The 112,674-nt window shown below is 43.3% G+C and overlaps 1 protein-coding gene across 1 annotated transcript; it reads right to left on the reverse strand.

Moving 5' to 3' along the window:
* Positions 1 to 7,342: 7,342 nt before the first annotated feature.
* On the reverse strand, positions 7,343 to 100,893 carry CNTN2 (contactin 2). The gene is made up of 23 exons (XM_060231333.1): positions 100,757 to 100,893; positions 60,314 to 60,422; positions 53,954 to 54,098; positions 51,271 to 51,446; positions 50,526 to 50,621; positions 49,569 to 49,778; positions 46,624 to 46,723; positions 43,579 to 43,754; positions 41,289 to 41,425; positions 40,203 to 40,332; positions 37,153 to 37,303; positions 28,346 to 28,473; positions 23,955 to 24,130; positions 23,582 to 23,702; positions 21,271 to 21,429; positions 21,006 to 21,155; positions 20,481 to 20,551; positions 19,128 to 19,362; positions 18,761 to 18,876; positions 18,302 to 18,488; positions 13,710 to 13,822; positions 10,538 to 10,706; positions 7,343 to 7,784 (listed from the first exon to the last, which is right to left on the reverse strand). Exons 2-23 carry the CDS (start codon positions 60,360 to 60,362, stop codon positions 7,675 to 7,677), a joined length of 3,105 nt encoding a protein of 1,034 aa, XP_060087316.1. The 5' UTR covers positions 60,363 to 60,422; positions 100,757 to 100,893; the 3' UTR covers positions 7,343 to 7,674.
* Between the last annotated feature and the right edge of the window lie 11,781 nt (positions 100,894 to 112,674).

Genomic DNA, 112,674 nt, shown 5'->3' on the forward strand with positions numbered 1-112,674 from the left:
TTATGCCCTATGCTGTTTGTTGTTCTCTGTGTGTGTGTGTGTATTTATATAGAGAGAAATATGTTGTTTTGTGCTGATTTTATTGGGGACAAAGGTGGCTTTATAAATATTTTAAATAAAATTCCTTTCTCTAAGGACTGCTCTATTAAAGTGGTGGTGGGGATTTTATGGAAGGCACACGGGACCAAAGGATGTTGCTTAGGGAAAAGAAAAGGGAAATAGAAAACTTGTTTCTCCTTTTTATTTGTGCCTACTTCTGTGACAAGACTGAGACATCTTGGCAACTGAGGCGCCAAATACTCTTGTATATTGTAGGGGAATTGGAAAGGTCAGTATGGTACTCCAAACCTACTAAGACCTTTAAACGTGGCCACTATTACTATTAAGATATAGATCTGAAGTGATTTGGTTGAAATTTAGAACTGGGGAGTTTAGCATCTGTACTTTCTGGCTAATTATGACTTAAGCCTGGACCTCACTGAAGTTCAGGCCGAGCTTATACTGGCTCATACCTAGAAACTTGCCTGACATTGGTAAGAAGGGCTGCTTCAAGATTCTTTATTAGGCTGTGTGTGTGTTGCTGATGCCACTAGGCAAGTTTTGGAGGGAGGGAGCGAGAGGCTTACAAAGGAGTTGTGTCTTTGGAGCCCCCCCCCCCCACCTAATTGTGCTACCCCACAGAGGTTGGGTGGGGTAAGACTTGGGTTTTCTACATGATTTATCTGGTTTTATTCCAGAGTTGTTTTATTGTGTAAATTGGAATCCCATAGGATTGCCAACCTCCAGGTAGAGGCTGAGGATCTCCTGGAATTACAACCAATCTACAGAGATCAGTTCCCCTGGAGAAAATGGTTGCTTTGGAGGGTGAACTCTTATGACTACTTCCCTGCTGAAACCCCGACCTTCCCCAGGCTGTACTTCCAAACCTCCAGAAATTTTCCAACATGGAGTTGATAATCATAAATCTGTGGTGCCCATCAACCCCTTTCCTAGTGCTTGGCAAGTGTTTTTTAAAAGTGTGCATAGACATGTGGGGCTTTTCCCCAGCAGGGCTTCTAATTGGACATTGGAGATCTGGTCAGCTGTGCACATTCAAAAACAAAAATATCTTCAGCAGCAGCTGCCACCACCACAAGGATCTTTTGTGTGACAATATGTTCATTTAAAAAGGCATCATGTTAAGCAGAGCTTCTGCCTAAAATGAGGACGTGTTATTATTAGGATTATGCCTAACCTCACTCCGTAACGTGTGGTTAGTTCCACCTTTTATGGCAGCCATTTTATGATTGTGCCCAATCCCTTATATCAGAATTTCAAAGTTGTCCACAGGCTCAAAAAGATTGAAGACTTTTTAAAGAGGGAAGTGCAGTTTGACCCCAAAAGAGCTACAATAGCTTGTTTTTTATTATTTTTATTTTGCTGTCAAGTCACACCTGACTTAAGGTGACCCCCATAGGGTTTTCAAGCGAAGAGATGTTCAAAGGTGGTTTGCCATTGCCTGCCCTCACAGCACAACCTTGGTATTCTTTGGTGGCCTTCCATCCAAATACTGACCAAAGCTGACCCTGTTCAGCTTCCAGGAGCTGATGAGATAAGACAAGTGTGGGCTGTCTAGGTTAGGGCAACTTGTCCTAGCTTACTATAAATAATGAATTAAGACTGGGCATTGTTTTCAGGGGCATGCTTTCTGTACAGCGCTTGTGTTTTGTTACTACAACTTGATTCTAGTGCCTTTTGTCAGAAAACAAAAACTAAAATCCCAGGAAAAGTGGCAGTGGGGGATATCAAGAAACCTTACATGTGCTCCCATTCAAAGATTATGCCCATTGCAGAACTCAGCCCACAAGTCTTTATTCCCCAAACTAGGTAACTAACTCCAGACTTGTAACCATGCATGCAAGGGAACTGGTTGGGATAACAGTTATAAAGCAGTTTATGAAGGCATGATTAAATTGGCAACAGTTTATATAGATACAGACACTTCAGGTTTTCACAATATTTGAATAAAAGAGGTCCATACACCTGTCAAAGTGTATGTTAGAAGTTTCCCCTACTTGGCAGGCTGGCTGCTGCTCACTTGTGCTTATAAAAGATTTCTGTTGCACTTTACTTTGTTCAGGTGTGATATACAGCATGGTCAAGTTTCTAACTGTACTGCCATCCTTTTGCTTGTGTCTTTTTCAACATACCATCTGCCTGGAAATAAGTCACATCTGAGAAACTTGTTGAGTCTTTGAAGATCTTTATTTAAGAACTGTGTGCTACTGTAGCCGATAACTTTTAGTCATAGTATGCTTACAATGCTTGCTTTTTTGTTGTTTTTTTCTTTAAAAAAATAGTGTACAAAGTTACTGAAAAGAAACTGTCCCTATTTCTTGTACAATACAGTCTTGAGTAGAAGTAGCAAAGCAGGGTTGTTATATGTGATGGTGAGTGTTTGAGTGCAAGGGTGTACTTAAGATAATGCAAAGCCTCAAAGTGTTCCTTGGGCAAAGGAAGGATGCAGTGTCCTGTTCATATCAAAAGAGCCTCCAGTCAGTTTTGTCATAGCGGTGTGGCTTTGGTAGGCCCCTCCCCCCATACAGGCTATGGGGCATTCAGCCTCAAAATCATGGTCATAGTTCTTAGGTGTATGTCTGACATTTTTAAAAACTACTGCACAAACATACATTGAAATACCCATTGCTGGCACTGAAACATACTTCGAGGGGATAATTTAATGGCCACTTAGACTGCTGCAGCCCCTTACTGTAATTACAGAAAGTTACCAATTTTCTAAAATGGAGAAAAGATGCTTTTAAATTAAACAATTGGTCATACCTACCACATCACACATCAGTGACATCCCTAACTTTGCTTGACTCTTGATGCTGAATCTTACGGAGAAAACCTCATTACCAACAGTAAACAAAAATATTTAAAAGGAAGGTAGGCAAAACAGATTCCTGCTAAAAACTGATTATAAATGTTATGGTACTTAAAATGAGTAAAATAAATGTTCAAAGAAACATTGATGTCTTGATAAACGCTAGTTTTATGGGGTGCAAATAGTGCTGCAATGGTGTCTTAAGGTCTTGTCAAAGCACTTCTGATAATGTTCTACTATATTTAACATATTTAGGAGTTAAATGGATTTAGAATTGCAACCAATAGATGGATGTGGCACATTCAGGTCTTGAGAAAATGTATGCTTACATTCATTTCCTAAATTCCTTATTTAGGGAAATTGCAAGCATCCTGGAATGAAATGCATCTAGAAACAGACATGCCCATAAATGTAGGAAGAGCCCCTATCTCAGCATCAGTGCCCATTAATCACCTGCTGGGGTGGAGGTGCTGTTTACACAGTTCCAGCTTTACACAGCAGCCTTTTGCTTGGGTAGTGGAACCAAGGTACATGTGAAAGTATTAACTGAATTTTGATGAACATTTTTTCCATGCCACAAAATGTCTTAAAATGCTGATGCGGTATATAAGCTTGAATGTGTACTATAGTTTTATTTATAGATGACAGGGTGGGGTTATGAATGTAAACGTAACGTAAGGAATACACTTTTATGAATGAGAAATAATACACATTCTAGAAAAATAAAACAAAATTGTACATATAAATATACACACATCCACATACAAATAATGACAGGAATATAATAACATGGAATAGTAGCAGTTCATGATTTAAAATACTGTTTAGGTTTAATTATGTTAGATTATCAGTCTGAAAACTTGAGTGACACTCGTGGAAACAGTCAAGTGGTAATGTGGGAGATCTTTTCCATTCAATGTGTCACATGTGAAGTTCATGGGCTATAGTTCAACAAAAGAAATATATGGAAAATGTACTGACTTGCCTCACAAGGCAATATTAACATCTGCTAATGTTCAAATGACTCTGATATTGTCATGCCCAGTTCCATCCCATTCACACATTCCATAAATTGTGATGGATTATTTTAGCAGCACAGTCATTGATACCAGCAGAAGATTCAGCACAGTGCTCAATTTCTTTGAAATCAAGCAGAATTGAAGTCTTCTGACTTAGATGGTAGAATGCAGCTAAATACATTTCCCTTACCATTATCAGTCACTGTATATATCAGTTTAAAATACAGTTTGCCAAAACACATCTACACACTGCACAAATGCCTACTTTTTGCATGCTTTTAGATAACGGCATGAAACAACTACTCTGGAACACAACACGGCTGTATTCTCTCTTCCTAATTCTACTTGTTGAGACAGTTGCCCTTCCATGCCTGCTGTGTCCATTAATTCATTCTGCTGTCAAAATCTCCTTTCAGGTGTGTGGGAAGGACAAACAACGTATTAAATGCAAAAGATAAATGAATATGTTCATAGCACTTTAAAGTCTTCAAAGTGTTTCATGTGCACTATCATTTCAGTAATCCTAACAAACAACCCTGGAAGGGAAGTCAGTAACACTGTCCCTGTATTACTGATCGTGGAGAGACTGTCGGTTTCCTGAAGCTACCTTAGTGAAAACATGGCAGAGGCAAGTTTTGAATCAAGAAACTGTTGGTTAACAGCTCAAGTCTCTTTGCCACTCTGCTGCATTGGCACCCAAATACAATGCTTTCATTATAAGATGGTTGTATTGTCTTCATACTAATATCTCCCATCCTTGAGAAAGAAGTGACAAGAAAGGCAGCCTATGTTATCAGGCCTCCTTCCAAGGTAGAGGAGGAAGAGGAAACAGCCAGAGTCCTCTTGGGAGAAAACTTTCACTTATTCAAAACCTTTAATGGTAGAAAGGGAGGAGACAAATGAGACAGAAGTAGCAATGTTCCCATGCAAAACTTTCTTGTCTAAGAGTGTGGGATATACATGTCCACATTGGGTACGGAATTTTGCTTTGCTCCTTCCCCTATTCCAGACAATGAAAAACCTTTTAATGGCCTCCTTAACAGAAACAACACACTATCAAACTCAGCAGCAGTTAGTGGGGGACTACCAGGACTTGTTCTCTCCAATGACTATTTTGAGCAGAATGCAAGCTATTGGCATCATATTGATGACACTAGTTAAGTTACTCTACAGTTGTCACATTGCCAGATTAAACCTGACTGCAGTAGAAGAAACTAATACAGTAACAAAAATTAAAAAATGTATATGATGCAATACCATGGTGCACATCACAAATTTGGAAATAGCTCTAGTAGCCCAGAAAGGCAATAACAAACAAGGCTTGCACACACTTCACAGACAGCTAGTGTGCTCGATTTGGGTCTGAGTTACCCAGATTCTAACTTCTGCTTAACTCTGGAGGTTACTTGGTGGCCTTAGACAAATCTCTCTCAGACACAGGGTTGCTACAAATTTAAAATGCTTCTGTAATCCTTGAAGGAAGAGGTGAACTTTTTAAATAGTAACAGCAGTAACCAATCTGCCAAAAACTCCACAAAAATATACCAAATTTTCAACAAAAATATAACAACTATTAACATAAAACATACAAATATATAGCTATAAACTTACATTTGAGCAGGCCTTCTGTTAGAACTATTGTAACAGTCCACAAGAAAGAGCAAAAAAAATGGCAGAAGGGCTAATTCACATTTTTAGTAACTCAGTATTTGCAGCAATGTAAACTTTGAAGGGAAAATATACATCTCTAACCACTTAAGGTCTGGCAGTGGGCATTCAGGCCAATCATGGGTCTTCAACACATGGTCACTCCTGATTGTTTACAGATCCACATTTTCCCTTCCCAAATACATGACATTAATGGAAGATTGAAGAGCTCTGAGCAATTAGCAGGATAAAAATCAGTGCAGACAAACCAACAACTTCTTGCATGAACTGTGAATCAACAAAATTAAGATGAGAACACAGACTAAGATGAGACCATGTAAAATGAGAACATGGATGAAACATTAGATGAGAACATGGAATCTACTAAAGGAAGATGGCATACATACCATAAACATTTGACCCCAACGGGCTAGAAATGTCATACCAATACTGTTCATCTTGTTGTTCTGCCATATCAATCAGTCCCCCTTCCCTTTCATGCCCTGACACTATGACATTTGCCATCAAATCCATTCCCTTAAAAAAAAAGTCCCATTTGGCTTGTGCTGTATCAGACTTACTCATAATTAGGGCTGAACAAAATTTAAAGGGTTAGCTGGGCCAGTGTTCTGAGTTTAGCATAGTCTCACTTTGTATTTCTGTGTTGCTACTATAGTATATGGGAAAATATTTTCCTCAACTTACTCGTGTATAAGGCTGGTGATGATGCTCTGTAGCTAGAAGGTATCATGCATTCGAAACATTTGCTTATGAAAACAAACTATCCAAGCTCAACAAGGGTTTGCTTGATTTCCTTACAGCTGAAGAAAATTAGGATGAATCAGAAATGCATAACATGATTCCAAGATTAATTTTATTAGTTCTGTCTTCTCCTTCCTTAATCTCATGGCCATGGTCAAATAGTTCTTCTACAGAGAATGACCAGGTCACCACCTGTACACGTTGTGAGGGCTTCCAGGATCAGAGCCAGTGCACCCCGAGCTGGGGCAACTGCTGCGTCCTGGAGCCCACTGTTGCTAACCCCCTTCCCATGCACCCGTCCCACACTTACTCATGAGTGCTTTACCACCCATGCTCCAGTTGCATTTGCTGCTCAGGTGGCGCATGGTGGTGGCACTTCTAGTTGCACGCATACCCCAGCACCATCAAGGAAAGGGTATTCAGGTGGTGGCAGTATGAAGTGACAGAGGAGGGGAGCCCTCACCCCACCAGAAGACTCCTTAGTGCATTCCTTGGTGATGAAGTGGCTTGCCAACTTAATGCAAAAATCTAGCTCTCAGGTCCAAGCCCTGTTGATGATACTGTCATGTGGGGAGGTAGCAACTGGCTTCTGCACTGGTCTTCTTTATCTAACACATTCAAATGTCCTTGCAGGCTAATCCTGAACTATTTCTTAATGCAAAACCTTCTTTAGTTCCTCTTGTGGGCAATATTGTTATCTGAAGAACTGTAGTACAATGTGAAAAGAAGGAAAGAAACCAAAATAAAACACAAAAAGTGCTAAATGATAAGTATTGAGATATGGGTGACCAATGAGAGATGCATCTCTTGGCATAAATGTGCTGTTGGTCTATGGCAGTACAGGGCAAAAGCCAAATTTGGAGACAACTGTAATGTTCTCAGTATTAGTGGTGAACCATCCATTTTCTCACTTCTTCCAACCCATTCACACTTTACCTTTGAGCGTAGTTCTTGATTCAGTTCTGGCTGCAACTGGGAATGATAGCATATGCTCATTGCTCTGAAAACCTTCCCCTACCTCGTACTGTATTTACCTGCTTTTTTAAAAAACAAGATCAAGTTTTAGGAGTCCAATTATTTTTGTACCTGGCTTTGTAAGGCAGAAAAATCTACTGAATACAGTACTATGAGACATCCAGTTTCCAGAATTCAACTTTTGCTTCTTCAGGTAAAAAAATCTTTGATAGGTTAAAGTCTCATATCTTGTATGAAATGTTCTATTTTCTAAAAAAAAAGAAGGTAAGTTTTCCTCTTGAGTTCTTTTCTACCAATCACTTCCTGTTGCGTAGCTGTGGTAGAAATTTGTAGTCCTGATGATCAACTGCTCCCACTAAATTATAAGGTATCTTATCTGGTAGCCCTCCATTATAGCAACTGACATCAGAGCTCCAAGTAACCAATCAGGACCAACATTACTACAGAATGAGTCAGGGAAATCACAGTATGTGCTGCTGGATGGCCTGCAGATTTTTCTACCATCATACTTGTACCTGCAAGAAAGAAATAGTTCAATTTAGTTACATTAAAAAAAACAAACCTTATTTTTTTAACAACCAGAGAGGATTGTGAAAAGTTTAGAAATTGCTGATGTCTATGAATAACACTTAATGTTGCTGGCTGCTGGGGGCTTTGGAGTCCAACACTGCTGTGAATACATGCTTCATGTGACTAGTTTCCATGTGAATTACACATGGCATAATTTTGAGATATCATAAGACAGAAAGGGATTGGCCAGTGAGGTCATGAAACCACAACTAAGCACCCAGCACCTGCCTACATCACTACTTGGATTCAATGGTGAGGTGGCAATGCTGTCCCAAGTTGACATTTTCCTCTCTTGCCTTACACACCATCTTACTATGCATCCTCAACACACATTAATTGCTATATCTAATCTGATCACTACATCCTGACTTAATCCATGTTGCCATACATATCAACCACAGATCTTGATACACAAGAACATAAGAGAAGCCATGTTGGATCAGGCCAATGGCCCATCCAGTCCAACAGTCTGTGTCACACAGTGGCCAAAAACCAGGTGCCATCAAGTGGTCCGCTAGCAGGGCCAGAACTTCAGAAGGCCGCCCACTGTTGCCTCCCAAGTATCAGAAATACAGAGCATCAGTGACCTAGACATAGTATTCCATAAATACCTTGTGGCTAATAACCATCAATGGACCTCTGCTCCATGTTATCCAATCCCCTCTTGAAACTGTCTATGCTTATAGCTGCCACCAATTCCTGTGGCAGTGAATTTGACATGTTAATTAAGAACATAAGAGAAGCCATGTTGGATCAGGCCAATGGCCCATCCAGTCCAACATTCTGTGTCACACAGTGGCAAAAAAATTTATATATACACACACACTGTGGCTAATAGCCACTGATGGACCTCTGCTCCATATTTTTATCTAAACCCCTGTTGAAGGTGGCTATGCTTGTGGCCGCCACCACCTCCTGTGGCAGTGAATTCCACATGTTAATCACCCTTTGGGTGAAGAAGTACTTCCTTTTATCCGTTTTAACCTGTCTGCTCAGCAATGCCCACGAGTTCTTGTATTGTGAGAAAGGGAGAAAAGTACTTCTTTCTCTACTTTCTCCATCCCATGGATTATCTTGTAAACCTCTATCATGTCACCCCGCAGTCAACGTTTCTCCAAGCTAAAGAGTCCCAAGCGTTTCAACCTTTCTTCATAGGGAAAGTGTTCCAGCCCTTTAATCATTCTAGTTGCCCTTTTCTGGACTTTCTCCAATGCTATAATATCCTTTTTGAGGTGCAGCAACCAGAACTGCACACAGTACTCCAAATGAGACCGCACCATCGATTTATACAGGGGCATTATGATACTGGCTGATTTGTTTTCAATTCCCTTCCTAATAATTCCCAGCATGGCGTTGGCCTTTTTTATTGCAAACGCACACTGTCTAGACATTTTCAGTGAGTTATCTACCACGACCCCGAGATCTCTCTCTTGGTCAGTCTCTGCCAGTTCACACCCCATCAACTTGTATTGGTAGCTGGGATTCTTGGCCCCAATGTGCATCACTTTGCACTTGGCCACATTGAACCGCATCTGCCACGTTGACGCCCACTCACCCAGCCTCAACAGATCCCTTATTATTCTTTGGGTAAAGAAGTATTTCCTATACCTGTTCTAAACCTACTGTTCTTTAATTTCATTGAGTGCCCATGAGCTCTTGTATTTTGAGAATACCATCTCTGTCCCATCCATAATTTTGTAAACCTCTATCATGTCACCCCTCAGTTGTCATTTCTCCAAGCTAAAGAGCCCTAACCTTTTCTTCAAAGGGAAAGTGTTCTATCCCCTTAATAATTTTAGTTGCCCTTTTCTCCACTTTTTCCAGTGCTATAATATCTTTTTTGAGGTGTGATTATCTGAATTGTATACAGTATTCCAAATAAGGCTGCACCATCTATTTATACAGGGGCATTACGATACTGGCTGATTTGTTTTCAGTTCCCCTCCTAACAATCCCCAGCATACCATTTGCCTTTTTTTTATTGCCATCGCACATTGAGTCAACATTTTCAGTGAGTTATCTATCACAACTCTCAAGATCTCTCTCTTGGTCAGTCTCTGCCAGCTTGAACTCCATCAACATATATTTATAGTTACGACTTTTGGCATTTCCTCATTGTGACATTACTTTGCATTTCCTCATTTGCCACGTTGATGCCCACTCATTCAGCTACGGTTGCCAATCCCCAGGTAGGGGCAGGGAATCCCCCAGTTTGGAGGCTTTCCCCCCACTTCAGGGTCATCAGAAAGTGGGATTGTGGGGAGAGTCAAGACCTTATCTGCAAAATAAGTTACAAAAGCCTCACAGCCAATATCCAGTTCTCTAGCTTTTGATTGCCTGTTGGTACTGTAGTCAATGATTGAATTGTCCTAAATAACTGGGCTGGGTGCGATTTCGCTGATGCAATGGAGGCCGCATAGAATTCCTTCTTAGCGAACTTCACTGCCTTCTCATAGGTCTTCATAAACACTCTATAAGAAGTTCTAGACTCCTCGTCATAAGATCTCTGCCACACTCGCTCTAGTTGCTGTTTCATCCTCTGCAGCTCCAGGGTGTACCATGATGGATAGAGAGAGAGCAAAATAAGGCAATGAGAAGCAGATAAGCTTTCTTATTTTCCCAGATAAGTTTGTCATCTGAGATTGTTCATTCTTATAAACAGCTGAAAATATATGAAAAAATAAAAGGGGAGACGTACCGCTATTTCTGAGGATGTGCACTTGTGCTGGGACTCCATCTCCACCTGGACCAGTTGTCCTGATTTGCACCGTGGCATGAGTGGAGTCTTCTGGAAAGGGGACTTCAATCCGATTATTGTTGGCTATGTACAGTTTGGGAGTGGAATGCGAGTCCTGCTTGTACAACATCTATGGCAGAAGCATAATTTGAGGCTTACTTTTTAAAGTCCTTAATTGTTGGGTTCTGTTCCCCCCCAACATATATATTTACAGATCCGTAACCACAAGAGTAATACCCCAATTTCTCAATTTAAGTTCTCAGTGTCATTTTGTCTATATATCTGTATCTCAAGTGTGGCCCCCATCTGCGGATATCTAAATCCGTGGATCAGAGTTACAACCAAAACGTATTTTTCTGCAAACATGGGTGACCCCCCCCTCAAGTTTGCAGAAAAATTTGAAATCTTAAAAAAACCACAAGGGGGGTTAATTTCCCCCAAAGTAAAATAGTGTTCTCTGCACGTAAAGAGAACCCACCTACCTCTGGCAGTTGTCACAGGAGCCTGGAAACCATACTGGACCTGCCAGTGGTACAGCTCATAAGCCACATTGGGCCTAATGGGAAAGTTGTGGGGGGTTCCCTCCCTTCAATACGTAAGAGAAAACCAAACAACTTTGCAGAAGGCTGCAGTCAGAATCCAAACTGACTACATATCCTAAGAAATTGTAAAATTTCAACAGATGCAGAAACAAAGTCCCCAGTCCCTGATCTGACAAGAACAGCCAACCACACCCAGAGTTATTTTTCAGAGGCCCATATGTCTAATACACCATGTAGTCCATTTATGGTCTCTTTTGGCCCAGTTTCCATGATAGATGTTGACAGGATTCTTGTGCCCTGAATTCTGCCCATCCTGGCTGCTAAAAATCATATAAGGACATCAACCATCCTTTGGTATTTATTACTAATTCTGTTATGAAATCACGGACTCAGGGCACCTTGATCATTCAAAGAGCCAGTTATCTATCCACTACTTAAAAATCACCCCTTCAGGAAAATGACATGGAAAATTATTGTGCAGTCTCTAGTTTGCCCTTTCTGGGCAAAGCAATTAAGACAGCAGGAGTGGACCAAAACCAGGTCTTTGGATAACTCATCAGGTCTGGCTATGGCCCTGGTGGTTTTAATTGACTGTAGACAAAATCCATGCCTCTTTGTTGCTCCTACTGGATTTATCTGCAGCCTTTTATACAGTGGACCATGTCATCTTCTTCAGGCATCTGGAGGCAAAAACAAGTAATGTGCTTTGGGATGGTTCAAATCATTCTTCATTGAGTGTGGTCTGTGAAGTCTGGCTGCCATTGGAGACCAGTTGTCATCTGTGTCTGGCCTATCCTGTGGGGTTCCACAAGGTGCTATCCTATTCCCCCATGCTATTCAACCTCTAAAGCCTGTAGAACAAATCTTTCATAGTTTCGGGGTTGACAGTCATCAATGTGCTCTGCTAAATATTTCCTGGTAATGTAGTAGAGGTCCTGGATCACCTCCTGTCTGCTGCAGCTAAATGGCTAAGAGTGAGCACATTGAAAATAAATCCTAATAGGACAGACAGGGTTAATGCTCATTGGGAAGTCAGAGGTCTTGAAGGATGTTGTACTTCCCACCTGTGATTCAGCTGACACTTGCTGACTTGGGTCAGAGTCTAGGGATTATTCCAGGTCCAACATTACTGTTAGAGAAGCAACTTAGTGCAGGTGCAAAAATGCATTCTTCCAACCAGGGCCAGCGCGTGGGAGTCAGCGAGGTAGGCGGTGGCCTAGGGCGCCACCCTGCTGTGGGGGGTGCCCCCTCCTCCTCCCTGCTTGCACTGACTCAGCCATGTCCTTTCTTCGCTCTGATTGGAGTGAAGGAAAAATGAGGCAGCTCCTGCCCAGCTGCCTCCAAACCGGGAGAGCGCTGGGGTGGGTGGAGCGTCCTTTTTTCGCTCTTATTGGAGCGAAGGAAGAACAAGGCAGGCGGCCCTTGCTCAGTTCCAAGTGAAGCAGACAGGGGGCGCGCCACGACAATGACGACACTTTTGGGTGATGTCATCATGCCACGTGGTTGGAGTTGGGGAATGGGGCAGCAGCGTGGGGTTCTGCCTGGGGTTAGCACCAGGGCTACTTCCAACTCAGTTTAGCCTTACACTTTGAGTCAGCTGATCTAGCCAACTATATCCAGGCCATGATAACAGCGAGACTGGACAACTGTAATGCAGAACCCCTAGCGCCGGGGCTGCTTCCAACTCAGTTTAGCCCTACACCTTGAATCAACTGATCTGGCCAACTATATCCAGGCCACGGTAACATCGAGACTGGACAACTGTAATGCATTCTACATCGGTCTCTCCTCTAAATCAGTTCAGAGGCCCTAGCTGGTTCAAAACGCTGCAGGTTGGTTCTTATCAGGAGCTAGGTGGTGCATGGATACTACTCCCATTCTACAGTTACTACATTGGCTGCCCATCAGTTACTGGGTTCAATTAAAAGTACTAGCTGTCACATACAAAGCAGTTCATGTCCTTGAACTCTCGTATCTGCAGGACTGGCTTTTTCTATGCTTCACCACAATAATTTTACTCATCTGAGCAGGGCCTTTTGCAGGCACCCCACTACAAATAGGTAAGATCAACAACTGCCTGTACATATGCTTACTTTGTTGTGGTTCCCCACCTTATGGAATGGCCTCCCTGATGAGGTGAGGAAGGCTCTTGCTCTCCTGGCATTCTGCAAACTCTGCAAAACTGAATTATTCAGAAGGGCATTTTTACCCAGGTAATATGGCTGTATTGTAATGGAATGGTTCTGAAACATCTTTTTACAAAGGAAAAAGACTATGGTTTATGCTACTGTGTATAGTACATACTATCTGTTGCTGTTATATATTATCCTACTATGTAATTTCCACATCGTTTAACATGTCATGTTAACACTTTATTTCAGATTTCTGCAAACTTAACCCTATTACACTGCTTATTTCATGACTCATCCTGTTGATTGTGTTGCCTTGCACGGTGTAATTCCCCTTAAATCTCAGTATAAAAAGTGGATTAAAAATAACATTAATTAATTATGTTGCCCTGGCTTAAGAAATAATTGAGAATAGGCTTGAGGCCATTATATTGCACTTCAAAAGTTTAAAATCTAAGTTACCTTGTACCCAGTGACAGCAGATTCATCTGTCTTTGCAATCACGGGATCCCATCTGATGCTTACAACAGAGCCAGTAAATTTCCAGGAGATGTTGCCAGGTGGTGTTCTTGGTGCTAGAAGATACACACTGGTGAAGAGTTTTACTGAGGCAACAGAAAGCCAGCTAGAGATTTCCAGCCTGTGTTTGGCTGGTACATTCCAACCATTTCTCCCATCTGAATCAATGAACTAGGAGAGAAACTCTCTTCCTCTTCTAAACATCTTCTCAATCATCTCTGCCTTTCTTTCCCATATTTGCTCTTCTCTTTACACTGTCCCCCCCGCCCCACATCTCTCATTCTAGGATCATCATGCCTTGCTTATCTTTTTCATTTTGCTTGTCATTGCCTCTCTCCTCATGTGACTGTCTCCTCCCTGATACATATGAATTTTTCACTGGTCTTTTACCACAACAAAAATGATATATTCAAAGTCAAGAAAGTATTTTTTTCAATCCTGTTGACTACTTGGTAAAAGGAAAGTCTAAAAAAATCTCCTGTGGACTGGTTATCACAAGGCAGAGGTGAGAATGGATTTTTAATACTATTAAAGATGAGCTATCTGCCAGATGTTATTACTACAGAGCACAATCTTGCCACATCAATGTCACTGTAATCTGGATTGGTCATACCTTTCCTGTCCCCCCAGAGGGTACAAGGGAGTGCTGAGGGATTGGCTACCTTGGGCACCAAAATGTAGTGGGTCAGTCATAGATAATGTTGGTGATGGAAAGTACCATCCTGTTGCAGCCTACTTATGGCGACCCCATTGGATTTTCAAGGCAAGAGATGAACAGAGGTGATTTGCCATTGCCTGCCTCGGTGTAGCAGCCCTGGACTTCCTTGGTACTCTCCCACGGAAGTAGTAAACCAGGGCCAACCCAACTTAGCATCCAAGATGTGATGAGATCAGGCTAGCCTGGGCCATTTCCATCCATCTTAAAAAAGTTAGTTCCTTGTGCAAGCACTAGTTGTTTTTGACTCTAGGGTGACGTTGCTTTCACAATGTTTTCATGGCAGACTTTTTACGGGGTGGTTTGCCATTGCCTTCCCCAGTCATCTACACTATCCCCCCCAGCAAGCTGGGTACTCATTTTTCCAACCTCAGAAGGATGAAAGGCTGCAACAGGTAGCCTTGAGCCGGCTACCTGAACCAGCTTCCGCTGGGATTGAACTCAGGTTGTGAGCAGAGGGCTTCGACTGCAGTACTGCAGCTTTACCACTCTGCACCATGGAGCTCTCCATCTTAGAAGGATACAATCTCAACTAAGTATTTTTGGAAGAAATGAAGAATCTATAATAATAATATATTCCAGTCTTTGCTTTTTAACCCTTCCAAGCAATCGGGGGGGGGGAGGGTTGACCCAGGAAGTCATAGGAAAAAAAAAATCGGTTTACCCATTAAAGCAGGGGTGTCAAACATATGGCCTGGGGGCCAAATCAGGCCCTCGGAAGGCTCCTATCAGGTCCCCAATTGACTGGCTGTCATTTGCTTCCTTTTCCCTCTCTCTTTCTTCCTTCTGCATCACAGCTTGCTTTGCCAGGCTTGCTCAGTTGCACAGGAGCTACAGAACATAACCTCTATTTTCTCTATTGGCTGAGGCTCCTCCCTTGGGGAGGAAGGGAGGGGGGAGGCAGAGCTTGCTTTGCCAGGCTCTCTCAATTGCACAGCAGAGCTACTGAGCCAAGCCTCTCTTCCTTCTATTGGCTGAGACTATTGGCTGATAACCCATAGCCATCTGGGGAACTGGGCAAAGGAAACTCTGGCTCTTTCCCTCCTTCCCCAGGGGACCAGGAGGGGAAGGAGCCTCAGTTAAATGGAGAAAATAGAGGTTTTGCTTTGTAGCTCCTGTGCGATTGAGCAAGCCTTGCAAAGCAAACTGTGATGCGGAAGGAAGCAGATGACAGCCAATTGCTTGGGTGTCTGATAGGAGTCCTCCAGGGACCTAATTTGGCCCTTGGGCCACATGTTTGACACCCCAGATCTAGGGTCTGTGAGAATGAAGCATGTTGCATTTGTGGAAGATCCAAACATTTTCTTGTAGACTCAGATTAACTGTATTGAATACCACCAATTTAGCAACTATTTTAGAAAAAAATTGACAAACTGTTTCCCAGATTTGGGGAGCATATTCCTAAATTGCTGGAATGTCCAAAATCTTTTTGTAGGTTCATATTCACTAATATTGAGCTTCTTTCCTTTTAACATGAAGTTTTGAGGGGGATGTCAAAAGTATACCAGTGTTCGAAATACGGAACACACTTGCCCCCACTAACACTTTGGATTCTATCCATTACTTTCTGTAAGAAAAGTTGTAGGTAAGCCAATTTTCCTCTTCCTCGTTTATTTGGAAGATGACTGGAATCTTCTTATATCCATTCTACTGTTTTCTGGTCTTCCTATGAGCTGTAGCTATTTAAGGAAGCCTTTACAGCAGGCCTGAACAATTTGTGACCCACCAGGCTCAGCACAGCAGCCATATATTGTGGTCTGCTAAAAGCCTGACAACATCCTGGTAGAGGTTTATAAAATTATGCATGAGGTGGAGAGAGCAGACAAAAATAATTTTTTGTTCCTCTCCCAAAATATTAGAACTCAGGGGCATCCAATGAAATTGATGGGCAGTAGGTTCAGGGCAGACAAAAGGAAATACTACTTTGCACAGAGGGATGTATAATTAAAATGTGGAATTTGCTGCCAGACGATATAGTGATGGCCACAGAAACAGACAACTTTAAAGGGGGATTAGACAGATAAATGGAGGAGACAGATTAATCAGTGGCTGGCTACTAGCCATGGTGACTAAGGGAAGTCTCCACATTTAGAATCAGCCAGCCTCTGAATCCCAGAGCCAGGAGGTAACACTGGGGAAGGCCTCAGCCTCTATACCCTGTTGTTGGTCATCCAGAGGAACTGATTGACCTCTGTGTGAGACAGGATGCTGGAGTAGATGGACCATGGTCTGATCCAGCAGAACTCTTCTTACGTTTTTATCCTGCTTTGAAGTCTTAAGCAGGCAGCTGCACCTCCTGAGGGGTGCAAACACGAACATCTGGAAAGAGAATATGCTTGTCCTGATGTCAGAAGCTGAACAAGTTCTCCTTTGGAGGAGAGAGCACTATTTATTTATTTAAAACATCTATTAGTTGTCTTTTTCCCTTGTGCAACTCATGGCAGTTTATGATATAGGTAAAATATTATGCAAATCACATTAAAAAACACACAAAAAAATTATAAAACTCATAAAAGTCACAGTTTAAAAGCTTCAATTAGGACTGCCAACAGTAAAAGCTAAATCAGGGGTGGGGAACCTCCGTCCAGAGGGCTGTATGCAGCCCTCGAGGTCACTTGGTGTGGCCTTTGGGGATTGCTGGACAGAACCGAGCCATGTGGCAGCCTCCCTGGGGCCTGGCTGGCCAGCGAGGATCGTGGGGCCCAGCTGCGCTGTGCAGCAGCCTCCCCCGGGCCAGGCAGGGATCACAGGGCCCAGATGTACTGTGCGGCAGCCTCCCTGGGGCCTGGCTGGCCAGCCAGAGTTGCTGCAGGGCCTGGAAAAGTTACTGTCACAGTTCAGTTTGCACTTGATTATCCCAGATGGTGTGGCCTAATATACTAATGAGTGTGTGACCTTATATGCCAATATTAGGGGATGTGGTCTGATATGCTACTGAGTTCCTGCTTGGCTTTTTCTACAAAAAAGTCCTGGAACTATGCATTTGCCTAAGGCGGCAGGCTGGGGGTGTGTGCGTGTACCAGATTAGGCTCTCCCCATATGACTTCAAATAGAAAAACAAGTATTTGCATTAATTTTGCTGGCCTGAATCGTTCTCCCTCAGTGGAGCACTGTTTTTTAAGTTGATAATTTTTTATGGCCCACGAATGATGTTATAAATATCCATATGGCCCTTGGCAGAAAAAAGGTTCCCCACCCCTGAGCTAAATCAATCAAAATGCAGTCCTAAATAAAACCATCTTCAGCTGCCTCCTAAAGTTCGAGGCCAAGCACACCACTCTGTGGACACGGTTCCATAATTGTGGAGCCAAAAGGCTGTCATTCAGATACCCACAAAAATGTGCTGTTTTTGCTCTAATCTGTACATACTGATACTATAATGTATCTTTCATATATCTTAAACTTTTGTGTCTTGTGTTAAGTTTGTTACAGTGCAGTGGCTATGTGGGGGGGAGTATCTGAAACACATTCTAAGGCATTTTATATTTTGACTGGTACAGCCTTGGCCTTGAACTAGAATCTCCAACTTCTGTATACTGTACTCCTGAAACTCATTTATTTTTTCCTTATTTGTAATTTTATTACTTCTTACAAACAATTCTCACATATCTTCTTATGTATGTGCAAATCTGAATATAAAATAAACTACTGGATATGAATGGGGCACACATTTCTTTCAAAAACACTGTCAGTGATGGCAGAAAACTGGCTGATGTGTCAAAAAGGAGTGACAGAACCTGCTAAGGACATACACAGCATGTGCTCCTGAAATATATGAAGTATGCTCATATATATGTTACCAAATCTAATAGTCACTCACGTGGTTTTGTGGTCATGAAGCTTGTGGGGAGACTGGCTGGCCCTGTCCCTGCCCGGTTGTAAGCTCTGACTGTCACATGGTACTTTGTGTTGGGGTTGAGGTCTGTCACATGTGCCGACTTCTCAAGACCAGCGGTCCTCACTCTGTCAGCAGCCTCCTCTTTGTCACCATGTTTCCAGTATCGGATCTGAAGCCAAGAAAACAAAGGAGTCAAGAGTTCCTCAGGAACTGCAGTCTTTCACTAGACCATTTCTTCTGGAATGGCCTTCTTGGGTTTTTCAGAAGAGGTGATTTTACTGTATTATAAGGCTGGTCAGACTGAGTTGGGAGAGGGAATCTATTTGAGCATTAAACAGTTGTGGCAATTTCAGCCCTACCAGCTCAATCCTTCTTTGTGAAGAGGGTGAATGTGAACTAAATGTGAGCCTTGTTCCAATTCCAGTCTTTCTTATTACTTACCTCATAGCCCAAAAGGATTCCATTCATGTCACTCTGCTCCACTGGCTCCCATGAAACATCCATTTCTGTGGCCATAACTCCCTCAACTGTAATGTTAGATGGAGCCACTCTTGGTTCTGTCAAATTACAGTAACACTACTTTACTTAAATTAGCCTGTAATTACAAAAAAATCTTATCCAGCCTCAAAATATCTATGAAGAAAAGATTAGAAGCCAGGCATTTGGCCTATCATTGAAGAATGATAGGAAGCATCCCCTCATAATGATATTGATTAGTTTTATTAGGTAATGCTGGGAGAATGAGAAAGAAATGAAGCTAAGCCTTAGCAATACTTGAACATGAGCTACTCCTATGATCCAAGCATACCTTCTTCTGCAGAGTACACAATGGCCACTAAGCTCTCTGGTCCATCTCCTTTCCTGTTGAAGGCCCTGATCTTCACTTCAAAAGGTGTATAAGGTGCAACACTTTCATTGCGATAAACATAGTGCAGGGATTCTGCATGGGGCACTTTTGCTTTCTTCCAAGTCTGGGTCCCTTGTTTTCGGAAAGACAGGATATATCCAAAACCTTCTCCATTCTGGTACTCCCGGTGCATTGGCTGAGATACATATTGAGACCAAAAACTCAGTCTTGGTCGGGGTTCATATTTTATATTCATATCATGTTACAAATTTATGTCTATTACATGCTACCAAGGAAAACAAACGAGAGTACAGGGACTAAAATCTCAGCAATAGCACAGTTTGAAATTAATCTGGGTCGCAGTGTAGACAAAGAATATTCATATGGAACACACGTACACTTTCACATATATCATTACCATCTTCAGTCCATTAACTAATTCATCCAACATGTTGGTGAATTTAGAGCCAGAAAACTTGTCACATCATAAATGATGGCTGTCCATGAGAAGTGATCCCTGCCTGATCTGGAAAGTTCAGAAGATCTCGCTGTGTAATGTTCAGCTGCCATGTCTGGAGTCTCTGTGTCCTAATCCATGTTCCTGGCAGCTGAAAGAAAACTGGCAATCAAACTTGAAATGGTAGGCACTTCCAAATGCTATGAGATACACAGAGATCACTTGCCATGGAGAAGCTGGTTTTAGTGGCACCGCCATTCTAACTTGAATGTGCTCTAGGCTTTAATCCTAAAGACACTTTCCTTAGAGTAAGCCCCACTAAATTATATGAGACTTACTTCTAAGTAGATGTGCTCAGGTTTGCTACAGCTCAGCAAGAACACTGTTATTTCATAGGCAGGAAATCATCAGTTTAGGTCTTATAGCCACCATTAAAGATCTATGCTGTTAAAGATCTATGTTAACTTGAATGTGTATGTTTCCATGAGGCTACACCATATAGAGTTTACACACAGAAATCTGGGGACGAAGTGAGTTGCTGAATGCAACTTCAAGGGATGCAGCCATCCTAATCACATTCTCACTACTTCACTATCTTTAAAGTCGCTTAAATAAAAGCCTGCTATGGGTGGAAGGCATGTGACATAGCAACCCCATTGAAACTATATAAGACTGGTCTGGTCAGTGCCTGTTTTGCTGTATAAGCTGTCTTGAGTTCCAAGATTAACAAAAGGCTGGATATAAGGCAACAAATTAATACAGGAATTTTTCGCTTATCCTCTCATTCCTACAAGAAACATGCTTAAATCCATTAGTAATGAAAACATTCACATTTGTGTGGTTTATGGCCAGCTTACCGTCCAGTTGATGATGAGTTCCCCAGGTGCTCCCCCTCCTCCACTGAGCCCGGATGGTGCAACTGTAGGGGCTGTTTTATTCCCCAATAAAACAGACCAAATGCAAGTTAAATAAGAAAATGTAAGCCAAGCAATCTGGAGGGAAAAATAACGACATCTAACAAAGCAGAAGGCAGAGGCTATGTCCTAAAGAAGATGGAATTGAAGTTCAATAATACAACTGAGATTCAAACAGAATATTCAATTGATCCTATAACTGTTATACATGATTTTGTACATTATGAATATACTTTTAAATGGCTGAAAAGAACTATTTGGGATGTCTAGGAAATAAGCATGCAGTAAAATCAATAGGTCACGATATCTTAATCTTAAATATGTCAGATATGTTATAGTCCTCACAAAAATACAAAGGTGGTGTATGCTTGCTCATAAGCACATAAACATCTACTGCCATGGGAGACAAAGTGCTGTCATACAGCTGCTGCCAGATTTTTTTTCCCCTCAAAAAATATATGAACTCACCAGCTTCTTTGGTGCGGATCTTGGCAGACGGTACACTAGATTCTCCAGTACCAAGGATGTTGCTAGCCAGGACCCGAAATTCATAATCCATCCATGGGATGAGATTGACCACTTGGGCCATCTCTGCATTACCTTCAATATTTGCAGGATCTATAACCCAAAAGCAGAAGAATAGACCAAATAGAGCAACCAGTGCCAAAAGGGGAGATGTGAAGCCTTGCACTGGAGCATGCACAGTATGGGCCACTGCCCTCAAGACACTTACTGGTGCGCACTTGCTTCCATTTGGAGAAGAGTGGAGTGCGGGCCTGGATGACATATTTGGCAATAGGACTGTGGTTATCAGAGCCTCGACTCCAGCTCAGCTGCACAGTGGAATCTTTTATGTCCCTCACCACCAACCCCCCAGGAGGCCCTGGAGGACCTACCAGAAAGAGAACAACAGAAATAACTGAAGGTGTGCATTATGCATGCAAAGTGTAACATTTGGATTCACAGTGTGGACTTTATCAGCTATATCTGAATTCTGTGAATCTCCTTTCCTGCTCTCTTGTCTTTATGGTAGCACTGAGGGTGAATCCATTCAATTATTTTAGTCAGAATTCCAGAGCACCCTGAATAATTCTAGGCTTGTACATTCCAGGTTTTATGGAAGTCACAACTTTCCTGTCTACAAATGTTCAATACGCCAGGAATTCTCTGGCCTTTTCCACTCCAGGCAAATTGGCCTACCATAACCATCTGTTCTGGATAGTGAAGTTGTGTTTCTAGTTGTCAAACAGAATTCTAGATCCTGTGCTAGTAGATTCTCAATTACTTAAAGTTTTTAATTTTAAGAAAATATTTAAAGGAAGCATTCTGTTTCACCAGTGAATTTTCAGCCTATTGAAAGAACACTCACATAAAATTTTATATCCTGAGTCATGAAGTTACTTAAATCAATATCTTGACAATCTGTAGTATAAAAATTTGTGAGACACTACTCTTGAATACATATAAGATGACTGACATTTTTCAACTTCAGAGAGTAACAAATTTGAACAATCTGAATGGCCTCCAATAGCTTTTCTAGCAATGTGACAAAGGAATGGAGAACTGGTAACCTCTAAGGCAATTTTATCTGACATTTTAAAAAAAGGTAAAGGTAGTTCCCTGTGCAAACACCAGTCGTTTTCGACTCTGGAGTGACGTTGCTTTTGCAACGTTTTCAGGGCAGACTTTTTACGGGGTGGTTTGCCATTGCCTTCCCCAGTCATTTACACTTTCGCCCCAGCAAGCTGGGTACTCATTTTACTGACCTCGGAAGGATGGAAGGCTGAGTCAACTTGGAGCCGACTACCTGAACCAGCTTCCGCTGGGATCGAACTCAGGTCATGAGCAGAGGGCTCCGACTGCAGTACTGCAGCATTATCACTCTGCGCCATGGGGCTCTTTATCTGACATTAGGCAGCTTTAATGATATTTATTAAAGATAAAGCATATACCCACAAGTTTATTTTTAAGGAAACAAAAACTGTTTTCAGGTTGTATGAAACAGAGACTGTGATGAGATGACAGGCAGGGGAGCAAGAGATGCCTTGACTGTTATGGTGATGGAAGGCAGTCCAGACATCTTTGTGTGACTGGAGAGAAGGTTCTCTTTGCTAGATACAGAGCATCCTTTTCCAGCTGAGAGGGATAACATGCCAGCCCTTTGATATATTAACACCTCTTGATTTGAGGGCCCAGGTTTGGCAGGCTTGAGCACCAAGGCTTGGCATCCAGATTTGCTGAAAGTTCCTAGAGCACACATGGTGGGGGAAGTCTGAAAAGGGGAATCCCTTTGTTTGGAAAGAAACTCCCAGGAGCTCCTCCTGGGACTGTGGTTGAGTGTGCTGCAGTGAGTGTTTACCATGAAGGATGCCAGAGAAGAATGATGCTAAGGAGAGCTGCAGATGCACCTGGAGATGGGCGCATCCTGCAACTGCCACAGATCAGATGTTACATGGATTGCAAGTACTAGTTAGCAACTGTCTTTTGTTTATTTTACTTAGTGAACCTAGATCCTGTCCTTTATGGTACCCTGAGAGCCTGTGCCTTGCAGAAATCAAATTTGTTTCACTTGAGAGAGTTTGCACAAGTCCTTACCCATCTGCTTAGCTGCTTGGCATGTTACTGAGTGACACCCCTGTGGAGTTGTCTTCAGGCAATCCATGAGAGAGAGGAGTTATATTTTACCTGAGGTGGTGGAAATGACAGTAAAGGCAGGTAAAACAGTGGCTAGCCTTGGCCCACAATGTGACAGTGACCATGACAGATAGTCTGTCTCTCTCATTTCATTGTATGTAATACTATGTCTAAGTGCATGTTTCTTATATCTGAGAAGTATTTATTGATAGATGGCACCCCTTCACTATGAACATATCCCTAAAAGAACTAGTTTGTGTGGGAAATATACTTTCTGCTTGGGAGTTGTCAGGAGAATACAGTGACTCTGAAAACAGAAAGGCTGGAGAACCCTAAAGTGAAAGGAGCAGGAGCATCATGGTCATGTCATTCCTAAGTACAGGAGGCAAGCAGTGAACAGGGAAAATTACCTCTTACAACCAGTGTGGCTGACTCAGAAGCACTATCCACCACCGTCTGGGCTGTACATGTATATTGTCCAGCATGTTTCAACTGAGCATTCAAGATCATGAGGTCTCCAATACTCTCTTTCTATGAATAAGAGATAGTATTCAACAGGAAAGACATCAGAACCAAATTGGGAATAATAAAACAAATGGGATAAAAAGAGTGACAGGCAGCTGGAAGTCAGGGCTTATATCTGCTGTGTCTTGGAGATTGGTATATGATCATTTGCAGCAAAGAAAAATAAAACTCAAGGGGAGAAAAATCTTTGGGTCTCTTTTCACTGTGACCAGCTTTTTGGACATTATGTGCTAGCAGCCTGCAATTTACAGTCCTCACCGTACTTGCTCGCTTGTAATGGCCTTCAGACTTGGTGAAATCAATAGGAAAGTCATCCAGGCTCCAAGTAAAGGTGAGGTCCATTGTTGGGTCATGAGAAGCATGGCACTGAAGGGAAATGTTCTCACCTACATTGATATCAGCACTGGATGGTGCCAGCGTAATTTTGGTGGCATCTGTGGAGAACCAAGTGAAAAGAGACATTATTTCTCAAGGTTGTTAGTGTACATCAGAATCCACTAGCTCTCACATCCTAACCGTTCTCATGGGTTGTTGTGAAGATATAACAGGGGACCATGTACTTTTTTGGAGCAGAGTGTGTTACCTTTTCTATTACAATATTCATTGCAGACTTAAGGGTGAGTGAAGGGTGGGAGAGTAGGTGGCACAATCAGAATTTGGGTGAAACAGGCCTCAGCTTGATTAATTACAGCAACAGGAACAGTGGTGCAGCACAGGGCACAAATCCAAGCATTGGACAACCTGTCTACCAGCCCATTAAACCCTTCCCCAGCCTGCCTGCATGGGGTAAACCTGGAATGGCAAGTTATGTGGACACACATGGGCACAAGTCTCTGTGCAGTTCCCTTGCCACCTATGAGTGGAGCCAAGCAACAGGCCACAAACTGGGCATGCCACTACCTGGCTTCATCCCCAAGACCCCTTAAGAGTGTCCCCACTTGGGGGAGAAGGGTACGCAGGCGCAGGCACAGCCATCCCCACCCCACCCAATGGATCCAGTCCTAAAACCATGCAAAGCTGTGGCAGGCAAGGAGATTGTGTTTGGGTTAGAACTGATAAAAGGAAGTATGTTTATGTTTAATTCGATTTGTACCCCGCCCTCCCCGCTGAGGCAGGTTCAGGGCGGCTTACATCAAATCATAGTAAACTATGATTGCAGTCATAAAATCAATAAAACCATTAGTACAAGTTAAAACAATCTACAGTTGGTGCTAACAAATCAGATATTACTCATATTCTCAGGATGACAGTTGTTCCAGAATTCTCCTACAGTCGACTGAAGGCTTTCTTGAAGAGAGCGGTCTTACAGGCCTTCCAGAACTGAGCAAGGTCCTGCAAGGCCCTAACCTCTTCTGGCAATTGATTCCACCAGGAGGGGGCCACCACTGAAAAGGCCCGATCCCTGGTGGTCGATAGTCTCGCCTCTTTCAGCCCGGGGATCACTAGGAGATGTTGAGATCCAGATCTTAGTACTCTCTGGGGAATGTGTGGGGACAGACGATCCCTCAGGTAAATGGGTCCTTGGCCATATAGGGCTTTAAAGGTAATAACCAGCACCTTGTAACAAATCCGGTACACTATTGGTAGCCAGTGCAGTTCCTGCAGCACTGGCTGTATGTGCTTCCACTTGGGCCGCCCCATTAGCAGCCTAGCAGCTGTGTTCTGCACTAGCTGAAGTTTCCGGGTTCACGACAAAGGCAGCCCCAATAGAGGGCATTACAGTAGTCCAATCTCGAGGTGACCATTGCATGAATCACAGTTGCCAGAACCAACTGTTTCACCTGCCTAAGATGAAAGAAGGCGGATTTTGCAGTTGCTGCTATCTGGGCCTCCATTGTCAGGGAGGCCTCCAAGAGCACCCCCAAGCTTCTGACCTTGGGCGCCATTGTCAGTGGCGCCCCATCAAAAGTTGGTAGGGGGATTTCCCTGCCCAGGCAGTCGTGACTCAGGCAAAGGACCTCTGTCTTCGTCGGATTCAGTTTCAATCGGCTCAGCCTAAGCCAACTAGCCACGGCTTTCAGCGCCTGATTCAGGCTTTCTGGGACATCCATCAGTAGATAGAGCTGGGTGTCATCAGTGTATTGATGGCAACCCAGCCCATACCTACAGACAATCTGGGCAAGGGGTCGCATTTAGATGTTAAACAACATTGGGGATAGAATCGCCCCCTGAGGCACACTACAGTTAAGCGGGTATCTCCGTGATGACTCTCCCCCACTTGACACCCTTTGTCCTCGACCGCACAGGAAAGAGGAAAGCCACTGTAAGGCTAGCCCATGAATCCCTGCGTCAGCGCGGCGGTGGGCTAGCAGCTGATGGTCAACTGTATCAAACGCAGTCAATAGGTCTAACAGCATCAGTACTGCTGAGTCGCCTTGATCCAAATGCCACTGGAGGTCATCCACTGGGGCGACCAGAATTGTCTCCAACCAATGGCCTGGGCGGAAGCTGGACTGGTGGGAGTCTAGGATGGAAGCATCCTCCAGAAAACTCTGTAACTGTAGCACTACTGCTTTCTCAATATTTTCCCCCCAAAAGGGTAAATTTGAGACCAGTCAGTAGTGTACCAATTCGGCCGGGTCTAGGGTGGACTTTTTTAGGAGAGGGTGGACCACTGCCTCTTTAAGACACGTTGGAAAAAGCCCTTCCGAGAGAGATCTATTTACAATATCCCATATAGGATATTGGAGCTCTCCCTGGCACACTTTAATCAGTCAGGATGAGCACGGATCCAGATCACATGTTATTGGGTGTACAACAGAGAGTATTCTGTCAACTTCCTCCAAACTGAGTGCTTTAAAACAATCCAAAGTTGGTCCGGAAGACAGGCATGGAGCTTCGAGTTCACATACTGTTTCAATTGTAGCGGGAAGGTTGAGACGGAGCAACAAGATCTTGTCGGTGAAAAAATTCGGAAAAGCCTCACAGCCAATATCCAATTCCCTACAATTTGGCCTGCCTTGTGGCAGTACTGTAAGCGATCGAATTACCCTAAATCATTGTGCCAGGAGCGATGTCGCAGACGCAATCTTGGCTGCAAAGAAAACTTTCTTTGTGGCTTTGACTGCCATCTCATAGGACCTCATAAACTCTATATTAGATGTTCTGGTTGCTTCGTCTCGAATCCGCCACCACTGCCTCTCTAGCTGTCTGAGCCCCCGTTTGATCAGCCACAGCTCCGGTGCAAGCTTAGAACGGTGGTGCAGAGGGTGCCATGGTGCGATCTCATCGATGGTCTTGGAGAGTCGATCATGCCACGACTCTACCAGGTCATCTAGAGAATTGTCAGGGGGCCAGGGACCTCAAAGAGCCATTTGGAACCACTCAGGGTCCATCAGACTCTGCGGACGAGCTAAAATATGCTCACCGCCTAAACGAGCTTGAGATGGGACATCCACACGGGCTTTTAGGGCATAGTGATCTGACCATGGCACCACTTCCCCAGCAACCCAGTCCACTACAACCCCCGTCACAAAGATCAGATCCAGCATGTGCCCCGCCTGCTGAGTGGGTGTTGTAACAACTTGGGAGAGTCCCAGTGTCACCATGGATGACACTAGGTCCGTCACCTGAATGGAGGCCAGGTCATTGGCATGGGCATTTTTATCACCCAGGATCAAAAGCCTTGGGTGTTCCAATGCCCAGCCTGTCACGGCCTCCATCAGGAATGGTAAGGCGCTGGTTGGTACGTTAGGTGGATGGTACACCAGCCAAACCGCCAATCCCTCCTCAACATCCCACATCAGGCAGACACATTCAATGCCAGCAATCTTTGGCGACGGGAGTGCCCGAAAGGAGTAAGCCTCCCGTATGAATAGAGCCACCCCTCCCCCCCACCTACTAGTCTGTGATTGGTGAAAGACTGAGTATTCTGGGGGGGGGGGTTTACCTGGGAGAGAGTCACTGTCTCCCCATCGTGCACCCAGGTCTCAGTCATGCAATTCAGGTCCATATCCTGCTTCTTCACCCAAAGGGTGATTAACATGTGGAATGCACTGCCACAGGAGGTGGTGGCGACTACAAGCATAGACAGCTTCAAGTGGGGAATGGATAAGCATATGGAGCAGAGGTCCATCAGTGGCTATTAGCCACAGCTTATTGTTGAAACTCTGTCTGGGGCAGTGATGCTCTGTATTCTTGTGCTTGTGGGGGGCACAGTGGAAGGGCTTCTAGCCCCACTGGTGGACCTCTTGATGGCACTTGGATTTTTTTGTCACTATGTGACACAGAGTGTTGGACTGGACGGGCCATTGGCCTGATCCAACATGGCTTCTCTTATGTTCTTATGAGATAACCAGAAAGATGACTGTGCTACAAAACCAGAAACCAGGGGAGGGGGAGGGATGGCCAAAGAGTGTGCTGAAGGTACCTGGTGACCTTGTGGCTTTAAGAGGAGAAGGGGAGGACCCCCCAGCTAAATGGCCCTCTTCGGTCCATCCAGAGCAGCAACTGAGACAGCTAGTCATAGGCTACCCAGAGGAAACTGCTGGGTCCCTGCCAACAATTGCCGGTCCTCTCCATGCAGCCCACTACCATGCAGATGCAACAATCTGCCTTCTGGTTCTGCTGTTGCCCTGAAGCTGCAAAAACAGCCCTGGGTAAGTCTGGGGTCACAGCTTCCTGGTAGGGAGAAAAAAACAAAACCTTACCTCGAACAGAGAGGATTCCTGTGCTGTTTGCCTTGCCCATGAAATTTTCAGCAAAGCATGTGTATTTCCCCTCATCTGACTTGCTAATATTCTGAATGATCAAGGTGCCATCAGGAGTAATAGTTATGCTGTAGTGAAGAAGAATCCCACCAAAATAAAAATAAAGATGGTGCAGGCAAGTATGGATCACCAAGTCACATTATCAGACATGCAGAATCACAAAACAGATTAATTATGCAATGTGCAATGAGTAAAATCTGTCAAAGATAATATATTTTATAAAGCAGAGTTTTAACCCTGTTTTAGGGCTAAATTAGCAATGTTTGTAAAAGGCATTTAAAAGAACGTGGTCACTTTAAATGTGATGGCCAGAGTTCAATCATGCTTGTCACAATCTTGCTTCTGGCTCCACCCCCAAAGTCCCCAGATATTTCCTGAGTTGGACCTGGCAACCCCTACACACAAATAACAGTTGTGATCAACGTTTACCAAAAGGAAATTGATTAGTTTAATGCTGATCAAATGGCTGTGATAGACATGCAAAACTAGAATACCCCCACAGACAAAATGAATGCATTAGAAGGGCACTGCATGCTTTTCTTTCAAGCTACTTAAAAATGATGTGACTGAAGTTGCTGTTTCAACTGTTCAAAGCCTTTGGGTTTACTTTTTCTGTTTTCTCCACAAAGTGCTTAAGAAAGGCCAATCTTATGCCATTTTTCTTGTATAGTACGGAAGGCACTTCTTCACAGTTCAAACATTTCTTTTTTTTTTTTAGACAATGTAGGCTGTATTTTCCAAGATCTATTTTCATCCAAGAAGTCTAATACAGCTAAAAAGTGAGTATAGGTCTGCCACATTCCAACTTGATAACCACTATTTATTTAAAACATTTGTTAGCCGCCTTTCTCCCTTGCAGAACTCAAGGTGTCTTACAATATAAATAAAACATAAAAATATAATAGAACTATTATAAAATCCATGAAAGTTTTAAAACTCCAATTAGGACAGCCAATAATATATGATAAAGCAAGGGTCCCCAAACCCTGGCCTGTGGACCGGTACCGGTCTGTGGTCTGTTAGCAACCAGGTCGTGAGTTGTAGTAGTAGTAATAAGAAGACGATGGCATTGGATTTATATCCTGTCCTCCACTCTGAATTTCAGAGTCTCAGAGCAGCTCACAATATCCTTTACCTTCCTCTCCCACAACAGACACCCTGTGAATTGGATGGGGCTGAGAAGGCTCTCCCCAGAAGCTGTCCTTTCAAGGACAACTCTGCAAGAGCTATGGCTGACCCAAGACCATTCCAGCAGCTGCAAGTGGAGGAGTGGGGAATCACACCCAGTTCTCCTAGATAGGGTTGCAAAGTCTTCTTCAAGCCCCAGCGGGGGACATTCGCACACACAATGAAATGACATCACCTGGAAGTGACTTTATCAAAATGCTGGTGCGCACGCGAGGGCCACTCTAGACATTTCCGGGAAAACTCTATGGTTTTCCCAGATGCGCTAGCCATTTGGGAAGTTAAAACTCTATGGTTCTATTGTACCATAGGATTTTACCTCCCAAATAGCTAGAGCGTCCAGGAAAAGGACAGGTTTCTTACCTGTAACTGATGATCTTCGAGTGGTCATCTGTGCAATCACACATATGGGTATTCCTCCGGAATGGCCCTGACCTCGGAGAGTTCAAAGCAATCTTGATCGTAGATCTGGCGCGCCTCCCCCTCGTCCCGGGGCGGAGCCACCGTTTGCGCATGCGTGGACGAGGGGGGAGGCGTCTAGCCACTCAGTTTCTTCCCGCCACCGGACAGGTGGAAGACGTGCTAGATGAGTGTCCAGCAGCGGGGAAGGCTGGGTGGGTCTGTGTGATTGCACAGATGACCACTCGAAGATCATCAGTTACAGGTAAGAAACCTGTCCATCTTCTTCGTGGTCTCTGTGCATTCACACATATGGGTGATTAGCGAGCTATCCCTTCGGAGGCGGGTGCTGGATCTGTAAAAAGTATGCAAGGTTAGACCAGAATGTAATGAGAGTGGTACTTACGGTGGTCAGTCGAAGATGGAGCGAAGTACAGCCTGTCCGAAGGAGGCATCACGCCGGGCACGAACGTCAAGAGCGTAGTGCGAGGCGAAGGTAGATGTGGAGGACCAGACCGCGGCATCGCAGATGTCCTCTATAGGGATGCCCTTCGTGAAAGCTGACGAGGTGGCGACGGCTCTGGTAGAATGAGCTCGTATGTGTTGCGGGACTGGTTGTTTCGCCAGTTGGTAGCAGAGTTCTATGGTGGCAACGAGCCACTTAGAGAGCCTCTGAGTAGATATTTTGCTGCCCTTATTATGGGTGGCGTAGGTGACAAAGAGTCTCGGATCCTTACGGAATTCTCGAGTTCTGTCTATGTAGAAAGCTAGCGCTCTGCGCGCGTCCAAGTTGTGGAGAGCCCTCTGGCCTGCGTCCGAGGGGTGCTGGAAAAAGGCTGGTATGGTTGACTGTTTCCCTAGGTGGAATGGAGAAACGACCTTTGGTAGGAAGGTCGGGGCGAAGGACCACCCTGTTACTGTGAAAGATTGTGTAAGGTGGGTCCGCCCTCAGGGCACAGATGTCGCTAGCCCTCTTGCCTGTGGTGAGAGCCGTGAGTAGTGCTGTTTTCCACGATAGCAGGTGCAGTGGAATAGATGCCATGGGCTCAAAGGGTGGTTTCATGAGCTGGCTGAGCACTAGAGAGAGGCTCCAGGTTGGGAGGAGTTGTCTGACTGGAGGGTGTAGACGAATGATGCCCTTGAGGAATGCCTTCGTGGCATGATGAGAGAAGACTGTTGTTCCCCCGATGTGGGGGTGGAAGGCAGAGATAGCTGCGAGGTGTACCTTCAGGGAGGAGTATGAGAGGCCTGTTCTTGAAAGTGCTAAGGTGTAAGTTAGTACCTGAGAGATGGTAGCGCAGTTAGGGTCAAAGTTGTGTTGAGAGGCGTAGTGAGTGAAGCGCTTCCATTTTAGTAGATAGGCTTTCCTAGTGGATGGTTTTCTACAGTTCACTAGGACTTGGCGGACGTCCGGGGAAAATTCTAAAAACTGATTCTCCAGGCCGTCAATTTGAGGGATGCCGGGTTGTGGTGTAGGACCTTGCCGTCCTGTTGGGAGAGGAGGTCCTGTGTTTGTGGGAGGATTAGGAATGTCCTGTTGGACAGGAACAGGAGGGTGGTGAACCAGGGTTGGCGTGGCCACCATGGGGTTATGAGGATGCAGTTCGTGCGGTCTGTTTGGATTTTCTGCAGGACCCTTGTGATGAGTGGGATGGGGGGAAACAGGTAATGTAGTTTTCCCTTCCAGGTTTGGAGGAATGCATCCCCTCTGGAGAGCTGGGATGGTGGACCTCTCATGTAGAAGTGGGTGCACTGGGCATTTGATGGTGAAGCAAATACATCTATGCTCGGGGTTCCGAAGGTTCTGAAGATTTGTCGGATGTATTGAGTGCTGATAGACCACTCGTGGTTGTTGGTCGAGTGGCGGCTCAGGGCATCTGCCTGGGTATTCTCGGTCCCTGGTAGGTGAACGGCCGTGAGGAAGATGCCCTGGGTGATGCTCCAATGCCACAATGCCAAGGCCCTCTTGCAGAGTCTGATGGAGGCGGTTCCTCCCTGCCTGTTGATGTAGAAGATCGTGGCGATGTTGTCGGAGGTGACCTGGACGTGCTGATTCCGTAGCGATGGGAGAAAGGATCTCAGCGCTTTGTGTACTGCAAGGAGCTCTAGGCAGTTGATGTGAAGGGATCGCTCGTAGTCCGACCATTGGCCTTGGACTGTGAGGGTTCCTAAGTGGGCTCCCCATCCCCACCTGGAGGCGTCCGTGGTGACGATCACTGATGGAGGGGCTTGTTTGAACGGCATGCCCGTGCGGAGATGATGTTCCATAGTCCACCATTTGAGGGATGTTGCGATGTGCGATGGGAGGGTCAGGAGTGTGGACTGGTGCTGTGTGTGAGGATGAAAGGTCCTGACGAACCACATCTGCAGGGGTCGCATGTGAAGTTTCGCGAAGCATAGGACTGCGGTGGTTGCTGCCATTAGGCCTAGCATCCTCTGAAACGTGAGAGCTGTCTGGGAGCGCCGGGCAATGATGGTGTTGGCCAGAGACTGTATGCTGAGTACTCTGTCGTGCGGTAGAGAAGCTGTTTGGGAGACTGTGGAGATGTCTGCTCCTATGAACTGAATTCTTTGAGTAGGGATTAGTTTGGATTTTGATAAGTTGACCTGGAGACCGAGTGTGGCCAAGAGGGAGAGGGTAGTGGAGACGTCCAGTTGGAGTTGTTCCCTTGAGTGGGCGACGATCAGCCAGTCGTCTATATATGGGTATATTGATATGCTTCGTTGGCGTAGTGATGCGGCAACCACTGCCATGCATTTGGTGAAGACTCTCGGGGCCGTCGATAGGCCGAATGGGAGAGAGCGGAACTGGAAGTGCTGCTCCCCTACGGCGAATCTGAGAAATCTTCTGTGATGGTGGTTGATTGTGATGTGGAAGTAGGCATCCTGTAGATCTATGGATGCCATCCAGGAGCGTTCTGGAATAAGCGGAAGGATTGCCTGGAGTGTGATCATACGGAATTTCTTGTAGGTGATGTGGAGGTTTAGTTTGCGAAGGTCGAGGATCGGGCGAAGACCTCCATCTCTTTTCGGCACCAGGAAGTAGCGGGAATAAAACCCGGTGCGATGGTATTGAGGTGGAACTGGTTCTATCGCGTTCTTGTTTAGCAGGGACGCGATTTCTGTCTGTAGAGGTGCGGACGAGGGGGTGGTAAGAAATCTGTGATGTTTCGGGGTGGATGTGAATTCTATTAGGTATCCTCTCTGTATGATGGCGAGGACCCAAGCGTCCGATGTTATGTCTCTCCAGGCAGGGTGGAACTGTTGTAGACGGGTGTATGAGTGGGGATTTGGCTGAAGGAGGGAAACTGGACGTCTCGTGGCAGGGTGGTCAAAGAGACGGTTTTGAGGTAGCTGCGGTCTTTTTGGAAGTTTGAGTGCGTGGTCTGTATTGGGATGACAGTTTGGACTGGGGGGTTTTTCGTCTCCATGAGGTTTGCTGTCTGGGAGACTTGGTACCCTTATGGTAGGTGGACTTCCAGTTCCTCTGCCTGTTGAACTGGGGTTGGTGTTGGGAGACCCCCAAGCGTTTCGCCCGTTTCCTGCCGTCATCGACTGATGTGAGGATGTCGTCTGTGGCCGCGTTAAACAGGCCAAGGCCGTCGAAGGGTAGGTCCTCAATCTTATATTTAATATCCGGTTGGAGTGACGAGGACCTAAGCCACGCATGTCTGCGTAAGGCTATAGCTGAGGCCAAGGCTTTGGAGGAGCACTGTGCAGCATGGCGAGCTGTGTTGATCTGCTGCTTGCTCAGTCTTGCTAATTCCTGTAGGGCGTTAGTGGCTGGTTTTTGTGATTCCTCGGGTAAGGAGGGTATCAGGGTGTTGAGGTAGGTGGTTAGATTGTATGCATATGCTGAAAAGCATGCCGTGTAGTTTTGTATCTTTGTTGCAGCTGTAGTGAGCGAGTATATCTTTCGCCCTATAGTATCGAGCTTCTTGCCCTCTCTTTCCGGGGGCACTGGGTGTCTCGTCTGCTTTGACTTCGAGGAGGAGTGAACTATTATGGAGTTGGGAGCCGGGTGGGTGAACAAGAACTTTGCGTCAGGTGCGTGGATCTTGTAAAGGGCTTCGACTCTTTTGGAGGTTGGAGGTACCGATGCCGGCTTGTCCCAGGCTTCCTTGAGTGTTTCGAGGAGGACGGGAAGCATAGGAAGAGAGGAGCTTGATGGGAGATCTGCATGTACGAGGTCAAAAACGACATCAGAGACCCTGGGTGCGTCTGTGTTGAGTTTCAGATTCAGCGAGTTCGCCATATTGGAGACTAAGTCAAGGTAGGATTTCGGACCCTCTGATGGAGACAGGTCCGCTGGCTTAGCTATGTCGGAAGCCGGAGATTGTAGGTCCGATCCCGAGGAGCGGTCGGATTCGGAGAGTTCGGCTTCGGAGTCGTCGTCGGTTCCGTGCTGCAGGTCTGGTTGGGTTTCTACAGGTGGTAGCTGTTTGTTGGGCGCAGTGTGTATGGAGCCCGATGGTGAGGGCTGTTTCGGTTCGAGGTCGAGGCGACTGCGTTCGTCATGGGGCTGAACGAGCCTGTCGTAGTCGAGGTGGTGCGCGCGCGGGGATGCTTCGTAGTGTCGGGTTCGATCGCGTCTGTCCGCGTGGTCTCGGTATCGAGGGGAGTCGTGGTAGCTGTGGTAGTAGCGTCCTCTCGAATCCGAGTGGTAGCGGTCGTGAGAGAGGGATCGTCGGTGCCCTCGTCGGGTCCGGGGAGAGCGAGATCTAGACCTCGACGGGGAGTAGTAGGAGTATCTCTCTCTACGGCGGCTGTGGGAACGGTGACTGCGGCGGCTGCGGGAACGTTGACGGCTGTCCCTACGGCGGCTGCGGGAACGTTGCCTACGGTGGCTGCGGGAGCGTCGGCGACTGCGTGAGCGTTGGCGGCTGTGAGCTCTTGGTGTGGGTTGCCGGGGTAAAAGGACTCTCGGAGTCGAAGGTTCCCTGATCAGGGATTGGGCTTCCAGCGGCTTAGAGAGGTCTATGAAGGCGCGGGGGTCGAGTGGTTGGTGACTCCTTGCAGGGGAGTGGGCCTCGAGTATTTGGTCGGGTGGAGAGTTCGTGATTGACGGCGACTTGGAGGAGATGCGCACAATCTCCAATGGTGTGATGTTCGGTGTCGGTGTCAATTTCACTGTTGGTGTCTTGGGAGCCGAGGCGGAGCTCGTGGTCGGGTTCGATGTCGATCTTACTGCGGTCGAGCTCGTGGTCGGGTTCGAGCTCGTGGGTTGCCCAGATTGGTCGGAGGGTCGATGCACAGACTTGGGTTTCTTTATGCTGGCGGTGCTCGTCGGATCCACGTGGGCGGACTCGGAGCGGTGACGCTTTTTGGTGCCGTCCGACTTTGTGGTGTGTTTACCGGACTTAGGCTTGCAGGGACCTTGAGCCACGGAAGCTGCCGGCTGCGCCGTTCCCACGTGGAGTGGGGAAGATGGCGGAAGCTGGTGTTGCGCGCCATGCGGTCGGAGGGAGGCTTCCATTAGATGGCTCCGGAGTCTCGCGGCGCGATTCTTGCGGGCCTGTTTGCCGAACTGGCTACAGTGGACGCAGGAATCCGTGTGGTGGGTCTCCCCAAGGCAGAAAAGGCAGAGGGAGTGCCCGTCAGACGATGGGATCTTGGCGGAGCAGTGCGTGCAGCGTTTGAAAGTGATCTTGTCCCTTCCTTCCATCCGCTCGCGGGGAGGGGGGGGTGAGGGAGAAAGTCCGAAAGATAGTGAGGGAGGTTTTTTTTTTTTTTTTTTTTATACGATACCAGGTGAAGATGAAAGACTGAAGTTGGAGATTTGAAGAAAGAAGTAGGTTCGCTGGAGATTGCAATGAGGAAGTTGGAGATCAACGAGGTAGGTGCGATCGGGTCAGCGGTAAGGAAGAAACTGAGTGGCTAGACGCCTCCCCCCTCGTCCACGCATGCGCAAACGGTGGCTCCGCCCCGGGACGAGGGGGAGGCGCGCCAGATCTACGATCAAGATTGCTTTGAACTCTCCGAGGTCAGGGCCATTCCGGAGGAATACCCATATGTGTGAATGCACAGAGACCACGAAGAAGATCATAGAGTTTTCTGGAAATGCCTAGAGTAGCCCTGTGTGCGCGCCACCATTTTGATAAAGTCACTTCCAGGTGATGTCATTGCGCCGGCGATGCAGGGGGAGGTTCCTCCTGCTGGCCCAATGTGGGTCAGCGGGTTGGGAACCTCCGTGGCAGGAGATTCCCTGCCCAGACTGGGGGTTTGGCAGCCCTACTCCTAGATAAGAGTCCACCACACCAAACCGACATAAATAAAGTTCACAATTGTATCATCCCAAAACCATCCCCCCTCCCCACCCCAGTCCGTGGAAAAATTGTCTTCCACAAAACCAGTCCCTGGTGCCAAAAAGGTTGGGAACTGCTGTGCTAAAGCAATGAAAATGCAGTTCTAAATGAAACTGTCTTCAACAGTCCCTTAAGTTCAACAATGAGGGGGCAGGGTGCACCTCCTTGTAGAGGTTGTTCCATAATTGTGGGGCAACTGTTGAAAAGGCCCTCTCTTGTGTAGCCCCCAAATGAGTGTCTTTAATTGGTGGGAGAGTCAAGAGGACATCTGCCTGTGATTTTAATTCCTGGGCAGGAACGAATGGGAGAAGACAGTTCTTCAAATACCCTGGTCCCAAGCCATGTAGGGCTTTAATAAATCATTCCTCCCGTCTGGATAAAACAGACATCTTGGTACCTTCTAAATCAATTAATGGATTTGCAGCAGAGGATTTTGCTTTTGAAGGAATAAAACTGCACTTTTTGCATTCTCTTTTTTTAATTAAACTTTTAAAAATGATATACAACATGTGCAGTCAAATATTCACAAAATCTTAACCCTTTAAATCCCATATTTAACAATATGTTGTTAAATAACAACATATATATACCATTATCCTAGGATCAGATTCAGACAGGTGAAGTTCAAAAGGTAAATATAACAAGACAATATGATCAAAATAAAAAGCTGCAAAATATAAGAATACATACTGGAAAGGGGCTCCACTTAATGCAGTTGAGTGCTTTCTAAAAAAAATACACTATATCAGATGAAACAAAAGTTAGATTCAAGCTAAGCAGAGATCAGCAAGCTAACAATACCACGGAGAAACACATGGTTATAGATATTTTTGTTTATGACCAACAAGCTTCTGATACCTGGGACTATTGTGCAGAAGTTCAGTCCCTTTGGTCCAGAGTATAACGGCCTTTGGTGCAGATCTTGGCTGGCAATGAATGATAATTTCCCCTCCTCGAGCTGCTGGTATCAGTCGCTTTACAGGGTTTAGATGAAAATCTGGAGCAAGAGCTAAGAAGAAATACAATTAAGATGCTTTTAGCGAATGCTGGGTCATGGAACTTATAAAGGTTTCCAGTGAGTTTTAGAATGGTAAAAAGGTTGCTGCGGCATATTTTAACTTTTTCTCTTAAACATGGCTTTTTGTTTAGACTTGGAACACCTAAATAATTTTGTACCAGTTCATTTATTTATTTAAAACAATTGGCAACTCACCTTTTTCCTGATGTCTAAGGACTCAAGGAGGATAACAACAATAAATATAACACAATTATACCGACATGACCCCATTGTTCAATATAAGGGAAACAAATCCAGATTCATCATAACAGGGCAATCTTCGACAGTTGTGCAAACCCATTGTTTAAATGGGGCAAAATATGAGGACCCAAATGCAATTGTGATGCAGCCCGCCAAACTATTTTCCATCTGTCACAGAAATGTGAGCATCATGCTTTCCAGGGAGATGTGATGGAGCTATCTGAATTCTCTCATTATGACCAAGTGGATTAAAAATCTAGACATTAGTATTTAGGGGGATTCCCTAATTGGTCTGTATACCTGTTGTATCAATTTGATTACATATTTTATATTATTTATATATTGCCTGTGAGTAACTCTGCCATACGAGAGAGAAAGAATGGGAGGGGGTACTATGATTCCCATAAAGCTGTGCAAAAACATGCCTGCAGGAAATAAACTTTATTAAATGAATACCAAACATTGATACATTTAAAAAACATCATGTTTTATTTGCAGCGCTGGCTGACTAATTTTCTCACCATTTCCTTATACCGCTAGCTCCTGGGTAACAATTATAGATCTGTGGGGGAGGGTGGATCTATGGTTCCCATCAACCTTTGTGAGAATGTGGATGTGTAGTACACTGCTACCCTCACTGTACTGTACTGTTTGACTATACAAAAAGTAACCCAATTAACAGGTTTGAGTAACTCATGAACATCTGAACAGCTGCCCCCCCCCCCCCCCGCATCAACTCTCTGCTTGCAGCTACTAAACAGAATGTGAGTTGAACCAGCAACTACTTTAATATCTCTGGTTGTCCTTTTGTGTAGGTAGGTAAGATCAACACCTATTCATGAAAGAGCTTTACCCATTCCCAGCAGGACAGGATTTCAGAACAAATGAGGAAGGCTTCCACTTTAATACAGTCCCAGAGGTTGAGCAAGCATGTACTCTTTAAAAAGATTTATTTTAAAAATGAGGCTAGTTGTTAATCACATTGTATGTTACTTATATTCTATGTGGCTTATATCTGTTTTAATTATTTTTAAATTATATTAATTTTGTAAGCTGCCTTGGATCTGTGTGGAGAAAGGGGTTAAATATCACACAAATAAAAACATCTTAATTATGAAAAATTAAGGTTTGCCTTCTTCCCATGATTTTATAATTTTTACATTCAATGCCCTTATACCTTAACCAAAAATTGACTCCCAGGGTGGCTAATAGTATAATTAGTACTGAAAATAATTCAAAACACATTAAACAGATAAGAATAAAATGCAAACAGAATAGCAGCAGAAACAACACAGCAAACTAAAATACTACTACTACTATACAACTGATTCACCTAAAAGCCTGACAGAATCTTTACCTGGTATCAGAAGAAAAGCAAAACCTTCTTAAACTTCTATTTAGAAGGCATTCCAAAACTGGGTTGTCACAACTGAAAAAGCACATTTGCCTCATCTCCAGAAAAGGAGGGAGACTCAGATTTGATCTCAGGGCACTGGTAAGGAGACAGTAGCTTCCACAGTGTATGAAGCATTTGGGGAATGGGACTGCAGCCTCATGAAGTGTTTCCTCAGAGGCCATGGCCTGCTGGGAAAGCTGCTAGCCAGAGGTTGTTGCTAGGCAACCAAGGTTGCCCTCGGCTGAATATAATGCCATAGAGTCCACCCTCCAAAGCAGTTATTTTCTCCAGGGGGAGAGAGTTCTGTTGTCTGGAGTTCTGCTGTGAGACTAGATCTTCAGACTCCACCTGGAGGTTGGCTACACTAGGCATGGCAGCACCCTCTGGCTGACTTAATGCCATGTGACTGGCATGACTTAACTAGGCCTGGCTGTTTGCTCCTGTTCAGCAGAAACCCTCCTATGACAGCCAGTGTGAATTAGCAGTTGGCAAATTCCTGGAGATTTGAGGTGTGGAGCCTGGAGAGGTGGGATTGAAGAGGGGTGGGACCTCAGAAAGGTACAATGGCATACACTTCACCCTCCAAACCAGCCATTTCCTCCTGAGGAACAACTTTTGCCAATCTCCAGGTGAGAGCTGAAGTTCACTCAGAATTACAACTGCTCTCCAGATGACAGAGATCAACTTCTCTGAAGGAGGCGGGGTGAATGCCTTCACTTGGGTGGGTGGGAAGACAGCAAGGGGGGGCACTTGCCCAGAGCCTCTTTCTAGAGCCCCCTGTATTTTTCTTCACAACAGGCCTTATCCCCAGTCTACCATAAAGCAGTTTCAGATAAATCCACTGGCTTGTTGTTAATTTCCTCTGCCTCCTGCTGCAGACCTCTGACACCCAGAATTTTGAGGGCATTTTTGGTTGCATTGGGAAGATGAAGGTAGGGAAGTCATATTATATATTTGGAAATACCCTTTTGAATTCAATCCATTATTTATTTAGAATATTCTATACTACCTCTAAAGAGACTCACTCAAAGTCACTAAACAAAATGAAACAAAGCAGAAGACAAATTAAAACAGTAAGTCAGTGTTTCATTATGAAACATCCCACTGCATTTTTATATGATAGTCTTGCAGTATTCGAGACAATCTTCCCTGCCCTGATAATCCAGAGCTAAAACTCTTTCATTGGAGAGTTTTTCATTGGAACTGGTGAGAGAACCTCTCACCTAAATCATATAGATACCATCTAGAACTTACCTTGCACATACAATTCAGCACTTGCATAAACAGTACCATGCTTGTTGTCTGCTACACACTGGTACATCCCAGAATCCTCCATTGTTAATTTTAAAATCCTCAAATCTCCACCATTCACTTCAATACGATTCTGTGAAGAGAAGTGGATTAGGTGGTCAGATCGCAACTACTACTGTGTATACTATATAGTATCTGTTGCTATATGTATTATCCCGCTATGTAATTTGTTCATTTTTAAACATGTCATGTTACTACTTATGGTTTGTTTCAGCTTTCTTTCAACTTTTTAATTGTATGAACTTCAACTAAGATAGCCATTGTAAATCATTAGAAATGACTGAGGAATCCATCAATCAAAGAACGACTAATTAAGACATTGGTCATTGTTGTGCTAAATTCTGTGCTTCCAACTATGTACAAAATAGACTAAATTTGGAACCCAAAGTTAATGTTTTTACAAACAAATTGACAAGTTTAAGATATTTTATTTTTTGATTTAATGAATAATTTTTTAAAAAAGATAAATGCCTCTTTCTCAGCCTCACACTCAAATGCAATATGGGGATAACATCACTGGCCTAGTCTACAAACCTATTGTAAAAATTATGGTGTAAAAATATATGAAGTTTTTTGAAAACTGAAAATGCTCTATAAATGTAAACTATCATCATTATGTTTTTTCACATTCTTTGAAGTACTACAAGCGTTACATTTCACTGCATTTTGATCTATTTACAGTTTTTATTTCACCATCTCTATGTCTTCCACCACTGAGAATATACTTTATAGATATCATGACACATTTGTCTCAATAAGTCTATTAGATTTTAAGTGCCACAAGGCTCACTTTTTGGTCTTGCTACAATGAATTAACATGGCTATCAGTTCAGAATTTAGAGGCAGTGATGATTTTCTTACAATACCTGGTCCACATGACAAATGAGATGTCTGATTACTAGTGCACGGAAGAGAGAAAGAAATGGAAGTGCAAAGTCACAAGGGTGACTAGAATAGATTACCAGAGACTTCAGCAGGTGAAGATGAAGGGTGATGTTAACTACTACTTGTCAGTGATATATGTTATACCTGGGAAGTTAATGGTTGCCCATTTCGTAGCCATTTTATTGTAGGCCTCGGCTTGCCAGATGCAGCACAGCTCCAGTGCAGGTCTGATCCAATGTCAGCCTCTCTGTCTGTGATGACCTTCAGCCATTCTGGCTGAGCTACAAAAAGTGAAATCAGATCCATGAATTTCTCACAAAAAGCAGAACAAAATTCATAAAATTCATCTTTCATTAGGGATTTGCCATGGTATTGTAAAACTTACCACAAGGCATTGTATTTCCCAATCCTGATTAAAATATTTTTAAATTGTTTTTTTTTAAATGCCTGATTTTTTGGTTGGAAGACACACACACACACCCCTAAACACACACACACTATTTTTCCCATATGGGAAAACCAATTTTAATCTTTGTGTTGGTTCTCACTGCAGAAAATATAAGGCAGTTACCCACTCTGAAGCCACTGGTTTCTGTGTCTGAGTAAAACTGAGATGATGACAAATGAAGTTCTAGGGCAATAGATAAGTTAAAACCAACCAGTCACTAAATCCATTGGCATACATTCAAGGATTCTTGAGGAATTTAAATTCAAAATTGTTCATCTCCTAACAAATATATGTAACATCACTAAAATCCACTTCCCTTCCAGAGGATGAAGAAATAGCAAATATGAAGTCAGGTTTTTTTAAAAGGGATACAGAGGAGGTACAGGAAATTACAAGCCAGAGTAAGTCTATCATTTGTTCCACATACACTGGGGGAAGCTATATTAAAGATAGATAAGCACAAAAAGGATCAAGGTCCCTCTGAGGAAGAATTTGCTTCTGTAAAGAGAAGGCCTGTCTTGCCAACATTCTGGAGTTTACATGAATAAAGGTGATCTGGTACACATTATACACTTTGATTTTTAAAAAAGCTTTTGACAAAATCAAAATCCCTCACCAAGGACTCCTAAGTTATCTTTGCAGTCAAGGGATAAGAAGATGGATCCTTCTCATGGATTGAAAACTGGTTAAATAACAGGAAACAGAGCAGGAGTAAATGGATAACTCTTGCAGTGGTAACACTTCTATTTAATTGGTTCATAAATGACCTACAATTGGGGGTGAGCAGCAAATTTACCATATTTGTAGGTGATACTTAATTATTCAGGATGATGAGAACCAAAGCTGATTGTGAGGAACTCCAAAAGAAACTCTCCACACTGGGTAAGTGAGTGACAATGTTCCAAATGATATTTATTCTAAGGTAACACCTTGAGGGGAAAACTTTTAATTAAAATCAAATGCTGATGGAATCTGAACTGCCATTGACTAACCAGGAGATTCTGAGATTGTGGTGGACAGCTCAATTAAAATGTTCACTCCGTGTGCCAATGGTGAAAAGGGGAAATGCTGTGCTTAGGAAAAAGATTGAAAACAAAACAACTGGGCATGAGTCTTGCAGAAAACTTAACCAATTTAAGGGATTTCTCTGTCAGCAGAATGGGCCTGCTTTGTCTCCCCACTCCTACTGCAGCCCAAAATACCCCACAAAGTGCTGCTCCCATGAGACACTGCCCCCCCTCCAGGACACCATACAGAGGAGGAAATCAGAGGTCTGCTGTGAGAGAGTGGCATCAAAAAATTGCTCCTTGATCCAGCCCTTAGTAGAATGCCATCTTTGCATAGATCTATGATGCTGCCACATTTGGAATGTGGCATAGTGTACATTTTGATTGTTGTACCTCAAGAAAGTTATTGTAATGCTGGAAAAGGGCAACTGAAATGATCAAGTGGTTGGAGCTTTTCAGTGGAGAGAAAAGACAACTAAGGTTTGAGAATCTATGTAGAGAAAGTTTTCTCCCTCTTGGTGCATTGTAATATCAGAACTCATGGGCACCCAATGAAGCTGATGGGCATTAGATTCAGGCCAGACAAAAGAAAGTACTACTGTACTCAGACTAACATCTGGAATTCACTGCCACAAGATGCATTGATGGCTACTAGTCTGAACAGCTTTAAAAAGGGATTCAACAATTTCTTGTTAGTATAGGTCCTTGCTTTCACCTTCCCACTCCAATCCAGTTTCCTGTCTCTTTTAAGTCTTTCCTAAGCCTTTGGCCCCAAACAATTAAGTGCTTTTGAGAAGGTATTCCTCTGTGGACCTCTTCTGATCACTGACCTACTCTGCTGCTGCAGCTGCTCCTCTTTATGCAGTCACTTCTCTTATTCCCTTTCTCCCTGCCAAACTTGAAGCAAGACAAGGCACAACAGGCATGCAAGCAAAATAACAACCTGTGCCTAGAGTAAGGACTTGCTGGGGAGCCTCACCTTGGATGATGATGCGTCCCTGATGGGTGTCTTTTCCTTTGATGTTCTCAGCTTCACATTCATACATGCCCTCATCATCAAAGCTAATCTTCTCAAATTGCAGGACAGGCTCAGTTGTGATCCATGAAGAGGATGAACTGCCATCCAGCTTGCGCCATTTTATTTGAGGGACAGGACTAGAAAAAGAAACTCAATCAAAATGCAACTTGAAACTTCAGGAGCAATGTAACACTTAAGAACAAAACAAAACATCACACTCTGCTCCTTCCTCTTCCAGCCCACACCTCTCAAACTTTCCTCATTGTGAGCAATATCTTCCACACTTTTAAATTAGAATAATAGAGTCGTGGAATCATAGAGCTGGAAGGGACCTTCAAGGTTATTTAGTCCAACCCCCTGCACAATGCAGGAAACTCACAAACACCTCCCCCTAAATTCACAAGATCTTCATTGCTATCAGATGGCCATCCAGCCTCTGTTTAAAAACCTCCAAGAAAGGAGAGCCCACCACCTCCCAAGGAAGCCTGTTCCACTGAGGAATCACTCTAACAGTCAGGAAGTTCTTTCTAATGTTGAGCTGGAAACTCTTTTGATTTAATTTCAACCCACTGATTCTGATCCTACCTTCTGGGGCCACAGAAAACAATTCCACACCATCCTCTACATGACAACCCTTCAAGTACTTGAAGATGGTGATCATATCACCTCTCAGCCAGCTCCTCTCCAGGCTAAACATCCCCAACTCCTTCAACCTTTCCTCATAGGACTTGGTCTCCAGACCCCTCACCATCTTTGTCGCCCTCCTCTTGACCCGTTCTAGCTTGTTTATATCCTTCTTAAAATGTGGTGCCTAAAACTGAACACAATACTCCAGGTGAGGTCTTACCAGAGCAGAGTAAAGCGATACCATCACTTCATTTGATCTGGACACTATACGTCTGTTGATACAGCCCAAAATTGCGTTTGCCTTTTTAGCAACCGTATCACACTGTTGATTCATGTTCAGCATATGATCCACTAAGACCCCTAGATCCTTTCCGCACATACTACTGGTAAGACAAGTCTCCCCCATCCTATAATCAAGCATTGGATTTTTCCTACCTAAATGCAGAACTTTACATTTATCCCTGTTAAAATTCATTTTATTGATTTTAACCCAGTTTTCCAGCCTGTCAAGGTCATCCTGTATCCTGTTTCTGTCTTCTACTGTATTTGCAACCCCTCCCAATTTAGTATCATCAGCAAATTTAATAAGCATTCCCTCTGTTCCTTCATCTAAATCGTTTATAAAGATGTTGAACAAAACAGGTTCCATGACAGATCCTTGAGGCACTCCACTTGTCACTCCTCTCCAAGAGGATGAGGAACCATTCACAAGCACTCTTTGGGTGCAGTCTGTCAACCAGTTACAGATCCACCTAACGGTAACAGGATCCAAACCACATTTTACCAACTTGTCAACAAGGAAAGTATGTGGAACCTTATCAAAAGCCTTACTGAAATCAAGATAAACAATGTCTACAGCATTCCCCTGATCCAGCAAGGTAGTCACTTTCTCAAAAAAAGAGATCAAGTTAGTCTGACATGACTTGTTTTTGAGAAACTCATGCTTAGTAATCACATCAATTTTTTCTAAATGTTCAGGACCGACTTTTTGATGATTTGTTCTAAAACTTTTCCAGGTATAGACGTCAAGCTGACGGGTCGGTAGTTACTCGGATCCTCTTTTTTCCCCTTCTTGATGATGGGGACAACATTAGCCTGCCTCCAATTTTCCGGCACCTTTCCTGTTTTCCAAGAATTTTCAAAAATAATAGCCAGAGGCTCAGAAATTACATCCACAAGCTCTTTTAGAACCCTTGGATGCAATTCATCTGGCCCTGAGGACTAATTTAAAGAAATTAGGTGTTTTTGTACTACCCCTACACTGATCCTAGGTTGGAACCTCATATCCTCCTTATATGTTCTGTTTTTGCCATGTTGAGCACTGTTTCCCTCAGAAGAGAAGACTGAGGAAAAGTATGAATTGAGCAGTTTTGCCCTCTCTTCATTACTTTTTACATTTTCACTTTCTTGCCCTTGCATTGGGCCTACCATAACCTTACTCTTTTTCTTACTCTGAACATAAGAAAAGAACCCTTTTTTGTTGTTTTTTCAAGTTGGGTGACTTTCGCTATTATCATTTATAAATGGAATTAGCACCTGGAAATCTGTATAATACTTGGTTAACTGGAATGTTTTAAAGTTAATGTGATTTTAAACTCTGTGTAATTTTATGAAATGTTGTTAGCCGCCCTGAGCCCACCTCGGTGGGGAGGGCGGGATATAAATAAAATTTTATTATTATTATTATTAAGTTGTTCAAGTTTTTTCAAATTGTTCAAGTCCTAGGTAATTTCCTGTTTCCTTATATCTTTCAACATAATACTGTGCAAAACCAAGAAACTGCAGGCATATAAGCCTGCCCAGAAATCACATTGGCTTAGAAACTCCTCCCTCCTCCATCGTCTCTATCCCAGACTGAGAGACCTGCTTATGGATACTCAATATATGATGAGCACTCTGTACATTTTCAGAGGCACTGTTGTTTGTTTGCCAGATTTTAGCACTACAGCCTCACATTTAAAATGGATTCTGGTACTAAGATGTGGAGTCTTAGTTTAGAGCTATCAATTTGTTACCCAATAGCTATTATCATAATACAATGAAAACAATGAATCAGCACATACAGAGTATGAAAATTTAGCTCACAAAATGGGACATGATCATGTAATTCACTCCTTGAAATCATCCACTCTACAATGTAGGAATAGTGATGCTTTACTAAATGTAGACTTGGGTATGCTCCAGTCATTGCAGGTTAGATCTTATGCTTCAAACCATTTGCTGGACAGTGGTTCTGTTACTTTTACTCTCTTCCCTCTCCCTTTTGCATCCTTGTCACAAGGAAGCAGAGGATGCCTTATCAAGCTCATTAGCACACTGGTCCACAACCTGTCAGCTGTCAGCAGCAAGAGGCTAAATACAATTGACATGAATACTTACTTCCCAAAGGCAAAGCACTCCAAAACCACCAGCTGCCCAGCCAGTGCATAAGTGTCAGAAGGAAACTTGACCTTAATGCTTGAGGCATACTGTCTGGAATCTGTGGAAAGAAGAAGGGATTGCAAAAGGGTTAGAGTTAGGAGAAGTGATTTTTCCTATTTCCACTACTAGCCTGCAAGGGAGAAAAAGCAAGAGATGGTATCCAAATTAAGGCCCTTTTAAAGCACGCATAGACTCATATGTGACCCTCTCTCCTACTCTGCTGTTTTTAATGGTTAATGGCTCTTAGCTGTTGAGCTGTTTAATGATTTGGAGGAATTACTGACCTGCTAGCCAACATGGTCTGGTAAACCTATGCTCCTGACAAACTGTTTAAAAAACTGAGGGGGCTGAATGCCATTGAGATAATTAAGATAAACAAATGAGAGAGAGGCACACTCAAGTCTGTGCATGCTTTAGGGTTCTGTATTTGAGAATTGGATGAAATGTTCCCATGGGCCACATGTAAATCTCCAAACTATAATTTCTCTACCTTTGCATTAGGGGCTGAAAAGCAGTAAAACTATCTACTCAGGACAATGTGAATCAAAGTTTCTGAAATCTGTCACCTTATGAAGAGTGCACATTTCAAGCTCAACAGGAAAGAAGCTCTTTTTACTTTTTTTTTGCTGGTCCTTTGGCTCCTCAGCTGAGCCACATTTTACACAAGAAATGCAAGTGGATTTTGCTATTCTTATACAGTCTTGCAGAGGAAGCTCAAAATCAGCAGCACCTTCCTCCACCCCACCTCGCTGTTGCCATCCTTAACCTCGGAGGAGACAATTCTCCTTAACTCTTTGGTACCCCAGTCTTCTTTACAAATAATATGACAATATGTACCCTTTGGGCATCTTGAGCTCTTCATGTGATTCCTTCCTCTCATGAAAGTTTGGCTGACACTTTGGTTGTCATGGCAACAAGAGAGATGGCCAAACTCTTACAAGAGTCATGAAATTGGCATGTGGAGCTTGCTGTGTATGCTTTAAGTGACCCAGTGAACTGAGGTAAGGAGAATTATCTCCTCCTGCTACTGGTCAGCAATCAAGTGACAAGCAGACAGTAGGTAGTTGGCTGGCAATGGGAGGATGCTGCTCCCATACACCTGCCTCTGAGGTGATTGCCTCAGGTTGTCTCATTATATAGCCAACTTGGCATCATGATTTATTTATTTAGCATATTTATACCCCATTTAATCTTTGCACACAATGTGAGAATTACAATAAAATTAAAATAAAATAATAATGACAAGAAAATCAGCAAGCTCAAACCTCTCCTCTATAATGTCACTGGGAGAGTGGAAAAGCTGTCAGATGTTCCCACCCCATCCCACAGAGGCTCTGCTGTTAACACGGCTACTTTTAGCTAGGGACTTATAACACTTATTTCTAATGGGCATTACATTTGTTAGAACCACTGACTGGCTAGGTTTGGTAACATATTTCGTTTAAAGTCTCTCTGTGTTTTTATATCTTATATATATATAAAGCCTAATGTCCTGGCATTTTCCAGCTCTCCCATTGGCTGTGGTGCACACCACATCAGCCACTGGCCCGTGAACCACCAGTCAAGCCAACTTTTGTGCCATCTGGGTCCGCTCCTCTCCCCCACCTACTGCTGGACCCAGGACAGATAAAGATTAGGCCACTGGGAGCTGAGTTGCCAGCTCCAGGTTGGTGGAAAATTCCTGGAGATTTTGTGGTGGAGTCTAAGGAAGTCAAAGTTTGGAGACGGGAGAGACCTTGGCTGAATATAATGCCATAGAGGCCACCCTCCAAAGCAGTTATTTTCTCCAGGGGGAGAGAGAACTGTTTTCTGGAGTTCAGTTGTGATATCCTGGAGAGGTTGGGACCTCAGAAAGGTACAATGCCATTCACTCCACCTTCCAAACTAGCCATTTTCTCCTGGAGAACCACTGCTGCCAATTTCCAGGTGATGTCTTGAGATTACTCAGAATTACAGCTGCTCTCCAGATGGCAGAGATCAGGTCTCCTGGAGAAAATGTCTGCTTTGCAGGGTAGACTCTGTGTCATTATACCCTACTGAAGTCACTTCCTGCCTTTGGTCCACACTGTGATTTTGGACCATTCACAAACTTCCAGTCTAACCTGCCCCACACAGTTATTGTGCAGACCAAAAGGGGGATAAGTGAATAATGTCAGCTGCTTTGATCCACACTGTGGAGAAATACTGTACTTTTCCTAAGTAGAGGCTTCAAGGAAGGAGGAGGAGATGGAAAGCTGAAGTCAGATCAGTTCCCCAAAAGAAAACAGCTGCTTTGGGTAGGTGGGAAGACACCAAGGGTGTGGGAACACTCACCCACAGCCTCTTTTTAGATCCCATTGTATTTTCCATCACAATGGGCCTTTTCCCAGTAATACAATAAAAGGTTTAGTTTTCATTTAGCATTTAGATATTTTGAAATGTTAAAAAAAGACAGATGTCACATGAACACATTTTAATAGCATGTATAATGTTTAATATTCCCTAATGGAAAGTGTTAGGACATCTTACAGAAGCCAGACAATAAATATTCAGTTTGTATCAGTGGTTCTTCCTGTACTCCTGTGATTATTGACCCTGTCATTTTATATTAAATAATTTGAGGTACATTAGAACCATTATATGATAAAACATTTTTGGACAGGCCTACGAAGTTGTGACTCACCCAGCCAAATACAGCTTTACCAGCTGTACATATGCTTGACAACATGACTGTTTGTGTAGTTGCAAACAAGCAAAAAACAACAGCATGTTTGTAAGGCTGTTAATGAGCTACAGTGCATGACTGCCGGGCTACATTTGGTTTGTAGGGCCACAAGTTGTGCCACAGCTCACCATCCTAGCCATCCAACAACTATAATCTGGCAGACAATTGTATTGTAGTATTGTATCTCTAATGTGCTTACCTTCTCCAGCAATGCTGAGCTGAGAAAATGTGCTAAAGACACTCTTTTTAATTGAGTCAATCTGGCCAGTAGCAAAGCAGGAATAGTTGCCCACATCGGAGGCTTCTGTCTTGGCAATATAAAGGTTTCCAGTTGTCTGGGAGATGAAGCGCCTGCCATCTACTGAGATGAAGTTGGGAAACTCATTCAAAAGCCAGCGGTATGAAAGTCCTGTGAGCAAAGAAGGAAAAGGGTGAAACACTGGCTCCTCCGTCACAGTGACACCAGAAGGCTGATGTTGGATGTTTGTTTTCTAGACATAACTAAATTCAGTTGCTATTTATTAATTTCACACCTCTAACAGGACACACAGTATTATGAACAAGGAAATACACACAGGCATATCTGCATGACTCCAGATGCACAAGTCAAGTCTTTCAAGCTGGGCATCCCTTTCTTCCCTCCAAGAGTCACTCTTCCTCTTTAGGATTCTCCTTTCAACTGGCATGCAGCCCCCCACAGCAGAAATTAAAACTGAACTGAAATTGCATCATTGAGATATTCCAACATAAATATGTCTAGCAGCAGGATGTTCAGTTTTCATAAATACTGAGATATCTGCATCTGGAGATATCAGCATTTTGCGACTGCAATTTTGGGATTTAATGGAAGAAATCCAGAATATATCACCACAGAATTATAAATAATAGGAGCTTTGTTTGAGATGAACAAAGCAATTCATGCTTCTCAGAGCCCCTGTTTCAGTTGCCAGCAAATGCCAGGAAGCCTCATAACTTCAATTTACATTTGACAACACTTCCAGGGTTATCATCAAAACCTCTATGACTATGAATGTGGTGTGGGGTTTTTTTTGCACATCTACATTATGTTAAGATAAAGTATTCAAGTGGAAAGGCTATTGGTGTCCTCCACACCCAAACTTAGAGCCTAATTTCTAACATACAGCTGCTGCCTCACCTGGGTAATGTTGCGGTGGGATGCAGGGAAGCATTACCCCCCAGCCCTCTGTAATCTTCACTGGGTCTCTTTCTTCTGCAGAGAATTCCTGCAAAACTTAATAAAAGATATGGATGGAGGAGATAAGGCATAATTTGCAAAGATCACGAATTCTTAAAAATTAGATTTCACTGTGCTGGAACAAGAGATGGTAATCCCAGAAGTAATCTAGACCTAGATCATTCAGGGCTTTAAATATTTGAATTTGGCCTGGAAACTAATTGGATGCTTACAGAACACCTCCTCATGACTGTACTGCAAACAGCATCTATTCCCTATGACTGTACTAGCAAGCAGCCAAGCAACATCTGAAATTCCTGAGCATGCTGAAGCCTTGTATACATGACATATAGAGGTATAGGCAACCTGTGTAAAGGGGGAAAAGGGATTGTGCCCCTCCACAAGCACATTCAGCTCCACATTTGCACAGGATTTTTATATCTACAAACAAAAAGCCTTTTACACCTAACTGCCTCAAGCCCCCACTCGCCTTCCTACTCAGAAGTTTATACAGTATGCATCAGGGTGTTCATGTGCTGGTGCATCACTTTAGCCTCAGCCTCAGTTGTGTTTACTTCTGGCCTAGCTGGAACATGTTGGAAAGCAACCAAAGAGGGCAGCTCTCAAGTTAGCTCTGATATTCTGCTGCTCTTCCTTTGCTGTATTAACTTCAGAAGGTCCACTCAAGACTAAACAGGTTACTTACAGCCAAAACGAACATAAGCTTCTTTGCTGACTACTGTGCCCACAGAGTTGGATGCCACACACTGGTAGGATCCAGTATCTTTAGCTTTCATAGGATTGCTTATGACCAAGTTGCCCCCATTCAGTCTGTAACGGGAATTTGGCTCTATTTTGAGCTCTACTCCATTCATCTTCCACCTGCCAAAGCAATGATATTTGGGTGGGGTGAGGAACAAAACAGAGTAATCACAGCTGCACATTAACATTGCATTGAATACTGATGCACACTGGCATTTATGATACATGCAAACTCTCAATAGGGCCTATTGTAGGACAATGGCTGAATGGTGAATAGCATCTCAGTTTGCTACAAAACTAACCCACTAATCAAAATGACTGATAGCTGTTCCATCCCAATGCTAAAGAAGATCCCAGTCCCAAAGAGCTATGCCAGAAAAGTAATAAACTCCTTTGTACTATATTCAAACAAACCAAGAAACACAACGTTAGTTGAGGCTTGCTTCAACAAACCTTGATTTGGATTTTAAAAAAAAATTTCTGGTACGCATTATGCAGAGAGAATCTCTGAACCTTTGCTTTGCAGTTCTCTCTGCTTTCTATATTCAGTTTTCCAAATAATGATAGCAAGATATTGGTGCTGCTCCTTGTCCTTCATCTTCTTTAAAATAAACTCTTTTCCCCTACTGATCTTGTTCTTGGTGGCTGTACAGAAAGAGAACTACCACAGGTTTTGATCGGGCTATGCACCCTGGTCATTGCTTTCAGAATGTAAAGAATTAAGCTTCAGCACTTGGATTTCAGAGAAATTACTTCTAAGGTGCACCAAATTTTGAGATGACCTGTGACACCCCTAAGAGATTATAATATTCAAATTATGCTAGAGGTGGGACTTTCAGAAAATTAAGTAACCCAATCAAATAAAACTAATAATTTGATTATTGTATTTTATTCATATATACAGTTATTATTCATACTATAGACACTCATGGAGTAAACCATTGTATATAGTATTATTCCAATAAGCAATGTGAATCTTCTGAGCACAGAATTGTATTTCCTTGGTGGACATTTGAGAATTAGTAAACCAAATTTTGAGCTCAGGAGAATTTAAAATCTGGGACACAATCCAGCCAAATTTAAGCACATTTTTTTAACTTTAAAAGTTTTATTCAAAATTCCAAATATAGCAGATAAACAGCAAATACACAAAACAATCCAACAAAATAATACAATAAATCAAAGTAAAGCAATTCATATATAATTTTTTTAAAAAAACCCAATTACAGACTAGAAAATACAAATCAATAGAAAATAAATTCCAAATACTTCTTAGGCAATTTACAGTCTATTGTATTATAAGAAGTAAAAAGAAAAAGAAACCATGTATCCTTAAAATCTGATTGGTACAATGGATTATCAGCTATTAGTATTTGGGTTGTTATTTTATCAGATACAAGTATATCCCAAATTTTAAGGAACCTAAACTGGACAGAGTTAAGTGTATACTCCCATCATGTGCTTTTATTTATTTTAAAACATTTATGTCCCATCTTTCTTTAATGCTCAAGGTAGCTCACCTCTCATATGCTTAACTCTCACATTTAACCTAATGGGACAAAAACATTTGCTTTTAGCTGGATCCTGTCCCATAACTAGTTGGACAGGATGCATGTCAATAAAAGACAAGTGGATTTGTCTATATGTTTGTATCCTGCCCTTTCTTCCAAGGAGCTCAGAGGTGGCATACATAGCTGTCCCCAGCCAACAGCTCTCCCCCAGTTGTCCTCATAGCAACTGTGAGGGCTGATTCATACTTGAAGAGAATGAGGTCAGAATGAAGTCAAGGAATGCTCAGGTAGCAGAATGGACTGCACAGCTTCAGGCTCCCCATTTAGAATGCTCCCTAATGCTTTGGAATGCTTTCCCCTGCAAAGAGGAAAACAGTACAACAAACAACAAGAAGTGGTAGTCTTTCTCCCTATTTGTAGTCTTCTCTTTACAGGGAGATTTTTATGCAAAGGGGCATTCAAAGCAGGAACCCCACCACACACACACCTGCAGTCTAAAGCAGTGCATCCACTCATCCAACTTATTCTCCAGCATGTGTAGGGCTGCCAAGGCCCCGGTCCAGGTGTGGGTTCCTCCATCCAGGAGGTTCCCAACCCACCAGCCCACATTAGGCCAGCAGGCGGAACCTCCCCCTACGTCGCTGGCACAATGACGTCACCTGGAAGTGATGTCATCAAAATGGTGACATGCACACAGGGCTGCTCAAGGGAAAACTCTGTGGTACAATAGGTGCCATAGAGTTTTTAACCTCCCAAATGGCTAGAGTGTCTGGGAAAACTACAGAGTTTTCCCAGAAATGCCTAGAGTGGCCCTCATGTGCCGCCATTTTAATGATGTCACTTCTGGGTGATGTCATTGCGTCATGCACAAAAGTTCCCCGGTACAGGAAACTGGGGACTTGGCAACCCTAAGCATGTGCAAACGAGGCCTGAGATGGGTCAGACAAAAGTAGAAACCAGCTCAGAAACCATTGAACTTCATGGCTGAGTGATCTCCCAGGTCCTAGCTGAACACTGTAGGCCCTTCACCACTCCATTGGGTCTTGCATGCTTGTGAGGATTACAGCTACAGACTTCTAGAGAAACAAAAACACCTCTGGGAGTTAGAAACTTCACCTGTATGTTGCAGGAGGGCTGGCTCGTGCTTGGCATGTCAACAATATTTGTTCCTCTGTTGACCCTTCGGGAAAGATGATGTTATGGGGTTGCTCTTCAAAATCTGGCCCACGGTTTCTTACAGTATCCTCTGCTGACTGCCACACTGCATGTTGAAAAAACCTCAAGTGCTCAGATTGTGAATGACTATACAATAGTAACGATAGCAGGCACTTCATGAAAAGGATGGTCACATTCCCCAGCCATCAATACTCTTCATCAGGTCAAAAGAGGTGCTATGAAGCCTTGTATACTCCAGTGCTAGCATACGACTTTACCCTTTCTCCACTTCTTATGTGATTTTGAGCAGCGGGTGGCTTGGTGGCCTTTTGACTGTGTAGGGGGGCAGCCAAGGAGAGCCCCAGGTGACCAAGGCCTTCTTGGGCTGGCTGGATCTCTGTCAGCCCAAGCAGGCCTCATTTGCCTGGGGATCTCCTTTCTTGCATTGGGCTGCTTTTGGCTAGTGGGGTGGTGGCGGCAGCATATGCTAATGAGTAATGCTAATGAGCTCTATCACCTATTTTTCTACAAAACGACCCCTGACTTTACCTACTCTGCATCTCTAGGAAAACTTAGGACTTCCATTACTTTGTAACTTGTATCCTTTGGAACTAACTTAGTAACCACCATCTGTTCAAAGAAATAACTCCGCCTTAGTTAACTTACCATACACATGTGAAAAACCCTTTGGGTTAACTTACCATACACATGTGAAAAACCCTAACTGCTATTACCTAGGGCTACCATCCTCAAGATGAGGCCTGGAGTTCTCCCAGAACTACAGCAGCTCTCCAGTCTACAGCAATCAGTCTCCCTAGAGAAAATGTTGCTATGGTATCACATCCCCACTGAGCTCCCTCGCCTCCCCAAACTCCATCCTTCCCAGGCCCTGCCCCCAAATTTTCATGAAATTCCAAAGCTGGAATTGGCAACTCTTGAAACAGACACTGCCATTGGTTGGAAGAGATCCGCCCCCTACCCAGGGCTAGGTAGCCTGTTCCATTGTATTAAATGAATGGGACTAAATTTTGTCGGAGACTTTTAAAAGCTTTATAACTGCTTCTTCTTCTTACCTTGCAGGATACAGTGGGCCACTTTTTAAAATAAGTTGTTCTCTTAAGCACAATGTTTTCTGCAAGGCTGGCTTCCCAGCTGGGGGAAAAGAAGCAGAATAAAAGCTCCCTGATTCAAGCAGCCTTTTTACTCATGGCTTGTAGATATCCTATTTCATGTTTATATTGCAGTTACTTGCACCTCAGTAAGGACAGGAGGTGGGTACAAATGTCCAAAGCCAGCAGCTGCTTTGACGTTATCAATTAATAGCCACTCCAAACAATAACCAGTGTACATATTCTGGATACTGAAAGACATCAAGGAAGTTGCTTTCTGGCTTTGGGAAGGAAAAAAAAAACCCTGATTCCTCTTATTGACTTGGACCTCACAGTGATCTTGTTGTGGTTATTGTATTGCCATAAAGCAGGGAGAGTATTTTGGAAGACCTTCCTAATTGCATTCAACCATTATTTGAAAATTTGATCCCCTCTTAGAGGTGATGCTTCCTTTTACAAACACACTAAAAGCATGCATTCTAGATGTAGCAGCAGCCCATCTATAATTGTGTCTGCCCAGTTATCATGGGCTGGGGTTCAGTTTTAACAGCAAAAGGCATGCAAAGGGTGGGGAATGAAGAATCCTCCCTTGCCCTACCCTGCAGCTCATCTTCTCAAGCACTCTTCTCTTCCATAAAGTTGGCAGTCACTGGCTGGGAGAAAAGTTCCTTGAAAGAGAACTTTTGAGGAAGCCAGAAGCAAGCACAGAAAGGATTCTATATTCCACATCTTTGCACATTATTTTGCGATTAAAATGAGGCCTTCCCAAATTTTCTACATGATGGGGACAGTTTCAGGTTTAGATACGGGGAACTGCTATGTCAAATTTGTGAGCATATATGCACAAGTCTGAAATGGTTTGGGTGAGCTGAATACACCTGTTGGAGACAGAGGGCAAATGGTTCAGTTTGTTATATTTTACAGCTTTTGATGTTAGTGTTTACTATTGTTTCTCTACATTCATGTATATGTGCATATGGTATGTGTGTACATATATATTTGTGGGTGTATGTGTTTGTGCTGCATGTGCACACACGTGTGTACATCGATGGTTGTAAACCTGCCAAATGAAGACAACAGGATCATATGTTATACAGCCGATGAAGTGGTCTCTATTGTTTGAAAGCCCACAACAAACCCGCTAGTCTTTAAGGTGCCACAAGACTCTTTTTTAAAATTTTTGCTGCAGCAGGCTAACATGGCTGCTCTGTTGGAATTTGCATAAAGGTGGTGATAACAGCAGCGTTAAGTTATGGGCCAGTGATACCATACTTGGGGGCCTGGGATGCAATTGCAATCCTATGCAGAGTCCTGTCTTCTTATACAGAGTTATTCCAGTCTTTAGCCACTGAAACCAACAGGATTAGTATGTAGAGCCAAGTTTGAGTCCAGTGGCACTTTTAAGACCAGCAAGTTTTATTCTTGGTATAAGCTTTCACATGCACACACACTTCTTTAGGATTAGTTATGTAGTAACTCTGCATAGGATTTCACCGTCAGTCTGCAATAATTGGTCTTATACATAAATTTAGTTTAGTGCTCCATCCTCCTTTTTTGGAAAACACATACACACTTTTGTTGACAACAGAATATCACAGCATTAATTAAAAATAATGACAGGATCCTATGCTCCCTCTTAGAAGAAGAGGAGATTGGATTTATACCCTGCCCTTCACTCAGAGTCTCAAAGTGGCTTACAATATCCTTCCCCTCCTCTCCTTACAACAGATGCCCTGTGAGGTAGGTGGGGCTGAGAGAGCTCTTTCGATAACAGCTCTGAGACAACTTGTGACTGATCCAAGGTCATGCCAACAGCTTCATGTGGAGAAGTGGTGAATCAAATCTCGTTCTCCCAAATTAAGAGTCCATGCACTTTACCACTTCACCAAACTGGCTTAGAAGAAGAAGAATTGCGGATTTATACCCGGCTTTTCTCTCTGAATCAAAGACTCAGAGCGGCTTACAATCTCCTATATCTTCTCCCCCCACAACAGACATCCTGTGAGGTGGGTGGGGCTGAGAGGGTTCTCACAGCAGCTGCCCTTTCAAGGACAACCTCTGCCAGAGCTATGACTAACCCATTCCAGCAGGTGCAAGTGGAGGAGTGGGGAATCAAATCCAGTTCTCCTAGATAAGAGTCCATGCACTTAACTACTACACCAAACTGGCTCTCTTAAGCTTTGAAAGCTTTGAAAGCAGTGTACTTCCCCACCTCAGCAGAAAAAACCTTTGTCTTCGACATGGAGGGGCCAGTAAAAGTGCAAGGACACAATGCTGGTTTAGGATGATTGTCATCTGTTAATGCCATCTCAATATCTAAAAGCAGCTCTACTTAAAGCTCAGAATCATGCAGAAAAGGGGGGGTGGAATTCCTCTCAGGGAGTCCTCAGAACTCAATAAATAATGCATGAGAAATAATTGCAAGATACTTTGTTTTTCAAAGTCCTATTTGTTAAAATCTCAAGTTTCTGGTACCAAGTACCTGGGGATTTAAGAGACAGAGGCCAAACCTGGCTAAGCTCCCATTTAGTTCCACATGAGCTGTGCATCCACTGACTGTATCCCCCATTGCCCCCTGTCTGTCCATGCAATGATTATAGATGGCAGCTGTCAGGTATTGATTGTGGAGAGTGCAAAAAAGATCAGCCAGGTGTCTGGGTAAAAGGCCAAAATAACAAAGATCTGCTTTAGGAAACAGATGAGAAGATACATACAAGAAATACTATCAGTCTTTGCAAAGGACTTGTGAGATTTATGTTTGTGAGTGAAACAAGCTTGGATGTCATGTATCTTGCATAGTTGTATATTGCTAACTCTCATATCTACCTTCTGAATGGAGCACTGTATTTGTTTATTTACTTACTCCAATTAGATCCTGGCTTTTTTTACCAAATGGAGACCCCAAGAGGCTTACATTGTTCTCTACTTCACTGTAACCTCACAACAACTCTATATGGTAGGTCAGGCAGAGAGCGTGTGACTGGCCCAACATCTTCCAACAAGCTGCCAAGGTGGAGTGAGGATCTGAACCTGGATCTCCCAGATTCTGGCATTCTAACCAGTGCACCACACTGGCAAAAGAATTTGAAAAACTGCATACACTACCAGTTGAGAGGAGAGAGACCAATACATGAATCAGTCAACTTTGGAGATACTGCTGCAACAATTGGCAAAAAAGCTGGCAACCTTATCAATAGCCTGATTTGGAGAGACGTAGAGCAGGAGTTTTGAGGAATCTATGTAAAACTCCATTCTCTAGAAGGGAAGAGGACTCAACTAATATTCTTGTTCCATAATACTGATGTACACAGATCATACAACACAGAAACTGCAAGCAGACCTGGAGGACTGGATTATTCAGGCCCAGGCAGAGATCAATAGATTAAAAAAAATTACATGCCTGTGACATATTTGCATGCTGGTTCACTTGGTGACCCCTTTGGAAAAGAAAAGGTGGGATATAAGTATTTTAAAGTAAGTGGAAAAGGCAAATACCTGCAGCCTGACACTGCACTGCCTCATTTAGAGTTGCAATCTTGGTATACCATTTAGAGTTGCAAACAGGAAAAGTATACCATTCTTGTATTAAGAATAGAGAAGAAAAACAGGAAAGAAAGGAAGGCAATGGACTGTAAGGGGAAGCTTTTACAATGGTGAACAAAGCTTCACCTAGACACCCCCCACCCCCCGGGAGAAATCTTGCTGAGGCTTCTTTTTTTTCAGAGCTATGTTGAGATTCTCTTGAAAAATTATTTGCACTTAGTTTACCAGAATATCTTCTTGCTGAATGGACACACTTTAAACTCTCATTGATATACCAGTTTTATTTCTTGTGACTTTTCTGTACAGCTTTAACTTGTACCAGTCATAGGCTGAATAAATAAATTGACTGAATAGTTGACTGATTGATTGACGCTGATATTTGTGGGTACCGGAAGAAAGAGAAATGTGGATTCTCCTGAGGTTAGCCAAGATATTGTTAGCTCTGCTTGAAAATTCTTTAAGCATCATAAACAGGTGATCAAGAGAGCTCAGCCCCAATTTTTAGAATAATTCATTTCCTGTTTCCTTAACAATGGCTTGAGATCCCTTGGTTCTTTGCATGTAGAAAAGAACAGATTTGGAGTCCAAATTTAGTCTCTCTGAAAAGCTGCTCTTGATTTTGCACACAGAAGGGGAAGGTTTTATTTATTATTTTACAAATCTGAACTATCAGCCAGATCCTTAATTAGACAGTTTTTGAAGGCAGCCATATTTAGCTGTTCTGCTTGGCTGCTTGCATACACTGACAATGAAGGATGTTCACTCTTCCAGTGTTTGTTCTCCAGATGTATTGCATCATATACTAACAGCCATTAGTAAATGTTTCTGCAGGTCTTTGTAGCTCACTTATTCCTCATGGTCTCTGCTTGAATACAGAAAATTTGGCTGGTTAACAGCAAACCCCAGCTTTGCCTTGATGTTGCCAACATATGTGGGTCAGACCAGTTTCCACCCAGGCTAATTGGCTCCTGATCTAGGCCAGCCACCTTCCCAAGAGGCTCAAAGAACATTAAAAGGTAATTAGATATTTATAAAGGACATGGAAGCAGACTCTCCCCAAGATGATGAATTAGCTCACAGCATTATCTAATTCTCAGTCATCTGAAATGAAAAGCTTTCCCACTGAGAGATCAGCCTTTTAAAGTGTAGCCTGAGATGTCTAGTAACTAGCAATAGTTTGGGTTGAGGAGAAAATGGAGATTTGGCCATTAAGTGCTGATGAGTAATATTTCAGAAGAACGAACCAATAAGAAGACGCTGTGATAGAAAGCAGGTCAATGGTAATGGTTCAACAATTTCAATTGGGCAGAAGGGCAAAAAACAAAAACAAAACCAATAGCACTATTCAAGTAAGTTTAGTGTACAGTGGGTCTCAACTGGTGCCTTGGTTTGTTGCCTTGAATCTCCTAGTTAGTGCAATCAGACATCATTATCCATCAACACAACAATATAAACTATACAATACAAACATTAGAAACTATATTCAGATTACATGCTCTACCTGGCAAACATGGTGGGACTCTCATTAGTTGAGTTATGCAATATTCAAATCACAAGCTCAAGGTAATTATATGTTCTGAATTCTCGATGAATGCACAAATTAATTTGTGCCATGTGCTTGGTTTAAAGCTTGTCCCAGCTTTTGAGACAAGATGGACCTAATTCTTACCTGTAAAAGAGATGACAGTTAATAAGACAAGTTCAACAGATGTCCTCATTGTAAGCTTCAAACTGTGGATGGCAGCTCAGCCAATGGAATGGAAGAGGGGAGAGTGATTCTGTAAGACATAAAAAGGTTTATTTGAAACTTTTGAGCAGGAACAGACCAGATATGTAGGAGTTCAAGGTAAAATTGTAAGCTTCCTATTAGCTGTCTCCTTGATCTGGTGCCATTCCAAAGTAGCATCCTATTACCCACTAATAACAGACACCCAACAGTTCAGAACATTCAATTTCTAAATGTGAAATAATAAATTGCTATATTTTGTTATAATCATATTTATGAATCTCATTTCTGCAACCTTTGTCTCCAAGAATATCTTCCAAGAATCTTAGTTTGGACACCATCCTATTCCATGAACAAATGTTCAAAGATTCACATACATGAAAGAGCAGGGAAAAGAGTTGCTAGGGGCATAATGTTTGAAGCCCTATTTGACCAGTTCTGCCTAATCCTCCCACTAAAGTTTCAAGCTTCTCTACAAGTCTCTTCTATCCTCTTGCTCAGTCTAACTCCAGACTGATATTTTCTATTTTCTAGTAGTATCACAGAATAATAATTTAAAAAACACAACTGGCAGTCTCATTTGACATACCTATTGCAGAACAGTAGCACTTACAACTACTATTGAAGAAAAGAAGCCTGAATGCTCCCCCATACAAAAACATTCACTGAACATTCAAAAGGTACCCTCAACTTGCATTTAACACACCTACCACAGGAGATTCCTGATCACTTAGCTTGGCTCTTGGATCCATTCTTAGTGAATGTTTCTCTAATTACAGAAGGTTTCTCAAGAACTAGACAATTATTCAGGTTATACATCTGAATAAGATCTTATAATCTATTTTTTTTTTCTGACAGTGCCCAAGTGCAAACCAGAAATAGCCTTGCTCGGATTACATTTACCTTTGAGCATTTTCCTTAAATATCTTGATCAGATAGATCTAGGCTTCCCAACCTCCCCGCCCTGGCGGGGGACCCCCAAATTTGCAGCCTCCTCCCCCGCTCTTCAAAAATCCGGAAGCGGGGGGGGGGGGAGAACATGCATGTAGGCATCATGTTGTTGTAGAGCTCCTGCAGGATTAGAAACCTGCAAACAGTTTTTAAAATGTGTGTCCCTTTAAGGCTGCACAGGAAACAGGAAGGGCTTCATGGGAAAGGGTCAGTAACAGTTTCCATGGAGAACGGCCCCTCCCTTTCTTTTGCTTTCGTTTCACAGCAAGCAAAGTTCTGCTGGAAGAAGACCAAGTAAGTATTTGTGTGTGAGAGAGAGGGAGGGGGCAGGGGATTCCCTGGTATGGAGGCCCTCCCCCCCCCCTTTAGAAAGCATGGGGGGGAAATGTCTACTGGGCACTCTATTATTCCCTATAGAGAATGATTCCCATAGGGAATAATAGGGAATTGATCCGTGGGTATTGGGGGCTCTGGGGGGGGCTATTTTTTGAGGTAGAGGCACCAAATTTTTAGTATAGCATCTAGTGCCCCTCCCCCAAAATACCCCCCCAAGTTTTAAAACGATTGGACCAGAGGGTCCAATTCTATGAGCCCCAAAAGATGGTGCCCCTATCCTTAATTATTTCCTATGGAAGAAAGGCATTTAAAAAGGTGGGCTGTCCCTTTAAATGTGATGGCCAGAACTCCCTTGGAGTTCAATTATGCTTGTCACACCCTTGTTTCTGGCTCCACCCCCAATGTCTCCTGGCTCCACCCCAAAGTCTCCTGGCTCCGCCCCCAAAGTCCCCAGATTTTTCTTTAATTGGACTTGGCAACCCTAGATCAGGGTCCCCAAGGCATCACGCATTAAACATCTGCACAATTAAAAATATTTAAAATTACAGAATAATTCAATAAAAGAACATAAACAAACAACACCAGAACCAAGGAAGAAGGCTAATAACTGCCATTAGAGTCATGGGGAAATAGAGGCTATAAATATGCTAATGAACAAAATAATAAATATTAATTTATATTTGTGATTTTTATCCTGTCCTCCCCCGCAAGCTCACAAGCCAATTTAAGAATGGCAAAAAAGAAAAAAAAATCCCATACTTCCCATTCTGCAAATGACAAAGATAACTATTCATATGTTGGAGTAGTGGTGCTTCAATTGGGCCAGAAATCAGCTTCAGAACAAATTCACTGCTTAGCCCTAAGATATATGACTTAACAATAAAGAATGACATTTGTTTACATAGGCAGTTACTTTCTTCTCTCCACTGAAGAACCACAGCCATTCCCTGTGCATCTGACACTATGCATCAAGGCTTCTAGGGAGATTAGAGTGCTGACACTGTTCAGAAACTTACCACTATGGAGGAGGAACAATATTGCTAATATCATTTTATGGCCTTGCCATTATTTTCAGGCTTCCTCTAATCAATTCCTAGGCCATTTTATTGAAACAGGTATTGCTTCTGTGCTCACATAACCTGGTCTTAAATTTCAGGCTAATCTCAGACAACGTTCACCCACAAATCTGAAAATCTCAGGCTTTCTTGAGACTTTTAAAAAATCTGTGTACATATGAATATGTTATTAATTCAGGATACAATGTCATTATAGGAAAACACCATTGGTTTCTCTTACAGGGGCACCATGTAGATATGCATGAAACACTTCGGATACTAGATACATGAGGGTTCAAAGTGATTCATACATAGCTTGTAATGCAAATAATTATTATAACATTTTACATTTGGAGTACAGATGGCAAGAGATGCAAATACAAAAATGAATTTAGTGTCATGCATAAATGCACCATAAAGGTACACTTTTTCTCTCTCTTATTCTCTTGTTTTTCACTGTAATTCTTGCCATGCATAACTGGCAAGAACGTTTTGCTGTGTCTGCATTGTTTTGGACTAGGTTTACCACCTGCACAGCACCACTCAGCTGACTCTTCCTCACAGGAATGGAGATAAGCAAAATATTTTCCATATTTAGAACAGCAAATCAAAAGGCAGAAACAGGAGGGCCCTGTGACATGGCAGAGAATACAATCTTGGAAAGCACATTCTTCTTGATACATGACCTTGGTCAAATTAATTTCCAGAAAACCTGATCTAACTGTGGCATACCCTGCTTTATGTCAGAAGAAAATAATTATTTTTTTCATATATGGGAAATGCCTAGCAGGGCTTTTTTTGAGCAGGAACACAGTTCTGTGGTTAGCTTGGCACCAGGGGGTGTGACCTAATATGCAAATGAGTTTCTGCTGGGCTTTTTCTACAAAAAAGCCGTGTGCGAAACAATGGAGATGTCAGGGGGTGTGGCCTAATATGCAAATGAGTTTCTGCTGGACTTTTTCTACAAAAAAAGCCTTGACGCCCAGTATAAACCATTACTGACAACACATTCAGCTATGAATGAAATACGTGCAATACATTCCCCCCCTTCATTTCTGTTCACTGACTGCATATTCTATATGTTTGGTTTACACATAGGGTTGCCAAGTCCCCCGCCTTCTCCGGCGGGGGACTTTTGCACACATGCGACACAATGATGTCACTCGGAAGTGATGTAATTGAACCAGTGACATTGCTCGCAGCTGCTCTAGGTGTCTCCGAGAAAACCCTATGGTTTTCCTGGATGCTCTAGCCATTTGGGATGGAAAAACTCTATGGTACCTATTGGTCCCCCCCCCGGGGGAGGTTCCCCCCGCCGGCCCAATGTAGGCTGGCAGATTGGGAACCTCTCGAGTGGGGGAACCCCCACCTGGACTGGGGGCTTGGCAGCCATATTTACACACTGGAAATATGATATAACCAGTAAGACTCCCTTAGAATCTGCCAAGTCAGCCACCCGAGCCTCCTCTATTTCTTATCTCCTCAAATCCTTTTGTCTGTGTAGTGTAAGAGACAACCTAATCAGAGATTCATCTACTAAACAACTGAAACATCTGGAGTTCATCTTAAATCCAATATTGTTTATAACCTTAAAATCAAGAACTGAAGCTTTATAAGGTTTGTTGATCTACAAACTGGATACAGTGCTAAAATCCACCAGAGTTATGAGATTACTAAATAATGAATTGCGGACCAAGAGTCTTCAAAAACCTTTTAAAAAAAGATTATACATAATTTGTATTTTTTTCCTCCTGTATCCATTCAGCAGATATAACCAGCATAACAAAGGCTACATTTGATTAGTCAGATCAGCAGATCTGTCTCAAAAGACACAGGGGATGCAAAAAGTTGAGCAAGGAGACATCTGTAATTAGAATTTCACTCTTCAATTTTCTTGCTTTATAAAATATAGATGCTTTATTTGAATGACAGTGACTCTCATCCCTTCCCTCCCTGGGCATTTAGCCTAAACAAACTATAGTCCCCAGGGACTAAATGGTTGAGTAGGCAATTGCATCATGGAAGGAGAGCATTGTTAGTGTGTTAATTCTCCCTTCTTTTTCTTATCTCCCAGTGAGCCATTAGTCACTGGAAAAACCCCAGCCCTGTTGCTCTACATTTACAGCTCCATTCCTATTTTCAAAAGGGTGCAGTGGTTATAGTACTTAAGAGTTCACTGATTCACATAATGACATTTAAAGAGTTATTTCTATCTTTACTCCAAGACCTCATTCATGCCTGCATCTTCTGCTTAAAGGCTTATGTAGTTTTGCCTGCTGATCATCTCTTATTTCTACAGAATGTTTATTGCAGGTTACCACAATGGGCATTACTTAGTTCCATTTAACTAGCAATATTAAACATGATAAAGTTGATAACAGTCACTCAAAACCAGGGTTGGTCTTAGCTTTTCAAAGATATAAATGCTAAATCACCAGTGCATACACCATTCCAGTTTCTCCACCACTACTACCTATGGTTGCCAAAGTTTTGCATTAAAAACTGGACATGAGCATCAGTGCATACACCATTCCAGTTTCTCCACCACTACTACCTATGGTTGCCAAAGTTTTGCATTAAAAACTGGACATGAGCATCAGAAGAGCCTTACTGGATCAGACCAAAGATTTATCTAGTCCAGCAGGTTGTTTCCCAGAATAGACAATGTCTAAAATTTTAGAATTAGAATATTGGAATTTGTACATCTAGGTTTTAAATTGTGTCTGCCTTGAATTGTATATTTTATTTGGTTATACTGCATATTTGTATGATATGCTATGTTATGCTACTGGATGGTTCTCTGACCGTATTAAACAGATGATTGATTGAGCTAAATTAAACAAATGTTGAGTAGACAATGAGATGCATGAAAATGCTCACAAGCAGAGGTAAAGATGACCAAGCCTGTCCATGTGAATAGATGCCAAGGAGCAGATCTACAGCAGAAGAAAAGGCCAGTTCAGAACCTGGGAAAGAGAGGTAATGCTACTGTAAGAAGCTAGAGGTGGTGAACATGGGAACCATATGGCAGCATGTAAAAGCTGAATGTTTGTGAAATGCTGCTCTTACAACCCCAGATGATCCCTCCTTATAGCTATCTTGCCCCACCATATCATCTGACTTGATCTTCTCCTAAGAACAGATTTTCCCCTGCTGGTACAGATTTTGAAGGTCTGGTCACAGGTCCATCTAGCACAAATTAGCATCATGTCTCTGTTGAAGAACACTTCTGCAAATGGTCCTCACCTACTAAATTAGAATATGCTGGTTGAATAAAACCATAGAGTTTTCCTTGATTCCTAGAGTGACATGACATCATGTCCAGTTTTTCCTGGAATTCACATCATGGTGCATGCACTGCTAACCCCCTCATCACCTCTCCCAAGCTCCTGCTGGTTGCCAAACATGGCAACTTGGTATTGTGTGGCAACTCTAATCTTGTATGCTCCTGAGCCAGTAGTGCACCTGATCCAGCTGTGAAGCTTTGCCTTGGACTGACCCCAAACATCCAAATCTAATTTCCCTCTGAGGAAGGAGAACTAGCCATTCACTTTCCAAATGTTATATCTGTACCCACAGGGGAAAATAAACTTTTTCTAAACAATTCCTTGTAGTCTTTGGTGTCTTGTGACAAATACCACTGAGATGTGCCTTTACCCCTAGCAGTCTGGATTTCTGCCCTGCTTACACAACAGACACTTGTTTGCTCTTATAGTTTGTAGGGTGTGTCTTCTGCTTCCCAACTACAAATGCTTAACTGTTGTAAAATGCTGCATATAAGAAACAGCTTCTGGAATTTAGAAAACAAGTTTTGGTTTCTTCTTGATGCCTCAGTAGAAACTAGTAAGCAGTTTAGAAAAATCTAGACATCTCTTCATTTCTTATTCACCAGTGCTTTGCCAGCTGAATTCCATAGATGGCTACTCTAGTCTGCCAATTATAACTGCTTCCTCTGCAGACTTGGCTGAGCTCAGTGTAGGAGTGACTATTCCACACTGGAGACAATTCCATGGTCGGGCAGCCAACATAAACCACTTACAGTTATTAAACCACAAGAGATAATATGGAATTTGCTGAAGAAAATGAGTACAAATACAAAGTATTGATGCAATTGTTGCAGAGATCCTTTCACAGCTGCAATGGACTGGCATTCAAGACAAGATTTTGAAAAAGCCAAGTTCTTTGGCTGGACAGTCTGTAATGCACTTAACGATATTTTGTACAAAAAGGCATATTATTGTGCACTGTCATTATTCACCTGTACTTGCAGGTGAATATTTCATTTCAGATAAATCTCCAACATGGAATTAACTTCCATGCCAGAAATTAATTGCACAAATCCTGCATGTAGTTTGCCATGCACAACAATGCAGCAAGCAGATTTGTATCTTTGTCACATATTACAAATGCAAACTGTGCATAGGATTCACACAATTCCATACATGAAAGTGACTTACATGTACAAATTCAGTCTATATTTAGGCTTAATATGTTGTCGAAGGCTTTCACAGCAGGAGTTCATTAGTTGTAGATTTGGCTGTGGTCTTGGCATTGTGAGACCTGATGTTCCACCAGCAACTGTGACTGGCATCCTCAGATGAATAGCCCAGAAAACTGGAGTTCTCTCTGAGTCAAAGTGAGAAGATGGTAGGCACGTGATTTATATCTACTCAGGAAGGTGGGGTAGGGCTGAGTCACTATCTTGTAGAAGTTTCCCAGGTAGTGACATGCTAATAGAGTTTTCCTAAGGAGATTCTTTTGTATATGGATTGGCTATTGAAATTCTAATCTTATCTGTAGTGCCGTTGTAAGATGTAGAGCATTTTGTGTTTTTCAGGACTGGAAACCATGTCCTATTCATTTTTAAACTCTTTTCCTTCCTCTTGAAATTGTGTTTATGTTTATGGATTTCAATGGCTTCTCTGTGTAATCGAACATGGTAATTGGATGTATATTTGTTTAATATTTAGGCTTAGTCACACATAGCAAGGTAATAAAGCAGAATTAATTACTGAGTAAGATTAATAGGGAGCTCTAGGCAACCCTTGGTCTCTGGTGAGTGTTTCCATACAGTTTCAATAAACGCATTTTAAGTGCTCTTTGGTCACAGCTCTTCTCTATATTTTGAGATATGAGCCTAAAAAACATAAAGTATGCATAGATAAGGATGCCAGCCTCCAAGTGGGACCTGGGGATCCCCTGGAATTACAGTTCATCTTCAGACTACAGACATCCGTTTCCCTAGATAAAATAGATGCTTTGGAGGGTGGACTCTGTGGCATTGGACCCCACTGAGATCCCTGACCTCCCAAAGCTTCATCCCCAAATCTCCTGGATCTGGCAACCCCTATCCCCACCCCATTCCTTGCTGGTGGCCAGGGTGAGGGGGCTGACAACCTTATATTTGCATATAAAATTTACTCTGTGAATGGCAAACAGGAAGATGTGGCTGCCCAAATTCTCAGAGGAGGCAAAGATGTATTGTTTCTTTTCTTGACTCATAGCTGCCTTTTCCAGTCCAAGATTCTGCTTATGGATGTCATTGCTAACAATAAGTGTGCTTGCACATGAAAGCTTATACCTTGAATAAAACTTTGTTGTTCTTAAAGGTGCCACTGGACTCAACATGGCTACCCAACTGAATCTAACTGCATTCACTGGAAGAGTATATGATGGGTGAAAGAACAAGTACTAATAGTCAAACATACATGATGAACAGTCTCATAAGTGCTGGTGGGGCCCCAGATAGATCCATTACTGAGGAACTGATATTACATGATGTTACGGTCTCCACTTGTCCCTGGATGGAACCAGGCTGCTGGCGCTTAAAATCAAAAAGGTGGCAGAGCAGTTTTTAAACTAAATCTTGGGGGAAAGCCGACAGGAGATTAAATGTCTCTGGTTCGGGAGGACTTGTCTCAAAGAGATGAAGGGTTGGCTGCTTTTGTTCTACCGGGTAACGGACCAGAGTTGTCCACTGTGAAGGTGACAAACAGTATGGACTGTCTGCCAGAGCCTAGAGGCGGCAGGAGGAAGGTGGCGGGCCTAGCTTGCCTGGGAAATAATAGATGTTTGTATGCAAATGCTAGAAGTGTTCAAAGTAAAATTGGTGAATTGGAATGTTTAGTGTTGGGAGAAAACATAGACATTGTGGGAATTTCAGAAACTTGGTAGAATGAGGAGAATCAGTGGGACACGGTGATTCCTGGATATAAGTTATATCGGAAGGATAGGGAGGGAAGGGTTGGAGGTGGGGTGGCTCTGTATGTCAGAGAGGATATACGGTCCAGTAAGACTGAGGTCAGAGAATTAGATTCACTTTTAGAAATCCTTTGGGTTGAAATAGAGGGCCCAAAAGGAAATTTAACTATGGGAGTTTGTTATCGCCCATCAAATCAAAAGAGAGAGGATGATTATAATATGATGGAAGGCTTAAAGATAGCGGCTAAACGTAAAAACTGTGTCGTAATAGGTGATTTTAACTACCCGCAGATTGATTGGGTCAATATGTGTTCAGATCGAGAGAAAGAGATTGAGTTTCTAGATACTCTCAATGACTGTGCTATGGAGCAGATGGTCTCAGAACCTACCAGGGGTGGGGCGATCCTGGATTTGGTCCTAAGTAATGCCCAAGACTTGGTGAGAGATGTAAAAGTGATCGCACCGCTTGGGAGCAGTGACCATAACATTATTGATTTCACCGTTTGTATAAATAGGGAGTTGTCCAAAAAGACCGCCACAACCACGTTTAACTTTAAAAGGGGTAAATACACTGAGATGAGGAGGCATGTGAGGAGGAAACTGAAAGGAAAGGTACATACGGTCAAAACCCATGGGGAAGCTTGGACACTATTTAAAACTATAATCCTAGAAGTTCAGATAAAATACATACCACAAGTTAGGAAAGGCACAAACAGGCATAAGAAAAGGCCTGCGTGGTTAACAAACAAAGTAATGGAAGCTGTAAAAGGTAAGAAGGACTTCTTTAAGCGGTGGAAAACCAGTCCAAGTGAGATTAGTAAAAGGGAACACAGGCTGTGGCAAATCAAATGCAAGACTGTGATCAGGCAGGCAAAAAGGGACTATGAGGAGCATATTGCAAAAAACATAAAGACCAACAATAAAAATTTCTTCAAATATATTAGAAGCAGGAAACCAGCCAGGGAGGCAGTGGGGCCCTTGGATGACCATGGGGTAAAAGGATTACTGAAGGAGGATAGGGAAATGGCTGAGAAGCTGAATGAATTTTTTGCCTCCGTCTTCACTGTGGAAGACGAGAACTTTTTGCCCGCCCCAGAGCCACTAATTTTGGAAGGGGTGTTGAAAGACCTGAGTCAGATTGAGGTGACAAAAGAGGAGGTCCTACAACTGATAGACAAATTAAAAACTAATAAGTCACCGGGTCCGGATGGCATACATCCGAGAGTTCTGAAAGAACTCAAAGTTGAACTTGTGGATCTCCTGACAAAAATATGTAATCTTTCATTGAAATCTGCCTCCGTTCCTAAGGACTGGAAGGTAGCAAATGTCAACCCCATCTTTAAAAAGGGTTCCAGAGGAGATCCGGGAAATTACAGGCCAGCCAGTCTGACTTCAATACTGGGAAAGTTGGTAGAAACCATTATCAAAGACAGAATGAGTAGGCACATTGATGAACACGGGTTATTGAGGAAGACTCAGCATGGGTTCTGCAAGGGAAGATCTTGCCTCACTAACCTGTTACATTTCTTTGAGGGAGTGAACAAACATGTGGACAAAGGAGATCCGATAGATGTTGTTTACCTTGACTTCCAGAAAGCTTTTGATAAAGTTCCTCATCAAAGGCTCCTTAGAAAGCTTGAGAGTCATGGAGTAAAAGGACAGGTCCTCTTGTAGATCAAAAACTGGCTGAGTAATAGGAAGCAGAGAGTGAGTATAAATGGGCAGTCTTCGCAGTGGAGGACAGTAAGCAGTGGGGTGCCGCAGGGCTCGGTACTGGGTCCCATGCTCTTTAACTTATTCATAAATGATTTAGAGTTGGGAGTGAGCAGTGAAGTGGCCAAGTTTGCGGATGACACTAAATTGTTCAGGGTAGTGAGAACCAGAGAGGATTGTGAGGAACTCCAAAGGGATCTGTTGAGGCTGGGTGAGTGGGCGTCAACGTGGCAGATGCGGTTCAATGTGGCCAAGTGCAAAGTAATGCACATTGGGGCCAAGAATCCCAGCTACAAATACAAGTTGATGGGGTGTGAACTGGCAGAGACTGACCAAGAGAGAGATCTTGGGGTCGTGGTAGATAACTCACTGAAAATGTCAAGACAGTGTGCGTTTGCAATAAAAAAGGCCAACGCCATGCTGGGAATTATTAGGAAGGGAACTGAAAACAAATCAGCCAGTATCATAATGCCCCTGTATAAATCAATGGTGCGGTCTCATTTGGAGTACTGTGTGCAATTCTGGTCGCTGCACCTCAAAAAGGATATTATAGCATTGGAGAAAGTCCAGAAAAGGGCAACTAGAATGATTAAAGGGCTGGAGCACTTTCCCTATGAAGAAAGGTTGAAACGCTTGGGGCTCTTTAGCTTGGAGAAACGTCAACTGCGGGGTGACATGATAGAGGTTTACAAGATAATGCATGGGATGGAGAAAGTAGAGAAAGAAGTACTTTTCCCCCTTTCTCACAATGCAAGAACTCGTGGGCATTCGATGAAATTGCTGAGCAGACAGGTTAAAACGGATAAAAGGAAGTACTTCTTCACCCAAAGGGTGATTAACATGTGGAATTCACTGCCACAGGAGGTGGTGGCGGCCACAAGTATAGCCACCTTCAAGAGGGGTTTAGATAAAAATATGGAGCACAGGTCCATCAGTGGCTATTAGCCACAGTGTGTGTGTATATATAAAAATTTTTGCCACTGTGTGACACAGAGTGTTGGACTGGATGGCCCGTTGGCCTGATCCAACATGGCTTCTCTTATGTTCTTATACATCCAGATGCTGACAGTCCCTCTGGGTCTTCCTGCTTGATTGGGGTCCTCTGGCAAGATGATGCTGTCTCTGGGAAATTATAATGGAAGAGCAAAATCACATTCTCTGGGTCTTCCCAGTTGTCATTTTATACATATTAGAAAGACCAGTTCTAACCTCCTGGCATCCTTGAATGCTCAGCATCACATCAGTTAATCAATATGGACAACTGGGCATTAGATAAAACATATTAAGAATGCATTTGATAGGACACTTTCCTAAGAGTGAGCCTCACTGAATAACATGAAACTTACTTTTGAGCTAGGGTTGCCAAGTCCAATTCAAGAAATATCTGGGGACTTTGGGGGTGGCGCCAGGAGACTTTGGGGGTGGAGCCAGGAGACTTTGGGGGTGGAGCCAGGAACAAGAGTGTGACAAGCATAATTGAACTCCAAGAGAGTTCTGGCCATCACATTTTAAGGGACAGCACACCTTTTTAAATGTCTTCCTTCCATAGGAAATAATGAAGGATAAGGGCACCTTCTTTTGGGGCTCATAGAATTGGACCCCCTGGTCCAATCGTTTTGAAATTTGGGGGATACTTTGGGGAGAGGCACTAGATACTATATTGAAAATTTGGTGCCTCTACCTCAAAAAACAGCTCCCCCAGAGCCCCCGAAACCTCCAGATCAATTCCCCATTATACCCTATGAGAAGACGTTTCCCTCTCCACCCCCCTCCCCCCCGCCCCCCTCCCTTTCTGGGAAATCTGATGCAGGAGACAAAACTCACTCACCTCCGGGGGTGCAAAGGCACATGGTCCTTTGGGGGCGTGGCTGGGCTCCCCTCCCTTCACCGGCCAGCTGACTGGGGGCGGGAAGCAGCCTGAGAAAACGGAAGAGCTCTGGCTGCTGGGTGGGAAGGGCTGCCATTCTCCCCCTCCCCCCCCGCTTTCCCTTTTATGGCCAGCGGGAGGAGGAGGCTCCAAATCGGGGGTCTCCAGGCCTAGCGGGGGATTTGGGACCCCTTTTTTGAGCAAACCTGCTTAGGATTGTTCCCTAAGACATCCAAATTCCAACATTTATTTAATGACCAAAAATTCCAAACAACCTTTTTGTATATGCAGAGTCAAGTATTCCCCTGATTTTAAAAGTGACAAAGCAGGGACATTCCAAGTAAACAAGTCCTAATGCTTGAAGCCAGCTTTCCCTCTTGACAAGTCATTTTGAAGACGAGATGTTTGAGAATGATAATGCAACGAGATGTTTGAGAATGATAATGTATTACAAATATTGGTCAAATTTCTTATTCAAGGATTGCTGGTTCAAATTTGGTTCTTGCCTCAACTGCAGTGAACATTTTTTCTAGGTGAATGGATTTGTGTAGTATACTAGTAAGTATGCTGGGCTAGAGTGCTGGACCCAGGGAGACCAAGGAGACAAATCCATGTAAAGTTAGTTGACCTTAACTAACTTAATTTGTGCAGTTGTAAAGATAAAATGAAGAAGGGTGGGGAAGAGAATTATGTGCAACTGCCTCCCTAAACACCTTTGTGATGCCACTTTGTTCACTTCCTTCAATTCCCTCCTCAAATCTCAGGTTGTCCATGAAGTCTTTGACCTAGGGCTGTCAGGTCCAACTCAGGAAATATGTGGGGACTTTGGTGTGGAGTTGGGAGACGTTCCCATTCCCTAAAAATACAGCAGTGCAGTTCCCCTGAATAGAGTCTTTATTTCCTCTTTCTTTTTTGCCTTTTTTGTTTCCCAGCAGCTGCATTTCCACTAAATTAAAGTGAACACACACACACACACACTCACAAAGCCACCAAAATAAACAGTTTGCATGCCTACACTTTTGTGATCTCCCTGGGGCAACAGTGTAGATAGCTTTACTCATGGGAGTTGCTGAATGTAACAATCTGCTGTATTTCAACTAACTTACAGAGACAGAAATCTTGGGGGTGGAGTTTTCCTCTATCCCATACTCAGGTTCTAGTTAACTTTTTATTACCCCCTTTACTACACAGCTTTTGAAAAACATGCAAAATGGACAGAGGTGTTGGACTCTCTGGCTTCCTCTCTCTCTCACACACATGACTCTTCCTGCTTGCCCCCTTGCAGCTTCAGTCTTGCTGAGATTTAAAGGCACACACACACCTTCCAAAACAGAAGCAGTTACAGGCTTCTGAACCTGCCTGAGATCTAAAGGTACACCTTGATTGTTGAGGTGGGGCTTCCCCCCACCGGCCAGCTGGTGGGGAGGAGCCTGCAAAATTGGGGGATCCCCAACCCAGACCTGTGGACTGGCAAGCCTACTTTGAAACAAATCCCACCTATGAAAACATGCCTCAATTTTCCTCCCCTCTCTTTGTTATCTTCATTGTCTCCAAGTTTAGACTTCAAACTCTTTTGGTAAGACCCATCTTATACTCTGTGAAGTGCCATGCACATTGATGGCCCTATTTAAATAATGATTATGTACACCATCCTGAATTAACTGGAAGGCTTTATGTTTCTGGAATGGCAGATACTAGAAGCCTCAGCTAAGGCTGGAGGAGCCAGCAGTGCATTCATACTTGCTTCCTTATCTTTGAGATAGCCCTCAGGCAAAAAGAACAGGAAAAAGTAAAATGGTTGCCAAGTTAAATATGGCTTCTTGCAGCATTTCAGAGAGCAAAAGAATACCATGGTCACTTTGAGCATTATCCAAGCTTGATAAAACAAGACCAGTTTTCTAAACATAAATTATTGTCACAAGATAATTAAATTTCTTGTTCATTTAAGAAAACCATGGTATTTGCCTGTACGAGACCATACCTAAATATGTGTTTAATTATAATACAGGCTAACCAATTTGTCTTGGCAAATATTAAGAACTGTCCTTTTGCAATGTACATATTTATATTCCGTGCTTTCTGGCTACCTCTACATCAAAGACCTGTGGGAATCAAAAGGAAAACTAACATGTGTTCAAACATTTATGAATGCTGTTTGACTAGAATTTAAGACCATTTTGAAGGTATACATTTGAGTCTTGAACAAACTGTGCTCTTGCATTTCATGGTCTTTTTACCGCACTTTCCCCAAACATGTTTCCTGTTCTGTGCATATGTCTGCTACCTGAGGTTTCGCTTAATAAATCTTATTTGCAACTGTTATGCCATTGAAGGTTTGGTATGGTATGGCTTAATAAATCTGATGATACAAGCTTTACCCAATAGGTCTGTTAGTTGTTTTAAGTTGCCATAAGAATCTGGTATTAATTAATTATAAATTAATTTTCCTTAAGAAATTTGGCAACCCTATAATCATAGCCAGGTTTGCTGTGCAATTCCATTGATCCATGCAATGTTCATCTCCAGATTGGACTACTGCAATTCGCTCTCTGTAGGGCTGCCTTTGAAAATGCTTCAGAAACTGCAGGTGGTCCAGAATGCTGAGTGGAACATCCATGGCCAGCTCATATTATGCCAATTCTGCAGCAGTTGCACTGGCTACCAATTAGTCTCTGGATCCAATTCAAGGTGTTGGTGTTAACCTTCAAAGCCCTTAATGGTCTGGGACCATCATACCTACAGGACTGTCTCTCCCATTAAAACCCCAACACTCTCTTCAGTCACTGTCTAGGGGCTTCTTGAAGATGCCTGGCCCCTGGATGGCTCAGTTAGCTGTCACCAGAGGAAGGGGAGGGATGGTGGCTCAGTGGTAGAGCATCTGCTTGGGAAGCAGAAGGTCCCAGGTTCAATCCCTGGCATCTCCAAAAAAGGGTCCAGGCAAATAGGTGTGAAAAACCTCAGCTTGAGACCCTGGAGAGCCGCTGCCAGTCTGAGAAGACAATACTGACTTTGATGGACCAAAGGTCTGATTCCGTATAAGGCAGCTTCATATGTTCATATGTTCAAGGGCCTTCTCAGTTGTGGCTCCTACCCTGTTGAATGCGTTTTCAGATGACACCCATGCCCTGCTGGACTTGTTAAATTTCTGCAGAGCATGCAAAGCTGAATTGTTTAGGTTGGCCTTTGGAGGGTAACTATGTTTGGGCTGTTTAAATAGTGGTGTGGTGACAGCCACATATTTTAATATTTTAATGTTAATATTTTATATTTGTTATATTTTATGTTGTTTTACTGTATTGGTTTTAATGTTGTAAATTGCCCAAAGACCTTTTGACATGCAGTAATTTAAAAATTTAAAAAATAAAATAAATTCCATGCAAACACAGAAAAAAATACAAAGGTTCATACTGCATAATTGATTCAGCATCTATTCTGGCCATACTCATATATCTTTGACACAAATCTAGCACACAGCTTAGTGGGATGAAGCCTTTCCCATCATTTTTAATCTGCATGAAAGTCCCTTGCTCAATTTCTACATTTCAGACTGCTATTAAAGGCACAGGAGCAAGGCCAGAAAAACCACATAAGAAGTCCAGCTGGCGTGAGATGTGTTTACTTGGAATTCATTGCACAGGACAGAATTTGTGTTACCTTGCTGCAGAATTATGACTATTGTAATGTTGGCCATTACAAAGTGCCATCTAATCCAAAAACCCAGAACACAGTTAATATAATACCTTTTATTAGGGTTTATGGGTTTGTAAACTGTAATTTTACATGTTGTAAGCTGCCCTGAGCCTGCTTCGTTGGGGAGGGCGGGATATAAATAAAATATATTATTATTATTATTATTATTATTATTATTATTATTATTATTATTATTATTATTATTATTATTCCTTTTCAACCAGCATGGCTGACAGTTTCCTTCCATCTCAGCCATAGAGTGTTAATGAACCCATGAAGCTGCCTTACACTGAATCCAACCATAGGTCCATCAAGGTCAGTACTGTCTCCTCAAAGTGGCGGTGATTGTTGAGCTGAAGTCTTCCACATCATCTACTATCCAATTCTTTTAACCCACTGAGCCATGGCCTCTTCCCAAATACGAAGAATTAAAGAAATCTTATTTGATTCTAAATATACAAGCTTTATCTGATTACAAATGTATTTATTTGCTTATCTAAAAAATTACATTTGAACAAAACTTGGGAAGTTAGGGTTAATAGTCACCAGGTGATGGCTGGAGATCTCATAAGAACATAAGAGAAGCCATGTTGGATCAGGCCAATGGCCCATCCAGTCCAACACTCTGTGTCACACAGTGGCCAAAAAATTTATACACACACACACACACACACACACACACATATATACACACTGTGGCTAATAGCCACTGATGGACCTCTGCTCCATATTTTTATCTAACCCCCTCTTGAAGCTGGCTATGCCTGTAGCCGCCACCACCTCCTGTGGCAGTGAATTCCACATGCTAATCACCCTTTGGGTGAAGAAGTACCTCCTTTTATCCATTTTATCTCATGGGACTACAACTGATCTAAAGGTGATAGGGATCAGTTCACCTGGATAAAATGGCTGCTTTGGAAGGTGGACTCTATGGCATTATACCCCATTGAAGTCCCTCCCCTCCTAAAACATTGCCATCCTCGAAATCTCCAAGTATTTCCCATACTGAACCTGGAACCCTGGAGGAGGTGTGTGTAAAGGGACTTACACATGTTAATATAGTCACCACATTAGGAGACCCAGTAGATTCTCTCTTACATTTGGAAGGAAATGCCTCTTCTAACAGCAACTGCCACGCAGTTTCTTTAAAATTCAAAAATATTTATCTTTTTATTTCTTTTAAAATATGTTGTCCTGTTAATCAGCGGCATCTTTTCATTGGTGTAATAATTTCTTATCAATTAATTTAATCAAAGCACTGCAACTGTTATGAAAACATTAATACCCATCTTCTGTCTCTCTCGCTCCCTTCTTTGCAATATGCCAGTCTGTGGGCTTGGACACTTTTGCACTTTGTCCTGACACGATTTTAAAACAAAAAACAGTCAGAAGAAACTGAACTTGAGAAAAAAGGGGAGAAAAGAGAGGGATGCTTATCCTTTTCCCTTCCATGTTTACTCAACCCTTCTGATTGGCAAGAATGGTTAAGCCACCCTTCTATTGTCTCTTTGTTTCTGATCAGCTTCATGTTGTTGTTGTTTTTCCATGAAAAATCCTGTCGGAAAGAAGAATCCCCAAATTGCCTGTTGTGTGTAATCTGGCTATTGCTGTCTTCCCAGTTTGCCTTCCCAGTCTGCCTACTCAGGCCCTCCTAAGGCAGTGGCCAGTGGCTTCATGGTAGAACATCAGCTTGGCATGTGGAAGGTCCTGGGTTCAATCCTTCAACATCTCCAGTTAAAGGGAGCAGGCGATATGTGCCTGAGCCCCTTGAGAGTTGCTGCAACTCTGACTAGACAATACCTGATGGTCCACTGTCTGATTCCATATATGACAGAAATATGTTGTTATCAGATTCCAATCCTCAATTCACATTTAAGTGTGCCAAATTCATGGCGGCAGCCAGAAGAATTCGTGAGGATTATGTAAAGAAGGGGTCTTGAAACCGCCTGTTTTTTAATTGTTCCGAATATTTTCAACCTTGTATTTTACCCTTTCCTAAATCCCTGAGTACTTTGTATACCACCAAAATGTCACTCCAACTGCTACAAACTCAGAGACCATGCATAAGGTTGCCTAATTTTGTTTACATGCAATTAAAGTGCATTCTATGGTTCCCACAAGCCAATGTTGATGCAATTAGTTAGAAGATGTTAGACCAATACTGTTTTAATTGTTATTTTTCATTATTTGTTTTAATGTTCAATATCTTATCTATATATTTATATTTTATATATCCTATGTCTTATTTATTTAGGTCCTTCTTGATTTATACAATTTTTCTGTGGTTGTTGTTGGTCTGCATTGTGCTATCTATTTGGTCATGGACCGTAATAAAACTTGATTTGATCTGACAGCTTCACGTAGGGATGGGCACAAATTGGCTCACAAACTAAAGCTTGTCACAAATTTTGGGTGGTTCATTGTTTGTGGAGCGATATTTGTGAATTGAAGAGCTGCCATGAACTTCCATGAATTTGGATACAGCTTGTAGTGGGTTGTGAAGAGCAGAAACTAGGGGTTTAAATGGCTCTGGCCATTTAAACCTCTGTTTTCTGCTCTTCATGAAAAACAGCTCAGCTGAATGGCTTAATGGCTCCGAGCCATTTAAACCCTTTCTGTCTGCTTACTGCCAAAAGCCATGGCAAGCAGAAAGCAGGGGTTGAAATAGTTCTAAGCCATTTAAATCTCTGGTTCCAGCTGCCCACCAAAAGCGGTGATAAGCAGAAAGCAGGGTTTTAAATTTTAAATGGATCATGAACCAATATGAACAAGTTCATGGTTCAGTTCATGGTTCAGTCACAAACCATGAACTGAACCACAACAATTTGGTTTGTGCCCATTTCTAGCTTCATGTGTTCTTTATGTCTTGTAGTATAACCCTGCCAGAAAATGCGAAACAGGGATTTGCCACTACAGCTTACTCCATCGCTATCTAAATCTTTGCCATTCTTCCTCAGTGATCAAACTGGAAGAAGAAACTGGGCTAAAAAGGCCAAGCGGGGAGGATCCACATTTTTCCCCTGGAGGATTTTTTTCTGGAGTATTTTTATAGAATTTTAGGAATCGCTGAAAACCATTCCTATAAACATTTCCTCTTTTAGAATGAGTGAAAAGCTTTAAAAGACAAGTTCTCATTCACTCAGAATGTGAAGTATGAAACTTTACATAAAACGTTATTTATGTATGACAATCTACAACATCACAAAATGAAAATTCCGGTGTATTTTATAGATATACACAGCATATCTTCAAAAATATGTTTATTATATAAATGTTAACTAATTTTATCCACAATTAACATGTTATACTCATGAAGTAGGTTTCCCAAACATTTTGCAACTCTCTATTAATAACAGGGTTGCCAGCCTCCAGGTGGGGCCTGAAGATCTCCTAGAATGACAGCTGAGAATGACACTAGATACTCTTAGAATGACACCTGACTACAGAGATCAAGTTCCCCTGGAGAAAATGGGTACTTCAAAGATGGAATCTTTGGACTTACACCCTACCCTTCCTAAACCATACCTTTCCCAGGCTTTACCCCAAATCTCCAAGGATTTCCCAATCTGAAGTTGGCAACCCAATAACCAGAACTACATCCTTATAAATCAATTGAAGTAAATGAGCTTAGAAGTATGCAGCTCTGTTTAGGATTGCCCTGTCTCTCTGAACATAGATTATTAATCTTTGTTTCAAATCCTTTTTTGCCATCTTCTTGACTACAAATTTGTGTTCTAAAAATTCACTTGAGCAAGTGACCAGGAGGACCACTAAACTGAAAACCAGAATGATAAAAGCTGACCAAACTAAGTTCAGAATGTTTTATTCTCACTAGGACATAAGACTTGCCTGTTATCATCGGTTTAAAAAGGTAAAGGTAGTCCCCTGTGCAAGCACCAGTCATTTCCGACTTTGGGGTGACGTCGCATCACGATGTTTTCATGGCAGACTTTTTACAGGGTGGTTTACCATTGCCTTCCTCAGTCATCTGTCCTATCTAAACTTAACATCAGTGGTCCCTCCCCAAAGCATTCAGAATCTGGCAAGGGACAAAGAACTCCCCACATGGTTATTTGTTCTTTGCAAGCTGCCATAGCTTCTGCCTTTTCCTATACACAATTCCCCACTTTCATCTACAGAATGGCAAAGATGAGCATTTAAAATGAATAGCAGTACTTGAGACCAACCATAGTCTTGATCATGCATTTCTCTTTTAAATGAACTTTTAAAACCCATACATTGAAGACTTGGAAGGGGGCAGAGGGGGCACGTATAAGAGGATGTAGTTTCCAGGCATGCTTCAGCCCGGGCACTTCTATTTTTAAGAAATTAGCCACCATATGTTCAAGAAGCATGGGTTTGCAGATCTAAATAATGTGGTGCTGCTCTACCACCATTCTGAACTGTTTCTTATTCACATCCCCAAGCTGTTTGTACCCAAACAGCAAAAAAATCATCTTCATTCTGCCAGCAAGCCATGCCTCCATCTCATTTGTCACTGTCACTCATAAACACTTGCCAAATGTCCCTGTGGAAAGTAGCACACCTGCGTCAGGCCAAGCTCTCATCCCTACTTGCTGCCTTGCCTTTTCAAATCACTTCTACCAGGCATCTCTGTTAATTCTCCTTTGCTCCTCACGAGACTCACACATGCACCACTTTTGAGTTGTTCTGATTTGCTCTGACAAGTGGTAGGAACAGGGCTACAGGGCTTGGTAGCACTCCACTTCCACTTCTGCCCTTCCTCAGTCTGTCAGCTTAGAACTAGGTACTGGGGTTAACAGAATGAGATGGGAGGCTGTCTCAAGCAATAAATGCAATATATTAAAACAGAATAAATGAGTGTAATTTAATCCCCTGCAGTCAGAAAACCAGCAGAGGACCTGTGCTACTGTTTCTACAGCTGCAGTATCCCATTCCTGATACCCTTCTTGCGGCTGAACCAAGGAGGCAGGTATTTTGTGCTGTGTAGAGGTTCATTTATTAAAGCAAGAGATGCTGCAGAAATAAGGTGCATATTTATAAACTTGCTTTCATTTGCAAAAGGTGTGCTATGATTGGTGTTCTTTTCCACTGTCTTCATAATAAAGTAAGAATACCTGTACCCAGGGCATTTTTTTAAAAGCAGGACACACAGGAAGGCAGTTCCAGCTGGCTTGGCATCAGGGGTGTGGTATGCAAATGAGTTTCTGCTGGGCTTTTTCTACAAAAAAGCCCTGTCTGCATGTCATGAAAATAATAATTCCTGCTCCAAATGAATCCAATACCCAGATTTCAATGTCCCTCACATTTTGAAGCATTAAAACTAGAATTACTGCTGAAATTGCCTGTTTCAGTCAAATTGATAAGCCTCCTTAAAAATCTTGAAAAATGAACTCTGTGTCAAATGAACATTGAGATACTATAAAATTCCTGGTCATTTGCCTATAACAGATTAGTATGGCTAACTAGGCTTGCCAATCCCCAGGTCCCAGCGGGGGTTCTTCCGCTTTCCCAGGCTGCTTCCCGCCCCCAGTCAGCTGGCCGGCGGGGGAAGCCCCACCCCCAAAGCCACCATGTGACTTTCCCCCTCCGGAGGCTCCAGTCTCCGCTTAGAAAGGCTTCCTCTAGGGATGGTATCTGTGTTACTTTGAAGAAGTTGGCTGCAACTCATGAGTAGGCTTTTGCTTTTGACATGTACTGGCTGCAACTCGTGACTCACTTCAGAGTCGCCAGAAATGGGGGGGGGGGCGGGGGGGGAGGAGAACGTCTGCTGAGCACTTCATTATTCCCTATGTGAAGATCGATTCTCATAGGGTATAATGGGGAATTGATCTGGAGGTTTCGGGGGCTCTGGGGGAGCTATTTTTTGAGGTAGAGGCACTGAATTTTCAGAATAGTATCTAGTGCCTCTCCCCAAAGTACCCCCCAAAGTACCCCCAAAACAATTGGACCAGGGGGTCCAATTCTATGAGCCCCAAAAGAAGGTGCCCCTATCCTTCATTATTTCCTATGGAAGGAAGACATTTAAAAAGATGTGCTGTCCCTTTAAATGTGGTGGCCAGAACTCCCTTAGAATTCAATTATGCTTGTCACACCCTTGTTCCTGGCTCCGCCCCCCAATGTCTCCTGGCTCCACCCCCAAAGTTTCCTGGATCCACCCCCAAAGTCCCCAGATATTTCTTGAATTGGACTTGGCAACCCTATGGCTAACCCTCAAAAATATATCATTTCTCCTTCACCCCACTTTATATAAAATGCCATTAGTTACATTTTGTAGAATAAAGGTTTTTGGTATACAAATGCAACCTATACACTAGCTTATTGCATATAATATAAAGATACGCTTACTTGTGATACATAAGTGCAAAACATTAGTGCCCTCCATCGCTAAGAAGTGCAGGATTTGAAGAAAAAGTTTTTTAAAAAGCTCTTCAATTAGATGTTCCAGCCACTAGAAACCACCAAATGGCTTATTCCTGCCATTTGTTCTGTACCTGATTATAACAAGCTGCACACTCACACGTGAAAGCAAGTTTATGTCAAGTGCTGTAGGATGGGGGAAGTTCATCCAATGTACAATGGCTGGGATCAAGGGAAGGATTTGGGATTGTCTCAAATGCCATTTTTTTGTTACTGTGCTGCACACATCTAGTCCCCAAGTGATTTCCAGAATTGTAATGGCCTATATATGGCAGCAAAGCTTTTAGGCTCATCCTTGTATACCTGGATTTTTCTACAAGGGCTCAAGGATACAGAAAACTGGGACCATTGCTAAAAATCTAATTGAATAACAATTCCTTCCATAAACCTTTTACTAGGAAGAAGGCATTTCTATCCACCAATCTTGGTATCCAGCTCTACAAAACACCCTACAGACTATAAATTGCAGAAATTCACAGAACAACCAGAACATTCCACAGAACAATCAGCACAGTCAACAACCATCTTCCTTATCTTCAAACCCCTTCCAACCTTCCCAGCAATTAACACAGAACAATGGGCACATTCAACAGCCAGTTTCCTTATCACTACCCTTCCAGGAAGCCCCACCAAACAATGGGCACATCCACAAACCTATTGCCCTTTCACCACACCCCCTCCAGCCTAGAAATAGCAGCTCTCCAGCAGCCCTGGCCTCACTCAATGCACAGCAGCCAAGAAGGTCAGAGCGCCTACTCCGGCTGCAACGCCACTGAGGATGTTCTCCGCAGCCGAGAACGAAACGTCTGGAAGAAAAACTTTCTCCAGTAGAACACGGCACTTGAGCCCGAAAGATTCTACAAACCCTAATACATGGAAGTAGTTTGCATATTTCACAGGCTAATTCAAAGCTATGTTTACTTAGCATACAATAAATATGCCCATTTTCTTATATAAAAATATGGAAAGCATAATGCCCAATCCCAAGCACACAAAAAGACATTGTTAAAACTAACAGGTGAGATTAGAACCAAGTAACTTCCAGGTACATGTATATAGTATGTGAGTGTTAACTAAGGGAAATAACTTGGGCTTAACAGAGGGATGGAGTTACATAACTGGGGCATCCAGGGTTTTTTTTGAGCAGGAACACAGAGGAATGCAGTTCCAGCTGGCGTGGTATCAGGGGTGTGTGGCCTAATATGCAAATAAGTTCCTGCTGGACTTTTTCTACCAAAAAAGCCTTGGGGGCAGCAATGATTATATTTTCTATATACCATATAGATAGTCCAGAAGATATTCAGCAATTGCATTTTATAACTGGTCAGAAGACCCAGGACATAAGAAAAGTCCTGCTGGATCAGACCAAAGGTCCATCTAGTCTAGCACTCTGTTCACACTGTCCAACCATCTGCCTCTATGAAGCCCACAAACAAGGATGATTGCAACATTATCCTCCCTCCTATGTTCTCCAGCAACTGATATAAAAAGGCATATCACCTCTGGTACTAGAGGGAATAGATAGCCCCATTGATAGCGCCATCCTCCATGAATTTGTCCAGTCCCCTTTTAAAGCCTTCCAATTTGGTGACCATGACTACATCCTGTGACAGACAGGTCCACAATTTAACTATGTGCTATCTGAAGAAGTACTTCTTTTTGTCTGGCCTGAGTCTCCAACCCTTCACTTCCAGTGGATGACCCCAATTTCTAGTATTATAGGAGAGGAGTAAAACCTTTCCTGTCCACTCTCTCCACACCATGCAAAATTTTATAGACTTCTGTCATGTCTCCCTTACTTGTCTTTTTTCTAAGCTAAACAGCCCAAAGTATTTTACCTGATCCTCACAGGGCAACTGCTCTAGTCCCCTGATAATTTTGGTTACTCTTTTCTGCAACTTTTCAAGCTGTACAATATCCTTTTTCAGGTACGGTGACCAGAACTGTACACAATATTCCAAGTATGATCTCATCATAGATTTGAATAAGAGCAGTATGATGATGGTGGTTTTATTCTCTATTTCTGTTCTAATTACGGCCAGCATGGAATTTGCCTTTTTCACAGTGGCTGCATACAAGATTAACTTTTTCATTGAGCTATCAACAACCACCCCAAGATCCCTTTCTTCATCTGTCACTGCCATCTCAGATCCTCTGTGTGTGTGTGTGTGTGAGTGAGAGAGAATATGAATGAATGAATATGAAGCTGGGATTATTTGCCCCAATATGGATCAATTTACCCTCTTTTATATTGGATCTCATTTACCATTTTAATGCCCATTTCCCCAGTTTGGAGAAACCTTTGGGGAGCTCTTTACAATCCTTTTTTGTCTCAGCCACCCTTAATTATTTGGTGTCAACTACAAACTTGGCCACCTCATTACCCACCCCTAACTCCAAGTCATTTAAAAGCATTAGACCCTCTTAGTATAGGGCCTACTGTAAGCTCCAGGAGGATTGGCTACATCAGGGGTGTGTGGCCTAATATGCAAAGGAGTTCCTGTTCCAAAAAAAGCCCTGCTATTCCCAATATAGATCCCTGAGCGACCCTGCTGCTCACATCCCTCCATTGCAAGGGCGTATGTATTAAATAGACAGATATGGGAGAGAGATAACATATTCATATGGTTTACGTGTTGCTGAGTTGCTCCAAATAAACTGCTCATATGTGATGATACAACTTTTGAAGGGCAAAGCGCCTTGATTTCATGAGCACACAGACCTTAAGAATGCCACTAGAATTAAAGGGGAAGAAGCTGCAGTTGGTGCAGAATGCTGCAGCCAGGCTACTAATGGGGCTTCCCCATCAGGAGCACATTCAGCCTGTGCTGAGAGCACTGCACTGGCTGCCTGTTGCGTACCAAATCCATTTCAAGGTCCTGGTATTAACCTTCAAAGCCCTATATGGCCTTGGACGTACCTATCTGCAGGACTGTTATTGAGGAAGACTCAGCATGGGTTCTGTAAAGGAAGATCTTGCCTCACTAACCTGTTACAGTTCTTTGAGGGGGTGAACAAACATGTGGGCAAAGGGGACCCAATAGATGTTGTTTACCTTGACTTCCAGAAAGCTTTTGATAAAGTTCCTCATCAAAGGTTCCTTAGTAAGCTCGAGAGTCATGGAGTAAAAGGACAGGTCCTCTTGTGGATCAAAAACTGGCTAATTAATAGGAAGCAGAGAGTGAGTATAAAGGCAATCTTTGCAGTGGAGGACGGTAAGCAGTGGGGTACCACAGGGATCAGTACTGGGTCCCATGCTCTTTAACTTGTTCATAAATGATTTGGAGTTGGGAGTAAGCAGTGAAGTGGCCACGTTTGCAGATGACACTAAATTGTTCAGGGTGGTGAGAACCAGAGAGGATTGCGAGGCATTCCAAAAGGATCTGTTGAGGCTGGGTGAGTGGGCATCAACGTGGCAGTTGAGGTTCAATGTGGCCAAGTGCAAAGTAATGCACATTGGGGCCAAGAATCCCCGCTACAAATACAAGTTGATGGGTTGTGAACTGGCAGAGACTGACCACGAGAGAGATCTTGAGGTCGTGGTAGATGTCAAGATAGTCAAGATAGTGTGCGATTGCAATAAAAAAGGCCAACGCCATGTTGAGAATTATTAGTGTGGAAGGATCATGCGCTCGGCACACTGACCTGATTCCCCATGCTCCACAAAGTCTGATGACACACAAAGCACAGGCTTCTCACACTCGTGTTTAACCACATCCCTGTTCCCCGGACAAATATATCCCTGGCAAATGCTAGCTTGTTTAAATTCTTGTAGACTCTGCAAACGTGGCTTCCTTGTACTAAGCAAATGTTTCTTGTTATGCTTTAAGTTTGGGCAACTTCAGTGTAATTTTAGCATGTATAAAATAAGGGAACCTGGCTCAGAAGGCAGGCTTTTTCTCGCGGTACACGTGTCGAGTGATCATTCCTACAAGTGGCACCCAACATGGGTCCTCTCAGCTCTGACTCATCAATGCCTGGCATAGGCACCTGAGTGCACTCTGTCGTTCGCGACCCCTTCATTGGTGAGTATAGGAGGACAATTATCTCAAGCTGAGCAGAAACACTTAGATGAGTTAAAATTGTTGATCCAAAAGTCCTGCGGGTCCGTGACTTCAGGCCAACTTGAGACTCTGTTACAAGAGATCGGTAAGCAATGCCCCTGGTACCCGGAGGGAGGTTCTCTTAAACTTCGGGACTGGGAGAAGATAGGGAAGACCCTTCATACAGAGCCCCAGGCTTCTGTCAAACTTCTGCAGGCCTGGTATCAATGCAGGTATGCAGTAGAGAAATTTATGCCAGTTTCTAACACAAGTCAGCTCTCCAAAGATTGTCCCCTAAAATGCACTGGTGTCCAACTTGTACCCCCTGCCCCTCCTCTTCTTCCTCCTTCTTTTCCCGCTCCTCCACCAACGGATCCACCCGTGGGCCCACCATCTAACGCCCTGGGGTGCATTGTCTGTGAAGTTATGGAAAAGGAACTTGATCAGGCTAAATTGGAAAATGTTCCAGAATTGACGGAAATGTTGTCTGTTTGCCCTGTACATTTGACGGGAAAAGTTGCCTGACCTTTCATCAATCTGCCTAGTAACATATGAACAGAATGAGAATACGCAACAGGTTGTTAACTATACTGTGTTGCCCCACTCTGTTTTGAGTGAAATTCAAAAGGCTATCAGAGATACGGGCATAGGGGGAACCAATGTGCAGAGTCTTTTAGAAGGACTCTCTAATGATACACTGTGATTCCTCAAGATTGGAAAAATATGATGAGGATGATGTTAACTCATGGGCTATATGTGGTATGGGACAGTGAATATCGTAATTTGGCTAGAGTCCAAGGACGTGGTTCCAATGGGTCTTATACTGCTGAACAACTATATGGATCTGGACAGTTCAGCACTATTGAAGCACAAACTGTGCTCCCTGTTGCAACCCTTGCTATAATATCTAAATGTGCTTTACATGCCTTTGCCAAAGTACCTACAGAAGGGCAGCCAGTCCAAAGTTTTGCAACTGACTGTCAAAAGCCACAAGAGCCCTATTTAGACCTTATCAACTGCCTTCAGGCAGCAATCAGAAGACAGGTTGATAATCCTGATGCAGCCGGATAATTGATGATGAAATTGGCCATGGAAAATGCTAATTTGGATTCAGATAGAGCCCCATGGCGCAGACTGTTAAAGCTGCAGTATTGCAGTCTTGAACTCTGCTCACGGCCTGAGTTTGATCCCGGAGGAAGCTGATTTCAGGTAACTGCCTCAGGGTTATTCAGCCTTCTATCCTTCCTAGGTTGGTCAAATGAGTACTCAGTTTGCTGGAGAGAAAGTGTAAAAGACACACTTTACTTTGCAGCACAGCTCAGCACAGCAGGCTGAGATTGCTGCTAGAGCAATGGCTTTTTCAGCTTTACTCACAATGGCTTTTCAACTTAATAGTTGACACCTTATATGCATTTAATTTCAGTTTCAGTTAATTTGATTCATTAACTTCCTGGTGCATGTATCACTCCACAAATTGACTCTGATTTGTTGGCTGTATTTTTTTTAACCTTGCAGTTTTTAATTTCTTGCTGTGCGTTATCCAATTTTTGTTTTGCTACTATTCCAAGCCATTTTAATCTTCCTGGTGTGATTGCTCAGAGCAATGCATGTCGATAAGGTTTATAAAGTGTTACCTCTGTATTTACTAATCCCTTTCTCCGTCACAGCTATTTTCACCGGAATGTCAAAGCACTAGCCAAACAGTTTTTGTTACCTTTGCTCAGGCTCAGCAAATTGTTTGCTTGTGCTCACATTGTGACTCTACTAATCATATTCCTGATTATGCTGTTAACCTGTGTGATTTGCAAACTAACATAAGAGCATAAGAGAAGTTGTGTTGGATCAGGCCAGTGGCACATCCAGTCCAGCACTCTGTGTCATACAGTGACCAATATGTCAGTTTGGTGTCGTGGTTAAGTATGTGGACTCTTATCTGGGAGAGCCAGGTTTGATTCCCCACTCCTCCACTTACAACTGCTGGAGTGACCTTGGGCACTCCATATATACTGTGGTTAATGGTAACTGATGGACCTCTGCTCTGTATTTTTATCCAGTCCCCTCTTGGGGCTGGCTATGCTTGTAGCTGCCACCACCTCCTGTAGCAGTGAATCACCCTTTGGGTGAAGAAGTACTTCCTTTTATCTGTTTTAACCTGACTGCTCAGCAATTTCATTGAATGTTCACAAGTTTTTGTATTGTGAGAAAGGGAGAAAAGTACTTCTTTCTCTACTTTCTCCATCCCATGCATAATCTTGTAAACCTCTTATCATGTCACCCCGCAATGTTTCTCCAAGCTAAAGAGCCCCAAGCATTTTAACCTTCCTTCAATGGGAAAGTGTTCCCTAACAAACTTTGGCAAATTGATGTTAACCATATAGTTTCCCTGAAACCCTGGTACTGTGTCCATATTTGCATAGACATGTACTCTGGATATCTTTGGGCTACTGCTCACTGTGGTGAAGCCACAAAACATGTCATGGTTCACCTTATTTCTGCCTTTGTGGTAATGGGTCGTCTGCAACTGTTGAAAACTAATAATGCCTTAGCATATAGTTTTTCTGAATTTGTTGATTTTTGTACACAATGGAACATTCAAATCCAGCATAGCATTGCATATAATTCCACAGGTCAAGCTATTGTGGAACATGCTAATCAGACATTGAAAACCACTCTTCAAAAACAATTAAAAGAAGTGAAAATGGAGTTCCTACCCAAATGAGAGTTCAGGAACAATTGAATTTGGTCTTATTAACTTGGCGTGGTCCAACTGCCCTTATTACCTGGGGGCGCAGGCATGCTGCTGTGTTCTCTCTTGCAGGTCCTTTGTGGGTTCTGGCATGTTGTATTTGCCCAGCTAAAGATGGCGTGGCATCAGGGTCTCCCAAATCCGATTCCCAGTTTCAATCTCAGCCTCACACGGGAGATGATGCGACGCCCACACACCCAGATGGCTCGTGATATCACATGGGGGATGTGAAGCGTCTAACTACTCAAGCTCAAAAAATGTTGGAAGAGGCTGGGCAAGAGCCATCCCTGGAGAACGTGGTGGCACAACTCACAATGAACTCCATGATTATTTCTTGTTGTTTGTGTTTATGTATTTTGTCTCCTGTCAAGGTGATTAGTTTTGGAGATCATCTTCAGTTTAATATTTGGGAATGCTTAGCTAACATTAACGTTTCACATTTTTGTCTGACACAACATTGATTTACATATGTTATTAGGAACCTGTCTAATTCCTGTTTGCAAGGCTCCAGGGACTGATACAGTTCATGTTGTTTTACAGAATCGCAAAGTTTTAGATATATTAATAGCTCAACAGGGTGGTGCCTGTGCCTTGATTCAAGAGCAATGCTGTTATTATGTGAATAAAAGTGGTAAGATTTCACAGGGTATTTCTCAGTTAAGATCAAGCATGGACCTTTGATCTTGAGTGGCTCAGTAATTGGATTCCATGGGGATTGTTGCGGCAGGTGTTTCTCATTATTTGTGGTCTTTTGTTAATTGGACTTATCTGTTGCTGTTATACACAATGCTTATTGCCCCTATGCCACACCTTGTGCGCCTCAGTCTCTCCAACTCCAGCGCCCACCTTATTATATTACCACTTATTACCCACAAATGAAACAATCTATGAAAACACCAGTGTGTAGCTAACCTAAAAGCAAATAAATTAAAAAGAATGGGATGTGGGCTAGCTTGTTTTAATTCATGTAGACTATGCAAACGTGGCTTCCTTGTACTAAGCAGATGTTTCCTGTTATGCTTTAAATTTGGGCAACTTCAGTGTAATTTCAGCATATATAAAATAAAGGAACCTGGCTCAGAAGGCAGGCTTTTTCTCCCGGTACACGTGTTGAGTGATCATTCCTACAATTAGGAAGGGAATTGAAAACAAATCAGCCAGTATCATAATACCCCTGTATAAATCGATGGTGCGATCCCATTTGGAATACTGTGTACAATTCTGGTCACCACACCTCAAAAAGGATATTATAGCATTGGAAAAAGTACAGAAAAGGGCAACTAGAATGATAAAGGTTTGGAACACTTTCCCTATGAAGAAAGGTTAAAATGCTTGGGGCTCTTTAGCTTGGAGAAACATCAACTGTGGGGTGACATGATAGAGGCTTACAAGATTTTGCATGGGATGGAGAAAGTAGAGAAAGAAGTACTTTTCTCCCTTTCTCACAATACAAGAACTTGTGGGCATTCAATGAAATTGCTGAGCAGTCAGGTTAAAATGGATAAAAGGAAGTACTTCTTCACCCAAAGGGTGATTAACATGTGGAATTCACTGCCACAGGAAGTGGTGGTAGCTACAAGTATAGCCACCTTCAAGAAGGGTTTAGATAAATATATGGAGCACAGGTCCATCAGTGGCTGTTAGCCACAGTGTGTGTGTGTGTGTGTGTATATATATATATATATATATATATATATATATATATGGACATATATATATGGACATGTTGGATCAGGCCAATGGCCCATCCAGTCCAACACTCTGTGTCACACAATGGCCAATATATATACATATATTGGCCACTGTGTGACACAGAGTGTTGGACTGGATGGGCCACTGGCCTGATCCAACATGGCTTCTCTTATGTTCTTATGACTGCCTTGCCCCACATGTTCCCTAGAGAGCACTGCGATCAAGCTCTCAAAATCTTTTGGCTGTCTCTGGGCTAAAAGAGGCTAGGCTTAATTCCACCAGAGCAAGAGCCTTCTTGGTTGTGGGCCTAATACTTTGGAACACCCTCCCAAAAGCCATCAGGGCCCTGAGGGATTTATAGTAGTTCCGCAGGGCCTGTAAGACTGAACTGTTTCAGATGGCATATAACACCTAATGGGAAAGAGCTGCCACCACATCTGGATCTATTGTGCTTTAGTACTAACTGCCTAGGATCTGTGTGCATGAGAAAGAAAATATTACATGATCTACCTGAAGTAGCACCATTGTCATTTATCTGATTGTTTTATTGTTTTAATATTGCTTTTGCTTACTATTTTATGCCGTTAGCTGCCTTGAGTCTGTATAGAATGGGCTGGATATAAATATAATGTAAATAAATAAAGAAGCTGCCATGCTCTTTTCTTAGCTGATGCTGCACTAGTGATCCTCCCTCCTTTGCAAGATCCTCAGCTGCATTCTGCTTTTGCCATTTGGCAAGCTCTCTGTGCCCATTTTTCTTGCTGGCTTGGCTGGAATGACAGAATCTAAAGCAGTTAACTCACATTGGCTCAATATTCTGGTTGTTTTCAGATATATTCAATAGTTCCAGGATGCATCAACTACTTACCTTTGGCTCTGCTTACTGTGTATTGTAGATCACTGATTTCTTAATTCCTTAATGGAATCAGACTGCTGATCAAAATCAGCTAGGTGATTCATGTCTCCAGGCTTCTCCTTTCCCCCTTACTGGCTGTGAAGCATCAAATTTTACTCAAGATCATAAACAGTTTTCTTAAGCTCAACATCTTCAGAAAAATCAGTTATCTGGCTAGGAATCTCCTCCCTTTTTTGTTTATGTAAAATATCATAAATATGTAAAAATCAGCAGCATTTTAGAATACAATTTAAGTTACAATTCTAGAATTCAGATCTGACCCTTTCTGAAAGTTGACCTTGAGGGCTTCAGTTTCAAAACAAATCTAAAATACTATTGATTAATTTTAAGGCAATTTTGTTAAGGATGTTTGCCACATGCTAGGAAAGAAAGGTAGATTATGATTTTAAAAAAATGGGGGCAATTATTATGGAAAATATAACCTTGAAGTATGTGCAACTATGTATTTGAGCATGGTCAATACAAGTTGAATAATCATCTATATAATGAGGTCCTATATCAATGCAAATCTTTCTGTCCTCTGTTTTCTCCTGCTGAACTTTTGCACTACTGCAGGTCTAGAAGCTTTCACTTTGGAGCTACACTAGTTTTCTTATTTTAGAGAATATTCAGTGCTTTTATGACATTATACAATCCCCATTCACATATTATATCTATTTGCATGTCTAACAACCAAGGCATCTTTTACTAAGCAAGAAGAATGGCATGTAAAACAAGCTAGGAAGTAAGGTGAAGAATAAATGCAGGCACACAGAAGTGAGCTACCAGTCCTGCTAATCCATTCACATTTGTACCAATAGGTGGGTACTTTTGTCTAGTGAAATATGTCAGAAACAGCTGTATCAAATGCACTGCTGCAAAAATCACTTTGTCTGATATGATGGATGATACAGTGGTTATTACAAGTTTTGCTAACTATGATATCTAGCTAGCACATACTAGTTTACTAGTATACGCAGGTAGCTATAGTAATCATTGATGATGATAAATGCACATGCACCTTACAACCAATAGTCAGGCCAGTTTTCACCATGCACCCCAAGAGACTACTTATGCCAACTCTGACTTTCTTTCACCATTCCACAACAATAATAGTATCCCCTACTCAAGGTTTGGTATCTGGAATCTGCAACACTATGCACCACTAGCCTCCAAATGCCACCAGGTTAGCTAAGCTGACTGCAAATGAGGTACAACTTAAATTGCACCTGGACATAGTTTTAACCACAATTCCTTTTCTAATCAGCTGCTTGGTGAGGACACTGCCTTGGTGGCTGGCACCCCATCCCCACAAAAATATAGGGCAAGCAGCCAAGACAACTAGAATCTCACAAGGCTGCAGGGAGGTAAAAAGACCATACTGAGGGTGCTGGAGTGTATTTGAACTACAGCAGCCTCAGACTGAGAAGGATATGCTTGGGTGGCTCCTTGTGGGCAAAGAGAAGGAAGAAGAAGCTGGCCAGGATGGAGACAGAAGACTCAGGGTAGTAAGCAAATCTGCATCCCTAGCATGCTGAAGTCCTGCTGGGGTAGAACTACAGAATTGGAGCAAGTCTCACAGGAAGCATTGTTTTAGAGGCAGCTTAGCAGTGTTCCATCTTGAAGACTATCCCAAGATCCCTTGCAATTTTATAGAATCTGCTGGATCACAACTTTGTGGCATACCAATTTCTGTTGTGAAGCACATGCCACACATGAGTAGAGTGGAGTTTGGTTGAAAACACACACACATATTGATGATCAGAATATTTGCCACATGGAGATAATGATCATTCTACCCAACAAGATGGCTGGGATAGGCTTTTCAGAGATGTCATTGAACCACAGAAGAGGATTTTTTTTAAAAAAAAAGTAGAAGTTTCCATGGATGAGACAGAAGTACAGGAGTACATACAGTTTGATGGAAAATCATGAGCTTTAAGGTTTTATTGCTGTTTTAAGGTTTTATTGCTGTTTAAAAATACCACTGTTGGGAAGAACAGGGAAGTATTGAGAAAAATAGAAATGAGGCTAATATATAGCGAATTCTTCTGATCAGGAAATCTGCCCTTAACAGGGCTGGATAGCTAAGGGAGACGAAAAGAAAACTGTTCAAGGGGGGAAAAGCATCTTTCTATGGACTTGGTCTGGCATAGGTTCTGCCATGGCAGGTCTACAACTGCTTAAAGTCTTTGTTTACTTAGAAATGCCAGTAAATCTTAACTGGCAAAGACTTCCAATTTTCAGCTGGGGAAACATATTTTTAAACCCAGAAAAAATGGAAATGGAAAATGGAATGAACTACTGGATCAAATTCAGCATCAAACATAAGAGTGAAACCAATTACAAAGAAAAGAAAAGGGCTCAGTATTCTGGGCCACTGGGGCAGGGAGTGCCTGCTGGTCTAGAAGGAACATTATGCAATTATGATAGTAGTTCTCCACAAAGAGCTGCTCTCTTTGGAATTCTTCCTCCAAAATCCTAAACTTGTTTAATTTGAAGCAATGTGAAAGACAAGGCAAATACCTTTGAGAGATTAGGAAAAAGAAGTGGGTGTGTACTCAGGGCACATACCTAGGGCCCTTGTGGACTATGCTTGGTGCCCCCACCCAATAAATCCCACATGTATCTGGAAGCCTATTTTTTCTGTCTATGCATATGCACCACAACCTCTTAACATAAGCTAAGGCCAAGTTACTACTAGGCATCTTCTATTTTTATAAATACTACAACATTTAGGCTGCCTTTTACTCTCTTCTCCCCTCCCCTCCCCATCCCAATCAAACTATTCTCTGCAATAGGGAGTTTTACAGGTAATGACATCCACTTTTACTCCTCCCCACTTCAAAATCACTTTAGTATTCAGACAAGCAGATACCAAAAAATTGTTCAAGCCTACTTTCAGAAACAGGTAGGGCAAACCCCACCAATCTCTGTGAAAGGATTGGAGAAAGTTGTAGTATGCCAGATCTTTTGATTCCTAGTGAGAGATAGCTATTGCAGCCACAAAGGATCAACAACTGACTGGAGAAATAAAATCCCCATCACTTTAATAGAGACAATGTGATGATATTTAAAAGATGATGTTATACCATGAGAAGTTTCAGCTGCCCATTTCTATACTTTAAATCTCTATTAAAGGGACAGGACAGTCTTTTCCAGTCTTGCAGGCAACCATACAACTATCCCATCCTCTGCAGAAGATAATAGTATCATTGCTTATTAGAGAGCATGCCCAGTTCTGCAGTCTGCATATGACAGCAGATGCTCATAACTGCTTAGCTTCCCTCCCCCACTGTGCTGAGTGAAAACAAAACCAGAAACTCTAATGCTTGATTTCAAGTTTATCTGTATATCTTACTCCCATCCTATGCAACAAGCTCAAGTTTTCTTATTGTTGTTCAGGTTCCTCAAATTTGAAACTTAACTTCTTGCTGCACTTCCCTTGTTCCTTCCCCATAACCCAAACTTCTTGGTCTCAGCTGGACCTTCAACTCACCCAACTCTGCAAGACCACACATAAAAGCAAGCAGGGAATAGGTGATGTGAAAGACCTCTGCCTGAGACTCCAGAGAGGTCCCCAGTCTGAGTGGACAGTACTGACCTTGATTGACCAATTGATTGATTCAGCATAAAGCAGCTTCATGGCTTCATGTATATTCACATGAAGGAGAAAGTCAAATTATCCATTTCTGCTCATGGGAATTTCTGGTGTACAGTAAGATAAGGATCCCCCCCCCCCTTCTGTAACTAGTAAAGAATGGACATCAGTTGGATCCCAACTAAGCTCTGTGTACAGAAGCACAACTTCTGAACCTCTCCCACCTGAAGCAGCCCAAACTCCTCCTGAAATGCTATTCCTGGGGGACTGGGAATCCCAACAGCAACATGAGGTTGGAACAGGAGGGTTGCCACAGAAGGGGGAATTACTCCTCAACTTGCACACCTACATCTTTTTGATGGGATCCAGCACCCTGTGAAGGACATCCTTCTAGAGGAGTTCATCCAGGGAACAGGGGGGGAAATGAAAGTGTTTTGTTTGGTCATGGCCAGATATTCACATCTTGCAATGTTTGTTGCCCTTTCTCCAAGGTCAGGGACAGAGGATAGCTCTATGGTAGAGGGTTTCACCACAATACCTGCTGGCATGTGGTGTCCTCCAAGGGGCAATCTTCTTCCCAGTGTTACATAAGAACATAAGAGAAGCCATGTCGGATCAGGCCAATGGCCCATCCAGTCCAACACTCTGTGTCACACAGTGGCCAATACACACACACACACACACACACACTGTGGCTAATAGCCACTGATGGACCTCTGCTCCATATTTTTAACCAATCTCCTTTTGAAGCTGGCTATGCTGGTAGCCACCACCACCTCCTGTGGCAGTGAATTCCACATGTTAATCACCCTTTTTTATCCGTTTTAACCTGACTGCTCAGCAATTTCATTGAATGCCCACAAGTTCTTGTATTGTGAGAAAGGGAGAAAAGTACTTCTTTCTCTACTTTCTCCACCCATGCATAATCTTGTAAACCTCTATCATATCACCCCGCAGTCAACGTTTCTCCAAGCGAAAGAGCCCCAAGTGGTTTAACCTTTCTTCATAGGGAAAGTGCTCCAGCCCTTTAATTATTCTAGTTGCCCTTTTCTGCACTTTTTCCAATGCTATAATATCCTTTTTGAGGTGCGGTGACCAGAATTGTACACAGTATTCCAAATGAGACCGCACCATCGATTTATACAGGGGCATTATGATACTGGCTGATTTGTTTTCAATTCCCTTCCTAATAATTCCCAGCATGGCGTTGGCCTTTTTTATTGCAATCGCATACTGTCTTGACGTTTTCAGTGAGTTATCTACCACGACCCCAAGATCTCTCTCTTGGTCAGTCTCTGCTAGTTCACACCCCATCAACTTGTATTTGTAGCTGGGATTCTTGGCCCCAATGCGCATTATCTTGCACTTGGCCACATTGAACCTCATCTGCCACATTGACACCCACTCACCCAGCCTGAACAGATCCCTTTGGAGTGCCTCACAATCCTCTCTGGTTCTCACCACCCTGAACAATTCAGTGTCATCTGCAAACCTGGCCACTTTACTGCTTACTCCCAACTCCAAATCATGTGTTATGTAACATTTTTATGTGCCCCCTCACCCAGCTGGTGCAGAGCTTTGGGCTTTGGTGTCACCAGTAAGCTGATGACACTCAGTTTTATCTGTTGATTAGCAGCCATCCAAATGCTGCCCATGAAAATCTGGCCAAGTACTTGGAGGCCATGGTTGGCTGGTTGAAGCAGAGCCTGTTGAAATTAAATCCATCAAAGATGGAGGTCCCGTGGCTGAACTCCTTTTCAATGGAGGGTCAGTCACGAATGTTGTTAAACTGCCATTTTATCACCTTCACTAGGTTAAACAGTTGGTTTCCTTCTTGTATCCCTTGATTTAGCCACAGTGATCCATACAACAGTCACCTCCATGTTGGATTACTGCAACTTGATCTACACAAGGCTTTCCTTGAGAATGACTTGGAAATTGCAACTGGTCCAGGATGCAGTTGCACAAGTTCTGACAGGAACATCTTTTAGAGCACGTATGCAACTGGTGCTGTACTAGCTGCACTGGCTCCAGATTGAAGACCAGATCAGGTTTAAGGTTTTGGTGTTGACCTTTAAAGCCCAAAATGGTCTGGGACCAGCATTTCTTTGGGATCGCCTTTCCTGGTCTATCCTCCAAAAAGCATTATGCTGTAGTGACCAAAATCTGCTGGTGAGCCCTGGCCCAAAAGGCATCTGGCTGTCCTCAGCCAGGGTCCTGCAGAACTTGTTACAGTTCTGCAAAACAGAGTCATGTGGGCATATGGCTGAGGGCAACGATGGACTCCATTTGACAGTTTCCATCTTTGTTTGGTCTCCCCACTTTTCCCCTTTCCCTCTCTCCTTCCCATTAGACAACTATATCTTACTCCTTCCTGAGATTCACACCATCTTTTAGTGTATAGTGGCAAGCATTTATTATGTAGTCTATTGTTTTTATTGTAACTGTGTATCAGTTTTATGTACCTGTTCTGAGCCTGGTTTCCAGGGAGAGTGGGTTACAAATTTAGTAAATAATAATAAGTAACAATAATCTCCAGTTGCTTTTAATGCCAAATATGATATTTAAAACTTTTAAAACATATGAATGGTGGGGGAGCTGATGAAGGAAACCTTCACCCAGTTCTGGAGATGGCAGGATACTAAGCAGAACAGACCAAGGGCTATCAAAGATTTCAGGTTTTCACAGCTGGTAACATCATTAGGGTTTGTAGAGTCTTTCGGGATCTACTGCCGTGTTCTTCAGTAGAACACGGCACTTGATCCCGAAAGACTCTACAAACCCTAAAGACCAAGGGCTCCTGGCCTTTTTAATGGCTGCATGAAAGCCAAGGCTTTTCTCATCACTGACTGCAAAAATGGTATAGTAGGGAGAGGCTTACATCTCTTCCCTGGGACTGTGGCTCCAATTCAAATGAGGCCTCCCCTTCAGCTTCTCTTTATGGTCCAGGTATGCATTTGGGGATTAATTTGGCCCTGTATCTCTACATTAACAAAAGATAAATATAATTTCTGTATGCACTCAGGACCTTGGTACCAACATGCCTGACAGCTATAATATTAGGAATGGAAAAGAATGAGTAAAGGATGCCGTTTTATTTGTTTTAATCCAGGCATGCAATCTGAAATGTTCCCTTACATTTTGGATTGGTTGCAATGTCAATGAATCATCACCAGCCACTTCTATACCAAGAATAACCATTTTGCCTAAATAGCCAGCCACCTGTGCATCTTCACAATCAGTGGGGTTGTTTTCCAGTTTACTGGACACTCCAGGCTGATACAAGCATATTTTTAAGTCTTAGTAGTTGTCTGGGTGAGAAAAGACAGGCCTGGCAGCTTTGCTTGCAACCAAATGAACAAGTGATGGGGAACAGGGGAGTACAAGTATGTTGACTTTAAATTTGGAATAAACTGTGTAAGAGATATGGTCTGGATAAAGGAAAATAGTTCAAATACTAGCAGTTAAATTGTTAGGGCCTGGCTTGAAAAGAAAGTGTGGCTGATGTCATAAATCCATGGTACTTTATAGCATGTGGTGGATTCAGTTTGTGCAAGATCATCTATACTGGGTCTGATGAACTTGGGATCCACTAAAACTCTGTGATGCTACAAGTCCTGAAATCAAAGGCAATAAATACAAGCATGACCATTCATCAAATGACATTGCTCAATCTGCAGTAATGTATATGCAACAGAGACTGACCTTAAAAAAAAGGTATGTATCACAAAGAAATGCTTGCCTACCATGAAGTGTGGCCTACAATGAATGGAAGATGATTTTCAGTTGTTTGATCCAAAAAGCTAGACTGAAGCCTACAGACTGCTTTCAAATGAGCCAGCTGTAAAAACAAACAAGATTCTTGTGGCATCATTAATGCTTTTGTGGCTTAGTCTTCACTTTGTTGGTTGCATGGTAATCCTACAATGACAAATCTATAACATGTGTCACAGATACACACATATGCAGAGGGGAAAAAGTTTGTGGAAATGAAATGATACCTTATTGCCTGGACTGGAGTAGTGAAAGGTGGTTGGACAGGTTGCTGGACAGATAGATATGACCCATGCACACACAGAGAGAGTTGTTTAAAGGCATATTAGTCAACAGCATAGACCTTTTGCTTGAAAGCCAGTGAAATAAATTTGCATGCTCTGGATGAAAAAGCAAGGGTGACAGTCTGGAAGCTCTGTCTTTGACAATAGTTTTAGGCTTGATAGTTACAATCTCCTTAACCTGCCTAGTTCAGGCCTGCCCCAAGGCAAAATGCAGTCCACCCACTCGTGTATTGAGGTTCCCAGGGTTCTTGAAACAGCCTCTCTCCTGGTTCTTGGGAAGTCCCAAGAAGAGAGAAAAACCTGTAGCCATCATACCTGATGGCTTGTTTTCAGCTTGGTGAATTACACTGGGCAGGTCTGGTTTGTATCCAAATAAGCCCATACCATAAGGGGGGGGGGGATGATATACCTGACCATATATCGGTTCTCTTTTCTTCACTGTCAGGAAGTCCATCCTTTCTGGGGTCACTCCTCCCCTATTTAAACAGAATGTAAGTGCTTCCACAGCTGCCTCATGCAGCTCCAAAATCCTAAAGTCGACTTTGAGAGGAGACGTAAACACACAGAACACCCACACACCATAAGCCAGCCCTGCCTTCCTCTGCAGTCCTAACAAGACACTCTGCCTGCAGCACGCCAAAACTCCTAAGGGTCGCCATCCTCTGCCGTGCCTGGTCCCCCTATCCCACCTCTCTCTCGGATCGAATATGGATGATCAGTCTGACCGGGGGTGTCCTTCTTTAGTCACACCCACACTGGCACTGGCTCGGGCTCCCTCAACCGGTCCTTGTAGCGCCCCTTCAAACATCTCCCGGCAGAATCCCACTGCCTTCATCTTTCTGCCTGAAAGTCCTCCCTCTTTCCTGGACGGTTCTCCTCGTCGGCTGGGCACATACATTTTGGCGTTGCCAGCCTCCCCAGCCAGAAGTCCTGCCACTTACCCGCGGAGGATGGCGAGCTTCACTGATGTCATGGTCCCCCCTCCCTTTCAGAAAGGTCTCTCTCGTCTCGCTCTCTGGCAGAAGGGACTGAAAGTTCGTGTGTGCCGTTGGTGGCTTTCCGCAACCCAAGCCGCCTCTTCGCAACAGAAGCAAGAGCCCAGAGATCCCCCCCAGTCCAGCCCAGCCCGCGCCTACCTTGGGCGGTGAGTGGCTGGATCGGCACGTGCTTGCGCGTGGCTTGGCGTGGCTGTGCCAGGGGAGCCCTTCATGCAGCAGCCCCCTTCCCCTCTCGCGCCTGCCTGCTTGCTGCAGGTGAGCCTTTCGCGGGCGCTGGCGCCGCCACCGCTTGCCTGGCCTGCCTGTGTGGTGTGTGCGCGCCCTGAGCCACTGCAGCGGTTCCGCATTAGGATGTGCTCCTCCCTCCCCCCGGCACGCGCTCTCTCGTCTCCACCCTCCTCCCCCTCACCGCCTTCAAGGGGCCTGGAGAGAGGGAGGGGGAATCACCCTCCCTTTCCCCTTCGCCTTTACCTTATTTGCCAGGACCAGTCAGAGCTCGACAGGGTGATTTGCGGCAGCATACATAATTCATGGCCTTCCTCAGCCTGGCGCTCATGCCGCCGCCGCCGCCGCCTTTAGCACTCGCCCAACGACGGGTCATTACAACGCTTGCCCAGCTTGCTGCCTGCTCGCCGTCGTTAGGGCCAGCCGGGTCGCATAGGACCAAGAGAGCTGGAGGTATATCCCCCCCCCCCCCCGCACCTTCCCGGTCGGTAATAGTCTTTAGCTCATCCAGGCTGGCTGCTATCCAGAGCTGCAAAAATGCCAAGGGAATCTACACTTGGAGTCCCGCGCCCAGCCCGGCCAATGTTTGATGCCACAGTTGTGGGTGTGACACAGAAGTTCATTGGAACTGTTCCTCCTGTCGAAAGATAGGCTGATGACGGTTTTCAAAGGGTGCTCCTTCTATTTTACAAGGAACACAGCAACAAGGAATACACTTTGCCAGATCTGAGGAATAATCCCACTAGGGGAGACACAGCAGCATACTCTGGCTACATTTATTTGGCCTTGTTACTTACAACAACCAGGTAGCTAAATTCAAAAGTTCATTCAAAGCAAGTAGGAAGATTTTGAAATTTCAGTCTCCCTCAATAACTGACGCTATTTGCTTTTGCTGATTCTAGAATTAGAAAGTGTTTTTGATCATAGGGAGAGGGCATTCTTTAACTACTGAATCACCACTGAGTCTTCCTCCATGCTTCTGGGTTTCGGGACCAGCACTTCAGAGGCTTAGTTTGAGAGTGAGCTTGAGCCCGGTCACCTTTCATGATTGATTAAGCATTTCTGGGGGGGAAGTAGTTAAGCAAATATAAGTTTTTCATGGTTGGGTGGATGCTCTGTATGAATAGGAGAGGGGCAACATTTGCTCTGGGGATGAGGATTTCCCATCTTGTAGTTTTAAGCCAGGGCTGGCCTTGCCATGAAGATCCATAAAGCCTTTGGGTTGCAGATATCAGAAGTGAGTGACCTCACCATGTCTTTTTAAAAAAGAATAAATGTCATTCCTTGACTGGGTGTAAGAAAAATCATTTTGACTTTTGTTTTAGATTCAAAAATGTCTACTGCCAGCTCTATAGTCTATTAAGGGCTGTTGGAATACATGACAGCCTGGAAATACTGTTTTCATTAGTTGTCATAGAGATCTGGTCTTTTCAGAATCCTTGTCCACTCCCACTGGACAGCTGTTCTGCAAATGTTGTTCATCACTACCTGGTATATGGTTCCTATTGCTGTAACATCTCAAATATTAATGGATTTACTTCATAATATTCTGTGAGAAGAGATGCTGTTTTATCTGCCTGTTCCTTTTCAATGAAGTAGGCATATGAAAGTCTGGCTGGCTGCTTTCATTCTAAGGTGTACTTTAGGTCCTTGCAATTCAGATCTTACTTTCATTTCCTCATCAAATCCATAAGTGTGGAATTTGAAATACACTGAATATGTAGAAAGAAATTCTAGCTTATGACAACTTGACATTTAAGGATCAGCATCTGTATAATTCCCCTTCTAAAATAATGGTTTACATCAAGACATGTAGACATCTGTCTTTGGAAGGGAGAGTAGTGATTTTCCTCAACCTGACTTCCACTTTGTCCTGTGTTAAACATAATAATAATAATAATAATAATAATAATAATAATAATAATAATAATAATAATAATAATAATAATAATAATAATAATAATATTTTATTTTTATATCCCGCCCTCCCCGCTAGGCGGGCTCAGGGCGGCTAACAGACACGGGAGTCTCATGATTCACATTAAACAATAATAGACATGGGAGTCCCGTGATTCATAAAACATAACAACTTAAACATTAATTACAATAAATTATTTAAATACATAAAAACATATAAACATATAAGATATAAAAATAGGTGCTAAAATGATGTATTTAAGATGGCTGAGTGTCTATTCATTCATTAATCAGGTTCCGTCTTAGTTGCCACATGGTGACTCAAATGCTAGCTGAAAAAGAAATGTTTTGCAAGCCCTGCGGAATTGGTTCAGGTCCCGCAGGGCTCGCACCATCTCTGGGAGATCGTTCCACCAGCGAGGGGCTATCACCGAGAAGGCCTGCTCCCTAGTGGCCTTCAACCTAACTTCTCTTGGCCCAGGGATTGTTAATAAGTTCTGAGAACCAGACCTCAGTGCTCTCCGGGGTACATATGGGGAGAGGCGGTCCTTTAGGTAGGCAGGTCCTCGGCCATATAGGGCTTTAAAGGTAATAACCAGCACCTTATAGCGAACACGGTAGACAACCGGCAGCCAGTGCAGATTGCGCAGCCCAGGCCGTGCAGGCTCCCACCGTGGTAGTCCCTCCAGCAGCCTGGCCGCCGCGTTCTGGACTACCTGGAGTCTCCGTGTTCGGTACAAGGGCAGCCCCATGTAGAGGGCATTGCAGTAGTCTAACCTCGAAGTGACCGTTGCGTGGATCACAGTTGCCAGGTCGGTGCGTTCCAGGAAGGGGGCCAACTGCCTCGCCCTCTTGAGATAGAAGAAGGCGGATCTAGCAGTGGCAGCTACTTGGGCCTCCATTGATAGGGAGGACTCCAGTAGCACCCCCAGGCTCTTGACTTTGCGCACCGGTACCAGTGGCACACCGTCAAAGGCCGGTAAAGTAGTCTCCCCTCCCGGTCCGCCGCGGCCCACGCAAAGGACCTCAGTCTTCGCCGGATTCAACTTCAGCCCGCTCAGCCTGAGCCAGTCAGCCACGGCTTGTAGTGCCCGGTCCAAATTTGCTGGGACATCACCAGCCCGGCCGTCCATCAATAGATAGAGCTGGGTGTCATCTGCATATTGATGGCAACCCAGCCCATACCTCCGTGCAATCTGGGCAAGGGGGCGCATAAAGATGTTAAACAGCATCGGGGAGAGGACTGCCCCCTGAGGCACTCCGCAATGGAGTGGATACCTCTGAGACAGTCCCCCCCCGATCGCCACCCTTTGTCCCCGACCCTCAAGAAAGGAGGAGAGCCACTGTAAGGCTAGCCCCCGAATTCCTGCGTCGGCGAGGCGGCGGGTCAGCAGCCGATGATCAGCCGATAAGAACATAAGAGAAGCCATTTTAGATCAGGCCAATGGCCCATCCAGTCACACAGTGGCCCCCCCAAAATTATATATATATATATATACACACACACACACACACACACACTGTGGCTAATAGCCACTGATGGACCTCTGTTCCATATTTTTATCTAAACCCCTCTTGAAGCTGGCTATTCTTGTGGCTGCCACCACCTCCTGTGGCAGTGAATTCCACATGTTAATCACCCTTTGGGTGAAGAAGTACTTCCTTTTATCCGTTTTAACCTGTCTGCTCAGCAATTTCATCGAATGCCCACGAGTTCTTGTATTGTGAGAAAGGGAGAAAAGTATTTCTTTCTCTACTTTCTCCATCCCATGCATTATCTTGTAAACCTCTATCATGTCACCCTGCAGTCGACGTTTCTCCAAGCTAAAGAGTCCCAAGCGTTTCAACCTTTCTTCATACAGAAAGTGTTCCAGTCCTTTAATCATTCTAGTGGCCCTTTTCCGGACTTTCTGCAATGCTATAATATCCTTTTTGAGGTGTGGCAACCAGAACTGCACACAGTACTCCAAATGAGACCGCACCATCGATTTATACAGGGGCATTATGATACTGGCTGATTTGTTTTCAATTCCCTTCCTAATAATTCCCAGCATGGCGTTGGCCTTTTTTATTGCAAACGCACACTGTCTTGACATTTTCAGTGAGTTATCTACCACGACCCCAAGATCTCTCTCTTGGTTAGTCTCTGCCAGTTCACACCCCATCAACTTGTATTTGTAGCTGGGATTCTTGGCCCCAATGTGCATTACTTTGCACTTGGCCACATTGAACCTCATCTGCCACGTTGACGGCCACTCACCCAGCCTCAGCATATCCCTTTGGAGTTCCTCACAATCCTCTCTGGTTCTCACCACCCTGAACAATTTAGTGTCATCCACAAACTTGGCCACTTCACTGCTCACTCCCAACTCTAAATCATTTATGAACAAGTTAAAGAGCATGGGACCCAGTACCGAGCCCTCCGGCACCCCACTGCTTACTGTCCTCCACTGCGAAGACTGCCCATTTATACTCACTTTCTGCTTCCTATTACTCAGCCAGTTTTTGATCCACAAGAGGACCTGTCCTTTTACTCCATGACTCTCAAGCTTTCTAAGGAGCCTTTGATGAGGAACTTTATCAAAAGCTTTCTAGAAGTCAAGGTAAACAACATCTATCGGGTCTACTTTGTCCACATGTTTGTTCACCCCCTCAAAAAAATGTAACAGGTTAGTGAGGCAAGATCTTCCCTTACAGAACCCATGCTGAGTCTTCCTCAATAACCCGTGTCCATCAATGTGCCTACTCATTCTGTCCTTGATAATGGTTTCTACCAACTTTCCCGGTATTGACGTCAGACTGACTGGCCTGTAATTTCCCGGATCTCCTCTGGAACCCTTTTTAAAGATGGGGGTGACATTTGCTACCTTCCAGTCCTCAGGAACGGAGGAAGATTTCAATGAAAGATTACAGATTTTTGTTAGAAGATCCACAAGTTCAACTTTGAGTTCTTTCAGAACTCTCGGATGTATGCCATCCGGACCTGGTGACTTATTAGTTTTTAATTTGTCACCTCAATCTGACTCAGGTCTTTCAACACCCCTTCCAAAATTAGTGGCAAAAAGTTCTCATCTTCCACAGTGAAGACGGAGGCAAAAAATGCATTCAGCTTCTCAGCCATTTCCCTATCCTCCTTCAGTAATCCTTTTACCCCATGGTCATCCAAGGGCCCCACTCCCTCCTTGGCTGGTTTCCTACTTCTAATATATTTGAAGAAATTTTTATTGTTGGTCTTTATGTTTTTTGCAATATGCTCCTCATAGTCCCTTTTTGCCTGCCGCCTGATCACAGTCTTGCATTTGATTTGCCACAGCCTGTGTTCCCTTTTACTAATCTCACTTGGACTGGTTTTCCACCGCTTAAAGGAGTCCTTCTTACCTTTTACAGCTTCCATAACTTTGTTTGTTAACCATGCAGGCCTTTTCTTATGCCTGTTTGTGCCTTTCCTAACTTGTGGTATGTATTTTATCTGAGCTTCTAGGATTATAGTTTTAAATAGTCTCCAAGCTTCCCCAAGGGTTTTGACTGTATTTACCTTTCCTTTCAGTTTCCTCCTCACATGCCTCCTCATCTCAGAGAATTTACCCCTTTTAAAGTTCTTGTGGGTCCACTGACCATCACTTCCAGCAAAACTGGGTAGGTTTGTGGGTTGCAGAGAAAGTGAAACTAGGAAAGCTTCTATCATGAGGTCCAGTCTGCAAGCAGATCATGTTGGATACAAGCCAGTGGAATTACAGGAATGAGTGTCTTTTTTCCCCTATTGGGGCTGATATTGAACTACTTTGGGAAGACACTTTTAATCAGTAAAACACTGTGTGATGAGGAAAGGACTCTCCTACTCCAACTGCAAAGTTGTAATTCAAATTGGGGGCTTCACCATTGCTTTTTAAACTTTTCCTGGGAGCAAGAACCATGTGGGATTATCAGTAGACCTGTTTAGGATTGTTTTCTTACTTTAGATGGGAGGGAAGGCAGCATGGTACAGCCTTTCTTATCAGATATTGGTTGCTACACAGGGTCAGTACTTGGAAGGGTGACCACCAGGGAAGTATCTGCAGTGGAAGGCAGTGGCAAACCACCCCTGCTTCTCACTTACCTCAAAAGTCCCTTGCTAGGGTTACCATAAATCAGCTATGACTTCACAGCACTTTACATACACACATGCTTTAGATACCTGTTTTAAAATTAACAAAAGCTGAGATTTAAAGTTTTTTTAATCCATCAAAGGAATTTTTAATCCATCAATAATAATAATAATAATAATAATAATAATAATAATAATAATAATAATAATAATAATATTTAATTTGTATCCCTCCCTCCCTGCCAAAGCAGGCTCACGGCAGCTCACAACACAGGTACTTCAACAATTAAAACAATACATATTATAAATACATACATATTATAACTCAACCATTTATAAAATTCATCATCATTGTAATTAAAAAACATTTAGGATTAAATTAAGATAAAAAACTTGGTGTTATACATCGTACAGTTTTTCCTTGGTGACGGTATTCATTCAACAGTATGGTGTAAGATCATTAAGTAAAGGCGAGCTGAAAAAGAGCAGTCTTGCAGGCCCTGTGGGACTGAGCAAGGCTCTGCAAGGCCCGCACCTCTTCTGACAATTGGTTCCACCAGTTGGGGGCTGAGATCGAGAAGGTCCTTTCTCTAGTAGCTTTCAGTTTGGCCTCCTTCTGCCCGGGGACTATCAATAGATATTGAGAACCAGATCGCAGTACCCTCTGGGGAATATATAGGGAGAGACAGTCCCTAAGGTAGGCAGGTCCTTGGCCATATAGGGCTTTAAAGGCAAGGACCAACACCTTGTACCAAATCCGATACACTATTGGCAACCAGTGCAGTTCCCACAGCCCCGGCTGTATGTGCTCCCATCTAGGGAGCCCCAATAACAGCCTGGCTGCTGCATTCTGCATTAGCTGCAGTTTCCAGGTTTGGCACAGGGGCAGTCCCATGTAGAGGGCATTATAGTAGTCCAACCTCAAGGTGACTGTCGCATGGATGACCGTTGCTAGGTCGCCGTGCTCCAGGAAAGGGACCAACTGCTTCACCCGCCTAAGATGAAAAAAAGCAGATTTAGCAGTGGCTGCTATCTGGGCCTCCATTGTCAGGGCAGGCTCCAGCAGCACCCCCAAGCTCTTGACCTTGCGCACCATTTGTAATGGCGCACCGTCAAATGCTGGTAGGGGGATTTCCCTACCCAGACTGCCGTGACTCAAGCAAAGGACCTCTGTCTTCTCTGGGTTCAACTTCAACCTACTCAGCCTGAGCCAGCCTGCCACAGCTTGCAATGCCAGGTCTAGGTTTTTTGGGACAGTCAGGCCGTCCGTCCATCAGTAGATAGAGTTGGGTGTCATCAGCATATTGGTGACAGCCCAACCCATACCTCCGGGCAATCTGGGCAAGGGGGCACATGTAGATGTTGAATAACATCGGGGAGAGAACTGCCCCCTGTGGCACCCCACAATTAAGCAGGTGCCTCTGGGACAGTTCACCCCCAATTGCCACCCTTTGTCCTCAACCATCAAGGAAAGAGGAAAGCCATTGCAAGGCCAACCCCTGGATCCCCGCGTTGGCAAGGTGGCGGGTCAGCAACTGATGGTTGACCATATCAAACACAGCCGATAGGTATAACAACATTAGTACCGCCGAGCTGCCTCGATCCAGATGTCGCTGGAGGTCATCCACTAGGGCGACCAGCACTGTCTCCGTCCCATGGCCTGGACGAAAGCCGGACTGGTGAGGGTCCAAAACTGATTAGAAGGGATTAGAAGGAAGACATGGAAGTTACTCAAAAGTGTATTTGCTTCTTGTGATCTGCTTAATAATGAAAGCTGATACCAGGAGAGCCAGTTTGGTGTAGTGGTTAAGTGTGCGGACTCTTATCTGGGATAACCGGGTTTGATTCCCCACTCCTCCACTTGCACCTGCTAGAATGGCCTTGGGTCAGCCATAGCCCTGGCAGAGGCTGTCCTTGAAAGGGCAGCTGCTGTGAGAGCCCTCTCCAACCCCACCCACCTCACAGGGTGTCTGTTGTGGGGGAGGAAGGTAAAGGAGATTGTGAGCCGCTCTGAGACTCTTCGGAGTGGAGGGCGGGATATAAATCCAATATCTTCTTCTTCTTCAGAATAAATGTTGGTAGTTTTTAAGGTGCCACCGAAGTCCTGCTTTATTTTGCTGATACAGATTAAAACAACAATTCATCTAGGATGTTCTGTAAGCATTTTTTCAACAAATTCATGACCTCCCAGTCAATAGTATTGTCATTTGTGCTAGGAGCATCTGGTCTCATATAACCAGCAAATGCAGTTTCTGTGGTCTTCTTCCTGGTGGAGATTAGCAGCAGCTATAAGGCTATGGCATCTTCTCTGCTCACTTCCTTATGCTATTTCTGATGCACCAAAGAAAGCAGTGAAACCTAATGCTACTCCCAGATGGGGACTCTCTGAATGCAGCCCTGAGGGTAAAAGCAAGGAGGTGGGGGGGGGGGAGAGATGGCCGTATGTATTCCTGTCAGATGGCTCTGACCACATAGCTAATTGCATGGAGTGTCACCTTTAGGTATCAGTCTCTGCAACTGAGGACTGAGCTGGGGAAGGGAATGGGAAGAAAGTGGTAGAGGAGACCACCCAGCATTTGCTAGCCATTCCATCTGGCTCACCCTTGCACCATTGCCGGCTCATTAATAATGTAAAGAGATCAATGGACACTGGATGGTCCATTCTATTTTAGAGAAGCAGTTAATATGCTTTCATGCCCTATATAATCTGCAGACAGGTTCCAAAATGCAAGGTTCTGTAGTCACTGGAAAGTTGTGGGAGAGTCGAGAGGAAGCACCAATAATATAGGGTTGATTTCATACAGAGCAAGAAATACATTATTTAAAATACAAAATCTTTTGTGATGGACTGTTTCAAGTTCTGCCTTCCAGGAGTCCCAGTCAATCACTTTCCAATGGTGGAGGGGGAAAATCTGGCAGTTTAACTACTGGCCAACTGACAGAGTTGAGGGTTGTTGGACTTTGGTGGGAGGTGTTAGGAGGTCTGCTGCTTATGTGAGAGTCTATTAGGGACTTTAGGTATTTTGAAAGACAGGTAAGGTTTGGGTGCTGTTGCCGTTAAAAACAGTTAAAAAGGGGAAAGCCTGTCTGCTCTGTGTTGTGAAAGTTTGGATGCTGTTCATGCCAAAAAAGTTAAAAGCTGATCTATTCTGTTATAAGTCTGAATCAAACAAGAAACTTGTTTTGTAACTGTTACACTTTTCTCAGGTCCCAGCTTTCCAGTAACATTGTTACTGTATTACTGAGACTGCCAGAGAAAAGGAAAACAAATCACCAAAACTGTTAAAATAAAGCTTAGCTGTTTTCCTCAAGCTCATTGAATAGTTCCTTCACCTAGAGTCCCCTTGTAACAGGCCAAATGAATATCAAGTAGCACCTAGAGCACTGAGGACTAGAAGACTGAGCTGTCCCAAAAGTCCTAATTATATAAATAAAAGTATATTTTTTAAAAAAGAAAATTGTAAGGTTTCATCTGCATATTAATTGCACCTAACCTCAGAGCTCTGGACAATCCATTCATAGCCTTATATCTATATTTAGGAATTTAAATTGCACACCCTTTTGTGGTTGCACTCTTTTCTGTCTGACTGGACTCAAAGTGTCTTTACTGGAGGTGCAGAATCAATTGGGTGAAATTAGTTTTATGGAGTGTCACAGGGTTCTATTCTCTCACTTCATATATATTCTCACTTGGAAGTGCATTCCACAGAGCAAGAGCTATCACAGAGAAGCTCTAACCTGAGCTGAGTCCAGGTGAATGGTCTGGCCCTGGGATTGTCTGTGTGTTGTTACCTAGGGAGCTTAACACTCTCTGGGGGTATGCCAGGAGAGGCAGTCTTGAAGATATGTTGGTCCCAAATCATAAAGGTCTTTAAAGATTAAAACCAACACCTTGAACTTGATTCAGAATCCCATCTGGAGCCAGTGCAACTGGCAGAGCACCGGCTGGATGTGTGCTCTGATAGGGGACCCAGTTAGGACCCTCACCACTGCATTCTGGACTAGTTGACATTTCTGCACCAGTCTCATAGAGTGAGTTGGAGGTGACCATTGCATGGATCACGGTGGCTAGGCAAGATAGGAAGGGGAGCAGCTGCTGAATCTGGCATAAATAAAGGTATGCTGACCTGGCCACATTCATGATCTAGACCTCCATTGACAAGGAGGTATCTGGATTCATGCCCGTGATCGAAATGTGGACCCCATTCCAGGTCTCCCTTTCTCAGCTACGAGACCTCCGTCTTCGAAGGATTTAGCTTCAGCCTACTCTGCTTCAGTCATCCAGTTATAGTCTCCAATCCCCTTGCCAGATTTTCTGAGGCAGAAATTAATCAAAAAAACCTTATAAAAGATTATGAAACAAGTAATCTGTTATACAATGGTATACAGAGTACTAAATCCCTAAGGATAATAAATAGTAGAACTGGTATTGCCAATTGGAGGATTGGTATTCCTGACTCTCCACTGCCATCGACGACATTGCCCCCCGGTGCCCGCTTCGCTGCTGTACCAAAGCAGCTCCCTGGTATTCCTTGTACCTGCTAAGGATGAAATGGCAGCTTAGATGGTTAGAGAGAGTGTGGCGGCGTGCTCGTGATGAAGAGTCCAGAACCTCTTATAGAACGCTTATGAAAGTCTATGAGAAGGCTGTGAAGTCCGCCAAGAAAACTTTCTATGTGGCCTCCATAGACTCTGCAAAGTCACGCCCAGCCCAATTATTTAGAATGATTTGCTGTTTGACAACTTTGCCAAGCAACCAAAAAGATAGGGAATTGGATATTGTCTCTGAGGCTTTTGTGACGTATTTTGCAGACTCTTTACCAGGACATCCCAGCCATGGTTGATACAGTATGTGAATTGGAAGCCCCTTGGCCATTGGATTGTCCAATATTGGACTGCGTCAGTTGACTCGCGTTGGAGGATGTAGACAGGATCCTAGCAGCAGTGAAGTCTACCACCTGCCACCTTGACCCTGTCCATCCTGGCTTGTGAAGGCTTGCCAGGATGATATCAGGGACTCTCTGGGTGATATTGTTAACCTGTCCCTGACAAGTTAGACATTCCCAGAGAGATTAAAGGAGGCTGTAATTCGCCCGCTTTTGAAAAAACCTTCGCTGGACCCTAGCGTCCTAGCTAACTATTGCCCAATTTCGAACCTGCCGTTCCTGGGAAAGGTAGTTGAGAAAGTGGTAGTGGAGCAGCTGCAGGTATTCCTGGATGAAGTTTTGGACTGGGTTGTCACCAGTATGCGGATGACACTCAGCTCTATCTGTTGATGGATGGCAGACCATCTTCTGCCCCTGAACAACTGTCAGAGGCGTTAGAAGCTGTGGCTGGTGGCTACAGCAGAGTCGACTGAAGTTAAATCCAACTAAGTCCTAAATCGAGGGGTGGGTGGGTTCATGTATCCAGCTCCCAGCCCTGGGCAATGCCGCTTTGGTACTGGCCCAGCAGGTGAAGAGTTTGGGAGTGATTCTGGATGCCTTCCTCTCCATGGAGGTCCAGGTCACAACAGCTGCATGGTCTGTCTTCTTCCATCTATGGCAGATCAGGCAGCTAGCACCATACCTATCCTCCCAAGATCTGGCTACAGTGATCCATGCAATGGTCACTTCCAGGCTGGACTACTGTAACTCACTCTATGCTGGCTTGCCCCTGAAACTGATCCAGAAACTGCAGCAGGTGCAGAATGCAGCAGCTTGCCTGCTGACTGCATCACTTATAAGGGTGAGCATACGGCCGGCGCTCCGCGACCTGCACTGGCTGCCTATAGTGTACCGGATCCATTTCAAGGTGTTATTTTTATTTTTATTTTATTTATTTATTTTAT

The sequence above is a fragment of the Heteronotia binoei genome, chromosome 2, assembly GCF_032191835.1.
Source record: "Heteronotia binoei isolate CCM8104 ecotype False Entrance Well chromosome 2, APGP_CSIRO_Hbin_v1, whole genome shotgun sequence".
NCBI lineage: Eukaryota > Metazoa > Chordata > Lepidosauria > Squamata > Gekkonidae > Heteronotia > Heteronotia binoei.

Excerpts from the sequence above, each read along its gene's own strand:
- CNTN2 (XM_060231333.1), bottom strand. The coding sequence starts at position 60,362 with ATGAGGACATCTGTTGAACTTGTCTTATTAACTGTCATCTCTTTTACA. Across the intron at positions 40,333-41,288 it reads GGCAACCATTAACTTCCCAG|AATCGTATTGAAGTGAATGG; the intron begins GTATAACATATA and ends TTCTCTTCACAG. Across the intron at positions 18,489-18,760 it reads GAATCCTTTTGGGCTATGAG|ATCCGATACTGGAAACATGG; the intron begins GTAAGTAATAAG and ends TCTTGGCTTCAG.